This window comes from Vulpes lagopus, chromosome 24, assembly GCF_018345385.1.
Source record: "Vulpes lagopus strain Blue_001 chromosome 24, ASM1834538v1, whole genome shotgun sequence".
Classification (NCBI taxonomy): domain Eukaryota; kingdom Metazoa; phylum Chordata; class Mammalia; order Carnivora; family Canidae; genus Vulpes; species Vulpes lagopus.
The window spans coordinates 32,285,170-32,429,348 of NC_054847.1; the positions used below are offsets into that span (position 1 = coordinate 32,285,170).

At 44.9% G+C, this 144,179-nt stretch overlaps 1 protein-coding gene, 1 long non-coding RNA gene and 1 pseudogene across 2 annotated transcripts; 2 read left to right on the forward strand and 1 right to left on the reverse strand.

Moving 5' to 3' along the window:
* The first annotated feature begins 20,380 nt into the window (after window positions 1-20,380).
* LOC121481878 lies at window positions 20,381-85,331 on the forward strand (annotated as a pseudogene).
* A 31,111-nt stretch (window positions 85,332-116,442) lies between these two features.
* NMI (N-myc and STAT interactor) lies at window positions 116,443-132,531 on the reverse strand. The gene is made up of 10 exons (XM_041739914.1): window positions 132,176-132,531; window positions 129,875-129,921; window positions 129,707-129,744; window positions 127,997-128,086; window positions 127,003-127,098; window positions 124,311-124,473; window positions 120,678-120,784; window positions 120,404-120,590; window positions 118,248-118,354; window positions 116,443-116,712 (listed from the first exon to the last, which is right to left on the reverse strand). The coding sequence occupies exons 4-10, from the start codon at window positions 128,078-128,080 to the stop codon at window positions 116,527-116,529; spliced, it is 930 nt and encodes a 309-aa protein (XP_041595848.1). The 5' UTR covers window positions 128,081-128,086; window positions 129,707-129,744; window positions 129,875-129,921; window positions 132,176-132,531; the 3' UTR covers window positions 116,443-116,526.
* Window positions 132,532-133,454: 923 nt separating this feature from the next.
* Window positions 133,455-135,795, forward strand: LOC121482013. Its single transcript, XR_005985485.1, has 3 exons — window positions 133,455-133,639; window positions 134,125-134,364; window positions 134,507-135,795. It is a non-coding gene; the product is annotated as an uncharacterized LOC121482013 (long non-coding RNA).
* Window positions 135,796-144,179: the final 8,384 nt, after the last annotated feature.

A 144,179-nucleotide genomic window follows, 5' to 3' on the forward strand; every position in this document is an offset into this window, starting at 1 on the left:
TGTAAAATACTTTATATAAATATATCTACAAAATTTACCAATTAAAATAATTTCAGCCTTGCCATTTGTTTACCTGATGAAGAGTAAGAAATTCTACTGAAGGAGAACGAGAGAGATACTATGACAGAAATTCCCTGGCCCTAAGGGTGAGAATTTTCTCATCAATTTTTATTGAAATACATATAGTAAGAAAAGTACACATAGTGCCCACTTTGATGAATTTTCACAAGCTGAATATGCCTGCTTCATTAGCTCTCAAACTAAGAAAATGTCCACTACCTCCAAAGTCCCTCTCATGTTCATTGCCAATGTGTCTTAATTAAAAAACAAAAAACCAAAAAGCACCCTATGAGGTAGACATTATCACCATTCCCATTTTACAGATAAGGAAACTGAAATATAAGAGAATATGCTACTTGCTTAAGGCCGCATTACTGGAGTTTTGGCATTTGAAACCAGGCCGTAGAACCCCAGAGCCCAGGCTTTTCACCTCTACACCACGATTTTCCATTCATGAATCCATTAAAAACCGATACAAAATCTTAACTTTTTTTTTAAACCAGGATAGAAGTTTCTGTTAAAATGAACCAATTTCGGGATCCCTGGGTGGCGCAGTGGTTTGGCACTTGCCTTTGGCCCAGGGCGTGATCCTGGAGACCCGGGATCGAATCCCACATCAGGCTCCCAGTGCATGGAGCCTGCTTCTCCCTCCGCCTATGTCTCTGCCTCTCTCTCTCTCTCTCTCTCTCTCTCTCTGACTATCATAAATAAATAAAAATTAAAAAAAAAATTTTAAAAAAAATAAATAAAAAATAAATAAAATGAACCAATTTCTCCCCATTGTCCCCTTTTGCTCCCCCAGTGTCTATGCCACCTCCAAACAGAACAATAAAAAGTCGACCCTTGCCGGCCATTGGGCGTTGGAACTTGAGAGTCTCAGCACATTTGTTTGCGAGTTTTACCACTAGACAGTCAACTAGCCACTGGGAAAAATTAGGCTCCCTAACAATTCCCGGATCTACTAACCACTGCGGCCTCAGGGCAGGAGTGAGATGAGTAGAAGGGGCACTGCAGGCTCCAGACTCCATGTCATCCAGTCACAGCGGCAGTACCTGGTAGCACTTGCCATGTAAACACACCAGCCCTACCGAGGGATTACCTGCTGAGGGACAAGTGGGCCTCGTAAAGGGCGCTGAGCAGCTGCAACGTCATTGAATAACCAGGGTGAGGAATCTGAAGATCAAACCTCCTTTAAATGTACAGATGGCCCTTGTTTTAAAAGTACACCTCATTATTTCATGGACACATCATCTCGTGATGCTAAGGGTCCACACTGATGGAAACATAAATGAGAAAATACTTACCTGTCATTACTAGGAAGAGCACCTAAGGCTAAGCGTCACCTGGAAGACTTGGCTCTGAGCTCCAGAAGACCTACCACTCTTTCCCACAGCAAATATTCATTAAGCACCTACTGTGTGGCAAGTACTATTCTGGATGTTTGAGATGGAATGGTTTAAAAAAAAAAAAAACAGACAAGGTCTATTCCATCAAACTATTATCCTGCTAGTTGCATGGACAAGCCATCAGCATATCTACTCCCAAAACCAATTGTTAGCTTCTGCATATGAGGCTTCTAAATCTTCTTTGGCAAGAAATGATTTTGTGTCTCACCTAAAATTTGGCATTAACCCGTCGTTGGCAGAAACAAGGGTTGAGAGAAAGATACTGACCGTTTGTAAGTGGTAGGAATGGGTAAGAAATATCTGCATGGTAAGAGCTGAGCAGGGCTATATAACAAAAAGCACCAACACCCTAATTCCATGGCCTGAGTTCACTGTTGAAAATGCCACCACGCCTCTTGGAGGGGCAGAGTCGAGGCAGGATGGCCGGGACCCACGCAGTCAGACCTCTGAAAACAGGTCCCCACGTTCTAGCTTGACGTGGCTTCCTGGCATGAAACGTACAACTTAGAAAGTTCTCATTCATTTGTGGAATCAAACAGCACTTTGACCTACGAATGATCACATGATGGTAATGGCTATATTTAAGACCAAGTCCCTCAATCAAATGAACCCTTGGTTGGAGAGTCAGATACATAAATAAAACCAAGATGCACAAAATGTGCTAATATTTTTTCTTGCCAAAGGTATTATTCTAGCAATGCTTCTACACAGTTAGGTATCTGGATCAGTAACAAATCAGGTATAAATAGATTCATTTACGGGATACTTTTTTTCCTGCCATAATCACCTCACTTAACATTTTGCTTACATATGATTGGAAATGCTACGATAAAATGTCAAGTGTATTTTGGAAATTAGAATGTAAAATAAGCAGCTGGTGGTATTACAGTCTTCAGTGTGGCAAGAGGGTCTTTTCATTTCCTTTCATTCCCTTTTTGCCTTACCTTTTCACTCCTTCCTGGGTGGGAGGTGAAGGTGACTTAGGTAAAAAGAAAAAACAGATGGAAATGATTTTAGCATAATAATCGTATAGACAAGATCATGCTGTGGTGATAAATGCCCCCAAGATCTGAGAATCTCTGAACTACAAAGGTTGACTCTTTGCTCATGCTATGTGTCCATGGGCATTTGGAGGAGGCTCTGCTCCTTGTCATCTTCACTCTGGCACCCAGGCTTCTGGAATGATGTTGCAGAGAAAAAAAAAAGAAAATAGCTGAAGCGCAAACTGGCTCCTAAAGCTTTTGCCAAAGTGAAACATGTTAACTCCACATCATATTGCATGAAGCAGGTCGCATGGCCAATCCATGAGGCGGGGGACGGAACGCTTCCCTGGGGGGAGGGAAACTAGTAAAAAAAAAAGCATGATCCAGTTCAATGATACATCAACGTTTTCTATGAAAGGCAGCTTATTAAGTAAAATTAAGTTTTCTTATCTCTTAGGTGGTTCATCCTGATGAACCTAAAGGACCTGTGGCAGTGAACAATATAGAAGGATCTGGTAATCTACTTATGGAGCTGAGTCCTGGGGGAGAACAAAATAATTTAAAAATATATAGATCGAAGGCGTTAGGGAAGGGAAAAGAGATAGGTATCTGGGAAAGAAAGCATTCTGGGATGCCCAACTCTTTCAAGCACCCAAGTTTGCCTCTGATATGCATGCTCCCTTCTAGAAAACTGAATTTTCAGGGACGCCCAGCAGGACGCTCAGCAGTTTGGCGCCTGCCTTAGGCCCAGGGCATGATCCTGGGGTCTCCGGATTGAGTCCCACGTCGGGCTCCCTGCATGGAGCCTGCTTCTCCCTCTGCCTGTGTCTCTGCCTCTCTTTCTGTGTCTCTCATGAATAAATAAAATAATTTTTAAAAAAAATTTTGAATCTTCAGCAGGGCATATGATCTTTCATAATAAAGATCATTCCCAGCCTCCTTGCAGCTGGTGTGGCCACGTAACTAACTTCTGGCCAAGGGCATGTAAACGGAAATAAAATAGAGCAATTTCCAGGATATTCCTTTAAGAGAAAGTAGATTGTTATCCTTTGCCCGATTCTCTGCCCTATCCTTTGTCCTGCTACCTTTCAACAACGCTGCTACTTGAATTTTGAGCATGAGCAGCTCACCTGGGAGTCACGGGACAGAGGGATGGAACTAAGTAGGTAGTGTTCTTGCTTCTGTCATCAGCCCCCTGTGCTATTGAGTATTGCCTATTTCAATTCAATTTTTAAATATTTAAATGAAGACGATTTTATTTTTTTTAAAGATTTATTTATGATAGACATAGAGAGAGAGAGAGAGAGAGGCAGAGACACAGGCAGAGGGAGAAGCAGGCTCCATGCAGGGAGCCTGATGTGGGACTAGATCCCGGGACTCTAGGATCACGCCCTGGGCCAAAGGCAGGCGCTAAACCGCTGAGCCACCCAGGGATCCCCAATGAAGAGGATTTTAAAAATTTGTCAAGTATCCATAAAGGAGACTAAATTTAAACTAGGTCTTGGAAAAATAAACTGGGTCTTGGGCGCCTGGGTGGCTCAGTCAGTTAAGCATTCGACTCTTGATTTTGGTTCAGGTCAGGATCTCAAGGTCCTGGAATAGACCCCAAGTGGCTCTGCGCTCAGCGGGGAGTCTGCTTCTCCCCCCACCCCTGCCCTTCCCCTAGCTCATAGGCATGCACACACTCTAAAATAAATATATAAGTATCTTTTATTTAAATTCAATTTGCCAACATAGAGTATAACACCCAGTGCTCACCCATCAGGTGCCCTCCCCAGTGCCCGTCACCCAGTCACCCCATCCCCTCACCGACCTACCCTTCCTCAACCCTTTGTTTGTTCCCCAGAGTCAGGAGTCTCTCATGGTTTGTCTCCCTAATTTTTGCCTACTCGGTTTCCCCTCCTTCCCTTACAGTCCCTCTCACTATTTTTTTATATTCCACATATGAGTGAGACCATATGATAACTGCTTTTCTCCAATTGACTTATTTCAGTCAACATCATACCCTCCAGTTCCATTTACATCGAAGTAAATGGCAGGTATTTGTCCTTTCAGATGGCTGAGTAATATTCCATTGTGTATATATTTTAAAAAGATTATTTAGTCTTTTAAAAATCCAAATAATTTAGATAAGCAGTGTTAAAGAGAGGAAAGGAAGTAAGGACAGTAAACTGACACTTGTCAAGCATCTCTTAACAATAACTTGTGATTTCTGAGCACTGTCTCTGTACCACACATTTGTGCTAAGCACATTATTTTATTCAATTCTTGCAGCAACTCAGAAATGTCAGCATTATTATCACCATTTTCAGGTGAAGAAATTGGAATTGTGTAAATGCATTTAAGAACTTGCTCAGACTTGGGGCACCTAGGGGGGCTCAGTGGTTGAGCCTCTGCCTTGGGCTCAGGGTGTCACCCCAGGGTCCTGGGATCGGGTCTCGCATCGGGCTCCCTGCATGGAGCCTGCTTCTCCCTTTGCCTGTGTCTCTGCCTCTCTCTCTGTTTCTCATGAATAAATACATAAAACCTTAAAAAAAAAAAAAAGAACTTGCTCAGACTTATACTGCTAGTAATTGGTAGGGCTACCATTCAAACCCAGGTTTATCTGTTATATAAGCTCAGCTCTGTACATAAGGTAAAAATAAACACAGGCACTCGGAAGAAATATGCCTGATGTTTTCTGAAAAGGTGACCTACTGGAACCAAGTTCACTTTTGGGAAACACTAAAACATTCTCCTATTAACAGGCGAATGAATGCTCTTTGAATTAAATTTAATATTACTGATTTTTAAAGAACACAATTATGAGGATGTACCTGCAATGAAAATAAAAATTATATAGCTTCCAAAGTCAAGTAAAAATATTTTAGATCATGTGTATTTAAAAATTATTTATGCTAATATTCCTCTCCATCTATGTAGAAAATTAAATCTGCTATATTCTAAGTGAAGCATGCCTTGAGATTTAGGAGAATTATACTATGCTTACCTTTCAAATACATACTTTATATCATACTCATTTAACCATCTCAGTTATCTTGTTGAACGCTGGACTAGTACCTATATTTGCAATATGCTTTGCAAACAACCTATTACTCCAGTCTACGTTCATTTAGCAACACAACATAAATAGAAAAACACTTGGGAAAACAATCTAGGTCTAATAGAATGTTTTGCTGTAGTTACTAACTTTTGTTTTCAATATTTTCATCAGTGGTACGAATGACTGCTGAATTTTAGTGTTCAAACTTTCATTTGAATAAGCAAATGTAATTCTGTGTAATATTCCAAATACAATATACACTATATGCTTCTTTAGAGAGCTATAATTACAGTGTCTCTGCCTATAATAAGTAAACCTGCAATTGTCTGGCATTGAGATGCTTCAGTGAATAAAACAGCTGTTTGAAATTAGGAAATTTCCTCATTTTCCCACTTTAAAGCCATGCATTTTCAATAATAATAGGACTTCTCCAGATACATCAGGCTGCAAAGAACACTGGTGTTTTATCTGAATATGAATTTGGAACCTACAATTTTTAAAACTGGAAGAAAATACTGAAAATAGTTCATGTTTGACAAAAGGTTTTAACACAAAACTAACACCAAGTTCTGTAGTGGGGGAAGTGATATAGATTGAAAATGCAGTTTTTGTACTAATAGGTATTTACCCCAAGGATACAAAAATACTGATTCAAAGGGACACATGCACCCCGCTCTTTATAGCAGCATCATAAACAAACAACAGCCAAATTATGGAAAGAGCCCAAATGTCCATCGACTGATGAGTGGATAAAGAAGTTGTGTGTGTAGTGTGTTTGTGAGAGAGAGAATGAGAGAGAGAGAGAGGGAGAGATGGAATATTACTCAGCCATAAAAAAGAATAAAACCTTGCCATTTGCAACAACATGGATGGACCTAGAGTATGTTATGTTAAGCAAAAACACATCAGCCAGTGAAAGACAAAATAGGATAAAATTTCACTCATGTGCAATTTAAGGAACAAAACAAATGAACATTGGGGAAAATTTAAAAAAAAAGCAGCAGCAAATCAGAAAATAGACTCTTAACTATAGAAAACAAACTGAAATGTGCAAAAGGGGAGGTTGGCAGGGGGTGGGGTAACTGGGTGATGGTATTAAGGAGGGCACTTGTTGGGATGAGCGCTGGGTGCTATATGTAAGTGATGAATCACTAAATCCTACACCTGAAACTATATTATACTGGACGTTAACGAAATGGAATTTAATAAAAACTTGGAAGGAGGAAAAAAAAATGCAATGCTTTTTCATTATATTTCACAAAGGAAGTTTTCACAGAGTCCTTTAATGTCTATGCCTAAACTGATAATGTTTCCATAAATACGAAGATTGGGGTGCCTGGGTGGCTCAGTCAGTTAAGTGTCTGCCTTCGTGTCAAGTCCTGGGCAGCCCCACATCAGGCCCTGCACCCAGCAAGAAATCTGCTTCTTCCTCTCCCTCTGCCCGTCCCCCCGACTTGTGCTTTCTCTCCCTTTAATAAATATTATAATAATATTTATATTAATAATAATAATATAATAATAATATTATAATAATATTTTAATAAAATCTTTAAAAATAAATACAAAGAGCTTTTCAATCTAGTTTCAATAGTGTTGATTCTTGGAATTTATATTTTTCTTTATATAAATCCATGGAAGTACAAGTTTTGTTCAAACTCACTTCAACCATCATTATTGGAGACTCTTATTAGAAGACACATAAAAAGGTCAAGGTCACACTTGTATATTTCTCTTTTTTTAAGATTTTATTCACTTATTCATTAGAGACACAGAGAGAGAGGCAGAGACACAGGCCAAGGGAGAAGCAGGCTCCCTGCGGGGAGCCCGACGCAGGACTGGATCCCAGGATCCAGGGTCATGCCCTGAGACAAAGGCAGATGCTCAGCCATGAGCCACCAGGTGTTCCTGCATATTTCTTGATTTGGAAACAGCAAAGAGCCCTTTTCAATATATGTATTCTACTGACCAATTATTCTGAGAAAATACATTTCTCCTTGTTGTATCTTTTGTCTTTCCTTACTCTGCCCAGCTCTCCCAGAGACACCTACTGAGTAGGCTAGCGTAAAATCAAAAGACTCTGCTTTTGGTTTCATGCAAACACATACACATTCCTACTTTAGGGGCTTCCCCATTCCCCCGCTGCGGAGCCACAAACTAACCCTCATGAGAACACAGATAGAGCTGTGCTGGGTACTGTATGAACCCACCCTGTTAAGTAGGCATCATCCATGATTTCAAAAAGCTGTTTGAATTATTTTCACGCCATGTAAACCAATGACAAAATCCGACCCAAACTGCCTTTGAAAGGATGACAATTCTGTTACTAATGTACTTGTTTACTTCTTCTCAAGTTGTGGCAATTTAGACATTAAGATTGTTGCCACGGACAATTCTTCATGGAGCCAAGTGTTTTCAGCCTGCACACTGTATTCATGCCATCCTTCAAAGCTTGTAAGACATTCAGTTTGAGAGAAGGGTCAGATTCCCACAATCATCAAACTTTTATCTGCTTCTCTAAGCACAATGTGGATTGAGTCCCTCCATTTTTTTTTTTAATTTTTGCATTCTATTTGCCCCTGACCTGCTTTGTAATCTTTAAAATAAACAATTGGGAGAAAAAAAAAAACAATTGGGAGAAAGAACAGTAGAGAAATGTCATCAATAAAGAACCCAGGTCATGCTAGCTACAAGGTCCAAGTGATGCAGAAGGTCTGCAGCAGAGCTAAAGAACAGGTGTGCTGTGGAAAAAATAAGTCCAAGGCCACTAAGTCTAAAATGCAAAACTGATAGATAGGTGGGGGAGGGACGCCTGGGGGGCTCAGCGATTGAGTGTCTGCCTTCAGCCCAGGGCATAATCCTGGGGACCCGGGATTGAGTCCAGTCAGGCTCCCTGCATGGAGCCTGCTTCTCCCTCTGCCTGGGTCTCAGCCTCTCTCTGTGTGTGTCTCTCGTGAATAAATAAATAAAATCTTTAAAAAAAAAAAAAGATAGGTGGGGGCTGAGAGTGGGAAAGAGTCAGGAAAGCAAAATTCAAAACAAGGTGAACAAATATGGTGTCTTTGTTCCATCTTCTCCTCTGTCCCAAACCATGGGCAGATCTAAGTCCACCTTTCAGGGAATGCTCTCTCATACTGCTGATGAGAGCACAAATTGGTACAATATTTCTGGAAAATCATGGTCATCAAGAATCTTAGAAATGTCAAAAAAAAGTAATTAACTAAAAAAAAAAAATTGATCCCCACTGGGTCAGTTCTTTAAAAACTCTATTCATTCCCTAAAAATATATCTTAAGCAAATATCTTTAAATAAGGGAAACAAAATCATGTACAAAGATGTCACTTAAGGATTGATTGCTTACAATAAACAAATGAAAAGAATAGCACACTAATAGCGGAACCATTAAATAAATTACTTTTCCCAAAAGAATAGAGCCATTTTAAGTAAAAGTCTTGCCAAAAAAAAGGGGGGGAGGGGGGGCTAGGAGGGGAGGGGGGTTGTTTATGTTGAGTGAAAATGCAGTCAGATCAACTATGTCAAATAAGCCAAAACTCAGCTTAGGCAAAATGTGAAATGTGGGCATGTTGGCTTTTCTTCCAGTGGTAGACTAACACTTCTCCTTTCCTGTATTTACTTAATTATCTAGAGATATATTACTATTTACAATGAAGAAAATCTGAGGGGTGCCCGGGTGGCTCAGTCCATTAAGCATCTGACTTAGACTCAGGTGGTGACCCCAGGTCCTGGGAGGAGCCCCCTGTCGGGCTCCCGGCATGGAGCCTGCTGCTGCCTTTGCCTCCGTCCTTCCCCCACCTCATGCCTGCTCTCTCTTCATCTCTCTTTCAAATAAATAAGTAAAATCTTTTTATTTTATTTTTAAGATTTTATTAATTTACTCATGAGAGACACAGAGAGAGAGAGACAGGCAGGCTCCATGCAGGGAGCCTGACGTGGGACTCGATCCCAGGACCCAGGGTCACGCCCTGGGCCCACAGGCAGCAGCCAAACCACTGAGCCACCTGGGGATGCTACAAACATCTTTTAAAGACCTATTTTGAAGTCTCTTTCTGGGAATTTGCTCCAAAACACACCCACTAGAAGTCAGAATTCCCCCAAGTGAACTTCAATGGCTTTCCTATCTTAATCGAGGTCACGAAGCCATCCTGGCAGGAGGCCAGACGGCCCAGGACACCATGCTTGGAAAGGAGGACCCCGATCACAGCTGTCGGAGGCAGTGAAGGGATGCCCGCCCGCCCCCAGCAGGGGTGAAAGCAGGTAAAAGCACTGTGCACACCTGCACCTGCCTACCCGGGAACAATAGGCCTGATTACAGACCCAGCTGTGGTGAGGCCCATCCCCCTCCTCCTGGCTCCTCTCTCCGAAATACAGTCAATCCACAACTCCAGGAATAGCTAAAATCCTTTAAAAATAATGAGGACTTTTTGGATTAAAAAAACTTCTTGGAATGCTAAAATAGTCCCAAAGCAAATAAAAGTCAGTGCTGGGCTTTTTACATCTCTCTTTAGATGTCTGCAACCTTCAAAGTTCAAAAGACACTTGGTTCTAGATGAGAAATTGTGTCTGTCGTACAGCACGGCGATCACCGAAACCCTGTTGATGTGCTCTTTAAATTTATCCGTGCTTTCAAGCGTTTTTCAGGGTGTGGGGGAGGTTCTGGCCTCATGGTCCTCGAAAGACATATCTTCTAAAGCAGCTCGAAGAATATGCTGTGGCTCTCCCCTCTGTGAGGATCGTCCACTGAATTTGATGGAAACATTAGAGTGTAATGATTTTACGCCGACCTCCCGTCCCTGGGCTGCTGTAACTCGCCAGTTCACTGAGGCCCAAGCTTGAGGAAAGATGGAACAGAGTCCTTGGGCTCATTTCACCCCGATTCCTTGGCTGAGCTGTTACATCACAGATAACCAACATGAAATCTGCAAAAGGAAACTATCTAAAACTAGAGGTTTTAGAGACTGGTGACTAGGGGCGCCCGCATGCTTGTCCGGTAAGTGCCTGACACATGAGGTCAGCTCAGGTCATGGGTCATGAGCTCGAGTCCAACGCCAGGCTCCACAGTCGGTGCGGAGTGTGCTTGAGACTCTCTCCCTCTGCCTCTGCCCCTCTCCCCTTGCACAGTGTGCATGCACACGTTCTCACTCTCTCAAATAAATAAATAAATATTTTTGAAAAATTAATAGGAAATAAAGACTGGTGACTGGCAACAGTGTAATAAGTTTGGCTGTGTCTGTTGTCCACCTTACGGATTTATTATAAACAACTGCAGAAAAGTAATTTTATTTTTTTATTTTTATTTTTTTAAAGATTTTATTTATTTATTCATGAGAGACACACAGAGAGAGAGAGGCAGAGACACAGGCAGAGGAGTGGGAGAAGCAGGCCCCATGCAGGGAGCCCAACGTGGGACTCCATCCCGGGTCCCCAGGATCACGCCCTGGGCTGAAGGCGGCGCTAAACTGCTGAGCCACTCAGGCTGCCCAGAAAAGTAATTTTAAATGCAAGACATTAGTTCAGTAAGAAGGCTTTTGCCACCACCTAACACCCGTTAGGATGCCCACTATCTAAGAAGCAAAAAACAGCAAGTGTTGGTGACACCATGAAGGAACAGGACCCCCTGCACGCTCCTGGTGAGAAGGCAAAATGATACAGCCGCTGTGGAACCAGGATGGTGCTTCTCCAAAAAACTAAGGCACAACTGCCACACAGTTGCTGGGTCCCATGTTATATGCCCAAAGGAAGGGAAAGCCTGGCCTTGAGTATCTGTCAGCACGTTCGTGGCAGCAGGGGTCACGAGAGCCCGGGGGCAGAAGCAACCCAAGGGCCTGCCAACAGTGGCGGGGTAAGCCAGCTGCAGTGCCTACATACACACACACACACACACACACACACACACACACACACACGAGCATTTCAACACCGCCCAACAGGGGTGCCCCCCAAAGACGCCATTCTCCGTGACACCCGCCAGTCACAGAGACGACCCCACGCCAGACACTGCTGCATGACATCGCTCACAGACTTGCCTGGAGCGGCCAAGTTTGTAGAGACACAAAGTAGAATGTGCCGCCAGAAGCAGGGAGGAGGGGACAAGGGGAGCTGTTGCTCAGTGGGAGCAGAGTTCCAGGTTTACAAGGTGCAAGCGGTTTTAGAGATTAGTGCACAAAAATGCCAAATATTGACACTACTGAACTGTACGCTAAGTGACTAAGATGAGGGGCAGCGGGGTGGCTCAGTCGCTTAGGCCGCGGACTCTTGGTTTCAGCACAGGTCACAACCTCAAGGTTCTGGGATTGGGCCCCAACTCGGGCTCTATGCTGAGCACAGAATCTGCTCATACCTCACCCTCTGCTTGTCCCCCACTTGCACTTGCTCTCTATCTCTCTAATAAATAAATAAATGTAAAAAAATTAAAATTAAAAATAAAACGGCTAAAAGAACATTATTATACATTGTGTTGTATGTATTTTACCACAATTATTTAAAAAGTCAGGAAGGGGATCCCTAGGTGGCTCAGCAGTTTAGTGCCTGCCTTTGGCCCAGGGTGCAATCCTGGAGTCCCAGGTTCAAGTCCCGCATTGGGATCCCAGCATAGAGCCTGCTTCTCCCTCCTCCCGTGTCTCTGCCTCTCTTTCTCTCTATATATCTATCATAAATAAATACATCTTTAAAAAAAAAAAAAAAAGAATGGTGAATCTTTTAAAAAAAATAATAAAAAAAAATAAAAAGTCAGGAAGAAAAGGCTTTTGTCTGTCTGGTCAACAAAGTCTTTCCCCTTACATTCCCTGGAGTCTCTGGAAACCATTCCTGATGCTGGCGACACAGGTAGCCACACTCCTGACACGGCACCCCGATGAACTGCACTGCGGATCAGGGGTAAATCAATGGGAAGCAACTGAGCTCAGCTGCAGATAGCAGGGAAAACGGTGGCGGTGGAGCTTGATGAGGTGCCACTTCGAGGGATGGGGACTTGGGGTTTGACTGTGTCCAACACCACAGAAGGCAGCAAATTGAAAAAGTCTGAATCAGAGCTTTCAGCCAACTTGACAACTAACACATATTGCAGCAAGGTCCATCTCGTCGAATGTATCACCCGGGGCAGAAAAAGGTGCATGTAGAGACACGATTTTAAGTCAAACAAAACGCATTGATAACTGTAATTGGACCACCCCTGCCTGCCGTTGCCCATCCCTCAAGCTCCTTACCCATAGATGTCCTAACAGCAACTGGAAGCCAACTATGAGATATAACTGTAGAAATCTGGAGCCAGAACTATGTCTGAGATCACCTGTCTCAAGGATAGAAAAGAACTTTTCACTTCCATGGCGGCCCTGACCATTTGGTATTAGCTGCCTTGACTTGAATGTGATGCTGAGAAACGTTCCGACGCTACATCTGGCCTCCGTGGGAAACCATGACCTGATCGATGGCCTGGCTACGCCTGTCCCAGATCTTCCAGAAAGACTGAGACAGAGGTAGGAATAAAACTACCAGTCCACACTCCACTCTGTTCACGAGCACACTTCCCAAAGATGAAGAAGCAAGTTCACAAGCTAACAAAATAGAATTTGCTTTACGTATCCCTGCCAAGTTCCAGCCCACAGAATAGGAAGTGACTTGAGGGTTGGGGAAAGAGAAGGGGGCACGTCTGGGACTATCTTCTTCAATATAGCTAGAATTTTCATCAGCGAGGTAGGCCTCTGGATGCGGGTGAGCTCAGAATCAAAGAGGCATGAAGCCTCCGCCAGGAAAACAAAAAAGCAAGCAAGTAAGAGGCAAAAAAAAACATCCATAACCACCTATGCTTCTTAAAAACCTAAGGAGACCTTGGAAAGCTCCAGTCCAACACACTGGTTTTGCTTTTTCATATGATTCTTCTTTAGGATTTGTCTATCTTGTCACCTCCATGCTTAATTAAGCACATAAATCATGTCATTTTAGAGCTTGTGTCTAATAGCTCTAAAATCAGGTCACCCATGGATGTGTTACCTGTTTTCCTTTGGTTTTGTCTTGTGGTTTTGTTGCTAGCATCCCATTTAACCCTTAATCACCACAGATTGCGTATGAAAAATTATGGAGACAACGCTAGCTTCCTCCAGAGAGCATTTCATTTCCCTCCCACAAGCAGTTAGTCCACTGGCAGATCCAGTCAGGAGCAGAGATTTCAACCTTGAGAGGGCTGGTCTCTTTCTGGAATATCGCAGTGTCCATAGTCATTCAACAGTCTGAACTCAGGCATCCACCACGGCCACTCCTCCTTGATGGGTTCTGAACTCCAGTGGATTTTTTTTGTTGTTGTTTGGTTGGTTGGTTAGTTGGGTTTGTTTTTGCTTTGAGGTTGGGTGCTTTTGGTTTGGGTTTTCATGGGGGTTTTTTTGCCTCCCTCGCTCCAAAAGAAAGCCAAAAACCCAGAGCCTTCACTTTTTACCCAGCCTCTCATCCTTCCTCACAATCAGAAAAAAAACTAGAGGGGGAAGAGGCACAGAATTTCAGGGCCACCTCAGTGCGTTTCTCTTTTCTGTCTTGGCCTGTCAAGTCCTTGTTGCCTGGGCTGCTTGGTTGTTTTCTGATGACTTCAACAGCTGTATGTGTGTGTGTGTCTGTCTCTTCTTGGTGAGAGGATGGAGCTGATACTAACTTTCTATTATAACCAGAAGCAGAAGTATATTTTTATATTATTTTTTATGATTTTACTTATTTATTTTTTGACAGAGAGAGAGAGAGCTTGAGCACAAGCAAGAGGAGTGGCAGAGGGAGAGGGAGAAGCAGGCTCCCCACTGAGCAGGGAGCCCGATGCTGGGCTCAATCCCAGGACCCTGGGATCATGACCTGAGCCAAAGGCAGACACTTAACCGACTGAGCCTCCCAGGTACCCCAGAAGTATATTGTATTTTTAGTAGATGAATTTTTCCACTACTGGATGATACAAAAAATCTAAAAATTGAAAAAGACCAAAGAAAAGGCCTCCCTGTAATTCTATAACCTTGATATGTTCAAATTAGTATTTTGGCATTTTCGTACATTTTTTTTCTCCTATGCATTTGTGTTAACCTTTCTACATCGCCATAGTAACAGTTTAAATATGTTATATCCCAGCAAGAACTCTAAGGACAAGCGGACAAAATGCTAAGGTGTAAATCCCTTTAAAACTCTCCAGTAGGGTGGAATGAGGATTCAAACAGGCAAATGCAATCTGTAGCACCAAAGAGCTCATGATCTGGTTAAGGAGACCAAAACAATGCATAACATTAGTTTTCAACTCAATGATGAGGCCTGTTCTCTAACTGCTTGACTTAGAAACAAATCATGAAATTATTTTCAATTTTTTCATAAACAAATGGCCAAGGGGAACTTACTGAATAACTGGATCATTAGAATTAAAGGCAGGATTCCTTTTTAATTTTTTTTTATTTAATTATCTTAAAATAAGCTCTATGTAGGGTTTGAACACAAGACCCTGAGATCAAGAGTCACGTGCTCTACCCACTGAGTCAGCCAGGCACCCACTGAATAACTGGATCAAATTAACACTATAAAACAAAGCAAAAAAAGAAAAAAGAAAAAAGACTTTTTGGGACTTTTACTCAAGCTTCCTTTCTTTAAAATACACACACACATAAAAATTGCTTTCCTCTACCTTTCATTTCTTATATACTCCCAATAGTAAATACCCTACATGTGTCTTAGAGTCAGCCAGCCAGCTTTTTGCTGACCTACATATATCTAGTTAATTTAAGATCAAGCCACCAAGGTACTAAGCTGACCACAGTCCCTACTTCTGATGAGCTGTTATCCTGTTAAGTCAGTGTGATAAGAGTAGAATTTCATGGTAGTGATTTTCCACATCTATGCTGTAGAAGAAGTTTGTGGTGTAACAGACTTTTTGCTGGACCAACTGATTCAGCACTTCGTAGTGCCAATGCTTAACCCTCCTTCTCTCTTAGGTTTTAGATTTACACTTGTCCTGGCATCAAACCAGACCAGTACGATGTTCTAGAAATCATTCTTCGGGCCAGAGAGAGCCAGGAAAGGCTCACAACATTTCTCATTCTTTTGCAGCCAGAACTGACACGCAAGTGTCTTTAGAGAGGACTCCCCTCCAGGGTAGTTAAAATGCTTAACCAGCAAATCTGCGAAGCTCATCATGTACATTATAACCCAGCTCGTATGTATGAATCTAAGAATTTCTCAAAACCGAAGCGTAAGATTATGAAAAAGTATTATTCACTCTTCTGAATAAACCGACTCAGCCATTTCTATTTGCATACCCAAACTGAATATGAAGTTTATTTTTCAAAGAAAACATTAATAACATCTTGAGTTTTATAATATTTATTTTATCCAACATAAACAAAATGAACAAGCCTATTAAAATAATAAATAATTTAACATGAAGCTGGGAGATGTTTCAGGTAAGTCACACAGCACTAGGTTTGCAGAGAAGTAACACTTTTTATGCTTTTTTTTTGTACAATTCCTAGATTTCTTTAAGATGCATGTAAAGTTGGTGCAGCTGAGGCCACACAGGCTGCTGCCTGTGTTCTCCTCTAAGATTTTGAAGGATTCCTGTCTCACATTTAGGTCCTTCATCCATTTTGAGTCTATTTTTGTGTGTGGTGCAAGGAAATGGTCCAGTTTCATTCTGGATGTGGCTGTCACATTTTTCCCCAGCACCATTTGCTGAAGAGACATGTCTCCAAAAGCAAAGGAAACAAAGACAAAAATGAACCACTAGGACTTCATCAAGATAAAAAGCTTTTGCACAGCAAAGGAAACAGTTGACAAAACCAAAAGACAACTGGCAGACTGGGAAAAGGAATTAGCAAATGACCTATCAGATAAAGGGCTAGTATCCAAGAGCTATAAAGAACTTATCAGATTCAACACCCAAATAACAAAAAATCCAGTCAAGAAAGGGGCAGAAGACATGAACAGCCATTTCTCCACAAAGAAGACAAACGACCAACAGACACATGAAAAAATGCTCCGCCTCACTTGCCATCAGGGAAATACAAGTCAAAATGAGATCCCACCTCACACCAGTGAGAATGATGAAAATTAATAAGTCAGGAGACGATAGATGTTGCCGAGGATGCAGAGAACTGGAACCCCTATACGGTGCCGGTGGGAATGCAAAGTAGTGCAGCCACTCTGGAAAACAGTGTGGAGGTTCCTCAGAAAGTTCCTCTGGCCCCTATTGCCCAGCAATTAAACTACTGGGTATTTACTCCAAAAATACAAATGCAGCAATCTGAAGAGGCACCTGCACCCCAATGCTCACAGCAGCAATGTCCACAGTAGCCAAACTATGGAGAGATCCCAGATGTCCATTGACAGATGAATGGATAAAGAAGATGTGGTCTCTATATACACAGTGACATACTACTTGGCCATCAAAAGAATGAAATCTTGCCATGTGCAACCACGTGGCTGGAACTAGAGGATATTATGCTATGTGAAATAAGTCGATCAGAGAAAGATGACTCTATGATCTCAGTCATGTGTGGAATTTAAGAAATAAGATAGAAGATCATAGAGAAAGGGAGGAAAAAATAAAACAAGATGAAATCAGAGAGGGAGACAAACCATAAGAGAGTCTCAATCATAGAAAATAAACTGGGTTGCTGGAGGGGAGGCGTGAGGCGGGGACGGGGTAACTGGGTGATGGGCATTGAGGGGGGCATGTGATGTAATGAGCACAAGGTGCTATATAAGGCTCATGAATCACTGACTTCTACCTCTGAAACCAATAATACATTATACATTACTTAAATAAATTTAAATTTCAAAATTTAAGAAATAAAATGCATGTAAAATAACCCTTTGATACAAGTACACATTTCCAGACATTAATAAATTCCCAAATTTTTATTTTATTTTTTTAATATTTTTTATTTAGTTATTCCTGAGAGACACAGAGAGAGAAAGGCAGAAACAAAGGCAGAGGAAGAAGCAGGCTCCATGCAGGGAGCCCCATGTAGGATTCAATCCCGGGACTCCAGGATCACGCCCTGGATCGAAGGCAGGTGCTAAACTGCTGAGCCACCCAGGCATCCCTAAATTCCCAAATTTTTAATCAGAATCATTTCTGATACCTCTGTTCTCTTCCAAATCATATTTTCATCAAGAGTCACATGTTTCCTGGGCACATCTTCATGTCACTCAGGTTTCACCCTCTCACTCAATAATCACTTTCAAACACACATACACGTACAGCCATTGTGTGTGAAAATGAGTGGAGAGTAAAGCATTCAAACTAGCCTAAAATACAGGTGCTAGGCCACTATCTAAGCTCCCTGAGAAGCAAACACCGAGCTACCACCTACTATCCCTCACCCCACCTCAATCCACACCATTTCAAAATTTCAGCAGGTACATGTCGCGGACCTTGAGATCCAAGGGTAGTCACTGCAAACTGCAGATGTCAAGTCCTTGAAGGACAACGATCAATTCCCACTGATGAGCTGGTAACGATGCAAAGCTCACAGAGTGGTATATAAATATTCTTGGGAAGGTTTTAGACATCAAAAGACTCTGATGGCTTATAACACAAAGATTTAATATTCAGAAAACAGCAGCGTGGAATCATCAAAAGGTCTGCTTTTTAGAAACGGCCAGTACAAGTACAGGATCGAGGAAACAAGCCTTAGGGAGCCAAATCTAACTGAGCCTTCCCTGCACGGCTTGCACCTTTGCAAGGCTGCGGGGAGGCGGTCAATTCAATGTCATTAAACTGACACACAAGAGCGGGTGTCCCTTTTACTCTACCCAGATTTATACCAAACTTATTCCCAGAAGTAAATACTTTTATAAATAATGACATCTTATGTGCCTTTAAGATCAGTCTACACCCAAGAAAACATCTTCCAATTTCTTTTATAAGGTCATAAAGGAAATCCCAATAGAAAAGCACAGAAACGTGACAACAATTGTCATTTATTCCACTGATAAATAGACTTTGGTTTCCACCGCCGAAATCAGAGTTTAAGACCAGGGAAAGCTTGAGCACCAAAGAAGATGCTTTTAAAAAAAAAAATGAAAAAAGAAAAAAAAAATGATATTCTAAACATAATAATGACGATGATGATAATGATCATTTTCTACTCGTTTAAGATTGTCAAAGGGTCACTAAAGTAAGCCAGGTAAACTACAGAAAGAAATGGGTGGTGAATAACAGTGAGAGGACTGTAGACAGCGACGCCAGGACCGCGTGGGGTGCAGGGGACCCCCTGGGTGCGCGGAAGCGGCTAACGGCGGCCCGGGCTTGGCTTGCGGCCCAAGGGCTTGGTCACCTGCCCGAGCCTGATGTTTCACACCCAGAACGTATTACACCTTTAAGACTCCAAAGACGCGTAGAGGAGGACCAAAGGCCTCGGCGTGGAGTGAGAAAAGTCTGCACGGGTGATAGTGCCGGGATGCTGCTCTCTGCCGCGCCGGCCACCCGGAGCACCCCGATGGGGCAGCCGCCCTGAGCTCCCGCCTCCACAGCCGTCGGAGCCGGGCCGCAGGCCAAGGACAAAGGGCAAGATGCTCGGGCCTCGCCTCCCGGGCCACATGGCCGGGCCTGGGTCACGGCCTCTTCCCGCTCGGCAGGCCCCGAGGACACGGTGGGCACGAGAGGGGTGGACCCTGTACTTACCAAGGAGACTTCTCAGGTTTTCCTAGGCCCGGGCCAGCTCTGTGATGGTCGTGCAGCAGCCACAGAGGAGGGCTGGGATGGTGGCACCTGGGTCGCAGCTCGTCTCAGGCAGGCCATCGCGGACAGGCCATCGTGGGCACCCATCCTGTCATGGGCAGCCCGTCGTGGGCACCCAGCCCATCGTGGGCAGGCCGTCGCGGGCAGGCCATTGTGGCCTCCCTAGGCTTCAGGCTCGGTCGGTGGCCCTGCGCTGACAGGTGGGGTCCCAGCGGGAGGCCACCCATCCGGGTGGGCAGATGGGCATCACGGGGCATCTGCGGGAAGCCAGAGCCCCCCTGAGCCCCAGCCAAGGGGGCCACGCCACCCCAGGGATTGATCCCGCCACCTGCCCTGCCGCGCCGGCCTCCACGACCGCAGGCCGCTGGCCCCGCTCCCCCCAAGCACGGCCACTCAGGCTCCGGGGCCTGCACCCCCGCGCCAGGAACCGCCCCAAACCCCAAAACGCTACGGCCACAGCTGCATAGCCCAGCAGCGTCCATTCTCTGTCTACATGGATGGCAGGGTCCCAGGCCCTCCAGCTCCATCCCGCGGCTGGCCCTCTGACAGGGTGTGACTGTGCGCCAGGGACAGGGTGCTGGGCGCTGGGGCAACGGGCGGGCCTCTCTTGGCTCCAGCCCCGAGGCCAGGTCCCAGCACGGAGCCCTGCTCATGGGGTTCCTGCTCATGGGGTTCCTGCTCAGCGGGGTCCCTGCCCATCGGGGGTCCCTGCTTATCAGGGTCCCTGCTCATCAAGGTACCTATTTATCAGAGTCCTTATTCACTGGAGTCCCTGCTCATCTAGGTACCGATTTATTGGGGTCCCTGTTCACCAGGGTCCCTGCTCATTTAGGTACTGCTCAGCAGGATCCCTGCTCAGCGGGGTCCCTGCTCATCAAGGTACCCGTTTATCGGGGTCCTTGTTCACCGGGGTCCCTGCTCATGGGGTCCCTGCTCATCGAGGTACCGGTTTATCGGGGTCCGTGTTCACCGGGGTCCCTGCTCATTTTGGTACTGCTCAGTGGGGGTCCCTGCCCATCAGGGTCCTGCTCATCGGGGTCCTGCTCACCAGGTTCCCTGCTCCTCCCTCCCCCTCTGCCCACCTGCCCCCCGCTCTTGCTCTCGTTCTCGCTCTGCTTTCTCTAATAAATAAAATCTTTTAAGAAAAGGACTCAGGCCCTGCACTGAACAGACAGCCATGAGCATCGTCCGCAAACGCACACCGGGGGCAACGAGGGGCCGCGCCAACGCCCAGCCCAACCTATTCCCAAGGGGTGCTGCCGCAGTGCAGACGCTTAACCGGCAAGGAGCCCCCCAAGCACCTGCCATGCCCAGGGCTTGTTTCGGGTCTTGGAGGATAATAAATAGATAAATAAAATATGGTGCAGCCCTCAAGGGAGTTATAGTTCTGGAATAAGAGAAATATTTGGGGATTAAATTTAATACGGCTCGAGAAACGCTGTGCAAAGCAAAAACAGGTGGAATGTGTCAGAGAAAGAGGGGGGAGGATTTCATTTGGCCTGGAATCAGAAACCTTGGGGATGGCGTGTAAGGACATTTGACCCCTGGCCTAAGAGTTTACTGAGGAGGAGAAAGGGCATCTCAGGCAGAGACACTGGTAAAACCTGAAGCTCCTCAGCACGTAGCAACCAGAAGGCCCCCCAGGATTTTACTGCAGGTAACTCATTTACCCCACACGCAAGCCTGGGACTGAGCTCCTACTAGTATCCCCGTGACACCCAGGGCTGAACAGAACCCTACCCTCGGGGCTCCCACTCACCACCCCAGCACCCTGCTAGGTTCTCGCCCACCACCCCAGCACCACCCTGGGCCCTCACCCACCCACCCCCAGCACCACCCTGGGCCCTCACCCACCCCCCAGCACCACCCTGGGCCCTCACCCACCATCCCAGTACCACCCTGGGCTCTCACCCACCACCCCAGCACCACCCTGGGCTCTCACCCACCACCCCAGCACCACCCTGGGCTCTCACCCACCATCCCAGTACCACCCTGGGCTCTCACCCACCACCCCAGCACCACCCTGGGCTCTCACCCACCACCCCAGCACCACCCTGGGCTCTCATCCACGAGCTCAGGGCCCTGCAACAGTCCGAGTACAAGTGCGGGGAGGCCCAGCTAAGTACAGTAAACTCAGCGAAGAACAGTTTAAGTATCATCGCTCTACAGAATGGCTTGAGGTAAAGAAAAAGCTGAAAGATAAAATCATCTTTTAGTGCCTTAAACTTAAATAGCAATCTTCATCCGCAAGAGTTAAGACCGACATCTTATCTTTGCCAGGAAGACTGGTGAGGGGAAGGAGTAACTCTTATTATTTTCAAAATTGGCAACAGAAACAGTGGGAACTGCTTAAAGACAGTGAGTCTAGCTCTGAGCTGCAGGGCTTCCCAGCTGAACCCTGGGGCCTGAGCATGCCCCGTGGTGGGGGCCGCCCTCTGGCTCCGACAGTGTTTATGCCCAAGGTGGTGGGGGCAGCACCTCCATCCCCCCTCATCTGCTACCCCCCCACACACATCCTGGGACCATGATCACTTCAGAGGGAAGCACAGCAGGTATTCCATGGAAGGCAAGTTCAGAAACCTTGTCCCTTGAGGCACAGAGAGTTGAACCCAACTACTTTTTGAAAACCTCCTAAACTGAATATTCCCCACCAGAAAAGAAGGATCAGCTGGTTTACTTCTGAGACTCGTCAGTCCCTGGTCTGTGATCCTGTGATAGGATTCCAGTGTGCCCCGGGCCCGTCTGCTTTGTGCTGCCTCTTATGTTGATTTCATTACAATATTTACAAAAGGACTTGAGGAATAAGTCACTATGCAAATGGGAGGATGAATACACGATTCAGAGGAATATTAAAATTCATTAACCCTATTTACATTTAAACTATTATCATGTATATTGGAGCTTGGAGCACCTGCCAGGATGGATGGGAAGCCCCTTCAGCAGTGCACTGAATCATCTATTCACTGTCTTTATTTCCTTGTCAAGTAAAGTAAAAACTTCCTCATCTTGGACACATTCAAAATCACTACCAAGGTGATTTATTCATTAACAGTTCTTATTTCTAGAGAAGTCTAATAGAAATTTCAACTTGTCCTTTGGCATTGAGAGGATCTATTCCCTGAAAGAATTTTCCTATCTTTGTTAATTCTAAAGCACTGCGTTTCCCTTATCACCCACTTGGAAATGAAGTAGACCAGACTCATCACCTTGAAGACTGACGATCACAGGCTCTATCTGCATTGCACCATCCCTCACCCCCAAAAACTCAGTTCTAGAGGAAAAAAATATGCCAGATTGGTGGCTTGGTATTAGGCAAAGCAACCAACGGATTGGAATTTTTATGTTTCGGTCATGTATTTGGGCACCATCCTGATTCTTTTCGGTGTAGAGGATCAAGTGACAAGTCACAACAGGAAGGAGAGCCACCATGATGGTATTTGATACGCTCTATGGCAGTGGGAACTGACAGTGGACCCTGGCCCACTTAGCTTCGGGTTATACAGCAGAAAATAAACAGGAAAAAACATGTGTGCCCTATAACTGCTGTCCGACAGGGTAAATCCAATTAAAGGGCAGAAGGGTTTTGTTCTCCCTCTGAAGAATTAGAACTAGGTCTATGCTCCTTATGGGCTTGTGAATGCACATTAACAAGTGGAAACTGAGAGAGAGCAACACAATAAGAAGATTATAGTTTGAAGACCCAAAGGAGCTAATGGGAAGGGAAGAAGCTAAGCTCTATATGGTGCAGGGGTCAAAAGAACAGCCCCAAGGACAGCACAGCTGGAAAGAAGCAACAGAAATTTCTCATAGGCCACTGTTACTCATTTCTTGTGGGGAATGTGAATATAAAGACCTCCTTGGTAACCTCCTACTTAACTTCAGTAAACTCTGCCTGTGACCTCGGGGTCCTGGGATCGAGTCCCACGTCGGGCTCCCTGCAGGGAGCCTGCTTCTCCCTCGGCCTGTGTCTCTGCCTCTCTCTGTGTGTCTCTCATGGGTAAATAAATAAAATCTTTAAAAAATATATGCCTTGAAAATAATCAGGCCATGAAAATGGTGGGTTCAAGCACTGGTTCTCTAACTTGCATCAGAATCACCCAGAGGCCTTGTTAAAACACTTTCCTGGATTCCACCCTCAAAGCCGTCATTCAGTAGGTCTGGGGTGGGCCCAGGGAATTTGTATTTCTAACAAGTTGCCAGGTAGTGCCGGTACTGCTGGGATGGGAACCACACCTGGAGTACTATCGTGTCTATCCTGTGGAGCTCTAGAGACCTAGGGAGGCCTCAGCTGGCCCTATTTGGATGATCATCACCTGAAAGTCCTACTAACCATAGGGCTGTGACTCACAGTTCTGGATGAACATTAGAATCACATGGTAAGCTTCTTAAAAACACTAATGCCTGGGCCCACCCTCCTGTTTAAATCAGAATACCCAGGAGTGGAAAACTAGGCCTTGATTTTTTTAAAAAAAAACTCTCTAGACAGTTGCCCAGAATGTCAGGATCAAAAGGCACCACGGCAAAGTAACAATCAAAGACTAATTCCTAGACCACAGAAGTTATACTTTAAAAAAAAAAAAAAGATTTTATTTATTTAGAGACACACAGAGAGAGAGGCAGAGACACAGGCGGAGGGAGAAGTAGGCTCCGTGCAGGGATCCCGACGTGGGACTCGATCCTGGGTCTACAGGATCACGCCCTGGGCCGAAGGCAGTGCTAAACCACTGAGCTACCTGGGCTGCCCAAAGTTGTACTCTTTGGCACACAGAACTCTGATGTGGAGAAGGGACAACAGGACACCCTGGCTTAAGTGGACAAATGGCCCAAAGAAAGAGGCAGCATTTAAGAGCCACACGACAGCTGCCAACTACAGGGACACTTAGGGCCAAAGGCCTACACATGAACACGGGTGGAATAAGCCTACACAGCAATACAATGCTCTGGAAACGGCATCTACAATATCAACTATAAGCAGAGTGGTTTATAAGTCTTTGCATTACAGTGATGACAAAAAGAAGCTTACCAACCTCCTTAGCTAAATCTAGGCATGGAGAGACAATCAGCATCCTGACATCGTGCACACAAATTGGAAAGTGGAGCTGGAGAGAGAGAAACACAATAGGGAGAAGATATTTTGAAGTTTCAAAGGAGCTGATAATTTGTGTGTGTGTGTGTGTGTGTGTGTGTGTTCCAGAAGAATTAGAACTAGGTCTACGGCCATCTGACTTGAAGAATTTCATGACATTCTCCACCTTCCATCTAGTCACATCCTTTGATGTGCATGGAGCTCACAGACCTAGAAGGAACATGAAGTGGGCGCACACTCAGAGGTCCAAACTCACAGACTTGTGCGCCCACCTCAAAGAGAGGATCCAAGTTGCTAAATGATGTGCATCTTTACACAGAAGAGCCCCTAAGGAAAAAAAAAAATAGTGGAGGGTGTTGAGAAGAGATGGGTGGCCACCAAAGAGAGTCCACCAAATAATCCAAGCGTCTGGGAAAAGAAGTGGTTCCAGCTCCTTGATGATACGTGAGCCTTTACTGGAATCACTCTACTTGCAGTAGAAATCCTTTAGTAAATCGAATACTCACTGCGTCAAGATTCTCACACTTGAATTTTAGCACAGGAACAGTCATCAAACGAAGTCAAATGGGGAACCAAGTTGTCAGCCAGAAACCGACACAACGGCTCCAAAAGGAAGAGTAGTTAGCCCCCCACCTCTCCAAACCAGGGTTTGCTTTACTCCCGATTGCAGTCCCCGGTAGGGTAATTCTTCAGCACTGCGAATCTCAATTTTCCACTCAGAAAGTTGATCTTTCTCTACACATGTCAAAAACAGACCTGACATGTTTCCACTGAGTGCTGGCAAAGAAGAAGTTGGCCTGCCTTTTGGTTTCTAAGTTGTGGGAGCTGCTGGAGGAAGAGGGATCTGCAGAGCTCAACACAGCCCAGAGAGCAGGCTGGGGTTCATGTCTAGTAGAACTGCCTTGGTCAGCAAACCAATTAATGCCTTTTGGTTCTGTACACAAGCCTACAGAGGCTGAGTGAATCCCCACCCCAGACTTTTCTTCTCTGTGTATTTATTTTCTTAAGGTCAAAAGAAGGTAAACTCAGAAGTACCTTTATGACCAAGCGCCAAAGTCAACCTGTCTGGAACTGGGTCCTATGGCATGAATACTTTTAACAGCTGGGTGGTTTGATTATTAGATTTAAAACCTTCTATCACCAACCAACAGAAGGTCTCTATAAAACATGAGACAAAGCAATAAAGACAGACGACTGAGAATAGGGTTAGTGCAGGTGGCACATCTGGCCCAGCAGATGGGTAACTAGGAACTGGAGATGCCCACTTGGGAGTATCCTATTTCCCTTGACTCTGCCCTAGTATTTTCATATTCAATCTTTAGTCTACCTCTACCCACTTTCTTCACTTAATGATCTTCTCTCCTCCGTACTCGAAATATCGTTCTCTATTACCAGGACTTCCAGCATGGACTTAGAATGTTGTATCCTTATCTGGACACATCGAAGACAGAAAATATTTCCAGATCCCTGGACAAGCTGGAGCGATGTTTACTTAGCCATGCTGCCTCTACTCTGTACTATTCAGGGTTGTGCTTTCTCAGAAGTGACACTCAACACATTTAATTATGGGGAGAGTACAGGCACCCGAGGCCTTACTGGTGCCTACCAACTGAACATCAGTCCATCCTTTATGACATACGCTACTACAGTCTTTGACATACACACTTTGAATCCTCAATAAAACAGGTAATAGCCTAAAGTGAAGGTGTATTAATACACTGGAAGCTATGCTCCGACTGGGACCAGATGGACTTGCACTCTTTTAAATACATTGTTATAGCAGATGCATAATAAGGATCCAGTGTATTTTTAGTTAGTCCTTACTGCTATGTTTAGCTGAGTTATATTATCTCCACATACCTTACCACATATAAAAAATGCCCATAAACATACACCAGAAAACATCCACATGATAAAATCAGAAATTCATTTTGTTCTTAAAAGTCAAACATCTTGGGGCCCCTGGGGGGCTCAGCAGCTGAGCATCTGCCTTCAGCTCAGGTCGTGACCCCGGGGTCTCGGGATCCAGTCCCCCGTCGGGTTCCCTGCATGGAGTCTGCTTCTCCCTCTGCCTGTGTCTCTGCCTCTCTCTTTATTTATTATGAATAATAAATAAAATATCCTAAAAAAAAAAAGATGACCAACTCCTACTGAACATGTGTCTCATTCTCATTCATGCACTTGGTATTTTCGAACATAAGCTGTACTAGTATCGAATTCCTCTCCTGCATGTACCTGCTTTCATCTTCTGGGACGATGAATTATAATATAGCCATGAAAGAAGATTTAAGATATTAAATCAAAATCAAATAAATCCAGAATAAATCAAATCAAACTTAATTTAAAGGTAGGTACATTTCATTTTAAGGACTTTTATGAGGGAAGAAGTAAATCATTAACTCTAATAGCTTTTAGTATAAGCAAATATACAAACAAAGCTTCCCATACATTATTTACCTTCTTCGTGTCTGGTGAATTCAACTTACCTTTTATAAAATGTTTAAACCAGCAAATCCTCTTAGCTAGCCAGAAAGACCTATTTGCTGTTTTTCCTCTTGTCTACTTAGAGTCAATAGCCAACTAGCTAATGCTGGATTGTTGACATTCCAGATTATTGGTGGTAAATCCCATTTTTTAGCTTTCATGCCTTTTAAATTTAAGAAAATAAACTCTAGTATGATTCAAGTGCTCTTAGTACAGATGAATAAAAAGAGGTGATTTGCTTCAGACTGATCTCCCATCAGTAAGATAGATTAATTCAGGTTTAGAACTGTGCTATTAGTGGTTCACCTAGGGTTCCGGGGATAAGAGGAGCACATTTTACATGACATTGATTTAGAAAGCAGAATGCCAACTTCTTAATTTACCATCACAGGATATTCCCTCTGGAGATGGTCACTAGGAGACGGAGTCACATCAGAAAGATGCTAATGACCCCAGAACCAGTGGGGGTAACAGTCCTGGTTAGCCTTATGCATGGAAATTAATCTAAGGTATGGAAAGTAATTTTAATTTCTCAGTCTGTAGCTTGCATCAGAATCACCTAGAGGGGGACGCCTGGGTGGCTCAGTAGTTGAGCATCTGCCTTCGGCTCAGTGCATGACCCCGGAGTCCTGGAATCGAGTCCTGCATCGGGCTTCCTGCATGGAGCCTGCTTCTCCCTCTGCCTGGGTCTCTGCCTCTCTCTCTCTCTCTCTCTCTCTCTCTCTCTTTCTCTGTGTCTTTCATGAATAAATAAACAAGATCTTAAAAAAAAAAAAATCACCTAGAGGGCTTGTTACACCAGATTGCTGGACTCCACCCCTAGCATTTCCAAATCAGTGGGTCTGTAATAGGACCCAAGAATTTTCATTTTTACAACTTCCCAGGCCAGTGCTGCTGGCCCCAAGCCCACAGTCAAGGGAACTGAGTGAATCACTGTTGTCTACTGACGGATACAGAAGTCTGATAACTAGTATTGGTGTTTAGAACCCAATCCTCTCCTCGACAATGGTGAATTCATGAATGTTTTACCCTCCAGGTTAAGAATTCTTCGTCAGTGAACTACGGGACAGCTATAGCTCGTGTAATAATTCTCAAAAACTCAACGTACGCTACTTATACGTTAGAGTGAAGCCTTCCTGATGAAGTTATTTGGAAAAAATGTGTTATTCTCTCATCTAAAAAGCATGTTTACAATATGCTCCTTCAGCAGGTCGTTGATTCCATGCGCTGGTCAATGCCTTCAGTCTTCAACATTGTACTGATTTCAAGGTCTGAAGATGCCACGTGGATCAAGCAGCATTACATTCCTCTAAAAGTAGCTGGGGAGGGAAATACCTGATTTCTCAAACACTTGACCACAGGTTCATTTTTTTTTTCACATAATTTGCATGGGGCAGCCTTTCAAGACGCCCCCGACTGTGGCTTCCTGCTGTGCCACCCCTCACAGGCCGCACTCGGTCTTCTTGCCCTGCTTCCTTGTAAAAGGACGGATGCTGCAGCCTCGGCCTCCTGTGGTTACTCCAGGTGGAAAGAATAACAGAGTAAGAGAAAAGAGAGAGCACCTGTCCCCGAAACCTAACGCTTGCCATGAAACCCAATTTAAATTTCATTGGCTGGCACCGTGAACAATGACCAGCTCTAATTGTTCAGGAAAGTGCTAATTTTTGGCTGGATCCCTAACTGTCCCTCCCCCCATGAAGGCGGTATTGCATTAGGAAAGATTAAGAGCTCATCTAGCGGAGCCTGCCCAGCGCTTTACTGGAATACAGCTCCACCTCCCAGAAGCCGGTGCTCCTACAAGGGACGGCAGGACAGTCCCGGGGGCTCCAGCTGAGCACAGGACCACCAGACCAGGCCCCGGAGTAATCAAGCAAGTACCTCCTTCCTTTGCAGGATCCGCAAATTCCACCAAACCGTTAACATGAAATACCAGTGTCACCAGTAACGCCCAAAATGCTGGAGAATTTGTGGACACATCTCTACGGATATGACTCCTCTCGTCACATATTCCGAGAGCAGCCCCAGCTAGGCCTGGCTCCAGGAAGGGAGTTCCAGGCACTTCCATGACATACGGCAGGCCAACGGACTGCTCTGGCTACTAAAGGGTTGCCAAGCTAAGGAAGACATCATCCCTGAGCTCGAGGAGCTCAGAGACTAACCTGAGAGTGACCAGAGTAGGAAGCAAAGGTCAATGACACCCTGGATCATGTTCCTTTTCCATCCGTCTCTTCAGCCACCACCTGGGCAGCCGATCTCTGTAATGGAACCAGAGGTGGTACAACCAGGTCATGACGGAACAGAAGTCTGGCCCACGGCAGCAGAGATCCACTGCCCCATACTTGGGTCTCCTCTATTCCCACGAAAAATGTTCCCCTGAGCCCGGCCTGGCCCAGGAGCTAAGGGTGTGAACACTGGATTCCTGCCCAGCTCTCGGGCTGACCCGCGTGACCTCTGCACCTGCGCTCAACGTCTCTGCACCTCAGTCCTTTCTGCACATGAGAGCGAGGGCAAGAGAACAGTGTCGTGGAACCTGGCATGGTTTCCAAGTGCAGGGCCCGGCTAGACTGTGGTGGACAGAGAAGCACTGGCGGAGCATCTGCTCGAGCGCGTAAACCCCGTGGTGTGTAGGAAGCCAGGGCTTCCGTCCCACACAGCACTCCCTACTCCTCCTTCTCCACCTCATGCAGTACCTGCACCTTTCCCATAAAAGCCCCCAAATACTTTGATGAAGATTTGTCACTGTTGAAGGATCCATTCCCATCCTGGACAGGATGTGTCTAGAATCACCATCGATGGCATCACGTAGAAAGGCAGGGGGTGGACTTCCTCGTGTCACTACAAGAGTTGCCTGGGCCCAGGGCAAACGGCTCCTCTCTTTCTGGGAGAGTCTCAGACTGGACTTCACCAGAACTCCTGGACCACCCGCGCTCCTCTCGCCATGTGCCCAAACAAGGCAAAAGAAGCCACAGGGCACGCAGGCTGGTGTGGCTGACACCCGGCGGGTGTCATGTGAGCCTTGAACTGGCGACTACATGCCCCGGGCAGAGAGGCATCGTCCCCGGGGCCTTGCCTGCCCACCACCCTGCGCCAGCAGCGCTTCCACGGTCCGGGGGGGCCCCAGTGCAAGGGCCATCTGTCCGATGCCTCACTACAAGAGTCCTCTCCGGCTGCTCTGCTTCCCGAGGCCAGCGCCTGGCTCCCGGCCTGTGCGAACCCCACGGCCCCCCACAGGCCCTCTGGCTGCGGGAGCCCCCACCTTGGAAGCCCCACACAGGGCTCAGGCCCGAGGGGGCTGAGCCATGCTCCACGGAGGCCTCAGGGCATCAGGGGACCAAGCGCCGCTGGGCACAGCTGCTTGGCTCCCTTCAAACCATGCCCCCTCAGTTTGCCCGGTTGATCCCAGCTGCCCAAGTCCCACTAAAACTGGGAAACCACCGCCCCGCAGCACAGCTCCCTGACCCCGGTAGGGATGCATCCTCGCCCCGCTCCCTCTCCAGCAGGCACACAGGGGTCCTCAGTCATCGCGTGGGACGTGCCAGTGAAGGCCTGGACACCCACCTCAGTCCTCGTCAGCTCAAGAATGACGGCCAAGCCACATGTGCAAGCCATAGCCATCACCATCACCATCACCACCACCACCACCACCACCACCACCACCACCACCACCATCACCACCACCACCATCACCACCACCACCACCATCACCACCACCACCATCACCACCACCACCACCACCACCACCACCACCACCATCACCACCACCACCACCACCATCACCACCATCACCACCACCACCACCACCACCACCACCACCATCACCACCACCACCACCACCATCACCACCACCACCACCACCACCACCACCACCACCACCATCACCACTCCCTCCAGCTTCCCGGGCTCAGCGGCTTGCCTCCTCAAAGAACAACAGAAGTCCCTTTGACCCTCCTTCCTGGACACTTGCCACTCACTTAGGCCTGCATCTTTTGGGCCTCTCGCTCTAGATGGTGTCTCCAGCACGGCTCCTCTGTGCCCAGGTGGATGTGTGACCTTCACTTCCTCAGCTCAGAACCCAAGCTTTCTCTCTGTTGGATTCATTTGTATCTGAAGAGCTTGCTATGGACACTAAAAACACCAGGTACGTGTTGCCTTTGTGTTATTTATGACTAGGCTCAAGCTAGTAACCAACCAAGAAGAAACCCATCCACACTGGACTGGACTCAGGATCTAGGGCTTAATAGGAAGAGACAGTCCTCGCTCGCTCTCCCCAGCAGCCCCACTCTCTCCCACGCACGTGCGTGCGCGCACACCGACACATGGCAGCAGGGAGCCGTGGCTGTGAGGGCGAGTCTTTGACGGCAGTGGTGTCAGCACTGGCTGTGGTTGATAGAAGCAATACCCTGGTTTAGAAGTCACAGACGTTTGCATCCATGTCTTGGTGGCAGCTGAAGACCTGTTCTGGTGCACAACTTCAGATGTTGATTTTGGCAGATTTGCCCATCTTGGCACTGCAGCCTTCCCAAGGATCCTGTATTTTGTCCCACATCCTTTTGTGATAAACTCTTTTTTGTGGCAGCCCAGGTGGCTCAGCGGTTTAGCGCCGCCTTCAGCCCAGGGCATGACCCCGGGTCCCCACCACCACCACCATCCCCGGGTCACGTCAGGCTCCCCACATGAAGCCTGCTTCTCCCTCTGCCTGTGTCTCTCATGAATATATAAATAATAATTTTTAAAAACCTGTTTTTCCATAAACTCTTTTTCTACTTTATCACTCAAGAGTCAATGTCTACTGTTAGTAAGGGAGAGCTCTGACCAAAGTGTCTTTATTCACGGGACAACTTTCAGATGTCCAGCTGAACACACAGAGATGACCCAACTGCAGCCCATGCCGATCCAGCTATGAGTGACAGCTGAGACGTGGATATGGGTTTTCTAATTCCAAATCAGGAATCTTTATACTATTCTGTTTCTCTTGGCACAAATAAATCCCTCTTGAGCTGTCAAGCAAGCATAAGTGCCGTTTTTTATATTTTCTTGAAATTCCTTTAAAATTATATTAAAAGTATGAGCTACACATCTTCACTCAATAAAGACCTTGCATGCTGTTTCTTATCACCCAGTGTGGATGACTGCTAGTAACACAGTTTTGCAGGCCACTCAAATCTTGTGCTAAACCTACTAAACCTTTTTCCCACTAGCAGCTAACTGACTGCTTGGCAGAATGCATTTCTGCTACCACCCATGGAGTTGTAATTTTATCAGCAATCAGTTGAGTTTGTTCTGAAACTAGTTTGTGACAATTGTACTTGTTACTGCAATTCCATAATTTAATAAAATATTGAGAGACACCAGTGAAACACTAATATAAAATGAATTTGTTTTGAAAGGATTTAATAGAAGTATATTGGTGAGGAATTGGGAGCTTTATAAGCAAAACTGCAGAAAACCATAGAAGTATAGAAAGATTCTGTTCTCAGAATGCCTTCCAATTATATTTAAGTTCTCAATCTAAAGACACAGGAAATCATGGAAGATGCATTACAGACATGGTTTATTTAAGAAAGAAAAACGGTTATTTATCTCAGTCAGAACAGTACTTAGAGAATGCTCCAACTCCCCTATCAAAATATTGAAGAATGAATATGTGTATGCATGGTTTCTTGCGACTTTTTTCATTTATTTGAGAGAGAGAGAGTGTGCGGGGGGAGGGTGCAGAGGGAGAAGCAGACCTCCTGCTGAGCAGGGAACCTGCCATGGGGCTCAATTCCAGGACCCTGAGATCATGACCTGAGCTGAAGGCAGACACTTAACTGGCTGAGCCACCCTGGTGCCCCTTTGTACGCAGGTTTTAAAGTACGTTTAAATAAACTGTGTAAGTTATCATGCCTCTTTTTTTTATGACTCTTTAGCTTATTTTCTTGATTAACCACCTCTTATTTGATTTTTAAGGTTTTGGGAGAAGCTTGGTTTTTGCAACCTGTCAGGTTACTATTGATCCAGAGTTTCTAGACCATTTTTGCTATATACTAGCTTCCATAAGGTGGACTCGTCTTCCTTTTCCTGAGACAAAGAACTGGGAATTCAGTGTTTGCAAAAGAATTCCCAGACACTTACCCATCTTAAAGAAATCACTAATTTATGCTTTGTCCCATACAGGAAGATGGCCTGAGACAACACTAGGTGATGTGAAGTTTACATCAGAATCAACACAAATATGCCAGGTTGTAATCTAGAATTTGAAAAGTATGGCACTGTTCGTGACCTTCTATAGATGACGATGAGGATCGGAAAGAAGTGCACCCAATTCTCCTACTGCTGACCATTTCTCATACAAGCACATAATAATCAGAATCTTCCTTCAACATAACCATGCATCCATTCTTTTATATTCAAAAGTTATTCATCAAGCACCTACTGTTAGGGATTGACTGCGTCCCCTCAAAATTCATACACTGAAGTCCTAACTTGGTATTTGGAGGTGGGGCCTTTGGAAGGAGATTGGGTTGAAATGATGTCATGAGGGTGGAGGCCCCATAAGAGCTCGCTTTCTCCCTTCAAGAGCACGCACCAAGGAAAGACCATGTGAGTACACAGAGAGAAGGCAGCTGTCTTCAAACCAGGAAGCGAGCCCTCACCAGACACTGAATCTGCTGGCATCTTGATCTTGGACTTTCCAGCCTCCAGAACTGTGAGAATCAATTTCTGTTGTTGAAGTGACCCAGTTTGTGCTATTTTTTTATAGCAGCCTGAGCAGACTGATACCAACTATGTGCCAAAAGCTATTCTAGACACTAGGGATGCACAGATGAGTAGAATGAAATTCTGCTCTCATAGAGGACAGATTCTAGTGGAAACACTTATCCTCCCACCAGTCTGTGAGCTACTGAAGGGTACAAATTGTACCTAAACCACTATCACTTAGCACAATGTCTGGTGCAAAGTTTAAAGCAATGTTTCATTAGTTGAATTAAATAAAATTGAATCAAACTGAATTTAATTTTCGGAGTGTCAGATCTCACCAAACTCAAGAGTTATTTTTCTATCACATTAGAGGTTTGGACTGGTCTCTATTTCTCTAAATTTAATTTGATTGATATAACAACCTTGCCTGAATTATGCCTCAACTGTACATAGACAATCCTATTCTTTCTTTTTTGCCAAAAGCAGACTTCAGTTCAGAAAATTAAATTCTGAAAGATAATATCAAGGCTTCTAAAATAATTTTTAAATGGCACGTTTACATATAGGAAACTTAGATCCTGAGAGCCAGTTCCAAAGTCAACAATGGAAATAGTCAAAGGTCAAAATATAGAACAAGGGAATTTTATCCAATCATAAAAGGATTAAATGTGAAATCTCCACAAACTATACAAAAACATTCCAAATGTAAGTGCATGCATTGACATTAATTATGTTGTCTTATTCCTACAATAACCATTATTGGGACCTAGTATCTCAAATGCTATTTTTCTTTTTCCAGATCACAGATATTTTTAACACAGAGATTTTAGTTCAGCAAATATTTGAATGCCAACTTTTTGCCACGCATCGTGCTAGGGATACCAAATGGCTTTAGGGTAGAGCATCATCCAATTTTCACACTGATTTCTTCCCTGAAGAAGCAAACAGTTCTTCTCTTTCAAATCTGCTCCCATAGACTGGACTTCTCAGAGCTGGTGAGAAGAAAGCTGCCATATAGTCCTCAGCACCCATTGCCCTCTCACTGCTAAAAGGAAGTTATTTTCTTGAAACAGAAGAAAAGTACCTTGCCTCTATGAAATCTGATAGTCTGCTCTAGGGGTGTTGTTTTCTCCAGCTGGCCACACTGTGTGATTCGCTGGTAGCACAGAGGCAGCAGAGTCCTGCAGGGCTAAGGAGGAGAAGGCCCAATCTACAGCCTCCCTGAGCTCACGGGAACTCCCCTGCAGGAATAAAGACGAACTCCTCCACATTCCCGAAGGCTTACATGGAAGCACTCATCGATGCTTTAGGAAGAAAAGCAGACTACAGTTTTAACAATATCATTAGTGCTATTATTCTTATTATTGGTCAAAAAAAAAAAAAAAGCAGAACACCTGGGGCAGAGACAAAGATGGAAGATGCTGAAGCTTTAAAGAGGTGACACAACACCAACCAGCCAACTGAAAAACTATGATCTATAATAAGTCGTCCAAATCTTCCAAATATGTACATAAATACGCAGGTCTTCAGCAACGTCTTCTTCAGCCATGTAGCCGTAGAAGCATTAAGCCTAACGCTCTGAGGACACCCCACTCGGGTTTCCCTGAGCCATGAGGTGGCTCGGGCACTTTGCACTCTTTCAGGAACACCGCAGAGAGCGAGCATCACTAATGTCCTGGGACAGCTGCTGGCTGCCTCTGAAGTCCCCCTCTACAGGAAGCGAAGCATACGGACAAAGAGAAAGCAAACGGTATAAATGGGATTTCGTTAAGTGATCTTTTTCTTTTTTCTTTTTTTCCAAGGTGGCTTTTCCCATTCTGTGGTTGCTTTTTTGTTTTGGGTTGTTTTTTTGTGTTTTGTTTTTTTGTTTTTTTGGTTTTTTTGTTTTTCCCCTCTCTATATTCACAGCTCCTCCTGGATGGAGCTAAGTTATATAACTGTACTAGCAGAGAGAAGATAATTTGCTGGCCCCCAATGATTTCCCCAGGATACTGAGAGAATGCGTAACAAGACGGACCCTGAAAGAGGAGCATCTGGTTGCCCTAAAATAAATGCTTGTCGCAGAGAAATCACTGTAAATAGCCTTAACAGAAACCAAATGTGTCTGCTTTAATCCATTGTTTTATCACCCACCAAGGGAATTTACCGGGGGGGGGGGGGTCATTTTATCAGGGCATGATTCATAACTCTTTATTAGAACCAACAGGTCAAGGTCTTTAGCTATAAAATGGAAAGTTAGAGTCTTGTTATCCAACCATACGTAAAATATGAAAACAGAAAAAATTGACAGAGAAGAAAACTAGTCTTTCCATAGGTTGGGGGGAGAGAAGAGACTATATTCAAAACATGATTTAGAGAAAGGAAGTCTGCATGTTTTGTTTTGTTTTGCTTAATTGAAACATACTTTAGTTGGGGAAAAAAATCATAACTGAAATTTCTCAAGTTGTACAATATTCTGATCCTGATAAATTGGGTTTTATTTTAGTTGTCTCCAGGGAAATGAGGGCTGTAGTCTTAGGAGAATTAGCATGTACTAAAAATGAAATAACAGGCCTATTCATAAGAGGAATATGACCATCAAACACACAATTTTTTTTAAAAAAAAACAACAAACAGTTGGTAATTCAAGTATGTGTTTGAAAAGTACATACATACTTAAGAAGTATTTATATCTTATTTAAAAAGTAATAAGCTGCCATGTGTTAAGGATAAAGGGTATTTCAGAACACGTAAAAGGAACAGCTCACTCCATTTCTGAGGATGATCAGAGGAACACCAAAAACCCCAACGGACTGACTTCTAGTGAAATCCAATCTCAAAGGGAAATTCAGGCATCGGTAGAAAGCCCATGGCATCAACACACCGCCAGCACTTTTCTTGTCAGGATGGCAAAAGCACCAATGCGCCACTACTGCTGGGGACTCTGCACGATGCTCTGGCTTTCCTAGAATCCTCTAACTTTGGACAATTATTCTGAACTTGGACGCAGAATTCGGTCATAGCATCCACTGCACTCTCCTCCCCACTTTAACTGCTCTGAATCCACTCTCCAGAGAAGTCTTACTTGTTTGATGTCTTTGGACCAAGTTGCATGTCACTTCAATTTGAATAATGTTGCATAAATAGAAAAACAAATAAGGGCTGGCATTTGGGTAAAACTGAGATGTCTATCTTAGTCCGTCTTCCAAGCTATTTTTTGTGACCCAATGGTATGCAGGCAGTTTAAATCCGAAATAGCTTTAGTGTTTCCCCCGCTGCAACCCCACCATTCTTACAGTGAAAGAACTCACTGCCGTCTTCACCAGCACACTGCAGCACGCAAACAACCTGAACCTTACTACAGATGATTGATTGAGTCACTAAAGGCATCAAAATCCTATAATTGAGCTGTCTGAACGGTATCAAACACCCACAGACATGTGGCGGGTGAAGAACTCAGACCTATCTCATCAAAGATAAGCCCTGTTTAATTGGGATCACCAGCCTCCTTGCCTTGGTCTCAACCCTCCCACCCACAATGTTAAACACTATGAAGTCCCTCCTTCGCCGTGCCCAGGCATAATTTTTTTGATTTAATAAAGAGCTAATCCTTTGGCCAGTGTACTCTATACATACCTTTAACATCTCTAGCCTCCCTGGCAGCTGCCTTTGGTCTCTGCACCAAACCTGCATTTGTTGAATAACAATTACCAATCTTGCACTTATTGAATAACAATTCAGCAAGGCTCTCTGACCTCTACTACATGTGACACTTTTCCTTTTGGATCATCTTGTCCTTCACTGCATCTTGTCCTTCCTTCTGCTAAAGCAGAGAAAAGCAGGTCCCTCAAAAGCCGAGGCCTGAGCATCCTTAGCTAACTGCAGTAAATACGCTGCGCCCTAACATCCACTCACTTCCACCCTTTCCTCCCTTCCTCCTCTGAGCTGCCAGTCAAGAGAAGCAACTCCTTTAGTGCCTGCATGTTTCTACTTACAATAAAGTAATTATATTGAGTGTTGGTTTTGTTAAAGTCAGTCTTAGCCGCACAGTTACAACTGAGTTTTGATGATGTGTCTTCATTTAAGAATGACAGTCTGTGATGGGCTGTTCTTATCACCTTGAAAGGGGCATAAGGAAAAATCAGGCATAACAGAAATGTTCCATAACTTTGTTAGGGTGGTGGTTAAACCTGAATATATACATATGTCAATGAACTCTACCTGCCATTGATGCACTTCATTGTATAAAAAGTTATCACCTTCAAAAAAGTGATGGTAAAAAGACAGGTATAGACAGACACATAGATGATACATGGATGGATGGATAGAGAGATGATAGATAGATAGATAGATAGATAGATAGATAGATAGATAGATGATAGATGATAGATAAATAGATGGATGATAGATGATAGAGATAGATGATAGATGATAGATAGGTGATAGATGATAGATGATTGATAGATGATAGATAGATGATAGATGATAGATAAAATGAAGCATCAGCTGACTGCAAAACTAAACTTATCCAACTAACAAACCATTCCCAATTTTCTAATTTTATGCCCAGGGTCAAGTTCCCGGGACTGAATATAATTTGCAGCCTTTATTTCATTCAGAAATTACCAATGCAAAATTCTAAAAGATTGGCCTGACAGCTGAGCCCTGCCAACTGTTTGATCAGACAACATGAATTATTACCTTGACACAACTGTATAAAAGGCAAGCAACCTAACGTCCCCCAAATATACCGCTGCTGGAGGCAAGACATCTGGCTTCAGCAGAGAATTTCCAAGAATCCACATTCTCCACAGCTCTCTCTTTCCATGGCGTGGGAGGGACCCAAAGCAAGGGGTAGGAAGTTCAAGAACATGCGAAGCAAATTCTCTATAGGCTGTTCATAGAGCAGAAAACATTCGTCTTCTTCCCTGTGCAAGGATATCCTGAAGGTGAGAGCCAAGCTAGACTGCCACTTATAAATCAAAATACCCCTTTTGTTTTTACCTAACAAAGAAGAGAAAGGAGAGAAAGCGAGGTTATAAGGTGTCATTCTTACCTAGTGGGACTATGAAAAGGAATGCCGCTGCTGACAAGTGCACAAGGTACATAAAGTGCACGGCTTAGAAGCAACAGGGCGCACAATTAAGTACAATACGGGGAGAGCATGATTCTCCTCTGACAAGGCTGAATTGTTCAAACGAAGTCCTGGGGAGCACTGATATGAACACAGGAAAAATAAAGGAGAGCTAGAAGGGGATTCGGTTTCTAAATATCAGGTGTTACAGAGCAGAGGAAAAATACCCTAAAATAACTGTGTCTGATCAGCCCTTGATCATCCAAAGTAGTGGGAGAGAGGAATGCACATTAATTCCGAAATAGCAGGTAATTAAGAAACAATTTATCTTTAATTTTAGAAGGCAGTTACACACAGGGACTCCCACACCCACCCACCCACCCCTTCATGTTCCCCCAGCCTTAACATTCCTCACACTTCATCGTATGGTTCACAGCGTGGGTTCCCGCTGAAGGCAGGGGTGGGAAGAGCCGGCAACAAAAGATGTGCATGCATGTTCTGTGAGAATGTTCGCTGTTTTCTGAGCATAGATGGTGACAAATGACTTTAAAGTAGCTTAAAGAGAGAAGCGTCATTCATTAAAAATTATGTTCCTTTGCTCCTGAGCTAATACACGATAACATTTATTTTGCTTTCACAAGGCAGCAGCTTCCTGGCTGCGCATGAGGAGGCATTTCTGTATCAGCTGCACCAAGTCTGCATCAAGGCACTTCTTGACCATCTAAGGGACCGTCGTTGCCTAACCCATCGAGTCAAGAGCATCAATCTCATCAGGGACGCTACATCCTTTCAAAGGTCTAAAAAAAGGAGGGGGAGGGTGCCTGGGTGGCTCAGTCAGTTAGGCATCCGACTCTTGATTTTGGTTCAGGTCTTCATTTCAGGGTGGTGAGATCGAGCCCCGCATCGAGCCCCACATGAAGCCGGTTTAAGATCCCCTCTGCCTCCTCCCAACTGCATGCACACGCTCCCTCTGTATTAAACACATGCACACTTCTGAATGTTAGCATGTAAATATTTAAATACTCCAGACATTTGGAAACATACACATGTCTTCCCAGGGACGTGAAGTGCCTGATATTACAGTGTGTACACACCCATGTGTGCCTGGCAGCACAAAGCACTCTACGTACGCCAACTCGCAACCACTTCTTGAGGTAGGTACTATTACACCATCACATTAATAGGCCAAATAACTCTCGTTCATAGAGGATACATAGGGGCACAAAGTCCAGAGATGGAGCCAGAATTCAAACTCCAGTCTGTCTGAAACCTAAATCAAGTCCATGCAACTGCAGAGAGCAAATCCAGATCTTCATGCCCAACAGGACACCCGTCTAACTGAGACGTAAGAACACTGAAACCCAGGGATGCCCAGGTGGCTCAGGGGTTCAGCATCTGCCCTCGGCTCAGGGCGTGACCCTGGGGTCCTGGGATTGAGTCCCTCATCAGGCTTCCCGCGGGGAGCCTGCTTCTCCCCCTGACTGTGTTTCTACCTCTCTTTCTGTGTCTCTCATGCATAAATAAATAAATAAAATTTTTAAACAAAAAAAAAAAGGAAAACTTTGGCCAAAAGAGGTTAAGTAACTAAGACCTGTCATGTAAGACTGTGGCTGGTGCCATATTTTTCTTCCCCAAATATAACCGGCTCAAAAGTGAGGAGTTCCAAAGTCTTTACCAGGCTGACGAATAAATGACACATGCATCACCACTGCACCAGCCAGCTAACGCAGAGGCCAACATAGCCAGGCCTGCAGTCTGACTCCAGAGACTCACATTCGACCCTCTCACTACAGAAGACTGGGTTCAAGGCCTGACTCCACCTAAGTTTGTAATCTTGTATGCATCACATAAAACACAGTCCTTCCTGAGGTATTTCCCATTGCACTGCCCATCCTGGGTCTTTCTGCCTGAACATAGAGACGGGACCCTTCTGCAGACATCAGCAGCTCTAGGTCTCCGCGGTCACCGTGGCAGGAAGACCTCCAGGATCACAGGCTCACCACATGGGGGATGTTAGATACCCCCACCGACTGCTCATCGACACAGGGCAGAAGCAGTAGCTGTCAACCCTGACTGCACATTAGATTCATCAAGGGAGCTGCTAAAAATCAGCAATGCCCAGCCCCACTTCCCGACCAATTAAATGAGAATCTCCAGAGATGGGGTCTTGGCATTGGGATTTTTTTCCCCAGATTATTTTATTGAATCCAGTGTTGAGAGGACCTGAGCTAAAACACAGGTCAAATCCATAGTTGAGCACTGGGATTTCACAGAAACCAAATAATGAAGTAAACACTTTGAAATAATACTTCCCCGTGTACTATATTTCTGATTTTGAAAGTCCTAACTCCCAAATTAAATGCTAGCATGCTATTTATAGATTTACAAAGCGTACACATATATACACACCTATGTAGGCTGTAATATTACTATGTGAGAGCATTATTTTCACATTGCTACAGTCCCATGCTCTATAAATCAGATTTTCTCATAAAATCAACATCAACGTGTCGGCTGTACTTCCATCCAACCACAACACTGACACACGCACACGCTCTTACTTCACGCTGCTGCTCTATGAGGCCAGAATCTCACCTTTGTATCTTTCTAAGATTGAAGAACATAAGAAGCTTTTTGAGCTGCTGACAAACGAAAATGTCTAGACTCTAGTTACAGTCACATATTTGAACCAAGAAAAGAAATGCCTTAAACCCTGCTGGTTTCCTATTGTCATTTAAATTGGAACATTTTAATTTTTATAGCAACTTCTGCTGGATTTTTATATAAGCTTGTGTTTAATAATTTTTCATGTGTCACATGAAGAATTTAATGTGCACAACTGAAAGAAAAAAGGCAATGGTATTAAGATATTTAAAATAAGTTGAACATTCCTTCCACGTTTTTCTGGATGACTTGCTACCATAAATTACACCTTTTTGCACTATGCCATTTGTTTCCCCCAACTGTTTCTATATGGTGCAATAATTACATGCTCTATTGAATTCAAAAGGGTTGTTGAAAGGTTAGGTGAACAGAGAAAATGAAAGGAAATGTAAAGGAAAGCTGCAGTTTGCTCTCTATTGGTACATAAATAAAGATAAGTGAACAGGGATTTCTTGGAAAGGAAGGAAGATACCATGATTCTGTTCAGATTATATTGTACACAGACTCTATGTTAGAAGACATGCATCTAAGCCACCTGAAAAGCAGTGTAATTTTGTCGTGTCCGTTTTTCCTTGCATAAGCAATAGAGTATCACAAATGATATCAGAAAATGTGCTCGAATACCATCCTAGTCGCATGTAAGAACAAATGAGCAGTATTATATACTATAAAAACCAAAGATAAAAATAAAGATGATTGGATGGTCTGTCTTGGTAGAACTCTTAGCAATTTTAATACAAGCACATCCCTTATAATACTTAGTATCTTAGTGGTTTAAAGCTGAGAAGGCTGATAAAGCTTATCTAGTGCAAAAGCCAGTAGATGCCAACAAAACCTCAGGAACCGAAACACACAGATTCAGCTTCTTTTTTATTTTTTTTTATTTTTTTACAGATTCAGCGTCTAAATCACTCTCTGACCTCCACTGGTAAGGCAAAGGATGGATGTGCTTCCTTGCACTCTGCACATACTGTGCTTTGGGAACCACCTTCCAAGGTTGCCCTTGGTGCTTTTTTTCCCTGTATCTAAACCTGGCATATGGAAGGAGGTGCCGATGAGAACGGAGGAACACACCCACACATTATGATTTGCTCTGGACCTCAGCTCCCCTATGAAGAGGCTAGTATACTCCAAATGCATTTATGCTGAATTTCTAAATAGATTCCTGATAGAAAAAGAACTAAAATTATCTCATTGCCAAACAAAAGGTTTCTGCGTTGAAATGTGACAGCTCATTGCTCAAGCAGCTTGTTGCCAGAAGGATACACACCGTTTCCAGCAGAAAATTGGTTTCGGGAACTTGCCCAACAGCCCAGACACAAAATCGACTTCCCTGGCTCTTTCCAACAGACCAGCACCACTGGGACTCACCCCTGGTCCGTTCAACAGAGCCTTGAATCTCCTTCAAATTTAAGAGCCCAAACTAACTCAACCAGATTATTCCTCCAATGCCAAAGACTGGCATTGCTTTCTGGAGCGTTTCTATTTCTCCAGTGATTTTACTCCACAGAGTCGCTCATGACTACAGACAGCACTCCTTAATTAAGCCCCAACAGAGCTGAATTTAAGCTATCACCTGAGAAAATATATTCCACCATTACTCAGGAATGCAGTTTGCCACTACTGGGCGTGAATCGCTTAGCTCTATTAAACATATAAGTTTCCCTACAGTTCTATGCCATTATTCGCCTTCATAAATGCACATGTGTCCTTCATAGTTAGCATTTGAATATAAATAGAGAAATTCATGATTTGGTAATGTTTTCAAAGATGGACACTCACATTTATTTTTGTTTTTAAAACTGCACCACTAGATGCAAATTAGCAACCATTAAGCAGACTCTTCTCGTTTTATTGATTTAAAAAAGGAGACTCAGAGAGGCCATCTGTTTTGTTCCAATCATGCAGCCATCTAGAGCAGAACCAGCGCCCAAATCCAGCTCTGCTACTTCCTTATGCCTCCGTTCAAGAAACAGAGGAAGCACATGACCAAACAGAAATGCAGATTCCCCCACGGAAAACACGATGTCTTTGCAGGTGACTCCTGGGCACCTGTCAGAAGCTGCCAAAGAAATGAGTCATCTTTCCATCTGAAGGGAAGGAGACAACCTAAAAAATGAAAGACTCATGAGATCTCTGCTCCAGCCCCAGCCCCCCATAAAACTGTTACCGTTTTTTTTTTAGTTTTATAGGCATATATTACTTTAAAGAAAATGTGAAACGTAAACTCCATGTGTACAAGTTAAATAAATCAGGAGGCATGGTTTATTTGGAAAAAATGTTTTTTTTTTAAATCTTTGCTTTACTAAACTTTTCACTATAGTTTTCTCCGATATAATGACCTCCCTTATGATTAATAAATATTCTATTCAGGTGCAACTTTCTGGGCCATTTCTACTGCATTAGGCAAGGTACGCCTTTATACTATTGACTCCCCTGAATTTTGACTCCCTTTTTAATTGGAATTGGGAACACCACACAAAGTGTGAGATACCCATAAACAGTGGTGAGCTGGTGCCAGCTCACGCATCCCACAAGGAGCTATCGTGGGCATCTCTGCCAACCCTGCACTCACTGGTTAGGGAATCTGGTGATTGATCCTAATGGACAGGTGCAGGATGACACAGGGGAAGCATGAAGACAAACTTGTTTAGTTGCTTAGAACAAAAAATAAAGGATCACACAGAAAGGGCCCAGGGCTTTTATGGGAGTCCACATAGCCCGGACCCTGGGCCTGAGCAGCTTATTTCCCTACACAGAAAAAGAAAAGGAAAGGACACCCCACTCCAGAAGGGAAGTTTAGGGAAACCATTCTAATGCCTCAGGCTCTACACCAGGCTCAGCGCCCATGCCCAGTCAATGCACCCGAACCAATAGAGCAGTGATGGAGCCCAGGGGGAGCCCAGGCCACAGAGGGCTGTGCATGCTGGTGCTCAGTGTCCACACACACACATATCCAGAAAAGAGAAGTGACTTCGGCAGTCTCGCAACTACCATCTAGAAGCAAGAAAACCTGTGCAAATATATGCGAGAGGATAAATGGTCGTACCAACAAGAAAAAAAAATGGCACTTTACACCTCTGGGCTGGCCTCATGAGGAGTTGTATCTGTTAAGTGGAACTAAGAGATGGAAAACATGAATAAAACCAGCTGCTTTGGCCTAATCATCCCAGACCTGTCCTCTTAACAAGTAAATCCCATTCAGCCTGAATAAGTTCATCCAAAGCCGTCATGACAAAGCAAATAACCGAATCAGAAAACATGCATGTCCGCCGCCCACCTGGGGGTCGTGCTGAGGGTATCTGTGGATGGGAGCAAACACTGCACTCGCAGCATGTTAATGACGGTATTAAACGAGGTTCGTTATTTTACTCTAGCAAAGAGTGGAAAGGATTTGTAATTAGCAGAGTCCTGATAAATTCCATATTACAACCTCAATCGGTGCTTATGTGGGGAAGAGCACATTTAGGGTCCATTTAGCATCATCATATTCCTTAGGGGCTCCTTTGTGACCTTTATCCACCCAACCCGTGGGTAAGGGTGGCATGACTCTACCAAACATGACAATGGCCCATTTGCTATCCCTTGCTAAACACAACTGGCTTGCATTAATTAAAGACACAGCATGTGAGTCATCTAACATCCAAGGAATCTATAGCCAAGCCATCCAATTATTGTCCTAATGCTACTGTGCCTTTCCAAAATTCAGAGGACACACATGAACAAGAACAAGTTAAAATCATGACAGTTATTCAAACTGACTTTGCAACTGGACCAGAGAACTGTACTTAGTCACGTACATGTGTGTGTGATACACTTGAATAGTCGATTTCATTCATGTAACCAAATATTTATTTTCTTATAACCCAATTCCTGAGGTATGAATAAAAGCTCTGAGAAAGATTTGTTTATCTTCTCATTATTAATATCTTTGGCTCTACTTTTATCATTGGGGGTTAATGAAAGTATTTGGGACAGGAAACATTTTTAAATTTTACAAGATTTTTTAAAAAAAAATTTTACAAGGTTTATTGGTCCAGTGTTTTTTAGAAATTATTATCTAATACATTTTATGTTGGGTTAATGGTGAAATATTTTGGCATTAAGAACAAAAGGAATTTTGCCTAAGGCTTTTCTCATTTGCAAAATGAACTAAAAAACAAAGCCCAACATTCTTCTTATTCCATTATCCCATTATGGGCTCAATCGGCCAATAAAAAGTATCCAGCTGAGTACAGGGACTGGGGTCCAATCTTAATTTATTCAGTTTGAATCCTTCCAATTAATCACCTCAGTTCAATAATTTCCAAATCTTATTTCATCTTGTCCCAGACAGACCCAACCTAAATGACGGTTTTGGAAGAAAGTGGCTGTTCTATCAGTCCGTTGAGAAATTTCCCCTAGAAGATAAAAGGCCCGCAGATTGGATATGGAAATTTACAATTCCAAGAGAATTTATTGTGTCCTGCAATAATTTAGTTTTGCATCTGTGCCCCTTCTAGGCAGGATCCATCACCAGTCACCGAACAAAATACCAAATCTCAAACTCTCTGCAAGTACCCTGCAATTCATTTGTGTCGATTGTTTTTCATTTTTTTTGTTTTGTTTTTCATTTTTATATTAATATTTTTTAAAATAACATTCACTGAAGACCATTTAGAAAGCATACAGAAGCAAAAATAGAATGAAATTACTGATATTTTCCTTCTACTTCTATGAGATTTTGTGGGCATTCTGTTCTTTACAGTCCTCCCTGCGTCTGCGTGTGCATGTAAAATATTCCAGAGAGCCGAGTGTTGGAATAGCTTGACCCCATTACTCACTTTAGCCACATTAACCTATTTCTATCCATCACACCAAGACTGTATCTGGTCTCTGTCTCAGAATATTTTGAGCTTGGAATCCTACCTTAAGCTCATGTTATTGGTTGCTTCCTATGCCCCGTAAGTGTCAATGAACTTCTTGCCTGGATCCTGACCACTTTACTTCTAATGTCTCCAGAGGCTTCTAGCTAACACTTTGTTTCCACCTGTGAGACCTGTCAGGCGTGCCTTCCCCACTGGACACCTGGCCCCTTTTTGGTATTATCTTCTGCTCTCTTCCACGCTCCCCTCTGGTCTTCAACTTCCAACCCCGCCAGGGCTTCCTGCCTACATTCGCTTTCATTCCACTTGGATATCTTTGTCTCTTGCTAGGTTTCCTAACATTGCCATTTTCTTTACTGGATATTCCCAAATGTGTCTTCCTAACATTCTGGTGTCAGCTCTGTTGGCCTGTCCTATGCTCCACTACGAGAAGCCCACTTCTGACTCCCGATACGTCTCCATAGTCTATGAAGAACTCTGTGCCTTCAGCCTCTGAAGCCTAAGGAGATTTCCTACCCCTTTCTTTCTGAGCTCAGAGTGGGATCCTTTTTATAGAACAGTATCTTCAAGCAGGTACCTGCATATTCAACTAGGTCAAGCTTTATGCAGCTATAAAACAAGCATAACTTTCATTCTTTTTTCATAAGGATTTTATTTATTCATGAGAGACACACAGAGAGAGGCAGAGACACAGGCAGAGGGAGAAGCAGGCTCTCTGCAGGGAGCCCGATGTGGGACTTGATCCCAGGACCCCGGGGTCACACCCTGAGCCAAAGGCAGACGGTCAACCGAGTCACCCAGGCGTCCCTTGTAACTTTCATTCTTGGAAAGCAAAGCACAGATGCACATGCTCATCCCAGACAGGAAAGACTGCTGTATGATTTACACGTTCAGAGAGTAGTGATGACATCCTTCAACGTGATGTTCTGAGGTTGACCCTCTGGTCCTCTATTCTTACCCTGAGGCCATGCCCCAACTGCTTTCCCAACTCCAACACTAACAATTACCATTATGGGAGAAGTTTGCGTTTTCTTTTAGGAAAACAAATCAACATACAAACATAACCACAATTATCCATAAGCTGTTATTGCTTCTTCCTGGTTGAATATCCTACTTTAAACTCACAATCAAAGCTGTTGTGAAAAAATCTAAGTCCAAAACTTGGACCTTCTTTGATCCTTCATGAAACACTCGGCTACATTATTCAGAACACTCAAAGCAACAACCAGGAAAGAGTAAACAAGGCAGGAAACTTTCACCTGAAAGGCAAGACGCAAAAGGTCCAGGCAGGCAGACCAACAGAGCACCGGCTACCATCCCCCTTCCTGTTTAAAGAATCACTCCAGCAACGCTCTCCCCTCTCCTACATCGAATCTCTTCTCTCTCATGAGTCATTTTTAGCAACTTGAAACAAAGAGTGATGATTTCTGCTTCCCTCCTCCCCTTAACAACTCTCTACTTTCAAAACAACACCCCCCCACACACACACACACACACAGACTCAGATTACAAACTATTCAGTGCACATCTAGCTACTTGTAAGAATAAAAACAGTCAGGACTGGACATGAAGATTTATTCTATGTTCCTTTCCTTCTCTTCTAGAGGACAAAATACACAGCAAGTTGGAAAAATCATACTAAAGAAAAAAAGTAGAAACCATATTGGGGACACCCACTCCCCACTCCCTACTGTAACCCAAAGGGGAGAGTGGATGCCTCAGAGCATCTCCCCAGAAGTGTGAGGGTGATTCTGGATGGAGAGGATTGCCGACCACTTCTGAAGTGAGTAGCAGACCTAGAAGTATGCCGATGCAGGGCAAGCCTGGGAAAAGGGTCAGCAGAGAGGAGAAGGAACAAGTAAACATCACCTCTGGTTTCCTAAGCAGCAAGTCTGAGGGACAGGGGCTTTCTAGTTTTTTTGTGAACTTAGAATAGGCACTTGAAAGTATCTAGTAAGATGATTCAGCTTGCTTTCCCCAAAGGAGGCCCACCCAAAGAATGAAGAGGTCTCTACAGGCATCCTCGTGAGAGTGACATTGTCTTTAAACCCTATGTGGCCATCCCTGACATACCACCGTGATGCTCGGGGGTCAGGACAAGCTGGGAGTCCCACTACTTCCTTAAGATCATCCAACTTTTGGATGATTATTCAAAATGTTTCACTGTAGAGGCACTCACTGTAGGTTTCAAGCAGATGCAGCATATTCATGTCCGCCCACAGGAAGGCTGTCATGCTGATGGGCAAGACCACCATGATGCACAAGGCCATCCAAGGGCATCTGGAGAACCTGCAGCCTCGCATTGGTGGAATGGGGGCTTTGTGCTCACCAAGGAAGACCTTGCTGAGTTCAGGGACATGCTGCTGGCCAATAACGTGCCAGCTGGTGCCATAGCCTTGTGTGAAGTCACTGTGCCAGCCTCGAACACCGGTCCAGGGCCCGAGAAGGCCTCCTTCTCCAGGCTTTACACCGCCACTAAAATCTCTAGGGGTACCACTGAAATCCTTAGTGAATTGTAGCTGATAAAGACTAGAGACAAAATGAGAGCCAGCAAAGCGACACTGCTGAACATGCTGAACATTTCCCCCCTCCTCCTTTGAGTCGATCATCCAGCATGTGGGTGACAGTGGCAGCACCTACAACCCTGAAGTGCTTGACATCACAGAGGAAACTGCATTCTCACTTCCTGGAGGGCATCCACAACGTTGTCAGCGTATGTCTACAGGTAGGTTACCCAACCGTTGCGTCAGTGCCCCTTTCCATCATTAATAGATACGAGCAGGTCTGGCTTTGTCGCAGAGGCTGATGACACCTTCCCACTCGCTAAAAAGGTCAAGGCCTTCCTGACCCATCTGCCTTTTTGGCTGCTGTCACCGTGGCCACTACCTCCACTGTCACACCTGCTGCTGCCGCAGTCGCAGCCAAGGCTGAAACAAAGGAAGAGTCGTAGGAGTTGGAGGATGATGCAGGATTGGTCTCTTTGGCTAATCATGGAAAAGTAATCAACTCAGCCAACTTTATTTGTGAAACAAGAAAACAAAGGCTTACTTCTCTTAAAAAAAAAAAAAAAAAAAAGAATGAAGAGGACCACATTAGCAAAAACTTGAAAAAAGGGGAGGGAAAGCAATGCTGCCTCTATAGGACCCCCTGCATTATGCTACAAAAGGTACCAGTTGGACACAGAATGTGTCATCCACCATGACACACAAAAGAGCCAATGTTCCATGTCCTCCGGTCTAGAGAGTCAGCTATGGACAACAATAGGTGGGCGGCACTGGCATCTGGGCAAAACCGATACTGAGGGAGTGGACCAGCCTTTCTGCAGCCACACCGTATGCTGTATAAATACTGCAACTCCCTCCCTTCCCTCCACTGCCAGGAATGGAATCTCAAGCCCAGCGAAACAGAAGCAGGACCATGAGTAGGGAAAAGAGAAGACTGGGAGACAGAGCTGGAACAGCTGAGATAATAATACGCAAATCTGACTGTGTATTTAGACAAAAGAAACACTTAAAATGCAGTTGACTAGAATACATAAAGGTTGAGAAGACTGTTTACTACTGCCATGTGAGAATACTGGTTTAAGAAGGTGGTTCTATTAAAGCCTGCATGGGGCAGCCTGGGTGGCTCAGCGGTTTAGCGCCGCCTTCGGCCCAGGGCGTGACCCTGGAGACCCAGGATCGAATCCCACATTGAGCTCCCTGAGTGGAGCCTGCTTCTCCCTCTGCCTGTGTCTCTGCCTCTCTCTGTGTGTCTCTCATGAATAAATTAAATAAATAAATACATAAATAAATAAAAAATGAAGCCCACATCAGGGTCCGTGCTCAGCGTGGAGTCTACTCAGGACTCTCTCTCCCTCTCCCTGCTTACACAGGTGCTCTCCCCTTCCCCATCTAAAATAAATGAATGAATAAAATATTTCAAATAAATAAAAATGCAGGACTAAAAGTCTGTCATACAATCTGCCTTCAAAAATCAAAGAGAATATTCTTAAATGGCTTGTACCAGCCAACTTTACATTTAAGGTATGAGTTTCTCTTACAATGTAGAGGATGGTCTGCAAGTTACAAAACAAAACAAAGCAAAAAAACAAAAAACAAAAAAAACAAAACAAAACAAAGCAAAACCAAAAAAGCAAAAACAAAAACACCTCAGTTCTCAACAGAGCTTGCTTAAAAGGGCATCAGGCCCACGGAGGCTCATCTGCTTAGACCAAGACTCCTTGCACTGTCTGCCCAATTACTAACACTTCCCTACTGTTTATTACAAAACCCTACCATAGTATCAAGGTTCTGTTGACAACATCAGGCTTTTTGTGCCCACAGATGTTTACATGCAGAAATGAAACATCTTAAAATTTCTTCTAATTTATTTATAAAGATATTTCTGCCACTAACAAAATCCAGTGTATATATCAAAATGCAAATGATAACATTTAGCCAAGTATGTAATCTGAACAAAGAAAAAGAAGCTCTAGAGACACTGACAAGCCAAACTAACACCGGCATAAGGAATCTTAATATTTGTGCTTTTTGTATGACTCCCCAGTACAATTACAAAAGGGTTGAAAGATAACAAATTACTGAATCCCATTTTAAAATGAATTAGAATCTTAATCTCCGTTGTAACTTGCCAAGATTTCCAAGACGATATTTAACTACACTCCCACTTGGCCTCATTAAATTTCATATAAATGTGTTTACCATCACAATTGTACAACTTCGAGAATATTGCCTTATAAATATTTTATCAACAAGAAGTACTAGAACTCCCCCACCCACTGACTATGAGAAAACAAAACTGTCTTTCTCAAGTTGGAGAGAAGAAAAATTTCCTTATATATCCACAAGTTTTGACAAATGTGGGGAATTTATCTTGAGTCATTATGAAGGGAAGCTTCTAGATTTCAATTGGAGAAACCTGTGAAGGACATTAGTTCCTCTTGAGCTTTGAGGATTGAAACCCGGCCTGTTATTTTCTGACCCCAATCTTCATAACCTCTAGATGATTCAGCTATTGTAAATTAAGAAGCTACAGTGATTCTGGATGTACAGAGATGTTAGAAACTGGACATATTTTATTCCTGTAGTTAAGAGCTTTAAAAAATAATGGTACCATCCTACTTTCCAACACACATGTACGTCAGTAACTGTCTTTATCTCAGTTTGCATTTCAGGATTTGAAAGTACTTGAGGGGCCCCTGGGTGGCCCAGACGGTGAAGCGCCTGCCTTCGGCTCAGGTCATGATCTCAGGATACTGGGATCCAGCCCCCCATGGGCTCCCTGCTCAGCGGGGAGTCCGCTTCTCCCTCTGCCCCTGCTGCACCCCATTCTCACACTCATTCTTTCGCTCTCAAATAAGTAAAACCTAAAAAAAAAAAAAAATCTATTGAGCTCATCATGGTGTTAACTTAGAGGAAAATGAGAAAGGGGCGTTATTAATTCTTTTAAAAGATAATACTTGTCAGGACGCTTGAGTGGCTCAGTTGGTTAAGTGGCTGACTCTTGGTTTCAGCTCAGGTCATGATCTCAGGATTGTGAGATTGAGCCCAGCATCAAGCTCCAAGCCCCTCTCCCTCTGCCCCTCCTGCTCTCTCTCTCTCCTCTCTCTTTCTAAAATAAATAAATAAATCTCTTTTAAAAATAAAATAAAAATACTACCCATCTCTGCCCTACACTGAATTCTTTGAACCCTATTTCAAAGACTAAGTAAATGGTTCATAAGCAAATGGATAACCTGATGGCTACAAATCACTTTCTACCTCTAGAATCTTAAAAAAAAAAAAAAAAGATAATGTTAATGGTTCAGAAAAAAATAAAATAAAAATTGATGCCTGTTGAAGTGTGTTTTAAATCATTTTCAGAAATAACCGGCAGAATAATGGATCTAAATGTTTAAGCCAAATTAAATTGCCTACAAATGATCAGAAATCATGGTTGCCATGGTTTCAGGTGCCCAGAATATGGTGTATGGACTAAACAGTGCCTAGCAGCAAAAAATGCCTGTGTATTAAGTGCAAACCACAAAAAATAATAATAATAATAATTATAGTGTTCTCAGGCATCTGAAATCTTTCAAAAATAACAATAATAATGATTAATAATAATTTTTTGAACTGTCAGCTGATCTTACCCACTAGTGCGACAACAATCACTTCTCTCCATCCTGGGTTCTCAGGCTTATCGCTACACCATAACCCCAACTCTCTGGCTGTTTAGCAGAGAAGGAAATGGCCTGTGATCATGATGAAGAAAGTCACATGTAGCCTCTGGTGTGACAGGTATTCTTTTTTTTTTAAGATTTTATTTTGAAGCAATCTCTGCCCCCAACATGGAGCTCAAACCCACAATCCTGAGGTCAAGACTCATATGCTCCACTAACCAGCCAGACGCTGCCTTATAGGTATGCTTAATGCTCAAAAATAAGCTCTTGACTTGTTACAAGTTGCTTAAAGTTACTTTCCCCAAAAATCTAAAACTCTATGGTGCCTTTAATTTTTGTTTTAGTTTCTGTTTTCACTAAAGCAGATCTGTGTTTTCCTTTATGTCCTCCATCCGACTCCAATATGGAGTTTTTATGGATTTCAAATCAGTCGGTGAATCAGTCAACGCTTATCAGGCAACACTATGTCAGACACTATTCAGACACTGAGGTTACAAAATAAATTAGACAGTCTCTTGCCTTATAAGAGGTTGGTTTGTCAGTCCCATGATTAAACTGAGATATTTCTAATATTTCTAATATTATTTCTAATAAGTGTAGTAAAGCTATGGTAAAAATATGGACACCATATTCTGCACAGAATCAAAGAAAGCCAGGAATATTCCTTGAGTTATGTGTCAGTCAGTAGTGGGAATCAGCCAAGTGCCAGGGGAGCAGGAAAGAATTCCACTTAGAAGGACAGCAGAAATCTTGGCTTTATGTGTCCAAGGAATTGTAACACTAAAAGCCACTAGAGAGCACAATATGTCAGGTGAGGAATGGCAAGGAAGCAATTTGCAGCAATATGGGCAGAGCAAGATCCTAGATCTCTGTGTATTAGCTGAGGTTAGCAGTATGGACTTTATTCTGGAGGTAATATGGAATCACTGAACAATTTTAAGTAGAAGAGCCATGTGGTCTGATTTGTCTTTCGGATAGATGCCTTTAGAGGACAAATCCGAAAGGAACAAAAGCGAAAACAGACCATTTAGGAGGCTATTTGTGATGGTTGATTTTATGGGTCAACTTGACTGGGCCGTAAGGTGCCCAGATAGTTGGTCAAACAGTATTCTAGGTGTTTCTATGATGGTGTTTTGGGGTAAAATCAACATTTAAATGGGTGGACTTGGGTAAAACAGATGGCTTCCATATTGTGTGTGGGCTACATCCAGTCAGTTGAAGGCCTGAATGGAATAAAAAGGCCAATCCTATAAGGGAAGGGAGAAGAAATGTGTGGGAAATATCAGAAAGGGAGACAGAACATAAAGACTCCTAACTCTGGGAAACGAACTAGGGGTGGTGGAAGGGGAGGAGGGCAGGGGTTGGGGATGACTGGGTGACGGGCACTGAGGGGGGCACTTGACAGGATGAGCACTGGGTGTTATTCTGTATGTTGGTAAATTGAACACCAATAAAAAATAAATTTATTAAAATAAATAAATAAATAAAATAAAAAGGCCAATCCTTCCTCAAGCAGGAGAGAATTCCCCAATCAACTGCCTGTGGTCTTCCATCTGCAACATTGCTTCGTCCTACCTGATGGCCTCAGAACTAAAATACTAGCTATTCCTAGGTCTCCTGCACCACCAGATATTGGGCTTACAAGCCTCTGTAATGACATAATCCAACCCTTTCTAATAAGTCTAGCTAGCTAGCTAGCTATCCAAATATCTATCTTCTATTGGAGATCTATAGATACAGATGTACTTTCTGCACATACAATTCTATTTCTCTGGAGAACACTGACTAATACACTATTGTGGCCAAGAACCACATAGGAGGGGCTCAACTGGGAGTAGTGATAATAAAGCTGGAAATGAAAATGATTTAAGAAGGAAAATCAGTGGCTCTAATGACTAAAATGTGGGGTTTTTCAGAGGAGGATAGGAGTCAAGGGCCATCACTTAGCTTATGTGCCCAGGTACATGACTGTACCACCAACTGAGGTAAAGATTCTAAAGGAGGTGAGGACCCAGGCAGGTACAAGTAGTTAGTACAAGACATGTTAAGTTTGAGGTGCCCTGAGCATCAGAGTTGGGTATATGAGTCCAGAGCTCCAATGAGAGTTTGAGTCTAGAAATGCAGATTTGCAAGGCATCTTCTACCATTTAGAACCACATATAAGACTAAATAAGATCACCCAAGGAAAGGATGAGCAAGGAGAAAAGTAGTAAGCCAGCAGCAGATCTTTGGGAAACACCCATATTTAATGGGTGGGCAAAGAAATTAGGCCACAGGGAGTCTTATACAAGAAATGTCAAGAACCATAAAGAGTCAAGAGTTTACCCAACTTGCAAAGTAACAATTTAGCTGGCCATAGTTTCAGGGGTTCTGGCAGGAGACATAAACTGGGTAGGTCAAGATCAAGGACTTTATCACTGACAATGGTAGAAGTAGGTCTTCTACTGTCATGTTCTTGCACCGGTCTCCCCAGTACCAATTCCCGCAGGGTGGTGCTATACTACATCTCTTCTTTCTCCCCTAAGAAAAGGGTTGAAGAAAGAGCCGTTAAGAGTTGTGAGAAAAAGTCATTATAGGCAGTAAAGGTAGAAAAGCTGACCAAAGGGAATAGGCCCACTCCAAGAAGACCAGAGTCACTTCCTGCCGCAGACCAGAGTCATGACATGCACCAAGCAAAGCGGTCACCTGTTGATTCTCTACACAAACTACCAGTGGGTCTAGATCATTGAGAACCAACCAAAATCTAACCATCACAGGAAGACAGCCTACATTTAGGTACAGTGGTATCAAGGGATGGTGATGAATCTTAACTAGGAAAATTAAAACTCTCACTTCCTTCCTTTACTAACTCACCGCATCCCCGAGCCACAGTTCAACAACATACTCCCATGGAGGGCAAACAAGCAAAAGATCAAATCTCTCTTGAGGAAAGCTCGTCATCAGATATTCTGAGTTCAGTGGTGCAGGTTATTGCTGTGCGGAGGACCGACGTAAGCTTTCTTGGGCAAGGGGTTCTCTGGAAAAGTACTTACAAACTTGTTCGGGAGTTTCAAGCATGCTTTAACCCCACAGGTACCTTTAATTACTTAAGCATATGTGTTTTACGGTTCACTAAGGAAGTTATGATCTCTGGATACAGCTTTATAAATTTGGGGTGCCTCAAAAACCTTACTGTGTTGCAAAATATGGCACCTCTATGGAGATCCAAACAGTTCAAAAAAAAAAGGAAAAAATTAAAAAATTTTAAAAATTTTAAAAAAAGGATGCCTCAAAAAGGAGAATCTAATTGTGGGTATACACCCCCCAAAATATATATTTTATATATCTGTACATACATATTTTTAATTACGTGAATTACATTTGTCTTTTTAAAACAATGTTAGTTATTAAGACAGCAAAGTCACTCACATACCCCTCGGACCAGTTTTCATACAAACATGTGGTAAATAAAGAGATCACTCGTAGTTTCAAGGTTCCTGTGAAAGAACATAACCAGCCACACAAATCAATTTTAACAGTAGTTCCAACACCCGACACTTCAATTATGGGATTTTTACACTCACACAAGTCTTTCATGATCCCTTTATGCCTATGCTTCATAATGGATTTGCCCATCTCTCGAAACCCAGATCAGGATCTGCCTGCCCTGACATCACATCCCATCCACCACTCCCACCCTCACAGAGCTCGGCCCTCTCTACAAGAACGTTCCTAAGTCTGTCTATCGTTGTTCTTACAGTGCTGTGTGGTCATTCATTTGCTCAAGCACTTGTCTCCCCAACATTCTTTCTAGCAGGCTGAGACTATTATACAGCTCTGAAGGGGATGGGAGAGCAAGTACAGGATCATTTTCAAACTTAATAAGGCAAATCAAGACATTCCAGTGAAAAGGAGCCCTGCCATGAAAAAAAAAAGGTTTTAATTAGTTTTTTTTTCCCTCCAATAGTCAGCATTGTTCCCTTTTATCCTACCCCACTTTAAATCTGTTTTTTGGGGATGCCTGGGTGGCTCAGAGGTTGAGCATCTGCCTTCGGCCCAGGGTGTGACCCCGGCGTCCCAGGATCGAGTCCCCCATCGGGCTCCCTGCATGGAGCCTACTTCTCCCTCTCCCTGGGTCTCTCTGCCTCTCTCTCTCTCTCTCTGTGTGTCTCTCATGAATAGATAAAATCTTTAAAATAAATAAATAAATCTGTTTTTTGTTGTTGTTGTTAATTTGTTTGAGATGGAATGCAAAGCAAACAAGCATTAAACACTATAACTTTATCCCAAGAGAAACGGAGTAGAAGCTCAGGAATAGGACCATCCACTTTGAAAATATGGTGAGACCACTATCAATTCAGTGGTACAGGCTGCCGGACATTCTGGGCCCCAGAATTAGTTGCCAATCCAGACCTCCCAGAATCAGGTAGAGAGGCCTCCTGTGTCTCAATGCAATTTCAGAGGCTTTGAGCAAAAACCGACAAACCCAACAACCACAGAATCACAAGTAAGAGGCTGATAGTCTGGAGGCAGAGGCAGAAAAATCTTAGAAGTTATTAAGGTCTTTGTGAATCAATCAAGAAAGAAAAAAAAACACATTGAATTCTTACTAATCATTCAATTCCTATCAATACATATCAATTTTTTACTAGTCATTTGGGTTGGACGTTTATTAGTCTACTTAAAATGTAAAATTAAAATTAGTTAAAATGTAGAACAAGACTGCACTTGTGGAGCAGGTAACAGTGTGAAGCAGCACATAATCGATACTGAAACCAGAAAGACTGAATATACGTGGGATGGCCTCGTGTGCTGGCTCATCCAGGACTGTTCTGGTTTATGCCTTTTGTCCATTTGTATGATAAATGATATGGTCCAGTGTCATTCATGAGCCAGGATCTCCCCCCTTTAGGGTAATAATACGCACCGTTAATTCTTTACTGGGATAGGAAGAGAAGTAAGCCACCATTTTTTGCCTTTGCAAATGACACCTCGTAATTCGACATTACAGGAATTTTCCTGGTTTTTATTTTGTTTTGTTTTGGGTTTTTTTTGCCTTTGTTCTCCCATTAGAATCTAGATGCCAAGCCTGATTACTTTGGTTTTGTAGATATAGTCCAACCTTTTGAAGTAATCGGTGACACTCTTGGACAATACTCATGTCTCACACTTAAAAAACAACAAACCAGTATCTTGGAGCAAAAGCAGAGATGAAAACAAGGGAATTTTACCTTTCAGTTTAGTCTTTTCCGCAATGTTTTAATTTTTTTCCGTGTGAATGTACCGTCTTTGTGTTAAAAGTAATAGTATTTGGGTTTTTTTTTTAATTGTGTGACTGTGTTATCCTTGTAATAGAAATATTTAAGCAGCAAAGACAGAATGAGGACTGCCTGCCATCCCCACAATCACCAGCTTGCTGGGAACACCCCGCTCGCAGAGAGCCGGAATGCAGGCAGGCCTGGCCTAAACTGGCCGACGCGCCCGCGACCGGGACAAGTTCTTAGGGACACTGATGAGACTGCCGGCCGAGCACACACAAGGCAACATGTGCGGCGGGGGGTGGAAACGCTTTTATAGACTCTGTTTGTTGTTGTTTTATATTCACTTTAAAACCCTCAGGAAAGCAGGGGGAGGGATTAAAGGTTCATAATAAATTTTACAAGCCTGGGCAGTGAAGAAAAACTCCAGAGTGTTATGAGGTGTTAAATAAATCGAGTTGGCTCAACTTTCTGCCCCATTGTCGTGATGGCCTTTACACTTCTCACAATGTGGAGACAATTAGGTGTTAGCCTGGCTTGGAAAGATAAATGTCCAGCTTCCAGACAAGAGTGCTGATTTAGCAAGTGTTCTGTGGGCCACAAAATTATTGTTCTAATCAATCCTGGCTTTCATGTTTGCACAAATGCGTATCAGTAAGAATAAAGATAGAAAGTGATGGAAAACTTAATTCCAAATGCGAATATTTCTATTTTCTCCCTCAATATTGAAGTTTTTCCGCAGGGATGGTCATAAAAGGACCCCAGAGGCAGTAAAGGACTGATACAGCTATTTTCAAGTGTCACTAAGAAGCTAGTGTTCTGTGTGTTTCAGGTGCAGACTCAATAATGGATACAAAATTGTAGTGTAAAATCATTTACCTATTTTGCTATATAAGTTGGTTTACCCACATGGACTTCTCCACTACCCATTATAACTCTCCTCATTACCTTAGAATTTTATGCATTACGGAGAAGTTGACAGTAGTAACTAAAGCAGCAGTCATCTTCTGCGCGTGGGATCTTTGCAGTTCCAGCAAAGCCAGGTTGTTAAAGACAAAACACCACTGGCAGCCTCATGGGACATATCCTTAGACCTTTGAAAGTCTGCAAATCTGTGAATACCACTATCCAATACAGTTTCTCTCCTATGAAAAAGGAAAATAGAGCAATTTAAGCAACCTGAGACTTTTATTTTTTGTCAAGGAGAGGGGCAGCAGGGCTGGTCTGGATGTTTTCTCCATCACCAATACAATTCCAGTCAAAATCTTTCCCACAAAGGACTAAGTTATTTAAATGGCTATTTGTTGTGTTATCTTATTTATTTTTTTAAAAAAAGTAGAAATCAATAAATCAAGTAAATTCAAAACTGGCTATTAGAGAAGACCAATAAAATAGACAAACTTTGGTAAGTTTAAATAAAATAATAAAAACACACAAATAACAACATTTAGACAGGATCAAGAAAGATAAGATATATATAAGGAATATTATTTTTATTTCAGGATAATATAGTACAACTTTGTACCAATAAATTTGAAAATCTGGATATAGGAAGTGATCACCTAGGAAAATATTAACAAAATTAACTCAAGAAGACTTATTAAACTTCATAGACCAATAAATGTGGAAGAAATCTTTTTAAGTAGTAAAAGATCTGTCCAATGGTAAGGATGCTGGCCCAAGATGCTTTTTATAAGAAAGCATTACCAACTCCTAAAGGAACAAATAATTTGTATTTTATATGAACCATGTAACATTTTTCCCCAGGAATATAAGAATGGCCAGCATAGAAAATTCAGGCAGAAAAATCTACTGATGCAAATTACTACATTAACAAATTAAAGGAGAAAAGAAAAATGACCCTTTCTTTAAAAGTGCTTGATGAATTCAACATTAATTCTCAAATTTTAAGATACCTTATTGAGCAAGGAATAGAAGGAAATTTCTTAAATTTGATAAATGACTTATAGCAGCAATTGATAGAAATCCTCACACTGAATGATGAAATTGAAGAAACATTCACATTAAAGTTGTTCTTCTGCAACTCTACAGTGTTCTGTGTAACCTTTCCAAGGTTAATGACTTGTCATGAGTCTTTGTTTTGAACAATTATCGTACTTTATATGATTGAAGGTGTACAGCCTAAGTCCATGAGGACCACAGATAGAGAAATTCCTTGGGAGAATGAAAACAACAAATATATTTCCAAAAGAAATATTCAGAGTATCTAAATCTTGTGAAGATTGTTTTTTTATAAACCTGCTGAAGAAGCTCTAAATGTAATTCTCTGCTATAAAGTCATTGAAAAATTAAAGAAAACACATTTCCCTACATATATTGCTTGACAGGGGTATGAGTCAAATGATAATCAGTACAGTAAGAGGCATTTTAATGTCTCAAGTTTTATAGCAGCTCAGGTTAACTACAACATAAATTTATCTCAACAGACCTAATTCAGGGGAAATGGCATTACAGTAAGTGAATGGATCGTAAGCTCCACAGGCACTGTGCTTTCCATGGAATGGTTTTCATTGCTAACAGAGAACGATGACTGCATTTGTTTTAATAAAAGTCTGTGACTTGTATACAAGTAGAAGGGCATTTTTTCAGTACATCAATTTTATCTGCTTTGGGATCTAGACTAAAGGCTATAGACTCAAAGAAAGACTACTGGGACTTTCTGGGTCTTTGTGACACTGCATCTCTGAAATAAGTGCTACAAAAAGAAATACACAACAAAATAAATATAAATATTGGATTATAATCCAGAGTATAAAATAAATACCCAGGGGTCAATACTGATATAAATAAATTATTGAATAAATAAATGAGAAGGGAAAAGACAAATCTACCATGCAGAAGAATTTCAAATAATTTTTATAGATACTCTACCCTCAGATGTGGAGCCTAACTCCCGTCTGCTATGTGTGGGCTACAGAAGTGACTTCCTTGGAATGAGTACAGTAAGAAAAAGAGAGACTGGGTTACCCAGGTGATCAAGGTCAACATTACCAGTGATGAGGTTTGCTGATACTACATACCCTTCCTACAAGGTGATGAGAATGGCACCTTACTCTGAGGTCTTCCTTCCAAGAACTTATAACCCCAGTCTGATCATAAGAAAAACATCAGATAAATCCCAATTCAGAGATATCTAAAAAATACCTGACCACTACCCCTCAAAACTATCAAGGTCATCAAAAATACAGGAAGTCTATGAAACCATCATAGTCAAGAGAAGCCTAAGGACATGTGATGTCTAAATGCAATGTAGTTCCTGGACAGGATCTTTTTTGACAGAAAAAGAACACAAGGTAAAAATGAAGAAAATCTGACAAAGAACATATCAACAATGGTTCCAAAATTATGACAAACGTACCATACTAATGTAGGACATTAGTAGGGCAAACTAGGTATGGGGTTATGCGGTTATGGGAACACTGTACTATCTTTATAGTTTTTCTATAAATCTAAAATACACTAAAATCAAAGTTTATTTTAAAGCAACACAAAAAGAAAATACAGAGAATTGACCTATCTTCTTTTATATTCATTTCTGTAACAGCACCCAGGATATGAAATGATAAAGTAGAGCCATGGCATTCACAAGTTTAATACTAATTAGATACATGGTTAATAAGTTAGCTGGGTACAGAATTTTAAATTGGATGATATCATTTTCTATCAGTTTTGAAGATGTTTCTCCATTGTCTTCTAGCTTCCGGCACTGCTGCTGTGATATTGACATCATTCTAATCTCTCGTTTTCTAAACACTCTATAAATTTGTAGAGTGCTCTTACTGTCCTGCTGTCCTGAGATTTCATGATGGTGAACCATTTTGCAAGGAACTATATGAATCGAATCCTTCATGAAAAATTCATGCCCTTCCATTCTGGGTAATTTTTGTATATTAGTTTGTTGATTATCTCCCCTCCATTTCCTCTATTGTCTCAACTAGAATTCCTATTATTTTAGACTTTAGGTTTTCTGACCTGTTGACCTAATTTTATCTTATTTCTCTTATTTTCCATGTTTCTTTTCCTTTTCCTCCACTTTTGAAAAATTTCCTCAGCTTGATATTTCCACCACTGAGGTTTGGAGGGAATTTTGGGGGTTTGGGGGAATTTTTGGTTTGAGGGATTTTTCTCGTGTTTAGTGTTCTTTTTTTCTTTTCTAATGGTTATTCCATTATTGCTTCCTATGTGATATCTTCTATTCTCTGACATTTTAATTGATAGTTTTTAAAACGTGATCTTATTTCTGAATGATCTGGTGTTTTACGTTTATTTGTGTCTCTCAATTTGTCATGTAAGAGGCTTTCTTCTGATGCCTGGTAACTCTACCTTGTCTCACACATCTATGAGTGGCATGTTAAAAGCTGATTAGAAACTGGAATATTATTCAGACTTTTAAAAGGAGTAAATTGGGACACCTGGGGGGCTCAGCAGTTGAGCATCTGCCTTCGGCTCAGGGCATGATCCCGGGGTCCTGGGATCAAGTCCCACATCGGGCTCCCTACAGGGAGCCTGCTTCTCCCTCTGCCTGTGTCTCTACCTCTCTCTCTCTCTGTGTGTCTCTCATGAATAAATAAATAAAATATTTTTAAAAAAAGAAAAATTGTAAATCTTGGGGTACCTGGGTGGCTCAGTTGGTTGAGTGTCCTACTCTTGATTTTGGCTCATGACATCAAGGTTGTGAGATCAAGCCCCACCCTGGGCTCCATGCTGGGTGTGGAGCCTGCTTGGGATTCTCTGTCTCTAATTTTAAAAAAGGAAGAAATCTCATCACATGCTACAAAATGAATGAATTCTGAGGACGTCATGTTAAGTGGAATAAGCCAGTCACAATAAGATAATACTATTTCACTCCACTTTTAAGAAGTGTCTAAAGTAGTCAGACCCACAAAGACAGAACATGATGGTTGCCAGGGGTGGGGGGTGGGGGATGTGGGGAGTTGTTGTTCAAAGGATATACTTAGTTTTGCCAGGTGAAAAAGTTCTGGAGATCTACTGAACAATCTCTATGTGAATATACTTAACGCTGCTAAGCTACACATTTAAAAATCATGAAGATGGGAAAAAAATAGTGAAGATGGGAAATTGTATGTTTTTTACCACCATTAAAAAACGTAAAAAAATTTTTAAATGTTGATTAGAAGCTCTGAGCACAAAATTGGAGCTAGTTTGCATAGGCTTCAGTTCTGATGAAGCAAACTATTTCAGTAAAGAATCCCCGATGGTATCACTAGGACTTACCTCTTGGAGAGCCATGGGCTGCTTTGATCCCCAGAGAACAATCACCTGAATGCCTCACCTACAGGATATGGGCCGGCTGCCAGCTTGTGAGGTGTGCAGGTAAAGACAATCAGTGGCTTCACAATTGAGTATCAAACTTTAACTCTTTCCCATGCTTTCAGGATGGCCTCTGTCCTCAAATGTACATGAAATCCTCCAGTGACTTTCTATGTCACCTTCTCCAGAGAGCGTATCCTCAGTCTTCAGGACGTGAAAGGAGCAAGCCATCAGACAGCTCTGCGGAGGTGGATGTAGACCTGGGGAGCCTACTGCTTCAAAATCAGACCATTCTCCTTTCACTTACTCAGGTATCAGCTCTTGTTGATTCAACAGTGTAAATCAATCTATTATTACTCCACTTCTTCCATTGCCAGCTTGGGATTCGGTTATCTTAAGTCTGCTCAGTCAATCACCATGTTTCCGTCTGCTTACCAGTTTCACAAATTCCGTTGTTCCTCTCTTGCTCTCTTGTCCTCGCATGCTTACGACTTTAAAAAAATTACTGTTGTAGAAAGGTTTGGGTTTTGACAAAGGAGTGGTAGCTGTTGTACATCTTCAATCCACCATCTTTACCCACAGAAAGTGGTTTGTTTCCTATAGTTTTGGATTCAATTACTTGTGTCAGAGATGAGGTAGTAGGAAGAGCAGATTTAGGTTGACCTGAGATTTAGATTTACACTTTGGGCCCAGCACTTTCTTGTTGTGTGACTATAAGTTAACTAACTAAGAGCAGGAGATTTAGGTTGACCTGAGATTTAGATTTACACTTTGGGCCCAGCACTTTCTTGTTGTGTGACTATAAGTTAACTAACTTTTCTTATTTCTTATTCACTAACTTTCTAACTTTTCTTAAGTTTTTTCTGTTTATAAAATGAAAGTGCTAAGACATGGACTTATTTGAGGATAATGTGAAAAAAAAATATGAAAGGCATATGTAAAATAATATATGCAAAGCTTATGTGAAACAAGACTTGTCTAATAAATATTAAGTCTTTTTTCTTGTGCAAGATAAGTTGTTCAATTTACCCTCTGCTAGCAATTGTAACATTCGGATAATAACCTCATTCTGAGGTTACTCTCTGTAATGATGCCTCAAATCACCTACTAGCTATCCTCTCCTGGCTGACCTTGTCAATCCAAGGCCCTCGCCCTGATTATGACTTTCAGTCTCAGCTAGGTGCTATGTCATTTCGTTGGAATAAGTGCAATTTTTTTGTATTTTTTATAAAAATGAATGTTTTATCGGGGCATCTGGGTGGCTCAGTGGTTGAGCATCTGCCTTTAGCTCACGTGGTGATCCCAGGGTCCTAGGATTGAGTCCTGCATTGGGCTCCCCCCATGGAACCTGCTTCTTCCTCTGCCTATGTCTCTGCCTCTGTGTGTGTGTGTGTGTCTTTCATGAATAAATAAATAAAATATTTTTTAAAAAATGAATGATTTATTTTTGAGTCCTTTGTCAAGTATACCTTTACCTTATTATGACACTAATATTTCCAAAATTTCCCTTAAGTAAAACGGGTTTATGTTAGATATCAAGATATCAACTAAATACATTTGAGCCCTCAGTTTTGTTTTTTATTTTTTCATTTCCTTGGAGGTGGAGAGCCACTGGTTATTCTCCTCCACTGTAATTACATTTTCTCCCAACCTACACAGGGATAACATGCCAAAACCACCTGCAGCAAAAACATGCCGACATTTTACAGTGAACTGAGACAAAGCATTGCTCCATACAGAGGCAATCAAGAGACTTAAAACACAGTGGCTTAGAAGCTTTATTAAACTCACTAATATTTCTGGAGTACCTATTATGTTCCAGGAATCTCCCTAGGTACTTAGGATACACAATGCAAAGAAACAGATTTACCTAAAGAATGCTTGCCCTCATAAAGCATATATTCTAAAGGAGGAGACAGACAATAAACATAACTAATAAGCAAATTTTAAAGTATATTTTTCAATAGAGCAGGGAAATAAGGATAGAAGAACTGTTGGAAGAAGAAATACAATTTGAATAGATTGAACATTTCTAATGTACTCGAGGGATCACCGATGAATCAGATACAGTTGTTTGCTGTAAGAGAAACCAGCTCTAAACAGAAGATAAATATATTAAATGGTTATTAAAGAACTCACAAAATTGACAGTAACACTGGACAAACTAGCTGTAAAAAAGATAAAGAATCAGGGCAGCTCCAAGGCACGGGGAATTAATCAGCATTCTCATCACAATACCATCACTGGAATGAATAATTCCCTACCATCTTGAACCTTTCTGTATCATTCCCATCAGTAACGGAAATTCCGTAAGAGTCTGATTAATTTAGCTGGAGTCACATGCCTACTCTTAGTTGGAGATAATCCCCTAAAGGTAGAAAATTTCTAGAGGGAGAGATAATTCTTCAAAAGGAAATTAACTACATACTGTAAGATTCCAACTTTATGACATTCTGGAAAAGGCAAAACTATGGAAACAATAAAAAGACTTGTGGTTGCCAGGGGTTGAGGGAAGAATAAATAGATGGAGCACAAATCTTTAGGGCAGTGAAAATCCTCTGTCTATAGGATACCGTATGATGGATGCATGTCTAAAACCACAGGATGTACAACATCAAGAGTAAACCATATTGTAAACTCTGTACTTTGGGTGACCAGAGTGTGTCAGTGTAGGCTCCCCAACTGTAACAGCTATACCACGCTGGTGGGGATGCTGATGAGGGCGGCTCTGCATGTGTGCAGGCTGTGTGTATGGTATATGAGAAATCACTATACCTTCCCTTCAATTCTGTTGTGAATCTAAAACTGCTCTAAAATTTTGACTTTATTTTAAATGAATTAAACAATAAGAAAAAAAGAAATGAGTGTGCTTACGCTAAAGTAGGGGAAATGAGAGACAGGCAACCAAAACATAATACATGTATGTCTACTACCGCAAGCGCTGCTCCAGGGTTTCTGCATAGAAATAGCAATCTGGTTGAGAGGAAGCAACAGGTCATTTTTCTCAATGCTGCATTTAGATGGCAATCACCCTGCTTTGACTTACAGTGTATCATTATTTGGGTAGTTCTGAAGGGTAGCTGAAAAGTATTGACTACATGAAACCTTTCCAGGCCACATGTTGGTCCCTCTACTCATTACAATTCCAAAGACTCTCCCCGATTGCTATTATAGTTTGCTTGACCTTCTTCTGGGATCCTCAGTAGGATTAGTCTGGAAAGGCCCACCACACAGACTCATGGTACTATCACGGCCTTTAAAAATAAATCATAAAGTACATCCTAGACTGAACAATAATTAGCCAAATGGATGACTCTTTACATATGTTTAATTATCCAAGCAAATTTCAGAACTTTCAAAAGGCAATTCTGAGCTAACATGTACTGCTATATAAGCAGCAACACGGATCTGAATCTCCCCAAACCTCCATATGAAGGCAGACAATACAACTACATAACAAAACCCAAAAAGCAAAGACAATATTTACAAGAAAACTAAGTGTTTTCTGTAACCTGCCGGCCATGGTTGTATTAGAATTATCATTTTAAGATGATTCTGCATGTAGATAAATCTAGATGATTCTGTATGGAGGATAAAGCAAACATGTGATGATAGGATATTGTGATTTCCCCATCCCTTGTGTCCTTGACAACCATGATTCCCAATCTCAAAGGAGATATAGTTTTAATATATAAAAACATAAGCAAAAATATTGCATTCCTGAATTTCAGTTGAAAGTATCATTATAGGGGGGCACTTGGGTGATGCAGTCAATTAAGCCTCTAACTCCTGGTTTTCGGGTCAGGTTGTGATCTCAGGGTTGTGAGATCAAGCCCCAGGTCAGGCTCTATGCTCAGTGTGGAGTCTGCTTAGGACTCTCTCTTCCTCTCTCTACCCCTCCCCTCAGCTCATACACACTCTCTCTCTCAAATAAATAAATCTTTTTTTTACAATTTTTTAAAAAATAAAGTATCATTATAGGAGTGCCTGGATAGTACAGTCAAGTGACCAACTCTTGGTTTTGGCTCAGATGTGATCTTATGGTCATGATACTGAGCCCCAAGTGGGACTCTGTACTCAGCACAGAGTCTGCTCGGGATTCTCTCTCCCTCTCCCTCTGCCCCTACCCCTGCCCCCACACACTCCTGCACTCTCTCTCTGTCTCAAATTAAATAAATAATTTTTTTAAGTATCTGTGAATTCACACTGAGGCTTCTATCTTTAAATACATATAATATTCTATAATATATAATATAGTAATATATTGAATACATGCATACATATGTCTCATATGTGTTTGTATAAATATATGTGTATATAAAATACACATTTAATTTTTTAGCTGTGTTAACTGAAAAGGCCTAGGAACATGTACCAACCCAACAGCAATGAGCACCCCTCACATTTGGATGTGGTCTTGCAATTCTACTTCCCATAAGAGAAATCAGGACTTCTTGGAGAAATGGCTGATTCCAGGTTAGGAGCAGGAAACGTACTGGGTGAGTCTGGAAAATGTTGTCAGTAGTAAGGAAGTTATCAATGACCAGTAGGATAACGTCAAAGGAACCTGGAAGACAACCTGAAGAAGCCCCCACTAGCACAAAGGAGAGTGCTTAATAAGTATTAAGTAAATAAATGCACCAACTTTATATTAATGTATTTCTGGGCTTTTGTTTTGTTCCAAAGCTCTATCTCCATCAAGAACTTATTTGGGGGGATCCCTGGGTGGCTCGGTGGTTTAGCACCTGCCTTTGGCCCAGGGCATGATCCTGGGGTCCCAGGATTAAGTCCCACATCGGGCTCCCTGCATGGAGCCTGCTTCTCCCTCTGCCTGTGTCTCTGCCTCTCTCTCTCTCTCTCTCATGAATAAATAAATTTTTTTAAAAAAATTAATTAAATAAATAAATAAATAAAAATACTATTGATGTCATTCAAATTCCATTGTTTATAAATTAATTTAGGGGCAGCTGTCATATGGTACTGGGTAACCTCATCCATCAACAGAGACTACTTCTCAGTTATTTAGATTTTCTTTCATATTTTAATAAAGTTTTATAATTTTAGATTTTATAAAATTTATCATTTTAGAAATAATATCTTAAGTACCTTTTGTTAAAGGTACTCCTAGATTCCTTATCATTTTTCTTGCCATTGTCTGTGGGATCTCTATTCTAAATTACATTTTCTAATTGCTTTTTGTCTCTGAATAAAGTGCCATTAGCTGTTTTATAATTGCATTGTATCTAGTAAAAGTTATTGAATTTTCTTATTGGTTCTAATTCTCTTGGATTGACAATCATACAGTCTAGGAATGCCAACCACCTGTTCCCCCTTTTCAATCCTTACACCTGCTATAGCTCTTTCTTGTGGCATGCGATAGCAAAAGATTCAGTATAACATTATACAACAATCATTATCTTGTTACATAAGTTAAAGCAATACCTCTGTTATGGATTTTCCCAATGTATTATATGGATAAACTCTTGTATGAAATGTATATATAATCAGATTAGAAGATGAATTTAAGTTGGAATCCTCTAAAATATAAGCAGCCTGTCTTTGTCTAAATGTCAAAACCAAATTCCCAGCACTGAAATCTGAAAGTGCTTGAATGAACTGTTTGACACCTAAAAATAAATTATCTGTAGATCACAGCTCTTCTGACATGAACTGCAGTTTATCACTTAGAAGTCTTCAAATATATAGTTGAGATACAAAAGAGGATATTCTTCAATCATCCTAAATAGACCCCAGACAAGCAACACTTTTGCCAAGCAGCGTGTAGTCTGTTTTCTTCTCAGATGTATCACCACTAAGCATGATACTTGCTGCGAGTTTAATAGATTTTTTTTTTTTAGCTTATGGAGAGTTTCTGGTTTAAAATTACATTTTTTTTTAAAGATTCTGTTTATTTATTCATGAGAGACAGAGACAGAGACAGAGACAGAGACAGAGACAGAGAGAGAGAGAGGCAGAGACACAGGCAGAGGGAGAAGCAGGCTCCATGCAGGGAGCCCGACATGGAACTCGATCCTGGGACTCCAGGATCACGCCATGAGCTGAAGGCAGATGCTCAATCACTGAGCCACCCCAACATCCCAAAATTACATTTTATCTAATGTTAACGTCTTTTATTCTTGGAGTAAAATCAACTTAGATGGGATACATTTCATCATGATAAGCACTTGCAAATTTTGTTTAATGGTATTTTTAGTAATTTTATATCTATGTTCATAATTTTCTTTCCTTGTATTGTCCTAATATATCTTGTTTTATAATCAAAGTTATACAAAAATCATAAAATAAGTATGAGCAGAAAATTCCTTTTTATTTATTGCAATAATTTGTATACAGGTAATCTGTTTCTGGAGAGTTGTTAGAATTCATACTTAAACCATCTGGGCCTTTATTTTGACTTTTTTATATGGAATGATTTAATTTTACTCAATGTTATTAATGAATCTTGGCCTGTTCCAGCATCCAATTTGAAAACTTTTTTTTTAGAAAATTGTTCCTTTAAAGTAAGTTTTCGGGTAGCCCTGAGTGGCTCAGCAGTTTAGCACCACCACCTCCAGCCCAGGGTGTGACCCTGGAGACCCGGGATCAAGTCCCACATCAGGATCCCTGCATGGAGCCTGCTTCTCCCTCTGCCTGTGTCTCTGCCTCTCTCTCTCTCTCTCTCTCTCTCTCTCTCTCTCTCTGTGTGTGTGTGTGTCATGAATAAATAATTAAAATCTTAAAAAAATATAAAAAATAAAGTTTTCAAATGTACAGGAAGACTATTATCGCTCATGGTAATCTCCAAACACTTGTTTAAATCTATCATGTAGTTACATCTTCTCCCCATCCCCCTAATATTGTTTTATTCTGCAATCTCTCTTCCTAGTGACATATACATATAAGTATTTCTTAATAATGTTACTGGAGAATTAAATTAACTGAGTCTTCCACTGAAAATGTCTTTACTTCACACTTTCTTGAAAGAAATTTTAGTCTGATAAAGAATTCTAGGGGACGCCTGGGTGGTTGAGCGTCTGCCTTCAGCTCAGAACGTGACCCCGGGATCCCAGGATCGAGTCCTACGTCGGGCTCTCCAGAGGGAGCCTGCTTCTTCCTCTGCCTGTGTCTCTGCCTCTCTCTGTGTCTCTCATGAATGAATAAATAAATAAACAATCTTAAAGAAAAAAAAGAATTCTAGGTTGATAGCTCCTCTTAGCTATCCTTTCGGATAGCTGTCCTTCGGTTTCTTTTTCTGGTAACATGAAATCTGTTGTCAATCTAACTACTGTTCCTTTATGAGTAATCTTTTTCTTTCAGGTTGCTTTGAAGATTCTTTGGTGTCTTTGATGATGTGAAGTCTTACAATAATATCTCTGACTGAGAGAAAGAAATTTAAAAACTAGAAAAATGAAGGAGCTATATTCGACTAAAACAAAGGCAGGAAATTTTCCAGAAGTGATGAAAGGCGTGTTTCCTTAGATTAAAAGATATATAACAATGTCATGAACATAGGCACCTGGGTGGCTTGATCAGTTAAAGCTTCTGCCTTCAGCTCAGGTCATGATCCCAGGGTCCTAGGATGGAGCCCTGCATCAGGCTCCCTGCTCAACGGGGAGCCTGCTTCCTTCTCCTTCTCCCTCTGCTGCTCCCCCTGCTTGTGTGCATGCTCTTGCTCTCTCTCTCTCTCTGTCAAAATAAATTTTTTAAAATGATTTTAAAAAGATAGTGTCATGAACAAAATAATTATAAATAAATCTATACAGAATATCTAAAAATACATGAATATGTATTCATGTACAAATACATGGATCTAAAGGTAAGTATGAATGACAAAAGAATTTAGTAAGGTCACAAGATACAAGATCAATATTTTAAAATCAACTGTATTTCTATATGAGAAATAAACTGTAGAAAAATGTAATTTTTTTTTGAAAAATGTAATTTTTTTTTGAAAAATGTAATTTATACTAGCATCAAAAAATATCAAACACCTAAAAATAAATCTAACAAAAGATGAGCAAGACCTCCATGCAGAAGTACCATGTGCATGATTTAGAAGACGTGGTCTTATTAAAAACATCAATTCTCTCCGAATTTAAGGTAGCACCAATCAAAATGCTAGCAATTAAGGATAAGGTAGGGAGAAACTAACAACCTGATTACAATATAGCCAATATCTTCAAGAAAAGAAACAAAGTAGAAGGTTTCTCCACTACCAGTTATCAATACATGAGACAAAGCTACAGAAATCAATTAAATTACAGATACAAGAACAGACAAATGGACCAATGGAAAAATTAAGTCTAGAAATATTCCTAGACACTTAGAGTAAGCCAATTTACAATAAAGGTGTCAACCATAATACTGTAGAGAGAGTGATCTTGCCAATAAATGGTGCTAGATCAACTGGGGGGGGAAATGTTATCTCTACCTCATACCACATACATATAAACTTCTCCGTTCCAAGTGAATCACAGACCTAAACGTGAAAGGCACTGCACTAAACCTCCCGTAAGATTACGAAGGAAGGGGCGCCTGGGTGGTTCACTTACTTAAATCCCCGACTCTTCCTTTCAGCTCAGGTCATGATCTTGGAGTCCTGGTCCTGAGACCAAGCCCCAGGTCAGGAGCTATGCTCAGCAAGGAGTCTACTTGGGATTCTCACACTCCTTCTCCCTGTGCCCCTACTAACCCTACTCCTTAAAATCAATCAATCAATCTAAAAAAAAAAAAAAAAAGACTACACAGGAAAATGTGTTCTTGCTCAAAGATTTTTTTTCAAAGGAACACAAAATTCACTAAGTAAAAAGATGAATAAACTAGACTTCATTAACTTTGCAGTTTCTATTCATTAAAAGACACCATTAATAAGAAAGTGAAAAGACCAGCAAACTTGGGGATTATTGCCATTACTATTATTATTACTGATGCTTTGTCTTTTTATACCAGTCTCTCTTTCTCATTTTCCACTTTATATAAATAATTAAATTTCCTCCGGTTGTCTGTTACCATGTCAAGTAAAAAATACCTAATCAGACTATTAACCAAGTTTGGACTTATGTTTGGAGTCACCTGGACATTAAAAAAAAAAAATAAGCTATATGATACTGTTCATTAAATGTGTTTGGGAAGAACCTGGAGAGCCCAGCAAAAATACAGACCATAATTCTTAAAAACAGTTGAAACTGAGGCATAAGATACTAAGTTGCCTAATGGTGTGAAAAAACATCTCATTCATATTAAAATTCTTTGAAAAGAGAAAATAACCTGCAGTTTCAAACATGAACTATAAATTAAAAGTCATAAAGGCAAACAGTATAAATTATATAAGCATTGGTTTGTGATGGGGCTGCTTGTCATGGGGGCAAACCCCATGAATTGTGCTCCAAGATGAGTAGCTGCAGGGATTTATTCATTTGATGATGATTAAAGGTATTCCCTGACTGAAATTGAGTTTACCAGCTAGAAAGGAAAATTTAAAAGACAATTGCATTGTTGTTATTTTTCTAAAATGTAGTTTTCTTGCTATTCTAATTTTCCATAATCTATAGTGATACCATTCCCTGTATCACATTTTGCTCACAGTGCATAAATCAGACATCAGTAGTCACCCCTAAGAGTCAGATTCTTTATTTTGACATCATAGGGGTTTCATAAATTTTACTGAAAAGGATACTTCAATGTAAGTGACTTTGGTTAAAATTAATTATCACTTAATATCCACAATAATGTAAAAGCAACACATTATAGTTATATAACTATATAACTATATAGAGTTATATTCCATTATAGTCAATTCTGTTATAGTCAATATTGATATTCTTTGAAGGTTTAGTATTTCTGGCTAAAATATATATGGAACAGTCTTATAAGTTGAGACTTCAAGACAGAGAAAAATGAATTATGTGAAATGAACCAAAACAACTTTATGGAACATAAATATACACACACACACCATATACAGTCCTCTATATATACGATTTGTATATTTAGAATCAATTACTATGTATATAACTGCACTGTCTACACAGGCCAACAGCCCTTTACACCATCTTGGGAGATGTAGGCAATAAATTCCTTCCAGGTAAGGTGCTACTAGTAAGTTTACCTTGAAGCCAATCAGTAAGTTCCTTCCTACTTCTCTTCCACAGCAATGGAGGCAAGAAACTAAATAGACCTACTTAATATACAAAAGATGTACCCTGCTTTTGAATGTTACTAGTGGAGAAAAGAAGCCATACTTTCAAGTCTTTAAACATTTTCTTCAGACACCTGGATGGCTCAGTCAGTTAAGCATCCGACTTGATTTTGGTCCTGAGATCAAGCCCCATGTGGGCTCTGTGCTCACCAGACAGTCTGCTTAAAATCCTCTTCCTCTCCCTCTGCCCCTCCCCCTGCTCACACTTGCTCTCAAATAAATAAATTTTTAGAATTTTTTTTCCTTTCACTACTCTACACAGCAGTCTCTAGTCTTCATATGTCATGTCTGCCAATTGCCCCAAGTGAATATAAACATATACCAATTGTTTCGCATAAAGATAAATGCAAATACCTTCAACTCATACTGCCTAGATTTAAATCCTAACCTATCAGTGTTCAGTCACCTGATTTTACATCCCTTAGTATACTCATCTATAAAATGAAGGCAATAATAATAATATCTGGGACCCCTGGATGGCTCAGTGGTTTAGTGCCTGCCTTCGGTCCAGGGCATGGTCCTGGAGTCCTAAGATCGAGTCCCACATCTGACTCCCTGCATGGAGCCTGCTTCTCTCTCTGCCTGTGTCTCTGTTTCTGTCTCTGACTCTCTCTCTGTGTCTCTCATGAATAAATAAATAAAATCTTTAAAATAATAATAATAATAATATCTTTTTCCTAAGTTCATTATTGCAAACTGACCTAAGCCAAATTGGCCATTCAACAATCATCAGTTTCTTTTGGTAAATAACAAAAGCGTCTTTGATAAACTCCACAATTAAAAGTAAGGGGGACTATTTTCCCTTTATCCATAATTTCCTTCTGGGTGGAGTGTTATAATGAAATTACACCTTAAGTAAAATTCAATCAAATGTATCAATAATTACCAGCAAGTAAACACAAAAAGGCCACATGGTCTATTGTTTTAAGTTTGAGAAAGGTCCACTATCTGTGTCCAAGCCCTCCAAATGAGGAAAAATGGTTTTACAGTGGGTTATGGAATGGATCCATACAGAAGCCTCTATTGTTTACTCGGTAGATACCAAGTTGAGATCTATTTTATTACCTTCTAAGTGGAAGTTTTTAAAAGTCATGAACCAACAAAAGAAAACTCCAAATGGGACACCCTGGTGGCTCAGCGGTTGAGCGTCAGCCTTTGGCTCAGGGTGTGATCCCAGGATTCAGGATCAAGCTCCGCATCAGGCTCCTTGCAGGGAGCCTGTTTCTCCCTCTGCCTGTGTCTCTGCCTCTGTCTCTCATGAATAAATAAATAAAATCTTTTTAAAAAATAATAAATAAATAAATATGGATTTGATGTGAGAAGAAATAGGAAGCCATTGAAGAGGTCTAGCTGGAGCCATTTTGGTTGGAAAGCTCAACATGAATGAGTATATCCTAAGTTGAATAACTGCGCACCAAAAAGTCCATGTCCAAATCCCTGGAACCTGTGCATATGATACCATACACTGCAAAGGGAACTTTGAGTATGTGATTATGTTAAGGAAATTACCCTGAATTATTCAGCAGGACCTAATGTAATCAGAGGTGTCCTTTTTAAGAGGGAGGCAAGAGGGTCTGAGCCAGATAACTGTTTATCTGCATTAACAGAAGAGTAATAGTCAGATTGAAACGACTCTGTTGGCCAAGGGATGCAGGCAGTCCCTAGAACCCGGAAATGGCAAAGAATTGGGTTTTTGCCCAGTGAGACACATTTTGAGCTTCTTATGACCTCCAGAGCTATAGTACATCATTTTAAGCCACTAAATTGCTGGAAATTTGTTATACCAGCAATACAAAACTAATACAGGGCAAACAGTGAAAGCCTCAACTTAGGAAAGCTAGTTGCAAGGCTTTTCCTGTGTATTGTAGAGGAGATCCACTAACAAAATTGTCAAGGTCTTGTCCCATCAAACATACATGTAATCATTTGTGCCTCCCTTTTCTCTCAAGGACTGCATTCATGACATAGCCAGAGAATTCTATTTCTGTAAGAAAGCTATTATCTCAAGTTTACTTGTTGCCAGAAAGCTCAAAATCGTGATAGAAACCAACTAGGCATCACCATCAGAAAGGATGAAATTATTGAACACTGCATCTGAAACGAATGATGTACTATATGTTGGCTAATTGAATTTAAATTAAAAATAAATAAATAAAAGTATATATACTTTTAGAACTCAAGATCTTGTTCACATGAATATGCTTGGGAAGTTACAGATTATTTTAGAGAATTCAAAAGTGTCTAGCACTGAAGAGAAATTATACATGCAGACTATAATCATGCAAGAGACTTCAAACATGTGACTTTAAATTTTAAGTACAAAATTACAACTGAGAGGATTTAAGCTGTCTTTGATAGCTCTCTCTCATAGTTTAAAAAGAGTCTAAATTTTAGTTACATGAGTCTACAAGAGTGGAACAGATTTTCATAGCTGAGCCCAGAACTTCAAAAAGACACCATATCACACAGAAAATGTAAGCATGTTTGCAAATATCTTTATATATGACATGACTTGTTTTTCTGATCATCATAAATACTGAGCATAGGAAAAAACACACCAAAACATTCAATGTCAGAGAAAATTAGCAGGGTTGCTTTGGCTATAGCTTCTAGACTAATGGTCTTACCTGTCACTTTCACTGGGTAATCAGAATTTAATGATACAAATAGCGTGACAAATCTCTTCTCCCATTTGGCCTCAAACCCCACCAAAAATGAAGCCTGAATCTAAATTTTAAAAGAATGAAAAACCATTCAGCACCTTCTAGAGAACAGTGGAACTTATTAGGACAGAGTCAATGTTGGAATGGCAAAGTAGTGCAGTGTTCTAGAACTCGAACAACTGATCTCAGTGACCCCCCATTCCATGTTTTAAACATACTGTAGTTATGTGTCAAGACTTGGACAAAAGAAGATGGTGACCAGAGGTCTACTGTTGCTGAGCTGTGATATAACAATCCCAAGAAGGATCACTGGGCCTAGAATTGAAATTTTTCATGTCCTTTTACTTAACCCATATCTGGTTCCTGACCTGTTCCCAGCCATATTGAAATGATTAAGTGAGATGCTACATGTAAAATACTTATCACAGTGCTTGGTACAGAGTAAGGGTTCAATAAATAATAGCAATATGAAATTAGGTGATGACAATAATTATTGGCATGGAGACAGAAGACTGTATCTGGGTGTTGAATAAACTAGACTTTCCCCAACAACCTCCAGAAGGAATGCTCTAAGCATAGAGGGAAACTTCCATTACGGCCATTGGTTCCTGGACCCCAAATGAGTTCTTTCCTAAGCTAAATGGCTACCCTAAATACTATAATAGTTGAACCACTACTATCCCAGGACTTGAGAGCTGGTCCAGGAGAAGCTTCCAACTCAAAAGTTGCAGGAACTAGCCACCTACCTTCTAATCTCTTTCACATTCACCATGACCCAATACACGTGATAAACACGAAGATGCATGATCCAGGGTACCCTTCAAGGAAGAACTTCCCCTAGTGACCAGCAGACAGTCTCCAAGGGTTGGCTCTTTCAGAGTCTGCCTCAGCTGCAGAAAGCTCCTTCACTGTAGACAATGTCTATTCAGTGATCGAACAAGCTGGGGGTAACATTCTGGCTCAATACAGGACAACTTTGATAGCAACTGGCCTTGAGTTCGGCAAGGTTTTATCAGACCCACATCAAAATCCAACTTTTTCTTTGCCCATTCTTGCTTCCTTCCTCAGGTGTTAATCCCTAAAATCTTTGCATCTCAACCAGACTCTCAGTCCCTGATTCCAGAGAATGCAACCTGAGACAGTTAAGATGCTATGATGAGCAAAATAATAGTCCCCCAGAGAAGTCCACATTCTAGTCCTCAGTACTTGTGAATATGTTACCTTACTTGGCAAAAGGGACTCTGCAGATGTGATTAATTTAAGCATTTAAGGTAGAGAGACTGTCCTAAATTATATAGGTGGGATCAGTGTAATCATAAGGATCCTTATAAGTGAAAGAAGAGAGTCAAAGAGTCAGAGTCACAGAAGAAGATGTGACAATGGAAGCTGAGGTTAGAGCAGTGTGGCTGCTGGAAGAGAGGCAAAAACTAAGGAATATGGGAAGCCTTTAGAAGCTGGAAAAATTAAGGAATAAATTATCTTCAAGAGTACAAAAGAAATGCAGCCCTGCTGATTCTTCACATTTTAGCCCATGAGATAGATTTCATATTTGTCTCCAGACTATAAGGTAACAAATTTGTGTTGCTTTAAGTCCCTAGGGTTTTTTTTATTTTTTAATAAATTAATTTTTATTGGTGTTCAATTTACCAACATACAGAATAACACCCAGTGCTCATCCCGTCAAGTGTCCCCCTCAGTGCCCGTCACCCATTCCCCCCCACCCCCCGCCCTCCTCCCCTTCCACCACCCTAGTTCGTTTCCCAGAGTTAGGAGTCTTTATGTTCTGTCTCCCTTCCTGATATTTCCCACACATTTCTTCTCCCTTCCTTTATATTCCCTTTCACTATTATTCATATTCCCCAAATGAATGAGAACATACACTGTTTGTCCTTCTCCGATTGACTTACTGCACTAAGCATAATACCCTCCAGTTCCATCCATGTTGAAGCAAATGGCGGGTATTTGTCGTTTCTAATGGCTGAGTAATATTCCATTGGAGGAATGGAGGGCAGAAGGAGGAGGGCAACCATGCACAGAAATGTATATATATAGTCTCAGAGAATACCTAAGCTGTCATAAAGAGACTGTTGGTAGAAATATGGACATCAAAAGTACCACTAAGGAAATAGGAACATATCACTGAGAACTAGAGGAAAGCAGATCCTTGTATAGATATAGTGACAAAAAGCGTAAACGAACTGTATCCTGCAGTTATCTACAAAGCAAACTGATAAATGAGGAGCTTGGATATAAGGCTGAGATTTCCAAGCAAAGTGCTGAAGGTGAGGCCGGGTTTCTTCTGGGTGCTTATAGTAAAGTGCTAGAGGAAAGAGGTTAAAAGAAGAATCATTCAGCCAGAGAAACCAGGACTAGATGATTTGAAAAACTCTGAACCTATCCAGATATCAAAAGACAGTAAAATCAGGAGATTCACTTATTAGGAAATCATGCTCTGGAGAGAAAGCGGAGGGTGTGGCTGAAGAACCTTCAGAGTGCTCAGAAAGTCCAAGCATTCAGTCCCAGGGAGTTCTCTGAATAGATTAGGTACATAATTCATGGGTCCTCTCAATAATCTCAGCAGAAGTCAGGAATGAGGACCAGAGGTTGAGTTATCCAAGAAATATCTGCAAAGAAGCTTCCTATCTAATGGAGTAAATCCCCATGACATACATGGGAGATCCACAAGGTTTTTGAGAATATTAAGAGGTAGAAACACTGGCAGCTTGAATTAAAGGGGATGCAAAGAAGATGAAATGAAAGACAGCTGCCAGATTCCCAAAATTCTCCAAGCAGGAAACAGACTGATAAAACTTCACATCTGCAAACACCTGCTCTCCTTCATAAAGACAGAAGGATGACCAAGGCCATAGCCTCCAGCCCAGGGGGTAAAGCTATGAACCACAGAAGTTTGTTCACAGGCCTTGAAATTTAATGTGTGCCCTGCTGGGTCTTGAAGGACAGGTGACTTCTTCACTCTTTTTATTTTCTCACCTTTTGAATTAGAACATCTATGTCTGTTATCTCGTGTTTATCCTATCGTTGTACTTAGAGAGCTGGCAACTTGTTTCTTGAGTTCCACAGGTTCACAGATGGAGATAAATTGAGCCTCGGAATCACCCAGAGCTTCACCTATACCTGATGAGTTGTGGGACTTTAGAGCTGATGAGATCTGTGACTTTCATTTAATACAAAACTGGGCTGATACTTTTTGAGGTGTTGGAATGGGAATGAATGTATTTTACATCTGGACAAAAGTAAATCTTCATGAAACAGAGGGTAGGATATGTTAGAGTAACGGACCCCAAAGACATCCATATCCTAATCTCCAAAACTCGTGAATATGCTGTTTTATATGGCAAAAGTGATTTTGCAGATCTTATGGTGTTCAAGGTCTTCAGATGTAGGGCTTATATGGATTATTTGGATGGACCCATCATAAGGCTTACACCCACAACAGAAATGAATGCAAGGATACTTTTTCAAAAACACTCTGAATCGGAGAGCTTTGTATTAAATAGTGCTGTGAGAATAACTGATTGTGGAATACAAGCCACATTTTTTTTCACAGAACTGACTTCACACAGTAAAGCACTAAAACCTAATAGACGCATACGATTAATTAATAGATCATACCTAGACAGAGAGCCTGTGTGTATGGGAGACTGCAGTTTCTTACCCCAAGTCAATTCTTGCCACCTCATCACCAGCAAGCACCATATTACCTCAGGAAGGAAGCTAATCACAAAGCTGAACATCTCTCTGGAGGGGTTGAACTCCAAGGTCTAAGAGTAAAGAGGAATCAGAGGCCAGCTCAACATGGAATCACTGTCAAAACTCCCAGGAAAATCGAGCAGCAATTTATCTTCCTCTCCTACCCAGAACACCAAAGCCATAATGGAGGGTAGAAAAGGAAATTTTTTTTTTTTTTTTAAAGCTGAGTAAAGTAACTTTGCTTTTTCTTACAGTGCAGGACAGAGACATGGCATTTGTTTGCATTTTTTTTTTTACTCTGAGCAGGTCTTGGCAATAAACATCTGGAAGCTTGTCCACTATGAATTGTTTGGTTTCTTTCCCCCATTTCATGAGGCCATGGTGATATTATACCCTTGGAATTCCTCCTTTCATCTGCTTCCTTTCCACTGACAGTTCATAAAGGATGGGCCACACTGGCAACGAAAGCTAAGCAGTCGTTTCTTAAAAATACCACAAGACTTGAGGCTCTACGTAGCTAAGAGTGAGTACCAGAGAGAGAACCTGTTCTCGGCTGCAGTGACTTCAGCTTCCCGGAGCTGCACTCAAATGCCCATGAAGTCCTATGAGACCCGACCTAATACTTGGGACATTCGAGGGGAAAGGTCTAATAACCAGTTGGAAAAATTGCAAATGGGCCTTTTTCCCGCTTTTGTTATTCTTCCTGAAAATGGCTGCCATTTATTGCTTCTATATGGCGGGCCCAACTCTCTTTGTGCACTTTCACATACACAGATGCACAGATACTTTAGACGTTACCGCCTCCGCTTTATACATAAGAAAATTGAGGCTGAGGGCAGCCCGGGTGGCTCAGCGGTGGAGCATCTGCCTTCAGCCCAGGGCCTGATCCTGGAGACCCGGGATCGAGTCCCATTTGGGGCTCCCTGCATGGAGCCTGCTTCTCCCTCTGCCTGGGTCTCTGCCTCTGTGTGTGTGTGTGTGTGTCTCTCATGAATAAATAAAATCTTTTTAAAAAAAAAAGAAAATTGAGATTTAAAAACCTTAACAAATAGGTACCTGATCCCCACTTAAAGAACCCAGAGGCTGGGGATCCCTGGGTGGCTCAGTGGTTTAGTGCCTGCCTTTGACCCAGGGTGCCATCCTGGAGTCCCGGGATCAAGTCCCGCATCGGGGTCCCACCATGGAGCCTGCTTCTTTTTCTGCCTCTCTCTCTATGTCTATCATGAATAAATAAATAAAATCTTAAAAAGAAAAGAAAGAAAGAAAGAAAGAAAGAAGAAGAAGAAGAAGAAGAAGAAGAAGAAAGAAAGAAAGAAAGAAAGAAAGAAAGAAAGAAAGAAAGAAAGAAAGAAAGAAGAAAGGAGGGATCCCTGGGTGGCACAGCGGTTTGGCGCCTGCCTTTGGCCCAGGGCGCGATCCTGGAGATCCAGGATCGAATCCCACATCGGGCTCCCGGTGCACGGAGCCTGCTTCTCCCTCTGCCTGTGTCTCTGCCTCTCTCTCTCACTGTGTTCCTATCATAAATAAATAAAAATTAAAAAAAAATAAAAATAAAAAACAAAAATAAATTATTCAACAGGATAACATTTTATTATATTAATTATTGAAAATGTTCCTTCCAACTTCCCATTGACCCTGACCCTTCTCTGCATCCAGAGTTCTGCAGGACTTTGGGCACGGTCATGCTATAAGCAATCAGAGAAGAGTCCCTACTGTGTCTACCTGCCCACCCACCAGTTCAGTCGTAGACACAACAGGCTTCAGGAAGGGATGCTGGATATCGTGGTATTTCCTTAAGAAGGTGGCCTGTGTCATGTCCCTCTCTTCTGAGTATATCCCAAAGCGCCCAGATTTGTAAAGGAACTTGAAAGCAGAAGGCACCTGTGCCTTTGTCACCAAACATAGCCGAGGGAAGTGGCAAGTGTTCTAGAGAAGCCCTCCAGGGCCTTCCATGACAAATGTGGCACAAGAGTAGAGCAGCAATGGCTACATAGGCAGGGCTGAGAAAGCCAGAGTAGGATAGGAAAACCTCTGGATGTTTCCCCCACTGCAGGAGAGGGATAGCAACACAGAAGAGAAGGCTTGCCGCCGAGCATCAGGCAACGTGGCTGTCATTTGTGGGACAAACTGACCGGAAAGAAGATCAACGTCATCCTCCTAGGCATCCAACCACAGAGACGACAACCATGGACCAGTTCCCACCTCACCACCACTACTTCTCACTCACCGGCTTTCACTACTTGCACTGCTGTGCCAATGCCGGTGCTAAAACCCAGAACTGACTAAGAGTATCTTGAATTAAGTTTCCGACTTACGGCAATGTGAGATTACTCTAAATTAAATGATATTTAGTTTCAGATATCTAGTGTAATAGAAACTCAAATAGAGATTATATTACGGGGCGGGGGCATAGGTGAGGGAAATTAATTTTCCATCTACCCTTCTGAGTTCTTAGCTGAGACCCTTGTAATAAAAGACAGATTAACAAGGGAAAAACAAACAGAAGTTTATTAACGTGGAATCCATGCCCAACACCAGGAAAAAAAAAAAAGTAATTCCTCAAGATGGCTCAGAAACGAGGATTAAATACCATATTAATCGGGAATGGGGAGGAGGCATGTAGCCCTTTTAGGGGAAAGTAAATCATTTTTAGGAAAGATAAATGAGTCCTTAGCAGAACACATAGGAGGTATATTGATAGTTTGTGACAAAGTCCATCTGAATATGATAACTTCTAATTCCTCTCCTGTGACAAGAGTCAATAGTCCTTGGCTGACAAAACTCAGCGAGATTTATGACAACTGGGTTCCTTTTGGAAAATGTGTCTTTAGGCAGATAGGAGAGTCTAGAGAAAGCCTCTGCCTGCATTTGGTGTTTTTCAAGTGCCTTCAGCTCAAAATAATCAATACACCATAGCAGCACATTTGGGGTAGAATGTCCTGGACTCCAACTGTCACATTTTGGACTAGCATAATCTGCTACCCTTCGAGGGAAAAGATGACATTTTCTTGGATACTTGACTTTGTAACCTAAGAAATACACATAAACAGTAGATGATCAAAAATTAAACCATAAGTATAAATTGTAAGAAAATACTGTGTGTGTGTATGTGTTTTTTTTTTTTTACTTTTGATGGGAAATTTCCAATACTCACAAAAGTAGAACAAATAGTATAATGAACCCCAGACCCAGCAATTATCAAGATGTCATCACTCTTGTTACATCTACACATACATATACACACATTTTCTTTCTCATATTTTATAGTGAATTATAGGCATCATATCATGTCATGCAAAATTCTTCCATATGTATCTTTAATGGCATTTAAAAAGGGCTTTTTAACATCACCAAGATACCATTATCACACCTAATAAAATTAACAACAATTCCATGATATAATACTTAGTCCCTGTTCAAATTTCCCTAGCTGTCCCACAAAGATCTTTTTAAAGCTGGTTTGTTTCTTGAATCAAGATCCAAACAAGGTCCATAGGTTGTATTTAGATAATAGGTCCCTTAAGTCCCTTTGAATGTGTAACAGTCGACTCTCTAAATTCTGTAGTTTTTAAATTTCAGGTACACATGTAACCACGTCTGTGGACTAAAATGAGCACTAAATTCAAAAGTTTGTGGGCGAGGATCTTGCTCCATCCAGCAAGGACCAAGAATTCATCCACAGGGGTCTGGCTCCCTCTAGTGCCTGTTCACAGAGCAGCTGTCTCCCAACTCAAACTGACTAAAACAGGAAAAAAATCCGGATATAAATAGTTCCATGCTATGACCTGTGGCTGTGTGTTTCCTACATGGCACTACTCAAGGGCAGAAGGGGAATTAGTTTCGTCCTCTTCATAATGGAAGGTGACAGGTAATGCCAAGTCGAGAGTCAGTTCCTCACGATATTTCCTATCATGGAAGGTGTCATCATCCATCATTCAAAGTAGCATCACCATCATTTCCTCCAGAACATCTGGCTGCCCTATCCATGACACCCCTGTTTTAATAGCTCCTTTATTTCAAACTACTGTTACATATCATTTATTACTGTATTTCGGGGGGTGCGCGGGGATTTCTCTAAAAGTAAGTCGATGTCTTAGAGTTGCTTTTGTCATTGCACAGGATGATGAACGACCGAACAGAAGAGAGAGATAAAGTGAAAGAAAAACACATACACAGGTCACAAAAACTCAAGGCTAGGCCACAGCACCAGGTAGTAAGAAAAGGGGGGGCATAGACACTATTACATATAATTCACATACATTAAACTAATCTGTTTAAAAATAATGATTGATTATACAAAATGTTATGATTGGTGTCTTAAAAAAGAAAGCAAAGGCAAGTAAAGACATACCTAATTAAGCAAGCCTTGTTTGCCCTGAATGATTTTCCCATGTATGAGTATATGGATATGCCTGCATTTCCTGCCAAAATGCTTTAAAGATATCTTTGTTATTTATGTTCAAAAAGTCTTATGTCTCTGTCACAGATCATTTTTTAAAATGCACTCCTGAAAGAAGTAAAGGTGAATAAAAGTGAAAGGGAGGCAGAGTATCAACTGAACCCCATCTCCTAGATGCTGGGTGAACCTCCCAAGGTCCCTCGTAAGAAACTTCTCAGGGTAGCAGTACCTTGGTTATTCCAGACTGGTCTACACGCCTGAGAAATCCTCTCAAGTGTGTCAGAACACGAACTCCGGAAAACACTACCCCCTCGAATTCTTCACTAAAAGCCAAGCTCAACAGCAAAGCCCCTACAGTCCTGATTAAACACTCAATCTGCAGGCTGGCTTGAGCCCGGCCTGGCCTGGCCGGACCTGACCTGGCCTGATCTGACCTGACCCAGCCTGACCTGACCTGACCCGACCTGGCCTGGCCTGACCTGACCTGACCTGGCGTGACCTGACCTGACCTGGCCTGACCTAACCTGACCTGGCCTGGCTTGACCTGACCTGACCTGGCCTGGCCTGACCTGGCATGACCTGACCTGACCTGGCCTGGCCTGGCCTGACCTGACCTGACCTGACCCGACCTGACATGACCTGGCCTGGCCTAGCCTGACCTGACCTGGGGGGGCCATGTTGACCTGCCCCTCCCCCCAGGGCACCTGGGATGTAACAGGGCCCAGAGAGGCTGTTGGCAGGTTACCGGGTCGGGTCAAGGGCCCACCGGCGGGGCAGCTCAGGTCTCGGGACAGCGTGGGTTGCTGCACCTGGCAGGGGCCCCGGGGTGGGCTCCGGGGAGGGATGAGCTAGGGCCGGGCACTCCGAGGCCACCTGGAGCCGCCCCGCCCCGGGGTCACTGCACCGCGCCCTGCGCCCCCTGACTCTCCCTCAGGCACCTGGGCCCCCAGGGAGCCGCGTCTCCACAGCCCGTGCTCCACCCGGCGGCGCTCCGGATCCAGGCCCAGTGACGGCCCAGGGGGCACGGGGAACCGGGAAGTTAGCACCCAGGGCCCCTGCAAGGGCGCCTTCACCGCCAAGGTGCCAGGCCCCCGCGAAGCGCTGCTGCAGCACGGGGGGGGGGTGAGGCATGCTCCTCGGGGAGGGCGCCCCAGGGTGGAGGGAGGGCATGGGGGGAGGGCAGAGGAAGGGGGAAAGAGGGAGGGGGGGGCAACGGGGTGAGGGATGCGCACCCCGGGGGCGGGGGGCTACCCCAGCTCCGCTGCCGCTGGGCTCCACGCCCGCACCCACAAGCGTGCACCCGCACCCGCGCGCCCGCACCCACACCTGCACACAGGCCCACGCCGGGCAGTCATCTTTCTTCACCTGCAGACTCCCCGCCCACTGCCCCCCCCCCCCCCGACCCCATGCACACCCCCACAGCGGCGAGCAGCCTCGGGAGAAGGGCAACCACCTAGAACGGGGTCGGGCCACGAGGAGCCCTCGGGAGGCAGCGCCGACCTGCCCGGGTTCTGCCCACGCCGCTTCCCGGAGCAGAGGCCCGGCCGCCCCCCCCTCCTCGGCCTGTCCCCCCTCCAGGCCCCCCCGAAGCCCGTCTGCTCCCCCAGGCCCGTGCCCCCCCTGCCCACCTAACCCCCCAGGCCCATAGCACCCCCTGCCCACCTGCCCCTCCCAGGCCCATAGCACCCCCCTGCCCACCTGCCCCTCCCAGGCCCATAGCACCCCCCCCCGCCCACCTGCACCCCCAGGCCCATAGCACCCCCCCTGCCCACCTGTCCCTCCCAGGCCCATAGCACCCCCCTGCCCACCTGCCCCTCCCAGGCCCATAGCACCTCCCTGCCCACCTGCACCCCCAGGCCCATAGCACCCCCCCTGCCCACCTGCCCCCCCCACCCATCCGCCTCCCCCCCAACCTGTCCACCCCCCCAAGCCCGTGTCCCCCACTGCCCACCTGCACCCCCCAGGCCCATCTGCCCCCCAAAGTGCATCCCCCCAGGCCCATAGCCCCCCCTCCAAGTCCAGGTGCTGCGGGCCGCCGGCTGCCTCGCGGCCCCTCGGGCGAGCACCGTGCTTCCCAACCCGCCGGGCGCCCCGCTGCTCCCAGATAGGCTCCGTTTCTGGAGATCTGAGCCTGCTTCAGTTTACACGGTTCCCTGGAGCGGCGCAGCAGGATGGCTCCCAGGGCAAACAGGGGGCTCGCCAGGCTTCTCTCCTTTGCCCGGACCTTTCTGCTGGGTGTGCATCCCTGGGGCTTCTAGAACTGGAAAGAGGGAGGACCCCAGGGACTAAAGGCCTCACGGTGGCTAAAAATAACGATGGGAGTCATTCATTTAGATATTGAAATAGAATGTAATTTCACCTTACACTGCATCGTGATAGAACCTAGGAGAGGACCTACAAGGGCCGAGAGCAGTGCCTGACATACAGCGAACTGCACAGATGCCCCACTGCCCAGCCCTGCCCTGCTCGCAGCCAAACAATCGGGTGGAAGCTAAAAACTCCAAGAATCTACTCTAACCTGAGCCAAGTCATCGCGGGGAGGAAAGCTAGAGTCAAGTGTGCCTTTAACACAAAGGCGTACTCGGCCTTTAGGGGATCAACAGGTAGAGTCACCTATTGTCACAAAAATCACCCCAAAAAAATCACTCTCTCTTCCCCCAGAGATGAAAAACATGAAGACACGATTCTGATATCCTGTGTCGCAGGATTATGCAGTGAAACCGTGAACCCTGCTTCAGCTCTACCTCTGTACATCCAGGGAGACCACTTCTCTTTCCCATCTTTTAACAAGAGAACAACAAGTAGCACCTTCCTTACCACACTCCTCTTATTTTTTATAAAGGCCCGAAGCAAAAGCAAAGGCGGTGGCATAAAGAATGGAGGAGAGGAAACAAATGCAAGGGCTTGTATGGAGACAGACCTCAAGATGCTTGGTCATTGAGAGAGAAAGAGCAGGAAATTGCAGAATTTTTCACTCAAAGAGGCACCTTGCCAAGTAGAAAGAAGGAGGGTAAGCTGTCTACTTTGGCTGATACTTGTTATATACTTTAAACAGTTAACCTATAAAAATCCACCTTCTTCAGGAGCCAGTTATTCTTCCCAACATTCACACATACCCCTCAAAAATGCTACCCTTTTTAAATTTTATTTTTTTTATTCCTTCCCTGAAATCGCATACTATTTTAGACAGATTTCTCAAAAATAAAAAATAAAAATAAAAAAATAAACAGATTTCTCCCATCACAACAAAAAAAGCCTTTTTTATATTCTATATCCATCTTCCCATCCACCCCCTGAAAGACCCTACTCTTTATGTTAATACTCTTGTAATATCTGAATCTGTAAAATATTTGTTAGATTAATTTCCTCCAACATTAAATTTCATAGGAAATCAAAAGGGGGCTCTACTCCTATTAGTTTTCTCAGTACTGCAGGACGTTCTTGACACACGTATATATGCCATGTGGTATCTTCTACTGGTTAAATGTTTGACTATCTCGAGCATTAGTGGACAAACTGCTTATAAACATTGGGAAACCCCCTCCCCCCGACCTCCTGGTTATCTCCAATAACCAGATGCAAGAGTAGACAACTAGCAAATCTTCATAACCATCTCATTAAATCACCAGGGACTTCTTGGCTCACTAGTGAAACCCAGTCAGGAACTGGACAAATGGGAAGAACCATCCCGGGCCCTCTCAGGGAACGTGCTCAGGGCCTTCCTGCCCTGAGCCATTACCGACCAACCCGCATGAGAATATAAAAGAGAGGGATTTCTCATTGCTTGAGGTTCTCTCGCCAGAGTTCCCTACCTTGAAGGAGATCCTGTAAGAAGGAACTGAGGGCTTGCTCTAAAGGGGTAAGAGATGAATATCAGTATTATGATGCCGGCAAGTGAGAAGACTGTATAGACAAATGCCTGGACCAATGAGCACACATTTAGGGGACGCTCATTTCAGTACAAAGCCCTGTATAGATTCTGTGGGGAGCTCAAACATTGTTCATATACCTCGTAAGTATTTGTGGAATGTCTACTATGTGCCAGGCTCACAGCGCTATAAACAGAGAATGAATCAAGTAGAAATAGACGAAATTCCTGGCCTGGAGGAGACCACATAGTAGGAAAAGGATACGGGAAACCCACGAACAAAATGTACCGTGAAACGCAGTCACGAGAGGGGGTACAGAGCATACAACAGGGTCCCACACACAAAACCAACTGCAAGGATCGGAGGCTCTCGGCAGCTGTTTCGAAAAGAACTTTTTTGAAAGAAAGCCACGTGTATCGGTTTCCTAGAACTGCTGTCAAAACACCACAAAGTTGGTGGCTTAAAACGACAGAAACTTCTTTCAGGGTTCCGGAGGCCGGAAGTGTAAGGCCACGGCTTGGCCAGACCCTGCTCCATCTGGAGACTCCAGGGAAGAATCTTCCTCTTTCAGCTCCAGGCAGTTGCCAGTCACCCTGGGCATTCCTTGGCTCACAGCCCATCAGCCCACCCCCTGCCTCTGTTGTCACATGAACTTTAACCCTTTCTCCTCTGAGGCTCAGTGTCCTCTCCCTTTCTTATAAGGACACCAGCGCCTGGGTTAAGGCCTCACTCCAACCTAGCATGACATCGTCTTAGCAAATCACGTCTGCAAAGACCCTGTTTCCAAATAAGCTCCAGGTAGACCTGAATTTGGAGGGGACACTCTTCAACCCACCAAACCAGGCAAGAAATGACATGAGCCTCATCTAAGGTAATAGAGAGAAAAGGAAGAGATGGAAAAGAACTCTCGGTTTTCTAGCTGGAGTAACGTGTTGGTACCGCCCCTGAGATGAGGCGCTCTGAGCAGAGGGAGCTCTCCTTGGGGGCGTTGGAATGGCTAAGTTCTTAAGAATAATGACTACTAGCTCTGAACACTTCCTACCTTTTACGATTTCTAAAACTCACAATAACCCTGTGAAAATAGATGCAGTTTTCCGGTTACAGTGATGCACATGGAAGCTAAAAGGGTTAGGAACTCTCCCAGAATCACTCAGTTTGGAAGAAGTGAAAGATGAAAAAGAGGGATTGGTGGAGAATGTGGAAGAGAGCCTCCCGGAGTTGAGTTTGTATTTTCCTAGACTAGCATTTACACCAGCAAACGGTCCTACAGTAAGGACATCTAGGCAGGATAGGTTAAGTTTCTTAAATCACTGTCTTTGGAAAAATCTATACAGTGTCACCAACATGGTGGTGAATATGGAGAGATTCACAAAGGAAATTAGATGTTTTCTTCCCTCTACACCCTTGTATGGGTGGCTTTCTTATTGATGAATCAAGGAATCCTGCCCGTCAAATAAAAATTATAAAAACTAAGCTGTCAAAATTCATCCATCCCTAAAAAAATTCTTAAAAAAATTCATCCATCCCTAAACTTGGCATTCATCTACCAAACCAAGTGCTGTTCTACGCTCCCTCCCCATCCCTTCACCAGGCTAACACCCCCCCATCAGCTCATAACCTCTGGGAAGCTGCTTCTGACACTGGTTAAAGAGAATTACTCAAAACACAGTAATAAGGCAAAAAAGAATTCTGGGACCTTCTAATGCCTTGTTAGACATGCTCCAGTAAGCCCACTAGTGGGTCATCTCCTTTGAGGTATGTAACTTCATTTCACTTAATATCACAATTGTTTGGGGCCCTGACATTTTACAACTCAGTACAGTTAGAATTTTAACTCCTAAAAAACATGATAAAGCGGGATTATTTTTTTCTGTCTAGCAGAGAAAACGACCCCCCAAACCACAGTGTTAAAGCTCTATTGGACATTGATCAGCTTTGTTTCTATTTTAGCAGTCTTTATTAACAATGCTTTTGCCTACTGATTTTTAAATCCCGTTTCTCATGTTCTTTTACAGCCAGGATTGTGATTCTGCTAGTTTACTCCTCAATAAGGCAAATAAAACTGTGACACATGCTCACTATCTTTTTCTATGAAAACTATGCTAATAATTTGAAAATGATGAACATGCCCTAGGTAAACACTGACAGTCCCTTCACGGGACCCCAGCTACCTCTGCAGCAAGCACTGAGGTAGGGGTTTGCTTGCCTTCTCTAGCAGACTAAGCAGGGACTTCTAGAAAATCCGTGACCGCTTCCGTCTTTTGTCCCACCATTGTCTCCAGAACCCTGCAGGACAGTTGTCCCAGAGGACGAGCTCAACGAGAATTTCTGGATGCACTTCTTACCCAAATGCCTTGGAACCCTTTCTTCCACTCTACTTCTTTGTCTGTCTTGATCTGAAGCTCGTTCCTCCGTCTTCTTTTTTTTTTTTTTCACCTGGATGATGGCCCCCTTCACTACCGTGCAGCCTCTCTGAAAAGTACCAACTTATTATCTGATTAAATGGTAGGTTTTTCTCCAAGTGGCAGACTCATACAATAGGGTTCAGGCTTGACAACAGGATGGAATAGGCATCATCAGCCTGGGTATCAGCAACCCTCAAAAATAAATTCTAATTTAAGTCACTTTTTTAAAAAGTGTCAGTTGTTACTAAAGAAAGAGATGGATTATACAATGAGCATATTATAATGGAAATCTTGTTAGACAAACTCTAGAATGCATAGCAATAGGTTAAAAAAAAAAATCTGAAATCCATAACCTCCAGCAGAAGATGCTGTATCCATACTTGTGAATCAGCGTCTATCGGATCATGGAATGAGCGTCATTTTTCTGGTCTAGCTCTTTGTTTAAAGACTCTTCTGTTAGTGTCAAATTTCTGATAATAATTAAAGGCTCAGTAGGTATCAAATCAAACTCTGTCAGTTATCGGTTTATCAGCTGTTGCTAATCTAAGCCCATCAGCCTACGTGCCTACTCTGTGCAAAGGGATCTGGGATGTTAAGTCCTCTCAGTAGAGGGCACTGGGGGGACACCGCTGGAGGAGAGTCTTGTCCCAGCTTTGAGCGAGCTACGGAGCTGGCTATTAGGCTATTAGGGATCCAGGTTTCCCGCAGGGGAAGCTTCTCCGGGGACCCAGTTTCTGCAGCATGAGCAGCCTCCCCAACGTTAGGCTCACGCAGCATGGGCAGCTGCTCCAGGGTCCAGCCCCAGCACCCAGGCCCCGGGGGGAGCAAGGGGCCAGCAGCACGCAGCACCCAGCCCCTGGCAGCTCCCCCAGCGACGCCCCATGCATTTTGTGGTGGAATGCCTCTGCTAAGACACTTCCTTCCTCTGAAGAGTTCCCTCCAGCAACCTCAAGGATGGATTTCCAGCAAGATCCCCTGGCATAAACCCTCCAGAAAGGGCTCCATCCTGGGATGGGAGGTGGGGGACTCTTCCTCGGGTGCTTTATCTAAACCGCAATTCCTGTTATTTTTTAGAGGTCTCTTTATTTCATACTAGCCAGTCCCTCATCATCCCAACCCCTTATTACGGTTAACAATTCTTTGAACTTTCCTTGTTCAAATTACCGTGTGCCTTCTCCCTCCTGACCAGACCCAGACTGAGACAAACTCCTAGGAGCAAAACAAAAATGAAGCACCTTTTTAATTGAAAGACATCTTACTGGGCACTTGATATAAACAGCATATTCTCGTGATAAAAAGTGTAATTCAGGGACACCTGAATGGTCCCTGAATTGGTGGGGGGCTGACCTGAAGTCCCCCAGGGTCCCTGAATGGTGGCTCAGTGGTTGAGCATCTGCCTTCGGCTCAGGGCGTGACCCTGGGGTCCCGGAATCGAGTCCTGCGTCGGGCTCCCTGCATGGAGCCTGCTTCTCTCTCTGCCTGTGTCTCTGCTTCTCTCTCTCTCTCTCATGAATAAATAAATAAAATCTTTTTTAAAAAAAAGTGTAATTCAAACGACAATGAATACCGTATTTTAAAAGATGGAAATATTTGGGTTTCAGAAAAATAAAAGCATATAGTGTTACGCTTTTTCTTTTGATATAAACAGTTCCCATCATTATGACCACATTTATTTACTGAGATGAACAAGATGAATGCATTTCATTATCCTAGGACAATATGCACCAGGTACTTAAAACTATCCTAGAGCTAAATTCAGGGGAGTCCTAGACAACCAGACGACTTACAAACTCTCATTTCCCTTTTCCAGTAATGAATTTTCAAATCCTTCTGTCATCTTTAAGGAAACGTTCATGATTTTATTCCTCAAATGCCATTACTTTAACCACACAATTATAACATAAAGGGGGGAATAAAGAAAAAAGAAACCCTGCTTTGTAATTCTTCATAATTCTAACAGAACCAACAATTTCCGTATGTTACATAGACTAAATAAGCAACAATAAAAATGTCCCGTATTGTCCAGTAGCCTCATATCAATCAGATTTAAGTAATGATTACCTGCTTCAGAAGTACTTTCAATCCGGGGGTCCCCCGGGGGCCTCAGCGGTTGAGCGTCTGCCTTCGGCCCAGGACACGACCCCGGGGTCCCGGGATCGAGTCCCACGTCAGGCTCCCAGTATGGAGCCTGCTTCTCCCTCTGCCCGTGTCTCTGCCTCTCTCTGTGTGTCTCTCATGAATAAATAAAGAAAATCCTGAAAAAAAAAAAAAAAAAAAAGTACGTTCAATCTAAGTAGCTTCCCGAGTGAGCTTTGCCAGCCTCCTGGTTGTATTCGGCGTAAACACGAACCGTGAATGCTGCGAACCTGCCACAGGCATAGCCATCATCCAGATGTCTTCTACATTGGAATTAAAGCTACTTCTCTTTCTAAGAATTTGGGGGTGCAGAGAAAGTGAGGTTCTTCAAAGTTTAATGAGATTTTTTTCCAAAGTGTCGAGCCGTAAGTGTTCCCTCTGGAGTCGGATGGGCTGAGCGTCCCGGCAGCCTCCTCCCTGGCCGCGGGACGCAGAGCCGAGCGTGGGGCCCGGTGCTGACTGTCCCCTGCAGCGCGGCCGGATGAGGACGGTGGCCGCCTCGCCACCTCATCAGCCTCAAGTCCACGACCTCTTTTTGGAACAAGCGTGTGTCAGAAGGCGATGCAATGAGGTCAAGGTGCGTCTCATAAAACATGACCAGAACCTGAGGGAACCTGGAACTTAGGGGTTGGCGGGCCGCGCGAGGACCCCTGGCACCCGGCCTCCTTCCTCCAGAGTCCGTGTCCCCTTCCTAGGCTGATGTGAGGAGCAAGGAACATTCTTCAGTCCTTTGACAACCATGTCCTTGCCGGGCTGCAGCCTCCTGGAGCGTCCTGTCCGGGGGCTCACCTGGCCCTCGGCTCTCCTCCCAGGACACTCAGCACTGTCAGGGCGCTTCGTAGGGAGGGCCCAGGCCTGTTGCAATAAAGGAAAGACGCGTGTGGAGAGCAGGCGGCCTCGGGCCTGCTGCCTGCGCCCCCCGTGGCCTTGTTTGCTGCAGGCGCCCTCCTGCCCCTTCTTCTTAGCCATGGAATTCCTGGTTTTTGCTAAAAGAGAACTTGCTTCCAAGAGCACAGGTTCTTTGAAACCTCCGGAGAGCCTGAAGCAGTCCTGGCCCGACAGCGTCCGCGGGGCCCAGGGGCGCAAAGGTGCCCCTCGGGGCACCTGGACCCCGCACCCGGGAGGCCGAGCTCGGCTCCACAGGGGGGCGACCTGAAGGCACAGAGAGAGAGAGAGAGAGAGACATGGCCTGGGCACTGGGCACCAGCCAGTGGGGTGGCTGCAGCACTGCCTCGGGGTTCAGGGTCCCCCCCTCCCCACAGTCCCCAAGGCACAGGCAGCCGAACACTTTTGGAGACGCTGTGGTATTAGGGGCAAAGCCGTCAGCACTGCGCACTGCTGGGCCGGTGAGGCCACGGTGCCCTGGCCCCCAGAGGCGGCCTGGTCCCCGCTGTGCCCCAGCTCCCGGCTGCACTCTGGCCCCCAGCTGTACCCTGCCCCCCACCCCCTGCTGCACCCTGGCCTCCCCGCTGCGCCCTGGCCCCCCAGCTGCACCCTGCCTCCCAGCTGCATCCTGCCTCCCTGCTGCACCCTGGCCCCCCCGCTGCACCGGGCTCTAGAGCCTCACAGCCCAGGCCCAAGCCCAAGGGAGGCTGAGCCTGCTCTCACCTCTGCCTCTCCTGCCCCCCACGCGCCCTCTGGGCATTGCCTTGGCTGGCTCTTTGTCCCCAAGTGTCGTTCCCCCCCCCCAACACCTGACAGCCTGGGTCAAGCACGCGGGCCCCCTGCCACCTGAGAGCGTCCCGAGGAGCAGGGCAACCGAGAGGAGAGCCCGCCGCCAGTGGGCCGTGCCAGGGCCTGGACTCCCAGCTGGACATCGGCCTCTCCCTCTAGGGGGTCGCAGAGCAGGGGCCTGGTGTCCCCATGTAGGGCGCCCTCGGAGGCCACGGCCCAGCCAGCACGCTTCACCCTCACACCAGGATGACAGTCTGTGCCCTGAGCGGACCCCAGGCGCCCGCGAAAACCATCCTGTTTCCTGCCGACAGGCCCAGCGCCCAGGTGGCTGCACACACAGCAGCCTCAACTGTGGGGCCAGGAACCTCCAAGCCCGTTATTCAGCCTGCCCGGCCGCTCCTCTCTGCTCTTCCTTGACAGCCAACCTTGAAACAGTTCTCTCTTCTACTTCACAGCTCATTTTATGTGTGCCTATGATCCTATTCCTAATTTTTAAGACACACAAATGTGTGTGTGTGTATATATATGAATAGAAACCAAAAACCTCAAAGTACATTCTCCATACGGTGATTATGGCCATGAGGAGACTCCGCTTCTTGAATCCAGGATACCACACCCTCCTGCTTTTCCTCTAATTCACCACCTCCTTTGCTAATTCTTTTCCTCCTCCCCTTCTCTAGGTGTTGGCATGTCTCGGGCCTCAGGCCTTGGACCTCTTTGCAAACGCACACCCAGCCAAGAGGTGACCTCTGCAGTCTCACGCCTTTAGCTGCTCTCTCTAGATGCATCACTGGCAAATTCTATCCTTGGCCTGGACCTCCCTGAGCTTGTAGAAATCTCTATTTCATTATCCTAATAAACGTCCCAGGGACCAGAATTCAACTCTTGAGATAACTATCCCCCTTCCAAAAGTACTCTTAAAAAAAAAAAAAAAAAAAGATTTTATTTATTTATTCATGAGAGACCCAGAGAGAGGCCGAGCACAGACAGAGGAGAAGCAGGCTCCATGCAGGGAGCCCGATGCGGGACTCGATCCTGAGACCCCAGGATCACGCCCTGGGCTGAAGGCAGCACCCAACCGCCAAGCCACGTGGGCTGCCCCCAAAAGTGCTCTTCCTCCAGTGTTCAACATCCCAGAAAGCGATACCCAGTCTGAAAGCAAATCCCGAATGGCCACCAGTTCCCAACGACCAGCCCTGTTACCACCCCAGAGAAAACCAGCGAGGACTAGTAGCTCCTGCTCTCCTGCCACTGCTAGAGCGACCACCTAAGACAAGGTAGTCACACTTTGTCAGTCGTCTGTCCAAAACCTTCTGATGGCTTTCCGTCTCGCCCAGAATAAAATCCAGACGCCTTGCCTTGACCTCTAGGCTGCTTAACATCAACTCGCCCCCAGCTGCCCATCTGGCCACATCTCCCTTTACCCTCCGCCTTGCTCACTCTGCTCCAGTCTCTCGGGCCACCTTACTATCTTCAAAATGCCCAGCATGCTACCCTCTCAGTGAAGTTTTCCTGGTCCTTCCCTTGGCCTAAAACATTCTTATTCCTTCTCTGCATGAGTCATTTCCTTACCTCATTCAGGTCTCTGCTCAAATGTCATCTAAAGAGGCTATTTCCCTACCCACTCTATCTAATAAAATGGCACTCTCCATCACGCTCCATCCCTTTATTCTCTCTTATATTTTTCCCCAGCACTCCCCCTGTATGTTAACATACAAAAATAAATACATAAACATAAATACGAATATATAAATATGTATAAGTATACAAATGAATGAAACACCCAATATAACGTATATTCATTTATTTGTTTCTTTCTCATCTGCTCACCTGCCCAGATGTATGCTCCAGGAAAGAAAACATTTTGCCTCCTTCACTCACTGCTGTATCCTGAAGGCCTGAAGTGGTCCCCTGCAAATAATAGGCACTCACAAATCTTTGTGGACAAATGAATGAATGAACCTTCTCTTTCTCTCTCTGAGTTACCAATGCAATGTTGGAAAAGTTGACTTCTAAAAACACGACAGGCCTGGGGATCCCCGGGTGGCTCAGCAGTTTAGCGCCTGCCTTTGGCCCAAGGCGTGATCCTGGGGTCCCAGGACTGAGTCCCATGTCGGGCTCCCAGCATGAAGCCTGCTTCTCCCTCTGCCTGTGTCTCTGCCTCGCTCTCTCTCTCTCTGTATCATGAATAAATAAATAATCTTTAAAAAATAAAAATAAAAACACTACAGTCCTGTTAGAGAAATAATAAGGAGCCCTTCCCACCATCTCTACCTAATCACCCCCATTGAGAAGGAATGACTTAACTAAGGGTGACAATCCTTAGTCTCCTAGGTCTCTCTCTCTCTCGAGATCCTATCTTTGCCTCACGCAAAGCGAGGCTTTTCTTCTGCTTCCAATACCAAGTGGTATTTTACGTCCAAGGTGCTGGCACAAGACATCTTTCTCTGGCAACCTATTTTGCCAGTCATTGAACCATCAAGCCCCGCCCCCCCACCTCCAGGTCTGCACACCCAATGTCCTCACCTATGTCAAGGATGGGGTGTGGAAAAAAAAATTAAAAAAAAAAAAAAAAAGGATGGGGTGTGGAATAGAATGGCTCAACCTGAGCTCAGATCCAAGCCACATGTCTCTGATCCAACTTCGCCAGCGATAAAGCCAATGCTACACTAAAATATCCTTTTGCTGGTTTGAACAAAGAGAAGCATACAGTATGATTATTCTGCTGAAGCCACTTGAAAATTCCCAAAGCAGGGACTCCTGGGTGGCTCAGCAGGTGAGCATCTGCCTTCGGGTCAGGACGTGATCGTGGGGTCCAGGATCGAGTCCTGCATCGGACTCCTTGTGGGGAGGCTGCTTCTCCCTCTGCCTGGGTCGCTGCCTCTCTGTCTGTGTCTCTCATGAATAAATAAATAAAATCTTTAAAGAAAGAAAATTCCAAAGCAGTTAACTCATTGGTGAGATTATACATTATCTTTGTGGATTTTTTTTCTGTATTTTACAAGTTTTTTACAATAAAATGTATTACTTTTTTTCCCCCAAAAGCTAGACAGATTTCAAATATAGAAAAAAAGAAGTCTTCAAGAATTAGGCAGTTACTAGCAACTTTATCATGAGCTATTTTCACATACATTCATGTTAGTGTAATATTGTTCCACTTTTATATTGAGAATAGGATAATATTTTCAAAAAAGCTACTTTGAGGGCAGCCCCAGGGGAGCTCAGCGGTTTAGCACCGCCTTTGGCCTAGGGCATGACCCCAGGGTCCCGGGATCAAGTCCCACATCCGGCTCCCTGCACAGAGCCTGCTTCTCCCTCTGCCTGTGTCTCTGCCTCTCTCCCTCTGTGTTTCTCATGAATAAATAAATAAAATCTTAAAAAAAAAAAAAAAAAGCTACTTTGAACTTTATCAATCCCATGAATCATTTTTAATGAAATCAGTTTTTTATTTCATTACAGAAGTATTTCTAAGATGACAAAATTTGACTTGGAAATACCTTTTTTATTCTTTGAATGTCACATTTGCAACTCTCCTGGGTCTTGTGGGATATACCACATTTTCATCAACTCCGCCTTCACTCTTAATAGCTTGGAAGTGAGTCTTCACTACTGTGGTCTGGAATTGATCATTAAAAAGGCCAACTGATGGGATCCCTGGGTGGTGTAGTGGTTTGGCACCTGCCTTTGGCCCAGGGCGCGATCCTGGAGACCCGGGATCGAGTCCCACATCGGGCTCCCGGTGCATGGAGCCTGCTTCTCCCTCTGCCTGTGTTTCTGCCTCTCTCTCTGTGACTATCATAAATAATAAGTAAAAATTTTTAAAAATTTTTTAAGAAAAGGCCAACCGAATGACCAGCAACCACAACCATTCTTTCAGAAACTTTGGAATCCTTGCCTTTCAAAACTGATGCCTATAAGAGAAACAGTAGGATACTTTTTAAACATAAAAATAAGATTTTATTTAATACAGGCATCACCACACACCAGTGGAGGGGAGAGCTATTTTTTTTTCAATAAAGGTGATAGTATAGCTGATAAGATACTTGAAAAAAAATTAGGGATAGAGCTTTGCCTCACATCATCTACTAACATAAACCCCACATGAATCTGAGTTAAATGTAAACAGTGAACTCTACATTTTTTTTTATAAATGGAAAACATTGGTTAATATTTGATTTTAGAAAGGCCTAAGAGTAATGGCAGTCACAAAGGAAGAGACTGGAGATACAAATTCTAAAAATTTCAGTTTAAAAACAAGTTAAGCTGGGACACCCAGGTGACTCAGTGGTTTGGCACCTGCCTTCAGCCCAGGGCGTGATCCTGGAGACCTGGGATCAAGTCCCACGTCAGGCTCCTGGTGCAGGGAGCCTGCTTCTATCTCTCTGCCTCTCTCTCTGCCCGTGTCTCTGTATCTCTCATGAATAAATAAATAAAATCTTAAAAAAAAAAAAGAAAAAAGCAAGTTAAGCTAACCATGAAATATAGTAGTTTGGAGATGACTGTATGTTCTCTTGATTATAGAGTCCAAAGTACAAAAGCCAATATGAAACACATTCCTTACTTTTGTGGTCAGAATAAGAAAAAAATCACCATTTTAAAAAAAAATTAAAACCCTGGCAATAACACTGGGGCCGCGACAGAGTGAGTCCTGCCTTCCCACATACACCTGAGCTGGTATTCAACTCCTAGGAGCATATGCTATTACTGCACGGCACAGAGCACCAACTGCAATAGATCCTTCCCCGAGCCCGCTCTTTGACCTTCTTATATTATCCAGGTAAGGAGCTTCTAGTTCAGGGTTTCAATTTGCTCCCCAAGCCATTTAGGGAAGTGGACCCATAATCCCTTCCCGGTGCTTGCCCAGGCAGACCCACCTGAATCATAGCTCAGGCTTCACCTATCCCAAATTACCCCCAGGGAGGACGAAACAGCTCATGGGCTGAGTAAGGGTGAACAGATCCCAGAACTCAGAACAGGGCGTCCCTGGGGATAAGCAAGCTACTTCTGATGTCCCGGGTCAAGAAGACAGTCTAAGGACACAGCATCCTGTCCATCGCCATGGCACCTTAGGATGAAAGTAAGAGAATAACCCCGGTTAACAAAAGTAGGGAAGATGGAAAATATATAGAAATGTGCAAAAGGATAAGAGAGGGTAAGGAAAGGGGGGTGGCAGTGGAAAGGTGACAACAGAAACGAAAAAACAAGGACCAAAGCCAGGAAGATTAGTTGAAACACTAATGGCAAAACAACTGCTCCGGTTGTCTCTCCACATCCTGCACCCCGCCCCCCCCCCCCCCAGTACGTACTGAATCCCACGACAGTGAAGGCAGCTGAACAACCGCCTGGCCCAGGTCCAGGGCTGGGGGGCAGATTAAGGATGATTTTATCTTAAAAAAAAACTGGGGATCCCTGGGTGGCGCAGCTGTTTAGCGCCTGCCTTTGGCCCAGGGCGCGATCCTGGAGACCTGGGATCGAATCCCACGTCAGGCTCCTGGTGCATGGAGCCTGCTTCTCCCTCTGCCTGTGTCTCTGCCTGTCTCTCTCTCTCTCTGTGTGACTATCATAAATAAAAAAAATAATAAAAATTTAAAAAAACTGAATGGACATCTGTTAATATGGGTGGCACCCTAGGGCAAGTCCCCCCTTCTTTCTGGCATTTGAAGGGACCCCAACCTAAGCAGACTAAAGTGTGGCATGACTTGAATTTTTGGGAATAAAAAAACAAAAAAACAAAACGAAAACATCCAATTGACATAGCTGCTAGGAGCATTTGCCTGTAAGTGGAAAATGGAAAAATAAGGAGGAGATTGGACTAAAAGGAGAAAAAGTAAGCATAGCACACTACTAAATGCTGCTGTGAACAGTATCTACTATTTGCACAACAATGTACAAACTCCCATTGGTCTTTAAACCAATTTTAGGCTAATTTTATTAAGTCTCTGAAATATTAAAGACTTCAGTATGATCACAGAATAAAATGGAAACATTCACCCCTGCCGGTGTGAGAATAAGCCTGAGCTAAGAGAAAAACAAGCCTTGAAGGCTGAGGTTAAATTTTAATTCATGGTCATATTTAACTGAAAATGCAAAAGAAGAGTCGATGATGACAGCCAAGGGACAGGGACAGGGGATGAAAATGGCTCAGGTAGAGACCCATAAAGCAAAGGGAGTGTCTCTGGAGACCTAACTACAATACTGTCCTGAGTGTTTGTTACAGAGGATGCTGTTAGGGGGGAAAACAGGGCTGCCTAAGATCTTCCCAACTAGATTTTGTGGGAAACAGCAAAGGTCCACGTGCTCCTCCATCCGAGTCCCAACTGGCAGGACGGAGTAATCATCCCCCAGGAGCTCCTCCTGGCAGATGAGAAGAAATGACCGGAGATTTTTCAGATGTTTTAGGAATCCTGCTTTAAGGTGTGCCGACACGACAGCTGTCAGGGTCCCCCCAGTCTCAGGGTCACAGGGGCGATTAGCTTAACGTCAAAGAAGAACTTTGCAGGGATCTCGGTTGAGGGTGTCCTGCTGCACCTGCGGCCTCCTCATCTGCCTGCAGGCCGGGCTGTGACCTCCGGGTCGAGGAGCGCCCCTGCCGGCCGCCTCCCCTTCCAGGCAGTCCTGGGGTCCCGGGACCGACTCTGCAGCGGCGGCAACGCTGCGGCCCGAGTACCCGGGCGAAGGCCCCACATCCAGACCTGCTTCAAGGCGCGGTGGCCCCGGCGCAGAGCCACTCGCAGGCCGCCTCCCCTGGGGCACCTGCGCCCCCGGCACCTGCCGGGCCTCGCCGCCCGCCTCCGCCTGCACCCGCTCGGCTGCACTGCGGGGGGGGGGGGGGGGGGGGGGGGCGGGGGGGTAGGGAGCTGCGCCGCGGGGGCGGGGGGAGGAGGTGCGCCACGGGGGTGAGGAGCTGCACCGCGGGGGGGAGGGGGCTGCACCGCGGGGGGGAGGAGGTGCGCCACGAGGGGGAGGAGGTGCGCCACGGGGGGAGGGGCTGCACCGCGGGGGGGAGGGGGCTGCACCGCGGGGGGGAGGAGGTGCGCCACGAAGGGGAGGAGGTGCGCCACGGGGGGGAGGAGCTGCACCGCGGGGGGGAGGGGGCTGCACCGCGGGGGGGGGGAGGAGGTGCGCCACGAGGGGGAGGAGGTGCGCCACGGGGGGAGGGGCTGCACCGCGGGGGGGAGGGGGCTGCACCGCGGGGGGGGAGGAGGTGCGCCACGAAGGGGAGGAGGTGCGCCACGGGGGGAGGGGCTGCACCGCGGGGGGGGGGGGGGGGGAGGAGGTGCGCCACGAGGCGGAGGAGGTGCGCCACGGGGGAAGGGGCTGCACCGCGGGGGGGGAGGGGGCTGCACCGCGGGGGGGAGGAGGTGCGCCACGAGGGGGAGGAGGTGCGCCACGGGGGGAGGGGCTGCACCGCGGGGGGGAGGGGGCTGCACCGCGGGGGGGAGGAGGTGCGCCACGGGGGGGAGGAGCTGCACCGCGGGGGGGAGGAGGCTGCACCGCGGGGGGGAGGAGGTGCGCCACGAGGGGGAGGAGGTGCGCCACGGGGGGAGGGGCTGCACCGCGGGGGGGGAGGGGGCTGCACCGCGGGGGGGAGGAGGTGCGCCACGGGGGGAGGGGCTGCACCGCGGGGGGGAGGGGGCTACACCGCGGGGGGGAGGGGGGCTGAGCCACGGGGGGGAGGGGGTGTGCCACGCGAGAAAGGGGCTGCACGGCGGGAGGGGGGGGAACAAGTTTCGCTTTCAGTTTCCTGAGGCGCCTAGGGAAGCGCCCCCACGGCCTCCGCCCTGCGCCCCGCGGCTTCGGGAGCCTCCGACCCGTGCGGCTGCGGCCTCCGCAGTTCACATGCTTGACACCCCGCGGGGAGCGGCCCAGGGGCGTCCCCCCGCGGCAATGCGGGGCCGGGGTCTCGTCCTCCCGTGCCCCCTGCAAGGCCGCAGGCGCCCCCTGCCCTTCCTGGCGCCCCCTGCCCCTCAGTGCCCCCTGCCCCTTAGCCCCCCCCCCACCGCGGCCCCCTCTGCAGCATCCGTCCTGTCCGTCACCAGCCTAGCGGGGGGTGGGGGCCGCGCTGGGGGCGGGGGAGCCGGGGTGCACAGGGCGGGGGGTGGTGCACAGGGTGCGGGGTGCACAGGGCGGGGGTCCGGGTGCACAGGGCAGGGGGTGCTGCACAGGGCGGGGGGGGCTGGGGTCACGGGGCTGGGGGGCACCGTCCGCGGCCCGGCCTGCACGGAGCTCGGTCCTCCACTTCCGTGGGCCCCGAGTAGGGCCAGGCCCAGCGTCCAAGGGCTCTGCGCCCGAAGGAGACAGGAGGCGGCGGGCGCCCCCCGAAAGCGGGGGGGGGGGGTGGTTCCTCCTAAGGATGCAGGACGCCTTGACACGCCTTGACACGCCTTGACAGCACCCAGAGACCCGGTTTCCACGACTGGGGGTGGGGGGTAGGAGCGCGGAGCAGAGACGCCCGGGAAGCGCCCGTGTGGCTGCGGCACAGCGGGTGCCGAGGTGCAGAAGGACCTGGGCCCCTTTCGAAATGCAAAGTAGAAATGAGGTGTGACAAGGCGCAGACCTTGCAGCTGCCCTTGGAGAAGTGACCTGAGGGCACAGGTGCCATGAAGACCCTGCGCTCGGACTTCCGCTGTGCACTGCTTTAATATGTGTGATTTTTGAAGTGTTTTCACTCGGTCCGTTAATCCACGAATAGAGCTACTCGGTGTGCAGGGATGGCACACCTGTAAGGCCCAGACTATTAAGGTCTTCAGACAGAATGAGGTGAACCTACGGGTGATTTCCGACTTCGACTTTATCCACAGATTCCTACCCAAATACCTGCTTGAATATGTAATAAGCATGGGAGATTTAACAAGAGCAAGCAAACCCTTTCTTCTCCACCCTTCCTTCCCCATCAGTAAGTGATGGCGCTGCCTGGGAGCCCAAGCTCCTGACCCTTGTCCTGGGGCCTCTTCTCTTCCTCCGCCCTGTGAGTACAGCCGGTCTTCACCAGCCAGATCCCCTCTGCATCCAGCCTCCTTCTGCCTCAATTCCTTCTGGATGGCGCACACTGAACGATTATTTTTGTAATGTAAATCAAGTTTGTTTCCTGTTTAAACACTTTTCTTGTTTTCCCATTGTACTTTTTTTTTAATCCTATAGGGTTGATTTGTGGTTTCGTTTTGTTTTATGTTCTCATTGCACTTTAAATAAAATTGACATTTCTCACTAGGAAACCAAAATGGCCTTGATCTGCTTTCTCTGGCAGGACCCCCTAACACTGTCCTTACTGGCGCTGTTGGGACCACACAATAAGGCTTGTGGCCTGGAGTCCTTTCCTGCCCCTTGCTTCTGTGTCTAGGCCTGGATAGCTCCGCCCTGACCTTCACTTACTGAGTCTTGGCAGAGACTGGAGCCTTAGTGCAAGTGACCCCTCTTCGGAGAGCCTGACACTGATTACCCAATCCAAATTTGTCCCTCCAGTTAATTGTTATACTATCACCCTGTAGTTCTGTCTTAACAGCATCATCTTTTTTTTTTTTAAGATGTATTTATTTATTCATGATGGACATAGAGAGAGCTAGGAAGAGAGAGGCAGAGACACAGGCAGAGGGAGAAGCAGGTTCCATGCCAGGAGCCCGACGCGGGACTCGATCCCAGGACTCCAGGGTCAGGCCCTGGGCCCAAGGCGGTGCTAAACTGCTGAGCCACCCAGGGATCCCCAGCATCACCTTTTCTAAAAAACATCTTCATATATTTGTTTCTTTGTTTGTTTTCCCCTTGTCTCCCCACACAAGGTAGACATTAGTGCTGCTCACCAGTGTTGCTTGTCCTCAGTTCCAGCACCTAGACAGATCGCCCTTCCTCACCCTTTGATTTAGACAAAGCCAATGAAAGTGAGGACAACTGACATGTCTCATATTTGGGTGAAGGCATTTCAGTTGCCAGCCCAAGAGTCCCCAGTGCTTTCTTCTGGCCTTGGAAGCCAATGACTTGGTTGATAAAGACAGTCCCTTCTACTATGACTGGGAAAGCCTGCAGCTGGGTGGGATGATTTTTGGAGGGCTCCTGTGCATCGCTGGAATCTTGATAGCCCTGAGTGGAAAATGCAAATGCAAATACAATCAGAAGCACAGCCCCTTACCTGAGAAAGCCACTCCACTCATCACTCCAGGCTCTGCCAGTACCTGCTGAGCACAGGCACTCCTGGTACCATCTCCCATGCTGTTCCCTCCCTACTTGGCGCCCTTAGCCTCCATAATGGCCTTTCACTCCAAGAAAGGCTCCCTTCTGATCAGGAGGCTGTCCAAAGCTTATTTCTCTATTAAACTGTCTCATCTCCCCCCTCCAAAAAAAAAAATGCTTCCATGGTGCTCATGGAAGAATGCATGAAAGGAAATGTGCACCACTGAGCCAATACACAGAGCACATTTGCACTAGAGGGTTGCCTAGACCCGTAACAAAATATATGGGAGTGAAAAATAAAGCTCTGGTGCTTTAAGCTACAGAATTTTTTTTTTTCAGCAATATCACCTAGCATACGATCACTAGTATATTCTACTAGAATACAAGAACGCCATGAAAATATTTGCAAATTATACATTTAATAAAAGACTTGTATCGACAATATACAAAGAACTCTTCTAATGGAAAAATAAGAAGACAACCCGATTAAAAATGGACAAAAAACTGAATAGATCTCTTTTCAAGGAAGATACATGAATGGATAATATGCACATAAAAATACACTCCGCATCATTAGTCATTAAAGAAATGCAAATTAAAACCACAATGGCATGCCACTCCACACTGACTAAAACGGCTATAATCGAAAAGACAGATAATAGCATGTTGTCAGGAACCTGGAGTAAGGAGAACTCTCATGCATTGCTGGTAGGAAAGTAAAATGTTACAGCCACCTCTTAAAATATTTTTAGCAGTTTCTCAAAAAGTTAAGCATACATTTACCACATACCCAAGAAGTTCCACTCCTAATCACTGCCCAAGAGAAATGAAAACACGTCCGAACTAACACTGCCAGTGTTCATGACATTATATATAATAAATAGCCAAGAAGTAGAAATAACCCAATGAGCATGAATTGCTCAAAGGGTAAACAAAACGCAGTATATACGCACAATGTAAAGCTAGACAGCAATAAAAGAGAATGAAATACTAATGCAAGATACAAAGATGAAGCTCAAAAGGAGAAAAAATGAGTGGGAAATATCAGTAAGGGAGACAGAACATGAAAGACTCCTAAGGGAAAGGAACTAGGGGTGGTGGAAGGGGAGGTGGGCGGGGGATGGGGGTGACTGGGTGACAGGCACTGACGGGGGCACTTGACAGGATGAGCCCTGGGTGTTATTCTATATGTTGGCAAATTGAATACCAATAAAAAATAAATTTATAAAAAAAAAACCCCACAAAGATGAAGCTCAAAAACACTGAAGTGAAGAAACCAGACACAAAAGGTCATCCATTATAGACTTCTGTGTAACCAGGAAAGACGAAACTATAAAGAGAGAAAGCAGTAAAGAGGTGCCTTGGGCTGGAGGTGGGAATCGAGGTGAACTGTAAGTGGACGTGAGCACCAGCATCCAAGCTGGGTCCCTCTCCCGGGGCTACGGAGAGATCTAGGAGCAGCGTCAGGGAGGCAGCTCTACCCATGTGTGTCCTGCACCCCGACTCAGAATGACCCTTACCCTCGTGTGTTCCAACTATTGCAGCTCATACGTGCTGACAGGGCGCAGGACAAGGCTGCCCGCAGAATGCAGCCCCTCGGTGCACTGCATATGTCAGACTGAGGAAGAAGAGAAAGGACATGAGCAGGAAGCACTCTCTGACATTCCCCTGAAGCAGGTCAAAACCCGTCCTGTGTCTTAGGTAACCCTCGTTCCCCTCTGTATCCAGAAAAAAGGCGTAGCCTTTTTTTTTTTTTTAATTAATGTCTTTCTTCCAATGGATAGCCTTTCCTCCTTTATCGAATATTAGTTGACCATACATTTCAGGGTCCACTTCTGGGTTCTCTATTCTATTCCATTGATCTATGTGTCTGTTTTTGTGCCAGTACCACACTGTCTTGATGACCACAGCTTTGTAGTACAACCTGAAATCTGGCATTGTGATGCCCCCAGATAAGGTTTTCTTTTTTAAAATTCCCCTGGCTATTCGGGGTCTTTTCTGATTCCACACAAATCTTAAAATAATTTGTTCTAACTCTCTGAAGAAAGTCCATGGTAGTTTGATAGGGATTGCATTAAACGTGTAAATTGCCCTGGGTAACATTGACATTTTCACAATATTAATTCTGCCAATCCATGAGCATGGAATATTTTTCCATCTCTTTGTGTCTTCCTCAATTTCTTTCAGAAGCGTTCTATAGTTTTTAGGGTATAGATCTTTTACCTCTTTGGTTAGGTTTATTCCTAGGTATCTTATGCTTTTGGGTGCAATTGTAAATGGGATTGACTCCTTAATTTCTTTTTCTTCAGTCTCATTGTTAGTGTATAGAAATGCCATTGATTTCTGGGCATTGATTTTGTATCCTGCCACGCTACCAAGTTGCTGTATGAGTTCTAGCAATCTTGGGGTGGAGGCTTTTGGGTTTTCTATGTAGAGTATCATGTCATCGGCGAAGAGGGAGAGTTTGACTTCTTCTTTGCCAATTTGAATGCCTTTAATGTCTTTTTGTTGTCTGATTGCTGAGGCGAGGACTTCCAGTACTATGTTGAACAGCAGTGGTGAGAGTGGACATCCCTGTCTTGTTCCTGATCTTAGGGGAAAGGCTCCCAGTGCTTCCCCATTGAGAATGATATTTGCTGTGGGCTTTTTGTAGATGGCTTTTAAGATGTCGAGGAATGTTCCCTCTATCCCAACACTCTGAAGAGTTTTGATCAGGAATGGATGCTGTATTTTGTCAAATGCTTTCTCTGCATCTAATGAGAGGATCATATGGTTCTTGGTTTTTCTCTTGCTGATATGATGAATCACATTGATGGTTTTACGAGTGTTGAACCAGCCTTGTGTCCCGGGGATAAATCCTACTTGGTCATGGTGAATAATTTTCTTAATGTGTTGTTGGATCCTATTGGCTAGTATCTTGTTGAGAATTTTTGCATCCATGTTCATCAGGGATATTGGTCTATAATTCTCCTTTTTGGTGGGGTCTTTGTCTGGTTTCGGAATTAAGGTGATGCTGGCCTCATAGAACGAATTTGGAAGTACTCCACCTCTTTCTATCTTTCCAAACAGCTTTAGTAGAAGAGGTATGATTTCTTCTTTAAACGTTTGATAGAATTCCCCTGGGAAGCCATCTGGCCCTGGACTCTTGTGTCTTGGGAGGTTTTTGATGACTGCTTCAATTTCCTCCCTGGTTATTGGCCTGTTCAGGTTTTCTATTTCTTCCTGCTCCAGTTTTGGTAGTTTGTGGCTTTCCAGGAATGTGTCCATTTCTTCTAGATTTCCTAATTTATTGGCGTACAGCTGTTCATAATATGTTTTTAAAATCGTTTGTATTTCCTTGGTGTTGGTAGTGATCTCTCCTTTCTCATTCATGATTTTATTAATTTGAGTCTTCTCTCTCTTCTTTTTAATAAGGTTGGCTAATGGTTTATCTATCTTATTAATTCTTTCAAAGAACCAACTCCTGGTTCTGTTGATCTGTTCCACAGTTCTTTTGGTCTCGATTTCATTGAGTTCTGCTCGAATTTTAATTAACTCTCTTCTTCTGCTGGGGGTGGTGTCCATTTGTTGCTTTTTCTCTAGTTCCTTTATGTGTAAGGTGAGCTTTTGAATTTGAGTTCTTTCCAGTTTTTGAATGGATGCTTGTATTGCGATGTATTTCCCCCTCAGGACTGCTTTTGCTGCATCCCAAAGATTTTGAACGGTTGTATCTTCATTCTCATTAGTTTCCATGAATCTTTTTAATTCTTCCTTAATTTCCTGGTTGACCTTTTCATCTTTTAGCAGGATGGTCCTTAACCTCCACGTGTTTGTGGTCCTTCCAAACTTCTTGTTGTGATTAAGTTCTAATTTCAAGGCATTATGGTCTGAGAATATACAGGGGACTATCCCGATCTTTTGGTATCGGTTCAGACCCAATTTGCGACCCAGTATGTGGTCTATTCTGGAGAGAGAAAGTTCCATGTGCACTTGAGAAGAATGTGTATTCAGTTGAGTTTGGATGTAAAGTTCTGTAGATATCTGTGAAATCCATCTGGTCCAGTGTATCATTTAAAGCTCTCGTTTCTTTGGAGATGTTGTGCTTAGAAGACCTATCTAGTATAGAAAGAGCTAGATTGAAGTCACCAAGTATAAGTGTATTATTATCAAAGTATTTCTTCAGTTTGGTTATTAATTGGTTTAAATATTTGGCAGCTCCCACATTCAGGGCATATATATTGAGGATTGTTAAGTCCTCTTGTTGGATAGATCCTTTGAGTATGAGATAGTGTCCCTCTTCATCTCTCACTATAGTCTTCGGGGTAAATTTTAATTTATCTGATATAAGGATGGCTACCCCTGCTTTCTTTTGAGGACCATTTGAATGGTAAATTGTTCTCCAACCTTTTATTTTCAGGTTGTAGGTGTCCTTCTGTCTAAAATGAGTCTCTTGTAGACAGCAAATAGATGGGTCCTGCTTTTTTATCCAGTCTGAAACCCTGCACCAAAAGGCGTAGCCTTACCTCCCAAGACAAAGGGACACAGGACGCTGAAGGAATAGACCGTGCTGTTTTCCTTTGCTTCCCACACTCTTTGTCCTATCACCTTCAACTTTTCGTGACTTTATACTCTTCACCAACGTTAACATAAAGCCACTTAAGTTTAATCATTTCTTTGGTTCTACATCTCCTTATGAAGGCTCCTGTATCACATAAAATTTATATTAAATACATTTCTATCCTTTTCTCCTGTTAATTTGGCTAGTCCCTAGTGGCCAGGGACACTTGGAGGGTGAAGGGAAAGCTTTTTCCTCCCCTAAAGTGCCAAACAATCCTCGAGGAAACATGGCTCCTAATGTGGTCATAATAATTCCAGCAACTTATTACAGAAACTACATCCAAAACAATATTTTAATCTCTTGCAGCTCCAGCTATGAGGCCTCTGATTTCACTGTACTTTTCTCTGAATTATAGCTTAAGTATAATCAAATTTGTTGACATTTTCCTGGATGTTTTTAATTTGTGATGCCAAAAAACAAAAATAAAACCCATTACCAGATAGTTCACCTTATCTTGTTAATTATTTTGTTTCGTAAGACATGCCGTACATTGTGAAGATTTCTAAAAATAACATGAAAAGAAAATTATTTTAAAAGGAATAGTACTCAATGCTGAAAGGTAGCAATGAAATAGTCCTTACTGTTCCTCTGAATGTCCATGCTGAGCATTATTTTTGTTGACCCATCATGGATACGTAGCATGACCAAGCAGTAAAATTTGGTCTCTGAAAATTAGAGATAATTTGCCATATCAGCAGTGTATAGTCTACCCTGACTGATACAGAATTGGTATTCTGGAGCATTGCTATCGTCAAAAGGAAAAAAAAAAAAGACAATTCACAATATAATTTAAAATGCATGGCTTTGGTTTAGGGGCAGGTAATTAGAGGATAATTATCAGAGATTAGAAGGATGGTGACCCATATCACGCAATGGAAAAACATTTGGTAAAACTGTCACATGTGATAGCTTGGAAGGCAGATAACGTACCTAATTAGCTTGTAGTTGTTTTTTTTTTTAAAGGGTGTGAAAAACCAAATTAGTAGCATATGTCTGTTACTATTGAGCGCACTTGACAAAGTCATCTAAAAAAGAAATGAGCTTAGAAAAAAACTGGTCAGTTGGAAAGCCAGAACGAATGGGAATAGAGAAATCCAGAAATATGGGAACTTACAGGATTGGAAGTAACAAGATTTCTCATTCTCAAATGGGAAGACCTTTGTGTGACAAAGGCTGATTAGAATTCTGCCTTATTGCAAGGATCAAATCAAGAATCAAATCAAGCTTTGGGTCTCTGAACAGATTAAGATCCCTCAGAACAACAACAACAACAATTAAGGTTGCGGAATGCAATAAGCCCTTTCAACTAGACAAACTGGCTCAGGAAAAAGAAACGAAGTGGTCTGGTAAACCAAAGTACCTACAGTGAAGTAAAGAGAGGAAGGGAATAGGGCCAAGAAAGCAGAGAATTGCAGCTCTAAAAAGTAAATCTAGAAAAAAACTATGAGTGTGGCTATTAGCTGACCAAGATAAATGGATTAGAAGCCTATTAGGGTTTTGAACTATTAGGGTTTTATAACAGCCAACTAGTCAGTAGCCAGAGTAGACTGTAATTTTTCAAAACTTTAAAAATTTTGGTCCCAAGCATTGATCATAGTGTACTGAATGAATACACGTCTCAGCCTCCAAGAAGGATATAGTCTAGATTTGGAGAAGAAGGAGAGTGTCCAGGAGCTATGAGGACAACGAGCAAGAAATTTCCAGAGTGGAATCATGGCCTAATCAAAATTCCACACTCAAGGTGTATAAAGCGTGCATCTCCTCAGCAAGATTTCAGAATGGCTTCAGCCCAGAGACTGCTGCATGTCCCCCGATCATGCCCTTTTCCAAATTTGAGAGAATGTATTGCAGTCATCTTGTTCTAGTTCCACTACTATACCCCATGGGGTGGGGGCACTGGATAAAAAGGATATAGAAACTACCATATATACCCTGGACTTCACGCACTTTAAGTTTGATGCCATGACTTAGTGCGACTTTTGGTTTTCCTCACTGGGATATGGGTGAGTGTGAGTGTGAGTGTGCAAACAAGGGGTAGTGGAAGGCGAAGTGGGCAGGGGGATGGGGTGACAGGGTGACGGGCACTGAGTGGGGCACGACTGGCTGAGCACTGGGTGTTATACTATATGTTGGCAAATCGAACTCCAATAAAAAAAAATACCAAAAAAAGCCCTGCTGTTCTGGGCTGGTAAAGAAATAAAAACATTGTCTTTTCTTAAAAATAAATTAATTAATTAATTAATTAATTAAAGGGAGAGCTATCCAAATATTGACGATCAGTAGGACAGGAAAGACTACACTCAATAATATTCCGGCTCACCTGTATCTGGTTCTCCTCATTTTTACAATACAGAATTTTCCAGTCCCTTTACGACTCAGGGAAGTCAGATGACTGCTTCTGGCCAATGAGATGTGAAACAAAATGACATCCTCACTTCTAAATTGCAGCATTTAATTCCTGGTGTAAGACACCACAGACTCCTTTTTCCCCACTTGCTTGTTTCTGGAAGTGTGTCTCCAGATGAGGCCTTCTTGATTCGGACAAAAAGACTCCCTTACCAACCTGTGTTGGACATTCAACACGAACGAGAGCTAAACTTCTGTTTTGTTAGGCCTCTGAGATCCGGTGTTGTTAGGACAGCATAACCGAGGCTATTTTGACTAATAAATCCACAAAGGGCAAGAGGGACTTGTGATTCCACATATCATCTTTCCTGATTCATGTTGACAGTGTCTTTTCACACATTAAGTGGGACGATCTCATCCTAGACACACAGTTTAAGGCTTCCTAACTTAATATGCAGTAGCCAATACAGTTTTCGGTAAATTTTCAAAGGCAATTTTCCTCCTATAAAATCTCTAAAACTCTAGAAATAAGCAGGAGAGCTGATGCTTGATTTCTGGGATCTAACCAGATCACCCCAGGATGCAATGGTGAAAGGAGCCCAGGGGAAAAGTCTAATTTTCCACAATAAGTAATACTTATTACAAAAAAATCATTGTGGATATATAGAATTGAATGAAATCATTTATTTTACTGTCTGAAGAAGGCCCCTCAAAAGAAACAGAAGTGACTATTGCAAACTTTGTCCTAAATACTAGGGAAAAAATTTATTTCTAATTGGCAGTCAGCCTCAGACTATAAAAATGACACCTTGTGTGCCAGTGAGATCATACCAATCAAAATTAGATACGTCCTCTAAATTTTTCTTAATATTTTGAGGAGCCTAAAATAATTTTATACACTCGATTCCCAAAGAAGTAACATATGAGAGATTGTTTCCCCCTAAAACAGTGAAGATGAGAATTTATTAGAACTTGCCCAGTGTTTAGACACAATCTCTAATTCCGAAGAGAAAAGTGAAAGCAGTGAGTACTTCTGACGGCAGCACAACAGCCTTCACACTTAAAACCAAGGCAGAGAGGCAAGATGCCAGCGGAGGAGGAGCCCTCATGGCATCTGGTCCCTTACATTTGGCTAGATGACCCTCAGGCCACCCTGCACACTCTAGAACCCAACCTGAGACATGAAGGAAGAACATTGGAACTCCACAAATAGGAGGGCAGAAAAGGTAGGCCGGGTGGGGGAGGGAGGCTTGGGGTGCTGCAGGACCAGGGCTCAGCCCTGGGGCTTGAACCTGGGCCTTTAGAAGTGTGCTCCTGCCTGGACGGGGCCCCAGAGGCGGCAGGTGCAGGAGTGGCGGTGGCCCAGTATGTCTAAGACACAGGGAGGACAGGCCCTGCAGCCTACGCGGCCGCCCCAGCCCCACAGCGGGCTGCAGGTTTGGGCCGCAGGTCTGCGGGAGGCTCAGCTTGGTCTACACGACCTGCAGCAGCATCGTGCAGAGGCCAGGACAGCAGCAAGGGGCCCCGCTTCCCCTGGAGGAGGCTGTGCAGAGGTGCACCCTCTGGGTCAAGGTCTCCATGCCAGGGCCCTGCAAGGCGCACAAGCCAAGTGGGCAGGGGGGGCGGTCCACATGAGTGCAGAACCTTCCCCTGCATCCTGCAAATTTCACAAAGCAGCGTCCCTTCCACCTGCCCCCAGCAGGGTTTGGGTGGACAGGGGGGACAGCATCTGGAGGTGGGCACACGCTGGGACCTCCTGGCTCCTGGGCTTTCTTTTTTTTTTCCCTTTTGCCCTCAAGAGATGCAGGGAAAGCCTTCAGGCAGTGAAGACCTCACACCGCCAACAGCTCACACCAAGCCGACTGGAACGGGGCCGCACAGCTCCACACAGGTGCACACACCTGAGGATCAGCACAGCAGGCCCTCCCCCAGAACACCAGCTGGAAGGACAGGGGAACAGCAAGTCTCCTGACCAAACAGCACTGAAAACACTAGGACTGGGGGAAAATAGTATCTAGGACTCGAGGTTTCTCTCTTATCTTTCAGATTAAGTTTCCAGTATTTTTTCGTTTTTTCCTATCTCAACTAATTTATTATTTTATCAACTCTTTTTTAGGTCTTTTCTTTTTTAATTTTTGTATTTTACAATGACATGTTATAGATATATTCTTCACCTTTGGCTTCCTTTCACTGTATTCAATTTTCTTTTTGCATATATATAACTTTTGCTTTTTTTTAAAATAGATTTTGAATTTAGTATCTTCAAACACAAAGACCAAAATACACTTAGAACCAAGTGGATCGCCCTGGTCCAGTCCGAGAGACTATGTTCTCTCTCCTTTCCAATCCAATCCTTTTTTTTTTTTTTTTTGTTCTTTCTCTCTCTCAATCTCTCTCTCTCTCTCTCTGTTTTTTTGTTTTCTTTGTCTTTTTCCTTTTAATTTCTGGCTCCTAATGTCTTCAGAATTATCTAGTGTGTATTTTGCTTGGGTCATGGTTGATATTTTTTACTCTGCTGAATCACACAGCCATTCTTCACTGGACAAAATGACTAGAAGGAAGAATTCACCACGAAAGAAAGAATGGATTTAAGCAAGATGTCAGACATAGAGTCCAGGATTACAATTATAAAGTCACTGGTTGGGCTTGAAAAGAGCATAAAAGACTGTAGAGAATCTCTTAGAGCAGAGATGAGATCTTATCAGGTCAAAATTAAAAATGCTCTGAGATGGAGTCTAAACTGGATGCTCTAACAGCTCGGGCAAATGAGGCAAAAGAGAGAATAAATGACAGAGAAGACAAGTTGATGGAAAGGAAAGAAGCTGAGGAAAAGAGAAAAATAACTTAGAGCCCACAAGGAGAGACTCCAAGAATTAAGTGATAGTTTGAAAAAAAAAAAGTCCATATTATTAGAATTCCAGAGGATGCAGAGACAGAGTAAAGGACCAGAAGGTATATTTGAGCAAATCATAGCTAGAACTTCCCTAATCTGGGGAAGGAAGCAGGTATTCATAATCAAGAGAGGACCCCTCACAAAATCAATAAAAACTGATCAACATCCTGATGTAATGGTGAAGCTTGCAAATTTCAGAGATAAAGAGAAAATCCTGAAAGAAGCTCAAGACAAGAGATTCCTAACATACAGTGGGAGAAATACTCGATTAACAGCAGACCCATCTACAGAGACCTGGCAGGCCAGAAAGGGCTGGCCTGATGTAATCAGGGTCCTAAATGAGAAGAACCTGTAGCCAAGAATGCTTTATCCAGCAAGGCTCTCATTCAGAATAGAAGGAGAGATAAAGAGCTTCCAGGACAGACGGAAACTGAGAGAATATGTGACCACCAAGCCAGCCCTGCAGGAAATAGTAAGGGGTATCTTGTAAGCAAAGAGGGAGCCCAAAGAAACAGACAATCTACAGAAACAAGGACTGTATAGGTAACACAGTGGCACTAAATTCATACCTTTCAGTAGTTACTCTGAACATGAATGGGCCATTCTCCAAAGAAGACATAAACACGGCCAACAAGCATGTGAGAAAATGCTCCGCGTCACCCGCCATCAGGGAAATGCACATCAAAACCACAATGAGATCCCACCTCACACCAGTGAGAATGGAGAAAATTAACAAGGCAGGAAACAACAAATGTTGGAGAGGATGCAGAGAAAGGGGATCCCTCTTGCACTGTTGGTGGGAATGTGACCTGGTGCAGCCACTCTGGAAAGCTATGTGGAGGTTCCTCAAAGAGTTGAAAATAGATCTGCCCTATGACCCAGCAATTGCACTGCTGGGAATTTACCCCAAAGATACAGATGCAGGGAAACGCCAGGACACCTGCACCCCAATGTTTATAGCAGCAATGTCCACAATAGCCAGACTGTGGAAGGAGCCTTGGCGTCCTCTGACAGATGATGGATAGAGAAGCTGTGGTCTCTGTATGCAATGAAATATTCCTCAGCCATTAGAAACGATGAATACCCACCATGTGCTTCGACGTGGATGAACTGGAGGGCATGATGCTGAGTGAAGTAAGTCAATCGGAGAAGGACAAACATTATATGCTCTCATTCATTTGGGGAATATAAGAAATAGTGAAGGGGATTATAGGGGAAAGGAGGGGAACTGAGTGGGAAAAATTAGAGGAGACAAACCATGAGAGACTCCTGACTCTGGGTAACAAACGGAGGGTTGCAGAAGGGGAGGAGGGCGGGGGGACGGGGTGACTGAGTGACAGGCACTGAGGGGGGCACTTGATGGGATGAGCACTGGGTGATATGCTATATGTTGGCAGATTGAATTTATTTTTTAAAAGGTTTTATTTATTTATTTGCAAGACAGCAAGGGAGAGAGAGGGCAATTGAGAGAGAGCAGAAGGGGTGCGGGGGCAGAGAGAGAAGCAGGCTCCCTGTAGGACTCGATCCCAGGACCCTGAGATCATGACCTGAGCCAAAGGCAGATGCTCAACCAACTGAGCCACCCATGTGTGCCCAGCAAATTGAATTTAAATTTTTAAAAACCGTTAAAATAAAATATCAGAAGCAAAGCAAGCGTCTTTCGGTTTTGGGGTTTTGTTTTGCTTTCTTTTGCTTTTAGCTTTCCCTTTATTTTAGATGGCAGGCAGCACTGGGTAGGTTTAGGCTTAGAATTTTTTTAAAACATTTTATTTCTGCCAGCATTTTAATATGAACTTACTTCCACTGTTTGCTCTTTATGTAACATACCATATTAGGATAAAAGCCGTTCAAACATTCTTTACCAAAGAGAATTTTACCTTCTCTAAATAAGAACCTTGCATTTCACTGTTTAATTTCTACAACTTAGAAACAGTGGGATGCTAATGAACTGGGTCTCTCTCAAACTAAAATGTAAGCCCCTAAAAGGCAGCTGCTGTGCTTTCCTCTTCAGGCATTCCTTAGCATCTAGCATGATGAGTGATGAGCCTCTAGCTTTGCATTTACTTCTCCCTTTATTCCAAGGACGGCATTCCCTTATTTTTTCCATTAAAAGTGTAAAAGAAGGGAAATTATGGCCTTTGCAAGTTCTATTTGGAGATGAAAGAATCAGGGGACACTTGATACTCTGGGTGAAGAAAATTTATGTGAAAAGACCACACTCAGCTCTGAAAAATACTTTTGGGGCTGTGGAACAGCATGCTACACAATGGGAAAGTGGGAAATGATTGCTCTTGAAGTCCCTTGAAATTCAAAGTCTACAGAGATCACAAAGAGCTGAATATAACGTTTCTTTGGGGGAAATGTTCAGAGTCAAGTCTGCATACTGGTGGATCCAGGGCCAAAAGAGAATTGGCCCTCATGCCCCAGACCAAATGAGCCAACACAGCAGGGGGACAATTGCATCACTTATGGTTGATTTCAAGAGACGTGGCCCCGATCCACATAACTTATGAATAAACAGAACTGTTTTTAATACAGTGCACATAGTACGTATTGTAAACATGCCCCAGAGTTTGAAACAAAGAGGAATTCAAAAACACGGAAATATATTTTGTATCTAAGAATAAATGGGCACTAAAGAATTCAGGTCTTAATATCCTTAAAGGAAAAGGATATTTATTTTTGTCACATATTGACGGTGATTTGGGCTCAGAGGCTCTACCAGCCATATAATCTCCTGCCTCTATTCTTCAAAGTACGCTATGCAAGGTTGGTCTAGAGCACATTTGACCACTTCTACTTCTCCACCTCCATTCTTCTCCCGCTGAAAGTGAATGTTAACTAAATCCTGCAAAATTTCTTCATCCATCATCTGAAGATCTTCCATCCCAGTCAGAAGCACCGTCTTTTCCGATATTCCCGAAAACACCTAAGAAGGAAAGTTTAAAAGATGAATAGAAAACGTTCCAAGAGCTTTGAGGTCTAAAACTTCATATTGATAAGCTCTGCCTAATATTTGGGACCTTATCTTGGAAGAGACAAGAGCCTCAGGGAGATGTTGCAGGAAGAGAATATCCGAGGTGGGTCTGAGTTTCGGGAAGATAACCGGTGGCATTAGGACGAGCAGAGGAAAGAGGCATCGCTGCGGACAGAAGGACCAGGAGAGGATAGTCAGAGGTGCAAGCAGAAGCACCAAGTGGCCGCATGAATGGGGGAGGTGGAGCAAAACTAAGAATTGAGCATTTGAGTGGCTTTCAGGAGGGTGACCAGGTGGATAGGGCTGCGGTTTAATACCCAAGGAAGGACACTGAGGCTCCTTCCACAGTTTGGCTGTTGTGGACATTGCTGCTATAAACATCGGGGTGCAGGTGTCCTGGAGTTTCATTGCATCTGTATCTTTGGGGTAAATCCCCAACAGTGCAATTGCTGGGTCGTAGGGCAGGTCTATTTTTAACTCTTTGAGGAACCTCCACACAGTTTTCCAGGTGTCCATCGAAAGATGAATGGATAAAGAAGATATGGTTTATGTATACAATGGAATATTCCTCAGCCATTAGAAACGACAAATACCCACCATTTGCTTCAACGTGGGTGGAACTGGAGGGTATTATGCTGAGTGAAATGAGTCAATCAGAGAAGGACAAACATTATATGTTCTCATTCATTTGGGGAATATAAATAATAGTGAAAGGGAATAGAAGGGAAGGGAGAAGAAATGGGTAGGAAATATCAGAAAAGGAGACAGAACATAAAGACTCCTAACTCTGGGAAATGAACTAGGGGTGGTGGAAGGGAAGGAGGGCATGGGGTGTGGGTGAATGGGTGCCAGGCACTGAGGGGGGTACTTGACGGGATGAGCACTTGGTGTTATTCTGTACGTTGGCAAATTGAACACCAATAAAAAATAAATTTATTATTAAAAAATAAAAATAAAATAAATAAAATATATGTTAAAGTATTAAAGAATACCTACATGATGTTCTATAACATATTTTAAGAACTATACAGCAAAATACGATTTTGAAATAAAATTTTGCTTACTGCAAATTTAAAAAAATAAATAATAAATAATAAATAATACCCAAGGAAGCCACAGAGAAAAGGAACAGGTCGGGGTAAACATAGTGAGTTCAGAGAAAATGAGTAGAAAGAATTAGTTTTAATGCCCAATGACAGTAAACACATGAGAGAAATGCAGCTATGTCTCCACACGCAAAAATATGATGCCATTATCTGAATAATTTCAGGTTTTAAGAAGTGTGTAAGGAATAGAATACGGTACGGTTTTGCATTAAAATACTTTTTAAAAAGAGAAACTTATTTTGCAGCAAGCAGATATGAAGAAACTATTTTGCTGTTGCTCACTAATAAGATTCAACATTAGCAGACTCACAACTTTTCTATTTTTTGTGGGGTGGGGTTGAGCAGTAAGTTCCCAAAATGAAAGAAAAGAGACGACTTTACCTGAAAGTGTTTCAAATGTGTTTCTGTGTATGGAGAAACAATGACGTTGTAGCAGTTTTCATTTATATAAAGCGGATAGTCTTTCTTTTTCAAAATCTTGTCAGCAACTGGAAGTAAATTTTTAAAAAATCATTTTCTTTTTTATATCACAGACATTTTTAACCAAAGTTAAAACTTCCTTCAAACAGAACACCACACTACACAGTGAATTTGAGTGATTATGTTCTTAAGAATTCTACGATCCACAGTACACACAAAAATACAAAATTGTGTATTTTGAAAAATATGAGTCCAAACAATAATGGGTTTAAACAGATCCTTCCATCTTGAACTATCCACTGCAATCAATGGAAGGGCTGTGATGGCCTCAGACAGATCTACCCTGAGGTACACAAAATGCAATAACCACCTGCAAAAATGTAACCCCTTCATCCTAACAACATGTGAGTTTCCCAGTTTCTCAAGAAGCATAATTGAAAATTATGATTAGAATATTATACATAAAAAAAAAATTAAAAAAAATAAAAAAAAGAATATTATACATATATATTTTTTACAATATACACAATATAAATTATTTTATTCTTATATTTTTATATATAAAATTACTTAGGCGTCTTGCACCTAATATATAATATTATTCAGTAAACTGATATAATGATGTTAACCAACGGGGGCGGGGTGGGGCGGTTGGATGTCATCTAGAAAGTGAAGGCAAGTAACAAAAATTCATCAGTTTCCTCTAACACAAAGAATAACCAGACTTATTTTTAGCAGCATTTTTCTCCTAGAGGGAAAATAGGTAATGTTTCAGATTGCATAAAGTTTAACAGAAACAGTTCTTAGGAATATCCTATCACTTTGCTTTTTCTCCTCTCCCCAGTCCATCTCGGGTGAGCAATATGGTGCGGTGGTTGAGAGCAGGCCCCTGCTGGTGAGGATGTAGAGAAACTGAATCCCTGGTTCACTGTTAATAGGAACATAAAATGCTACAGCCAGTGTGGAAAGCAGTATGGCAGTTCCTCAAAACATTAAACATAGAATCACCATATGCTCCAGCAATTCCAGAAAGATCTAGAAAGACATTCAACTAACCATAACTAACTACACAGTAGAAGAAGGGACGTGTAGTGAAATGTCTCCATTTTTACTAAATTAATGTTCTTCTCTATTATCTCAATTTTCTTTGAAAAGAATGTGTTACTCTCTTATGAAAAACAGTCAGTATTTTTTAAATTGTATCACTGGATTTCTATTACATGTGCAATCCCAGGAGAAACCCTAAAAACTGGATTAACTGGAGTAAGATATTTTTTCCTTGGAGAATCACTTGGGCACATTAACAAAAGCATCTGTAGAATTTTATATTTTTAATCATAAGAATGTAAATATCGCTCAGATGATTGAGTAAAAATCCATTTCTACCTATAAAGGTAACAGCTTGTCTTCCCTGCAATCTATTCTCTCCACCTAAGAGACCCTCATCTGTCAAAATTGATGGGATGGAAGTGACGGTTTTCTATATATACATTTTTAGATTTCTCTGCCACATACTCACTGTGATTGGGGGTAAGTTATTTACTGTCCCTAGGACTCCGTTTCCTCACCAATGAAGTGAGTATAACACGGATCTCCAGAGTTGTGCTGCGGTTCAGAGGAAATACATGCCCATGTCCTTGGGCACTAGAATGAAGGATGAGGATGCAATAGGATTGAAGTACCTGTTATATGTAGTATTATTCTCAGTAGCATTCACAGAAATCATTTTCAGGACCCTACCATTTTATAACATTTTTTTAAAAAAATCCCCTATTATTATGCTGTCAAGTAAATTCCAAAAAAAGAACAGAAAAGGAATACTTTCAGAAACGGCAGATCATAGGGGTGCCTGGGTGGTACAGTTGTTTAAGTGTCACACTCTTGGTTTCTGCTCAGGTCCTGACCTCAAAGTTGTGAGATGGAGCCTCTCCACGGGGCTCTGCGCCCAGCACGGGGCTGCCGAAGACTCTCCCTCTCCCTGCCCCTCCCGCCTTGCTCTCTCTCACTCTCCAAAATAAATACATGTTTAAAAAAAAAAATGGAAAAAGAATAGAAAATAAATGGCAGCACACGATTGAACGGTAGAGTCTTTCGGAGCTGCCTCCACGGGTGACTACCTCCAGCCTCCATAAAGGTGACCACGGCGCTGCGGGATGGCCTATGGTACTGCACACACAGCACTTCTCCACCTCCGTTCCGGGACTTAGAGAAGCTCAGTTCCAGCTTGTCTCTCATCTGGTCCTCAGGCAGTGCGTCGGGAATTTCACTAACATTGATCTTCACCTTAGACACTTCTTCATGGACCTGGGAAATCAGTTCATGTTCAGGAATACGGATGAGAAGAGTGTTCACACCCAACAGAATCCTAACAAGCCTTAATCACCATGTTACCTGGAATCTGACTCCTGAATTTAATGGAACTGGCTTGGCCACAATCTCCACATCTACATCTTCTATCTGTATATGATGTTTCCCCATCCTGATGATATTTTGGGCAACTGAAAAATAATTTCGGAGTATTAATTGCCAGGATCTTTTTTTTTTTTTTTTTTTTTTTTTTAAGGCTGAGAAGTTTGAGCTGGAATCCGGGTTTTTTTTTTTTTTAAACTTTCTTTTTTTTTTTTTAGATTTTATTTATTTATTCATGAGAGACATAGAGAGACAGAGAGAGGGGCAGAGACACAGGCAGAGGGAGAAGCAGTCTCCATGCCAGGAGCCTGATGCAGGACTCGATCCCGGGACTCCAGGATCACACCCTGGACCAAAGGCAGGTGCCAAACCGCTGAGCCACCCAGGGATCCCCCTAATTGCCAGGATTTTAATAGATGTTTTCACTTTTGGTTTAAGAAACAAATTATTATAGGTATTTTAAATGTCCTTTAATCTTAAAGGATCTAATGTTTTAAAAAATTTTCCTAGGACTTTCAAGTGATAATGGTCTTGTCACCAAAGTGGCAAATAGATATATTAATATTGAAATGTCAAAATATATCAGCAAAAATCACAAAGTAGTCAAAAAGGTACAAACTTCCAGTTAAAAGATAAATAAGTTCCAGGGATGTAATGTACAACATGGTGACCACAACTAACGCTGCTGTGTGTTATCCAGGAGAGCTTATTACAAGACCAGATCCTAAGCATGCTCATTACAAGCAAAAAAAGTTTTTTGCCCCTTTTGTTGAATCTATAAGAGCTCTGTTTATTGCATCTATATGAGAAGATAGATGTTGGCTACACCTGCTTCGGTCACCATTTCACAATATATGCAAATCACCATGCCATACACCTGAAATTTAGACTGTGATATGTATCAATGATTTCTCAGCAAAACTGGAAAAAAAGTATAATGTAGAAAATCTCATCAAGTTCCAGATTCATCTCTTAAGAGATAAGCCTGGTGATGCTTCAGAAATTCATCTATTATTTCAGCTCAGCCACACGCCCTTTGGAATTCCTGTTAACAGAATGATGAGAGAATTCCCTTAGTGCATTAATTAAAGCACAGCCAGAAACTTCTTCGGCGTTGAGTAAGCTGGAAAAAGTTGTGTGGGCCAGTGGCATTCTGACAATCTTATTTATCATTTGCCACTCCTCTTTGATATGCTATAAACACCAAAGAAATAAATGTTCATTTTCGTCTTTCCTAAGGATGACATATTAAAGACCACATAAGCTTGAACATCAAAGTGTGAGTCTTTTTTATTTTTTGGCAGTGTTTATTTATTTATTTATTTTTGGCTGTATTTAATGAGGAATTCTCCTTTTGCTAGAATGTCTTGAGATCATTTATTTAAAATGATAGCCTGTACCAGTCACAAAACTATCAAAGCCAATTTATCTGTGCGCATGGGAGAGGCTCAGTACTGTAGTTATGCCCCAAATCATTAGAAATCCAGACAGCAGCGACATTTCAGTTTAAAATGAATGTGGGTGTGCATTTCATTTCTAATTGTGGGACATGAGAGTTTATAACGTTTCAGTGGTTAACACAGGGCCGCTTACACTAATTTGTCACAAAGATAAGGGATGCCCACCCCAGCCTGACAAATGTCATTTGTTCGTGACAACCAGACACACCGCGGCTGAAGGACGAAACAGGCCGAGAGGCAGGGCGCAGCCATGTGGGAATTCACACTCACTGTACCACGATATGACTCCATAACTTGAATTATGACTTTCTTTTGTTAATGACAACAGGCAACAATAACAGAAACTGCCAACGAAGTCATCCTTAGATGATCCTCTTTCTCTCCCACACCCTCCTCCCCAGCCTCCAACATCTGGTGATCTGATGCAGCTGAGAATTCCCGCCTCCCACATCCTCTCTTCTGTCTTTTGTGAGATAATTGTATCTCCATTACCACTGCCAACTGCCTACACAGGGCCCCTGGCCCCCGTCTCTGCCCTCGGCTGCAGCGCAGACCCAGGTGGACCCAAGGTGAACCGACAGTGGGTGCATATGCTGATCTGCTAAGATGCTCTTCTTTTTAATATTTCTATTCAGGCTGTAGTGACAGACCAGGTCTAAGGAGATACAAGTTATAATCCTAGATTCTCAGAATATGAACACTGGAAGGGCTTAAAACCGTCCAATCCCACCCCATAACTGGACAGATACAAGAATAAAAGCTGGAGAGAGTGACCTGCTGTGAGGACTGTTGGTCCAGTACAATGCTCATGGGTACTCAAGGTGTGGCTCTCAGTTTCGCGATTTTTAACCGTATGGACCTTGAACAAGTTCTCTATCTTTCCTAAGTTTCAGTTTCCTTATCTGGAAAACTCCCAAGGAGTGGCAATAATGACTGCTAACATCTACTGTTTATTTTGTGTCAGACACCGTGTAACAGCATTTCTGATTTAATACTCAGCCCAACCCCATAAAGTAGGCACTGTCTTAAGGCCTGCCAGAAAACTCTGAGATTCAGAAAGAACCCAACCCAAATCCCATATCTAAAAATGGGCAACGTTGGCACTGAAGGCCAGATTGTCCTCCCTAGCATGCTCCGGCTCGGAACAGGGTCCTACAGCAGACTCAGCAAACGTCAGGGCCCGTTTCCAAATCGCTGACTCTTGGGCTCTTTCCATTCACTGGTCATGTGCCCTTAGGTAAGTCACTTACACACCCAAGAATCTGTGTCCTTAGCTATAATATGTAAATAGTAACTCTCAGGATCCCTGGGTGGCTCAGCAGTTTAGCGCCTGCCTTCGGCCCAGGGCATGATCCTAGAGACCTGGGATCGAGTCCCCTGTCGGGCTCCCTGCATGGAGCCTGCTTCTCCCTCTGCCTGTATCTCTGCTTCTCTCTATATATATCTCTCATGAATAAATAAATAAAATCTTTAAAAATAAGTAAATAAATAGTAACTCTCTTCTCGGTCACGTGAGCGTAAGAGGAGCCATCTGTGAGAACTCTGGGGGAACTCTATGGAGCTCTATCAGCTTAAGACATTCTTGCTAACACCATTTGGAGGTAGCAGGTGGAGCAGAGAGACACTGGTATTGGACGTCACAACACCTGGGCTTGAGTCCCAGGATCGTCATGTTCTCAACAGGTGATCACATTCATGGCAGTTAATGTCCCAGTTTTCTCATCATCAAATGAGGATAATCCTGTCTGCCCCAAGGTATCGCCATGAGATGAAATGAGATGAGATGAGATGAGATGAGATGAGATGAGATGAGATGATAGATGTAAAAATTTTAAAGCAATAGCCAAATATCTAAGAAAGCTCTTTGGAAGTCTCAGCAATTTCCAAAAGCAACATAGTAAAAAAAAATTTTTAAGATTTATTTAATTAATTATTTATTTATTTATTTATTTATTTATTTATTTATTTATGATAGAGAGAGAGAGAGAGAGAGACAGAGACACAGGAGGAGGAAGAAGCAGGCCACACACCGTGAGCCCGACGTAGGACTCAATCCCGGGACCCCAGGATCGTGCCCTGGGCCAAAGGAAGGCGCTAAACCACTGAGCCACCCAGGGATCCCCAACATAGTCAAATTTTTGAACATTACTCGTACCTTCTTCACTTTCAAAGGTGATAAGAGCTTGCCCTTTCTGTAGCTCATAAAAAATTGGCGAGCTCACTTGAAATGAACAGGAGATGTTTAAAAACTGGCTGTCAGTCTCAGGGTTCTCTAAAGATGTGAACTTCACCTTTGTTTCAGGAATATCCTCTTTAATCTAATTTAAACAGAAATGTTTGATTAAAATCAAGACAAGAAATAACTTAAGCCCTCCTTGTGATAATGTGATTTGATCATCCAATAATTCATCCTCCACTGATTTCAGAATCCCACAGAATACCAAGTGCAGTCTTATTTAATATCTTTAGTAATTACTTCTTCCTAGGTAAGTACTCGGGAATGTAATCAGATGCTGATCCTTTAATATTATTTCCCAGATGAAATTATAAATATGTAATCTCTCACTTTTTCTAATCAATGTTTAAACTAGCCAATATTGTATGGTGTTAGATTCTAAAGCCTACATCACTCCTGTAGAGGAGTACCTCTTAAACAACCGTACTAATAATAGGCTCTCTTACAAGGGAATCATTAGACATACGTTCACGACAAAGCAGTATAAAATAGTTGAGTATATGCCATGTGTATTTTGATAGCCAACCCGGATAATTTCATCCCAAAAGAAAGACTCCTGAATTATGTTTTAATTATCAAATTTAAATTCCCCTTTCTCCAATACCTGCCCATCAATTTTTTAACCATTATCAAACTTAGGTCTGTAAAAATGCGAAGGGACACCACCAACAAAATTCGTAAGCTGAAGGGTAAAGTTACATGGTTAGACTTATCTGTTAAAATCACTGGGATTACCAGACATACACAACTATATATAAATGCACAAAAAAAAAAAAAAAAAAAAAATAAATGCACAAATGAATCTGTTGTTTGCATTTCTTTCTTTCTCTCTTTCTTTTTTTATTCCTGAGAGACACAGAGAGAGAGAGGCAGAGACACGGGCAGAGGGAGAAGCAGGTCCCTGCGGGAAGCATGGGACTGGATCCTGGGAATCTGGGATCACGGCCTGGGCTGAAGGCAGACGCTCAACCGCTGAGCCCCCCAGGCACCCCATGTTGTTTGCATTTCTATTTCCCATAATCATTTTACACGCTGCAAGAAAATGTTTGTGTTCTCACAAAGGGGTTAGAAAGAGTCAATAAGTTATTTGACCTAATTTCACATTTCTCACATTTGCCCTGTATCTTCACACTTAACCTCTGTAGAATTTGATTACTGTAAGTCCAATTTCAAAACAACTGGCAGTGTCTGAGAAAAGGCAGTGTTTCCCAATAATGTGGAAATACCCAATATACTCTGAAAAGTCGAGAGCTTTCTGGAACGAGAGTGCCTGATTTTGGTCTTGGGCACACTTGGCCAGGAGCAACTCACCTATGCTCTCTAGACCTCAGTTTCAGTCCTCTGGAAATCGGACTGGCTGAACTGGCTGGGTTCCCAAGGCCCCGTGAGTTAGAGGGTGAAGTGATTCCTCTCCAGCCAGGACGGTAACGGAGTGTTCCCTACGTCCCATAAACACGGGAACCTCACTTCCAGATATTCAATATCCTACCCCCCATTTCAGAAACAAAAAGTGACAACGTTTTAAGCATTTAAGTTGTTTAAAGACAGGTGTTTGCTTGTTTGTCTGAACAATGAGTTGTTATGGACAAAAATGGGGAGAGGGGCACCTGGGTGGCCCAGTCGGCTAAGTGTCTGTCTTTGACTCAGGTCCTGAGGTCAAGTCCAGCTCAGCAGGGAGTCTGCTCCTCCCCCTTCCCTGTGCCCCTACCCTCTGCTCATGCTCTCTCTCTCTTTCTCTTTCTCATTCTCTTGCTCTTTTTCAAATAAATAAATAAAATCTTAAAAAAGAAAGCAAAAAGGGGTGAAAAGTTATGTCTAATTCAAATACAGGAAAATTTCGGAGAAAATTTAAATGGTGAAGACATATGTCCGATTTTTTATAAAAACTGTGAAATTCATTTAAATTACTTGGATTAGAAGAGCAATAAAAGAATTTAGTGAGAAGACCAATAATTTGATCCAAAAGTGACTGATAACGACCAATATTTTTTTTGTTTTTGCATTAACATACACATACATTAAAAAATAAAAGCATATACAAAAATTTTAAATGTGTATTATCAGAAATATACAGCCAGATGAAATTTTACAAAGTGATCACATGCATGTGACCAGAGCCCTGATCAATAAACAGAACATGACCAACACCCCAGAAGCCTCCTTTGGTTCCCTTCCAGTTCCTACCTGCCTCCAAGGGCAACCAGATGCTAACTTCTAACACCCTGCTCTTGTGCTTATTTAAATGCAAGTACATGATATGCCCTCGTTTATCTTTTTTGGCTCAACACTGTGCTTATGAAGTTCATCCATGAGGCTTGCATGTGGTTATATTCTGTTCATTGTCGCTGTGTCGTATTCCATTTTGTCAATACACTTCAATTTAATAATTCATTCTACTATGGAGAGTTGAGTTGTTTTCATTTTAGAGCTACTACAAACCATGGTGCCATCAATGGCTACAATGTTTTTTATTTTTATTTTTTTAAAGACTTTATTTGACACAGAGAGACAATGACCACAATGTTTCAAAGGTGAATTCTGTATCATTAAATTGGCTTTTCTGAAAAATGGTGTCAACTAAAAATGTGACACATAAAATAATTAGAGATACCTGGGAGTTTCTGGTGGCCTCTTGTAACTCAGCTTCGAGCCTTTGGATCTCTTCCTTTAGTTGAATATTTTCCTTTGTGAATCTGTCAGTTAATCTCTAAAAAAGTCAAACAGCACCAAAAAATTAAACAGCCGCTGACCTCATTCTTCTAAATGAATCCAAGAAGCTACATTCCTATCACCCTAATAAAGGCGAAGGAAGACATCATGACCTATTGATTCTTCTACTTCTGACAAGTATTATTATTTCCTCTATACAAGCAGTGAAACTACCTTTCTACAAAACCAAAGTCACAGATGATTTTGTAGAGCATGGATTGAGAGCCAGACCTCAACCTTATTAACTGCCTTCCTGGCCATTTGTGACAACAATATCACTTTTAAGTTAGGGGCACCTGGGTGGCGCAGCCGGTTGAGCGTCTGATTGGTGTCAGCTCAGGTCATGATCTCCGAGTCCTGAGACTCCGCAGTGTTGGGCTCTGCACTCGGCATGGACTCACCTTGGGGCTCTATCTCCCTCTTCTCCCACCCCCAGCAGCTTGTGTTTGCATTCTCTCTAAAATAAATAAACACATTTCTAAAAAAATAAGGAAATAAGGAAATTGCACTGTAATTGTAGACATATGTTACTTGGCATTAATTAAAAAAATTTTTTGCTGTGATTCCCACAGTATAGACATGCCAGACATATGGCCCTGGGTAAGTGGCTCAAGCCACCTGAGTCTCCCTCTTGGGTCTGATCAGATAATTGCTAACTAAGTCCTTAACTTCTAGGTGCAAATCAAAGAAAGGAAGGAGGGGAGGAAAAGATAGCTAATATTCTAAGCCTTACAATGAAAACCTTAATATCTAAAAAAAAAGAAAAAAGGGAAAAAAAAAGAAAACCTTAATATCTTCCCAAATTCAAAGTAATGTTAGGCAAACACATATAAAACAGGCTTCACTGCAGAACTTATAGATATAAAATAATTTTAACAATATCTAGTAATATTTACCTTTCTTAGTTCATTTTTAGTTACCTCTTCACTTGACCAAGGATCCCAAAAAACTCGTTTTTCCCTATGTCCATCATCTGCCATGATTACCTAATTATTGTTAAAAAGTAAATATTTTTAAAAATAGTACATATATATATAAATTCAAGAAGAAAGAAATAACTTTTACCTTTTTACAGAAGAAACGCCTCTTCTTTGCTATATCTTTTGTCTTATCATCAAAGCCTTTATTGTCATGTGGCTTATATTTGAACCAAGTCTATATTTCAAATAACTATAGCGTCCGTAAATGTATAAAAGAATTCTAAAAATTCTTTGCTTTTCAACACAATAATAGAAAATAGCAGGCATTAATATTCCTTTGAGGTTCATATCTTAATCATAATATGATGCCCCATTTGAAAAGATTTCAATTTTTGTCTTTTCAAAGGTTTTGATTTAAACATCTAATTCTTCCTATTGCATTTTCCAAATGTAAATGGAGTAAAAAGGACCCCCTCAAGTACCTCTCTTCTACATGTATAGTAGTTGGTTTTTTTTTAAGATATTATTTATTTATTCATGAGAGACACAGAGAGAGAGGCAGAGACACAGGGAGAGGGAGAAGCAGGCTCCATGCAGGGAGCCCAACACGGGACTTAATCCCAGGACCTGGGGTCACACCCTGAGCCCAAGGCAGACGCTCACCCCCTGAGCCACCTAGGCGTCCCTACCGTAGTTCTTTAAAAAAAAAAGAAAAGAAAACTTTTTATTTATTTATTTATGATAGTCACAGAGAGAGAGAGAGAGAGAGAGAGGCAGAGACACAGGCAGAGGGAGAAGCAGGCTCCATGCACTGAGAGCCCCACGTGGGATTCGATCCGGGGTCTCCAGGATCGCGCCCTGGGCCAAAGGCAGGCGCCAAACCGCTGCGTCAGCTGGGGATCCCCCCCCCCAAAAAAAACTTTTAAGTAGGCTCCACACTTAGCATGGGGCTCAAGGTGGGGCTTAAACCCCTGACCTTGAGATCAAGACCCAGGCTGAAATCAAGAGTCAGATGCTTTACTGATGGAGCCACCCAGGAGCCCCTCTCACGTACATTTTCACAAATCCTCCCTAGTCCACAAACCTAAACAAGAAAAAAAATTACATCTTTACTTCTAATAATCTTTGATTAAAAGTTAGTATTCTCTTCAAATATGAGTACAAATAAGAAGCCACATGGTCTTTGCAGCACCTGTGACCAAAGCTGCCAAAATGGCACAAATATCTTCAAAAATCATTGTAACTCTTGCAGGTATCCTGAAATGCTGTTTGTGTAAAACCTTCCTTCAAAATTATGAGAGTCATTAAACTCACCACCAGGTCTTATAATACACTGTAATATATTGATATATATTACTATGTCAAAGATGTTTTTAATATTCTTATCATTGTATTTCAATATAATTTGCTTCCTTTGTAATTCTATATATTTTATTTTATACATTTAAAAACTATTTTTAAAGGCCCATGGGCTTTATCAGACTGGGAAGGAATCCATGGCACAAAAAAAATAAAAATAAAAAAAATAAAAAATAAAGGACATTTGCCTGCAAATGAATTCACTGAGATGGAAAGGTCCCAGATCAAACATGAGAAAAGGAGTATCATGTCTTTATTGTCTCAGAAGCACTTTAGTAACTGGTTTGTGATATAATCCTCTCAAATTTCCAGTAGCTGGATTCTCACCCTTCTTGTAGAAGAAACAGGGAAAAGATTTCTTCCTCCTTAAAAAAAAAAAAAGAAAAAGAAAAAGAAAATAGAAAACTGGTTAAAAAAAAAAAAAAAAGTTAGTGTCCACACAAGCAGCGTCCAGAAGCAGAGGGGACCGCAGCGCACCGGCTGCTGATGCCTCACCTGTCCTCCACTGGGAGGGCCCGGTTCCGGGGCACCGGCTCTTCCACCTGCGGAGCAGGAAACTACGAGAAGCCTGGAGCTCCCGGGCCCAAGGGGCATGAAGGGGATTTTCAAGTAAGGAGTGAGGGTCAGAGGAGCCGGTGCTCCCGGCCAGACACGCGCCTCAGAGACAGACGGACGGACCCGGAATGGCCGCTCTGCACTGGCACTGGCACTGGGAGCGTGACCTCAGGCTCCCCGCACGCAGAGGGGGACAGACACGCGGCTGTACGTGTGCGCGGGCTTGCACACACATGGGCCCGCACCTCGCGGGCGGCTCCCCGCAGCGCCTGGCGACGGGGCCTGGGCCAACCCACGACGGGGCCAACATGGGCACGGAGCACGTCGCCCCGAACAGCGCTCCCGTCCTTCCCTGCTTCTTTGTAAAGACTCTACTCATTTACTTGACGCAGAGACCCTGTGGCCCGGCGCAGAGCAGCGGCAGCGGCCCGCGGGGCAGGGAGCCTGGCGAGGGCCTCGAACCCAGGACCCGGGAACACCCCGGAGCCACAGGCCCAGGCTCAGGCATGGCGCCACCCGGGCCCCGAATGTGTGGTTTCCAAGCCACTACCTTGGCGGTCACTGTCACTGCAGCAGCCCCTCCCCCAGCAGCGCCCCTGTCACCTCAGCAGCCCCTCCCCCAGCAGCGCCCCCTGTCACCTCAGCAGCCCCTCCCCCAGCAGCGCCCCGTGTCACCTCCGCAGCCCCTCCGCCCACAGGGCCCCTGTCACCTCAGCAGCCCCTCCCCCAGCAGCGCCCCCTGTCACCTCAGCAGCCCCTCCGCCCACAGCGCCCCTGTCACCTCAGCAGCCCCTCCCCCAGCAGCGCCCCTGTCACCTCAGCAGCCCCTCCCCCAGCAGCGCCCCCTGTCACCTCAGCAGCCCCTCCCCCAGCAGCGCCCCTGTCACCTCAGCAGCCCCTCCCCCAGCAGCGCCCCTGTCACCTCAGCAGCCCCTCCGCCCACAGCGCCCCTGTCACCTCAGCAGCCCCTCCCCCCACAGCGCCCCTGTCACCTCAGCAGCCCCTACCCCAGCAGCGCCCCCTGTCACCTCAGCAGCCCCTCCCCCAGCAGCGCCCCTGTCACCTCAGCAGCCCCTCGGCCCAAGCGCCCCCTGTCACCTCAGCAGCCCCTCCCCAACAGCGCCCCCTGTCACCTCAGCAGCCCCTCCCCCAGCAGCGCCCCCTGTCACCTCAGCAGCCCCCTCCCCCAGCAGCGCCCCCTGTCACCTCAGCAGCCCCTCACCCACAGCGCCCCTGTCACCTCAGCAGCCCCTCCCCCAGCAGCGCCCCCTGTCACTCAGCAGCCCCTCCCCAGCAAGCGCCCCCAGTCACCTCAGCAGCCCCCTCCCCCAGCAGCGCCCCCTGTCACCTCAGCAGCCCCTCCCCCAGCAGCGCCCCTGTCACCTCAGCAGCCCCTCCCCCAGCAGCGCCCCTGTCACCTCAGCAGCCCCTCCCCCAGCAGCGCCCCCTGTCACCTCAGCAGCCCCTCCCCCCAGCAGCGCCCCCTGTCACCTCAGCAGCCCCTCCCCCAGCAGCGCCCCCTGTCACCTCAGCAAGCCCTCCCCCAGCAGCGCCCCTGTCACCTCAGCAGCCCCTCCCCCAGCAGCGCCCCCTGTCACCTCAGCAGCCCCTCCCCCAGCAGCGCCCCCTGTCACCTCAGCAGCCCCTCCCGCCAGCAGCGCCCCCTGTCACCTCAGCAGCCCCTCCCCCAGCAGCGCCCCCTGTCACCTCAGCAGCCCCTCCCCCAGCAGCGCCCCTGTCACCTCAGCAGCCCCTCACCCACAGCGCCCCTGTCACCTCGGCAGCCCCCTCCCCCCAGCAGCGCCCCTGTCACCTCGGCAGCCCCTCCCCCAGCAGCGCCTCCTGTCACCTCAGCAGCCCCCTCCCCCAGCAGCGCCCCTGTCACCTCAGCAGCCCCTCCCCCAGCAGCGCCCCCTGTCACCTCAGCAGCCCCTCCCCCAGCAGCGCCCCTGTCACCTCAGCAGCCCCTCCCCCAGCAGCGCCCCTGTCACCTCAGCAGCCCCCTCCCCCAGCAGCGCCCCCTGTCACCTCAGCAGCCCCTCCCCCAGCAGCGCCCCCTGTCACCTCAGCAGCCCCTCCACCCACAGCGCCCCTGTCACCTCAGCAGCCCCTCCCCCAGCAGCGCCCCCTGTCACCTCAGCAGCCCCTCCACCCACAGCGCCCCTGTCACCTCAGCAGCCCCTCCCCCAGCAGCGCCCCTGTCACCTCAGCAGCCCCTCCCCCAGCAGCGCCCCCTGTCACCTCAGCAGCCTCTCCGCCCACAGCGGCCCTGTCACCTCGGCAGCCCCCAGCAGTGTCACCCGCCTGTCCCCAGGGCGTCTGTGCCGCGGGCCGCGGGGACCACACTGAGCTCCCAGTCGCAGGTTGTGCAGGAGGAAGGCGTGGCCGCAGCGCCCGCAGCCGCCCCGGCAGCCGCCCGGGAGCGCGAGGCCCCAGGGGTCGGGGTCCGGGCCCCTAGCGCTGCCGGGAGGGGACTCGGGCCTTTCCCGGTTCAAGCGGGGAGGGGGAGGGTCACCGGCGCACGCGGCCGCCTCGGGCCGCGGGGGGACTCGTCCGCTGCCCCCCGCCCCCGCCCCCGCCCCCCCAGCCCAGGGCGCACCCACCTCGGGCGCAGGGCGGGCGTCCGTCGGGTGGAGCCGCGGGGCCCTGAGGCGGCGGGAACCCGGAGGCGGACGCCCGGGCCGGCTCCCCGCTCGCTCCCCGGGGCGCGCCTCCCGCAGGACTTTCACTTTCGCTTCCCGCGGCCTCTGGGCTCCCCGCGGACGGGCGGCGGCCGGGGACAGGGGCGCTGCGGGCAGGGGCTGCGCAGGGGCGTCGGCGGGACCCCCGGGGGCGGCCCGGAGCCTGCAGCGCCTCCCCGCGGCCCCCCTCCCCGGGCCTCCCCCTTCCCGGGGCCTTCCTCCTACCCCGGGCTTCCCCCTCCCCGCGGCCCCCCTCCCCCGGGGCCTCCCCCGGGCCTCCCCCTCCCCGCGGCCCCCCTCCCCCTCCCGGGGCCGCCCCCTTCCCGGGCCTCCCCCCCCTCCTCCTCCCCCGGGCCTCCCCCCCGCCCCCGTCCTTCCCCCTCCCTCTCCCCTGGGCCTCCCCCTCCCCGCGGCCCCCCTCCCCCCCTTCCCGGAGCCTTCCTCCTCCCCCGGGCTTCCCCCTCCCCGCGGCCCCCCTCCCCCTCCCCGGGACCTCCCCCTTCCCGGGCCTCCCCCCCTCCCCCTCCCCCGGGGCCTCCCCCCCCCCACCCCGTCCTTCCCCTTCCCTCTCCCCCGGGCCTCCCCCCGCCCCCGTCCTTCCCCCTCCCTCTCCCCCCTCCCCGCGGCCCCCTCCCCCCCTTCCCGGGGCCTTCCTCCTCCCCCGGGCTTCCCCCTCCCCGCGGCCCCCCTCCCCCGGGGCCTCCCCCGGGCCTCCCCCTCCCAGCGGCCCCCCTCCCCCTCCCGGGGCCGCCCCCTTCCCGGGCCTCCCCCCCTCCCCCTCCCCCGGGGCCTCCCCCCCCCCCCCCCACCCGTCCTTCCCCCTCCCTCTCCCCCGGGCCTCCCCCTCCCCTGGGCACCCCGCCGTCCCCCTCTCCCCCCACAGGTCTCCGGGTCTCTGTGACCCGGATTTGTTAATGGGCTCGGAGTCCCAGGTCCCAGGACAGCACGGCGGGGGAGGCTGGGCCGCAGCAGGTCCGAGGGGCGCCAAGGCGAGCCTTGGCACCAGTGAGGCAGGGACCCCAGGGTACGTGGCTTCTTGTGCAAGAGGTGGCCGTTTTGTTTTCATTTTGAGTGTGTCCAAAAAGTATTCCTGAAGGGTGCACAGGCACCCATTCTAAGGCACCGTTTTCAAAAATCACCCATTTTGTGCGTGTGTTACTGGCCGTATTGTTGGGAAGGTGGGCAGAAAGGCAGGAAGGCCCGGGGGAGGCGCGTCCGCGGGGCAGCAGGTCCCGGGCGCTGACCCTCGCCTGCAGGTGCGTAGCCTACAGGTGCAGCCGCTGGGCCCGAGCCGGGCCGGAGCCTCCTGCGCCACCTGCGAGCCCGGGGCGGGGAAGGCCGTGCTGTCCCCTTGGCTTCCGTGGCCCGTGGCCCTGGAAGGTTCTCTTGCAGCCTTCTGTTGGGAAGCTCGCAAATACATAAATACTTCGCCACGTGTGATCTTTTCCTTTGAAAATAAAAACATCTGGCTCATTTCAAGAACCCAGCGTTTCTTACTGCTCCTCCCAGAAGCACCCACAGCTGCCCTGGCCCCCAGGTAGCGGTCGGGCGGCAGGGCACCCCGGGACGTCGGGGCACCCAGCCGGGGAGACAGTGCTGCAGCCACACGGTACTCAGCGCAGCGGGCCGAGCACCGGGTCAACACACGTCAGATCCACGTACATCAAGAACACCGATGGCAATGCAGCTGCTTTTCTAAGTGAAAAAATAAAGGAGCACGTGACAAGGACTTTTGTCCTCATCAGCCCGGTAAGAAAGCTCAAAGCCCGTATCTGTTGCCACCTGAGCATTCCTTCCGCTCCACTTGGGCATGTTAGAGACCAGGAGCCCTGGACCGTTACCTACTTCAGCCTTGTTTCTTCTTTGTCTCATTTATGTTTTTCACAAGCAGATGATAAACGGCAGGGCGGAGGCCAGACACTGGCAGGTGCTGTTAAGGGGCAACGGCCAGGAGCCGGAGGGAAGGCTTTGGGGTGCCCGGTGCTCTGCAAGGCGATGCGGCTCTGAAGATGAATGGGCAGCTCTGGGGTTACTAACGATGCTAACTGTTCATCTACCGGGGACTCCCAAACGTTTTCTAGACGTCTGTGTCTGGCCAGCAACATGAGACAGAGGAAAGGAATCACCCGCGTGTGCAAATGAAGACAGCAAGGCTTACGGACGCGATAAAATCAGGCGGTTAATGGGTGATGACACTGGTAACGTGTTTTACTCTCAACCGTGAAATCAAGTGTCTCCACACTGTGTTCCCCGGCGCCTGAAGAGGAGAGAATGCCGTGGCCAAAAGGGATTGGGAAATGTCGAATACTGGATTCACTTTTGGAGATTCACCATGCACATCGGCAGGCTCGGAGGTTCGAGGGAGGGGGTACTGCAGGGCGAGAGTAAAGCACACATTACAAAACAAAACAAAACTTAAAAATAAAAATAAAAAATAAAAAGATAAAGCACACATTACAAAGTTTAACTTCATTCCACCTTGAGTTTATCAAACTAATTTGACCACTAAATTCCTTTTTTTCATGGAGCAAGTATTAAAATCTCAAAGAGTTTCTAATCTGAGTGATGCAATTTGAGCGATGCTTCACTAATGATGGGCTTCAGGACAGGCTGCTTGAAAATATGGCATATTGAATATTTTAAACTGAAGGAGTTGCAGAGAACAGTAGGAGCAAGATCCTTAGGAGCTCTTCCTCTACCTCCACCCTCTTCCTCTGAGAAGCGCCTGCCTTATCTCTGAAGACAAAGGGACACAGAGAGGAACCCTAACACGCAGGATTCACTAAGTTCCCCCAGTTCACTCCGATTGTCGCGTACTCTCTGCTCTAACACGTTCCTACGTGACTGTGCAGCCTGCGTGAGTCCAGCATTCGAGCCCAGGCCTCACTGTTCCCTCCGGTCTCTATTTCCGCCTGAAGGTTCTCCTGTCACATAAAACTCATGTTAAACACACGTGTATCCTTCTCTCCTGCTAATCTCTTTGTCGGTTTCATTTTCAGCCCCACCCAGGGACCCCAAGGACGTACAGGAAAACTGTTTCCTTCCCTACACTAAATTATAAACATGAATCCTAATATCAGAAAGTATTGAATGTCTGTAACACACTCAGTGGATCTGGCGTCGCACAGAGATGTCTGGGACGCTCACACAAATCTGCGCTGCCTGACAGCAGATGCACACCCCCTTACATGCTTCTCCTTCCCACCACACGCCAACGAACTCCTCCTAGATTTTTTATAAATTCACACACACACACACACACACACACACACAGCCTGGTTACTAGCACAGTGTGATGGGCACAACGAAGAGGTGCAGGCAAGAGGAAGCAAAACACAAGGGAGGGACTGGTCCCCCATCTCGGTTTCCTCTTTGGGAATTAGGTTGACTCTTAGAGGAGGCAGCCTGAGATGGGGGGGGCTTGGAGGGGGCGCGGGGGTGACCACGCCCTGGGGCAAGAGACAATTTAGGGAGGTACCAAGACTTCTGTGGGCATGCAAATGAGGAAACTACCTGAAATCCCTTTTACTATGCCCTTCCTTTTATTTTTTTTTTAAGATTTTACTTATTTATTTATTCCTGAGAGACCCAGAGAGAGGCAGAGACACCGGCAGAGGGAGAAGCAGGCTCCCTGTGGGACCCCTACGTGGGACTCGATCCCAGAACCCGGGGTCACAGCCGCAGGCAGCTGCTCACCCCTGAGCCCTGGGCGCCCCTTGCCTTCCCTTTCCCTCCAGCCTGTGCTGTCCCCACCCAGACCCTGGTGACCTGGGCTGCAGGTCTTCCTGGGGAAGTCAGACTGGCTGAGATGCTCCCAGTCGCAGAATCCCGTGGGGCCCCAGGGCCCTGCAGCTCTGAGGGACAGAAGTGCAGGTGTCCCTAAGGACAGGGATCTGAAATGGCCTCAGCAGCTCGAAGAAACACTCACTATGTGCTGCGATGAGGAATAGATACAGAAAATAAATCAATGTACTTAACTCCTCAGGGCTAACCCCATACATAATAACACAGGGAATATTTTTAAAGGAAAATAATAAATACTTTAATTATGTGGACATGAAACACAACATGTAACAGGTCATTGAATTGTGGACACATTCTATATGCAGAATTGCCTTCTTGATCTCAATGAGATTTTTTATTATTTATTGGAATATATTACGTTAGATAAAAGAAAGATTTTGATAAATCCAATTTGAAAATTTGTCACGAAAATGAAATCTTAAATGCATATATATATATATGCTCAGGAAGACGCAGAGAGAGAAACAATTTTGCAATACATAAGTATATCTGATCAACAGGACATGCGTGTCTAAAATGTCTGTACAGTGTTCTATGCCAAATTTATCTCAATAAAGCTGGAAAAAAATAAAACAGTAAGCAGCAGATTTTTTAAAAAGTAAAGTAAGTGTCCCATCCCTTTCTCTCTATCAAGTATGCAATACGACACGGCTAAACCTGCTGTTGGTGTCAAGTGGGGGCTTAGGGCCTGCTCAGGTCACTGAGGCTCTCCACCCCCCTACAAGTCTCTTGGGCTGGGGAATGGAGCTGCCCTCACCCAGGTTCTCCTGCCCAGCTCAGCAAGTAGTGGCTGCAGCCATTCTGTACACTGTGGACATTTTCTTCTCCTTTGTCTTCCTACCTACAGAAGTGCTTTTTTTTTTTTTTTTTTAGAACTAGTTTTAAGACAAAGCTTCAAAAAAAAAATTTTTTTTTGCATCAGCTAGTTACTAGTCCAGTAACTATACCTAGTAGGTGCTACACAGCTCCTTATTCCTAACTGGTGGTTAGATGCAAGGGGGGAAATCAGATACTCTAGGCCCAATGTCATAACCCCCTGGTATGGGTTTTCATATAAATGAAAACATTAGTGTATGAACATTTGTCTAAGTGAATAAAATACTGTGAGGTAGACCAAACATTTAAAAACAAAAGTCTGGGCAGCCTGGCTGGCTCAGTGGTTTGTTGTCTACATTTGGCCTGGGGCCTGATCCTGGAGACCTGGGATCGAGTCCCATGTCGGGCTCCCTGCAAGGAGCCTGCTTCTCCCTCTGCCTGTGTCTCTGCCTCTCTCTCTGTGTCTCTCATGAATGAATAAACAAAATCTTTAAAAATAAATAAATAAATAAATAAATAAATAATAAATAAAAACAAAAGTCAATCCAAGGTAAAGAATAAGAGTAAGAATAAGGAATAAAGGAATTATCTTCTTGAACCTTCCCTGGGCTGCTCATTTATCATGTAAACATAATTGATCAGTTAGAAAATTGTTTTTTGTTCAAGTATTAAGACAAAGAAGCTACTGTCTTTGATGATGCTGGGAAGAGGAACGATGACGTGTTTGCTCGTGAACTAGAGGCTCAAAAATAAACATCAACTCCTAAAGGCCAAGCCTTAAAGGTAGTAAGCAGTATACCTCAGTAGTATATTAAGGAAATTAAAGAAATCTAAGAATATTGCTGATGTTTTCTTGCTTTGCTTGTCTAATTGCAAATTGAATACTGCTTCTGATCGAACTCCCTTAGGCTGCACTGATGGAAAGATAAACCAAACCGTTAGGCTTGAGCTTAGAACACACAGGAGAGAAAAAACTCAAAGACTCTTGAGATTCTCAGGGTGTTTAAACAGAATATAGCCTTAGAATGTTGGGAAAATCAAAGTATTAAATTCTGATTGTGTTATCACCCATATTCCCAAATGAGAAAGAATCAGGCAAAGCATCCAAATAAATTAATGTAGCTTCTCAGGGAGGTGAGCTGCTAAGAGAATATGCATAAACATAATGAAAACCGCTAAAAAAAGTATTAGAAGAAATTTATTTTGCTTACTATCTTTGTTTTTTGAAATGGGAATTTCTAGTTTGCTTTTTGCCTGAGTGGCTGTGTGAGGAGTTCTAGAAATTGCCAACAAGCAAGATTTGAGTTGGTGCTTGAGTACGTTGTTTTTTATTATCTCTTTGGTTTAAATAATGTCCACAAGAGGTGTCAAATCATTGCCACAAGGAAGTTTACTGATCTATTTGGCAAATTAAAAACATATTAGGCAAAAGAGTGCAACTTCTTGTTCTAAGTTAGGGATGTTTTCTTGGAATTAGTGAGCCTAGTTAGATGGAAGAATATAATGTCCACCACGACGTATCTCAGGATAGTGTGTGATTTCTGTCGATTTTCCTTGCAGTGTGTGCAAATGTACAAGAAAGAGAAAAGGTGTCTGTGGGCAAAAGGACATGCTGTAAACTAATCCTTCTCGAACTGCAATGACAATATGGATTTGAGGATCTTGTTAACTTGCAAATCCTGCTTCCACAGGTTTAGCATGAAGGTTCTGTATTTCAGACATTGCCAGGTGCTGCTGGCACTGGTGCTGGTGCTGCTGCTGCTGGTAGTGCTAGTGGTGCTGGTACTGGTGTTGCTGGTGTTGCTGTTGCTGCTGGTGCAGCTGGTGCTGGTGCTGGTGTTGCTGGTGCTGCTGGTGCAGGTGGTGCTGGTGCCGGTGGTGCTGCTGGGGCTGGTGGTGCTGGTGCAGGTGGTGCTGGTGCAGGTGGTGCTGTTGGTGCTGGTGGTGGTGGTGGTACTGGTGGTACTGGTGCTGCTGGTATTGCTGGTGATGCTGCTGGTGCTGCTGGTGCTGCTGCTGCTGCTGCTGCTAATGAAGCTGGTGCTGGTGGTGGTGGTGGTGCTGATGGTGCTGCTGGTGGCCCTGGTGGTGCTGCTGGTACTGCTGGTGCTGCTGCTGGAGGTTCTGCTGGAGGGGCTGGTGGTGCTGCTGCTGATGGTGCTGCTGGTGGTGCTTGCTGGTGCTGGTGCTGCTGCAGCTGCTGCTGCTGCTGCTAATGATGCTGCTGCTGCTGGTGGTGGTATTGCTGGTGGTGGTGGTGCTGCTGCTGGTGCTAGTCGTGCTGGTGAGGTTGCTTCTGGTGCTGTTGGTGCTATTGGTGCTGGTCGTGCTGGTGGTGCTGGTGGTGCTGGTACTGGTGCTGCTGGTGTTGGTACTGGTGCTGGTGATGGTCGTGTGGTGTTAGTGGTGCTACGAGTGGTGCTGCTGGTGCTGCTGGTGCTGCTGCTTCTGGTACTGGTGCTGGTAGAGGTGCTGCTGGTGGTGCTGGATGTGCTGGTGGTGCTGGTGATTCTGGTAGTGTTGGTGGTGCTGGGGCTGAAGGTGCTGGTGGTGATGGTGCAGGAGGTGCTGCTAGTCCTGGTGGTCCTGGTAGTGCTGGTGCTGGTGAAGGTGCTGCTGCTGCTGGCCGGTGCTGGTGCTGCTGGTGGCAGTGCTGGTTCTGCTACAGGTGGTGCTGCTGGTGCTGGTGCTGCTTCTGGTAGTGCTGATGCTGCTGGTGGTGCTGGCGTTGCTGGGGGTACTGGTGGTGCTGCTAGTAGTGGTGGTGGTGGTGGTGCTGCTGCTGCTGCTGCTGCTAGTGGTGGGGGCGAGGCTGCTGGTGCAGCTGATGGTCGAGCTGGTGGTGCTGGTGCTGATGGTGCTGCTGGTGCTGCTGGTGCTGGTGTTGCTGGTAAAGGGGCTGGTGCTGCTGGTGCTGGTGTTGTTGGTGCAGGTGCTGGAGGTGGTGCTGGTGATGGTGGTCCAGGTGGTTCTGGTGCTGGTGCTGCTGGGGTTTCTGGTGCTGGTGATGGTGCTGCTGGTGCTGCTGGTGTTGGTGCTGCTGGTGCTGCTGCTGGTAGTGCTGATGCTGCTGGGGGTGCTGGGGGTGCTGGTGCTGGTGCTGGTGCTGGTCGTACTGGTGCTATTGGTGCAGCTTGTGCTGCTGGTGCTGGTCCTGGTGCTGTTAGTACTGTTGGTGTAGCTGATGCTGCTGGTGCTGGTGCTGGTGCTGCTGGTAATGGTGCTGCTGGTGCTAATGGTGCTGGTGATGGTGGTGTTGTGCCGGTGCTGCTGCTGCGGCCCGTGGTAATGGTGGTGCTGCTGGTGCTGGTGCTGGTGCTGGTGGTGGTGGTGCTGGTGTTGGAGCTGGTGCTGCAGGTGATGCTGGTGCTGCAGGTGGTGCTGGTGCTCCTGGTGGTATTGGTGGTGCTCTTGCAGCTGCTGCTAGTTCTGGTGCTGGTGGTGCTGGTGCTGGTGGTGCTGGTTCTGCTCGTGATGCTCGTGGTGCTGGTGGTGCTGGTGCTGGTGCTGTTTTTGTGGTTGTTGTTGTGGTGGTGCTGCTGCTGGTGGTGGTGATGCTCATGGTGCTGATGGTGCTAATCCTGGTGCTGCCGGTGCTGCCGGTGCTGCTGGTGCTGCTGGTGCTGGTGCTGTTTTTGTGGTTGTTGTTGGTGGTGGTGCTGCTGCTGGTGCTGGTGGTGCTGCTGGTGCTGGTGGTCCTGGTGCTGGTACTGGTCGTACTGGTGCTATTGGTGAAGCTTGTGCTGCTGGTGCTGGTCCTGGTGCTGCTGATGGTGTAGCTGGTGCTGCTGGTGCTGGTGCTTGTGCTTCTGATGCAGCTGGTGGTGGTGCTAGTGCTGCTGGTGTTGGTTGTGCTGGTGTTGGGGCTCCAGCTCTGCTGCTGCTGCTGCTACTGGTGCTGCTTGTGCTGGTGCTGCTGGTTTTGCTGGTGCTTGTGCTGCTGGTGCTGGAGCTGCAGCTGCTGCTGCTGCTGCTGCTGTTGGAGGTGCTGGTGATGGTGCTGGAAGTGCTGCTGGTCCTGATTGTCCTTGTAGTGCTGGTGCTGGTGCTGCCGGTGATGCTGGTGCTGCTCGTGGTGCTGGTGCTGGTGCTGGTGCTGGTCGTACTGGTGCTATTGGTGCAGCTTGGGCTGCTGGTGCTGGTCCTGGTGCTGCTGGTGCTGTTGGTGAGGCTGGTGCTGCTGGTGCTGGTGCTGGTGCTGGTGTTGCTGAGGCAGCAGGTGGTGGTGCTGGTGGTGCTGGTGATGGTTCTGCTGGAGCTGCTGGTGGTGCTGCTGGTGGTGCTGCTGCGCGGCTTCTGCTGCTGGTGCTGCTGGTGCTGGTGGTGCTGGTGCTGGTCATCCTGGTGCTGCTATACTGGTGCTGCTGGTGCTGGTGTTGGTGGTCCTGGTGCTGGTACTGCTGGTGCTGTGGTGCTGATTGTCCTGGTGGTGGTGCAGGTGATGGTCCTGTTGCTCCTAGGGGTGCAGCTGGTGCTGAGTCTGGAGCTGCTGGTACTGCTGGTGCTTGTGCTGGTGCTGGAAATGCTGCTGGTCTTGGTGGTCCTGGTGGTGGGGGTATTGGTGCTGCTGGTGCTTCGGGAGCTGCTACAGCTAGTGGTGCTGGTGCTGGTGCTGGTGCTGCTGGTACTGCTGGTGGTCCCTTGGTGGTGGTGCTGATGCTGATGCTGCTGGTGGTGGGAGGGTGCTGCTGCCTATGCACAGTTGCTGGTGCTGCAGGTGGTGGTGCTGGTGCTGCTGGTGCTGCTGCTGCTGGTGCTGGTTGTGCTGCTGGTGCTGGTGTTTCTGTTGTGCTGGTGTTGCTGGTGGTGGTGCGGCTGGTGGCACAGGTGCTGGTTTTGGAGCTGGTGCTGGTCGTGCTGGTGCTCGTGGTGCTACTGCTGGTGCTGGGTGTGCTGCTGGTGCTGGTGTTCTGCTGGTGCTGGTGGTGCTGGTGGTTGTGCTGCTGGTGCTGGGTTGGTGCCGGTCCTGCCCGTGCTAGTCATGGTGCTGGTGCTGCTGGTGATGGTGCTGGTGCTGGAGGTGCTGCTGGTCCTGGAGGTCCTGGTGATGTGGGTGCTGGTGCGGCTGGTGATGCTGGTGCTGATGCTGGTGGTGCTGGTGCTTTGGTGCTAGTGGTACTGCTGGTGCTGGTGCTGGTGCTGCTGAAGAAGCTGGTGCTGGTGCTGGTGGTGCTGATCACGGTGCTGTTGGCGCTGCTGGTGTTGATGGTGCTGGTGCTGGTGGTGCTGGAGCAGGTGGTGCTGCTGGTCGTGCTGCTACTTTGGCAGCTGCTACTAGTGCTTGTGCTGCTGGTGCTGCTGCTCGTGGTGCTGGTGCTGGTGCTGGTGCTTGTGCTAGTGCTGATGCTGCAGGTGGTGCTGCTGATGCTAGTGCAGGTGGTGCTGTTGAAGTTGCTTCTGGTGCTGCTGGTGGTGCTGCTGGTGCTGGTCGTGCTGGTGGTACTAGCGGTGGCGGTGGTGCTGCTGGTGCTACTGCTGATGGTTGTGGTGCTGGAGGTGCTGCTGGTCCTGGTGGTCCTGGTGGTGCTGGTGCTGGTGCTGCCAGTGCTGCTGGTGCTGCTGGTGCTGGTGCTGGTGCTGGCCATACTGGTGCTATTGGTGCAGCATGTGCTGCTGGCGCATGTCCTGGTGCTGCTGGTGCTGTTGGTGTAGCTGGTGCTGCAGGTGCTGATGCTGGTGCTGCTGATGCAGCTAGTCCTGGTGCTGGTAGTGCTGGTGATGGTGCTGCTAGTACTGCTGGTGCTGCTGGTGCTGTTGGTGCGGCTGCTTCTGGCAGTGGTGCTGGTGTTGGTGGTAGTTGTGTTGTGCCAGTTCTGCTGGTTGTGGTGGTGGCGGTGGTCACGCTGCTACCGGAGGTAGTGCTGGTGGTGCTGCTGGTGCTGCAGCTGGTGATATTGGTGCTGCTGGTGGTGGTGGTGGTCGTGCTGCTGCTGCTGGTGATGATCCTGCTGGTGCTGGGGCTGGAGATGCTGGTGTTTCTGGTGCTGGAGCTGCTGCTGGTCTTACCGTTATTGTGGTGCTGGTGCTGGTGGTGCTGGTACTGTTGTTTTTGTTTTTGTGGTTGTGGTGATGCTGCTGCTGGTGCTGCTGGTGCTGCTTCCAGTGGTGCTGGTGCTGGTGGTGCTGGTCTGCTGGTGCTGGTTTTGGTGCAGGTCGTGCTGTTGTTTTTGGTGCTGTTGGTCCTGGTGCTGGTGCAGGTGGTGTTGGTGAAGCTGGTGCTGCTGGTGCTGGTGCTGGTACTGCTGTTGCTGGTGAAGCTGATGCTGCTGGTGCTGGTGCTTCTGGTGCTGTTGGTGTTGGTGATGCTGGTGGTGCTGGTGCTGGTTTCACTGATGCTCTTGGTGCTAGTGGTGGTGGTACTGCTGGTGCTGGTGCTGCTGGTGCTGATGAAGTCGGTGCTGCTGGTGCTGGTGCTGTTGCTTCTGGTGCTGTTGGTGCTGGTGGTGCTGGTGGTGCTGGTGCTGGTGCTACTGATTCTGCTGGAGTTGGTGCTGGTGGTGCTGGTGATGGTGCTGCTGATGCTGCTGGTGTTGGTGACGGTGGTGTTGTGCCGGTGCGGCTGCTGCGGCTGGATGTGGGCTAGTGCCCGTGTTGATGGTAGTGCTGTTGGTGCTGGTGCTGGAACTGCTAGTGCTGCTGGTGATGATGGTGCTAGAGGGGCTGTTGATGATGGTGTTGCTGCTGCGACTGCAGATGCTGTTGGTGCCAGTCGTGCTGTAGGTGCTGCGGGTGCTGCAGGTGGTGGTAGTGGTGCTGCTGGTGCTGGTGCTGCTGGTGATGGTGCTGCTGATGCTGTTGGTGCTGCTGGTGCTGGTGCTGCTGATGCTGCCGCTGCAGCTGGTGCTGGTGCTGCTGGTCCTTCTGGTGCTGCTGCTGCTGCTGGTGCTGGTGGTGCTGGTGTAGTGCTGCTGGTGCAGCTAGTGCTGCTGGTGCTGGTGCTGGTA

Bases quoted from the DNA above. Each gene is read 5' to 3' on its own strand.
- NMI (XM_041739914.1), bottom strand. From the start codon at position 128,080: ATGGCAGATGATGGACATAGGGAAAAACGAGTTTTTTGGGATCCTTGG. The intron at 120,591-120,677 runs GTAACATGGTGA...CTGATTTCCCAG, and splicing joins ATTCAGGAGTCAGATTCCAG to GTCCATGAAGAAGTGTCTAA. The intron at 116,713-118,247 runs GTAAAGTCGTCT...TTTCCTTCTTAG, and splicing joins CACATTTGAAACACTTTCAG to GTGTTTTCGGGAATATCGGA.